General features: G+C 35.7%; 5 protein-coding genes across 6 annotated transcripts; 3 read left to right on the top strand and 2 right to left on the bottom strand.

Annotated features, from left to right (window-relative positions):
- Positions 1–33,464: 33,464 nt before the first annotated feature.
- Positions 33,465–42,680, bottom strand: CSNK1A1_1 (Casein kinase I isoform alpha). 2 transcript variants are annotated; one of them, XM_012937026.3, is made up of 5 exons: positions 42,534–42,680; positions 42,307–42,413; positions 41,980–42,276; positions 41,799–41,946; positions 33,465–39,513 (listed from the first exon to the last, which is right to left on the bottom strand). In XM_012937026.3, exons 1-5 carry the CDS (start codon positions 42,657–42,659, stop codon positions 39,109–39,111), a joined length of 1,083 nt encoding a protein of 360 aa, XP_012792480.3. In that variant the 5' UTR covers positions 42,660–42,680; the 3' UTR covers positions 33,465–39,108. The 2 variants fall into 2 exon arrangements, with proteins under 2 accessions (XP_012792480.3, XP_051066896.1); XM_051216317.1 differs by having other exon boundaries at positions 40,296–41,946; positions 41,980–42,413.
- A 20,078-nt stretch (positions 42,681–62,758) lies between these two features.
- On the top strand, positions 62,759–68,202 carry MS3_00007980 (uncharacterized protein). Its single transcript, XM_051216316.1, has one exon. It carries the CDS (start codon positions 63,368–63,370, stop codon positions 66,230–66,232), a length of 2,865 nt encoding a protein of 954 aa, XP_051066895.1. The 5' UTR covers positions 62,759–63,367; the 3' UTR covers positions 66,233–68,202.
- A 9,290-nt stretch (positions 68,203–77,492) lies between these two features.
- On the top strand, positions 77,493–104,376 carry MS3_00010961 (uncharacterized protein). The gene is made up of 12 exons (XM_051219375.1): positions 77,493–77,535; positions 78,136–78,377; positions 79,992–80,234; positions 81,248–81,397; positions 84,677–84,844; positions 85,605–85,957; positions 87,441–87,852; positions 88,001–88,120; positions 90,475–90,624; positions 96,456–96,770; positions 98,191–98,223; positions 102,980–104,376. Exons 1-12 carry the CDS (start codon positions 77,517–77,519, stop codon positions 102,995–102,997), a joined length of 2,223 nt encoding a protein of 740 aa, XP_051066894.1. The 5' UTR covers positions 77,493–77,516; the 3' UTR covers positions 102,998–104,376.
- Positions 104,377–104,531: 155 nt separating this feature from the next.
- On the top strand, positions 104,532–110,778 carry MS3_00010962 (uncharacterized protein; the record flags this gene model as incomplete). The annotated part of the gene is made up of 5 exons (XM_051219376.1): positions 104,532–104,549; positions 105,576–105,780; positions 107,163–107,470; positions 109,408–109,764; positions 110,411–110,778. The coding sequence occupies 5 exons, from the start codon at positions 104,532–104,534 to the stop codon at positions 110,612–110,614; spliced, it is 1,092 nt and encodes a 363-aa protein (XP_051066893.1). The 3' UTR covers positions 110,615–110,778.
- Positions 110,779–124,703: 13,925 nt separating this feature from the next.
- MS3_00010960 (uncharacterized protein) lies at positions 124,704–142,029 on the bottom strand (the record flags this gene model as incomplete). Its single annotated transcript, XM_051219374.1, has 3 exons — positions 124,704–134,463; positions 141,685–141,901; positions 141,938–142,029. 3 exons carry the CDS (start codon positions 142,027–142,029, stop codon positions 125,218–125,220), a joined length of 9,555 nt encoding a protein of 3,184 aa, XP_051066892.1. The 3' UTR covers positions 124,704–125,217.
- Between the last annotated feature and the right edge of the window lie 2,150 nt (positions 142,030–144,179).

The raw sequence follows: 144,179 nt of genomic DNA, 5'->3' as shown, positions 1-144,179 counted from the left end.
CCATAAATTAGAGTCTTGCCGATCCTACTTCTGGACACTATTCAACTTTAGTTAATAATTCCGTCATATTTTATAACTGTATAATACTTATCAGAGACTAGCATGATGCAATGAAAATGGAGTTATTCAATTTGTTCTATCCATTTCTTAAATTCTTCAATCATTCATATAATCAGTCTCGACATGTTGGAGAGTTACTGTTGTTGTTGTTGTTGTTGTGGTTATTATTCCAATATGATTTCTCCAAAATCTTCCCTAACTTGGTCAATTTTTCCTAAAAATTGAGGAGTTAGGGGTATTATTCTGCAATTATTTAAAATCATGAAAGATTATTTGCTTAGTTTAGGCACGTTCTTGTTAATGATAAACCGTTTATTTAATTACATAGATTTTCTATTGAATAATGACAAGCATGTGATGACTACCACATGATAGTTGTAATATGTGCTACATGAAAATTCGAATTCTGTCCAAAGTTAAAATAATTATTGATAGGTGAACATGTTCAACCTTTTAACCATAATAATTTGTTTATATACTGCAACCTATTACTAGTGTCATACAATATATTATGTGCAGATACATTCAGTTAATTTTGATACATATGACGTTACTATATGAACAGGAAACAAGTATCTTCGCATCAATTATTATGATAATTTAATTATGATAACATTTTATCAGTAATCTTCATAATAAATAATTTATTTTCTAAATCAGTGTACAAAAATTTATCATTTTACGAAGACAGGAATTTTGTGAAGATTGTAGAATTTTCCCAGCCTTAATCACGAGCTGATCTTTGCAAGACCACCATTAAAAACGAGGAGGCATGAGACAGTTTTTTCGTTCTTGTTCGGGACTCTACATCAGTGAGCATCCATTACCCCACCATGGAAACAGAACATAGGAAAATCGCTTACCACATATTTCCTATGACAATAATAAATATGTGATCTCTAGTGACTAACTTCAAGATGAAATCTCTGAAGTTCTAATGAGTAGTGACCAGTGGAGTTCAATCATGATGAATGTAAGACGGTCATCCATCACAAATATTATATCTGCCTATCTTCTCGAGGAATCTAAAATGAAATCAAGTCAACAGTAATCAGCTCTATCAAACTGGAAGCATGAATGATGAACCTAACAGATAACCCATTGAGACCAGTCACACATAGCTTTCATACTAGTAGTTCTTGACGAAATAATTTCGTACTTTCATGGCTTTATCACCACCGTTGGTAAGCATTCCTTGAATTGAGGTCATGTATGATATTTTTGATACGACTCTTACTAATTCATTTGTTCATTTGTGGGGAGAATTGCTGCAGACATTGGTTGTTTGAGGGAAACGACTTACATGCGTCACATCTGTTCACAACCGATAGAACGACTTCACCTTCGTACTCTGAGTTTGGTGCTTTCGATCTAACTGTTGTCCATCCGACTTGTCTGGGATGGTAGTATCTCGAGGAGCAAGTGTCTCAGCCAAGGTTGCTCGAGTGGATAATCATATCCACCACATTAAGTTGGCATCTGTGGTTTAATTTGTAGGTGATATCCACCCCAAAATGACACGAGGTTGAGGTGCCACTGGAATACAAAAAGCATTAGAAAACTAATTAATCTGAAAGTCTCAAGAGCATCAAGTTTAACAAAGTACGGATTGAGAAATATACGGGATAACATTTATTACTGTCTTGGTAGATATCTTTAAATAATGTATACTCTTATGTATCCATTTCATCATCCATGCAAATATCAAGGAATGATTATTTAATTACTAGACGATTTGAAATAGACGTAGTTATCAAATTAGCTTTTATATGACTGAAGGTGAACAAAGATCTGATTCATAATTTAGTTCAAACCAAACACCAGTAAACCTGAAATGTAAGGTTGAACTTGACCGACTCTTAAAATGACCCTGGAAAGTTCATGACTTCTTTTAATCAATCAGAAAAAAAGCAAATATGAATGAATGATTTATGATCCCAGAAGCAGAATTAAGACCTTAGAATTAAGATGTAGTGTTTAGAATTAACAGTTTATGGCTGGGATTATGTTTAAAGGTCGTCTTATTTTGTATCGCAATCCAACTTTAACCCAAATCCTATATCCGAACGATTAATCAATAAAGTACACCTTAACAGAATTGTATAGATTTGTTTATCTGGTACACAGAAACTCGAAAATAACAAATTTCATTTTCAGGATTTATTAGCTAGTAGATAGATATTAGAGAGTGTGAAGAAAAAGAGGGGATTATCATACGACATATTTCTTACGAATATTTTAAGCAGATGACAAGAATTGTCACCTTTATCTATAACACAGCGGTTAATATTATCTTATAAAGTAAAAACAGCAAACATTGTGAAGATTTGGATAGTGGCTAGTAGTGAAATCCATATCGGGTTTTTCGCCTTGTTTAGAACTCATCATCCAGTTTTTTATTCAGTCTACTTTAAATCTTTTATAAAATGAGTACAGTACAGGAGAGTTGACAAAGTCGTTCGAAGTGAAGACCGGTGTTAGGCAAGGTTGCTTACTCTCACCCTTTCTCTTTCTCCTGGTGATCGACTGGATCATGAAGACGTCAACATCTGAAGGGAAGCACGGGATACAATGGACATCTAAGATGCAGTTGAACGATCTAGACTTCGCAGGTGATCTGGCCCTTCTATCCCAAACGCAACAACAAATGCAGGAGAAGACTACCAATGTGGCAGCAGCCTCAGCAGCAGTACGTCTCAATATACACGAAGGGCAAAGCAAGATTCTCCGATACAACACAGCATGCACCAATCCAATCACAATTGACGGAGAAGATTTGGAAGATGTAAAATCCTTTACATATTTAGGCAGCATCATTGATGAACAGGGTGGATCTGATGCAGATTTGAAGGCGCGGATCGGCAAAACAAGAGCAGCATATTTACAACTGAGGAACATCTGAAACTCAAAGCAACTGTCAACCAAAACCAAGGTCAGGATTTTCAATACAAATGTCAAGAAAGTTCTACTGTATGGGGCAGAAACCTGGAGAACTACGAAAGCCATCATCCAGAAAATACAGGTGTTTATTAATAATTGTCTACGTAAAATACTTCGGATCCATTGGCCGGATACTATTAGCAACAACGTACTGTGGGAGAGAACAAACCAGATCCCAGCGGAGGAAGGAATCAGGAAGAAGCGCTGGAAGTGGATAGGACACACATTGAGGAAAGCACCGAACTGCGTCACAAGACAAGCCCTCACATGGAATCCTCAAGGCGAAAGGAAAAGAGGAAGACCAAAGAACACATTACGCCGAGAAATGGAAATAGACATGAGAAAAATGAACAAGAATTGGATGGAACTAGAAGGGAAAGCTTAGGACAGAGTGGGTTGGAGAACGCTGGTCGGCGGCCTATGCTCCATTGGGAGAAATAGGCGTAAGTAAGTAAGTAAGTAAGTAAGTAAGTAAGTAAGTAAGTAAGTAAGTAAGTAAGTAAGTAAGTAAGTAAGTAAGTAAGTAAGTAAGTAAGTAAGTAAGTAAGTAAGTAACTAAATCTATCACTAGAAATCAATGTTAGAAATGTAATTTTGTGAGAAAAATACATACAATAATTCACTTTACTAGTTAGTATAACTAACCACACTTTCCATAACTATGCAAGTTTAGCTTATATAAGAACAGAATATACAAGACATTATATGACGTCAACAATCATAAGAGAAATGTGTATGCAAATTACTATTTGTAGAGTGATAGATGAATTGGTTAAAATAAATAGTGTTTATAAAATAAATCATTCAAACGATCACAACTGTTTGGCATTATCATGATAAAGAAGTTTTGTAGATCTAATTTTAACAAACTTTCAGAAAGATTCTTTGAATGACGTCTATCAATCACTGTCATGGCAAGGCTTTTAATTACAGTAGGGTAATAAATGAAAATGAGAGCAAGTACTGCAATTAAAATGGAAAACGAACTATATATAGACGTCAAGTTACCCAAGTAAACATCATTCATGACTTCCAGCTATTATGACGAGACGTGGACGCTGTAGATTTGAACTTTATTATAACTAGAATGTCCGACCAAATCTAATTATTTACATTCTATAACTAATTGAGTAAATCTTTCAATCTTTACTACCCTTGAATTATTAGTCAATAATCCAGACAGAAAACTATAGTTTCTCATAGTACATTCGGACACTAGGGTCCATTGTAACAGTGAATGTTGACAGATCATTTATAGCTATCCTGTAGTAGAATACCAGAATCAATTTGTTAATTTATACTTTCAAAGAATGTGCAGAAGAGTGAAGTTATTTACACGAATAAAAAAGCTCTAAACAACTGAAGTTTTAAAGTCATACGGATGAATAAATTCACTTGGTATTGTTTATTTGAATCTTTCCATTGATGTTTAGGACTGCAATTGATCAGTCTCTTATTGGCGTATGTGCAAACTGTGAGTATTGCCTCAATATTGATTAAATTGTTTAGAATACGGATGAATAGTTCTGTAATGATTATTTTATTTTTAAGGGGAAATCTACTGGGGAATTTAGACAGATTTATAGACTGCATGAGGTTAATATGTTATTTATTTTACGAGATAAACCTGCATCCATACATATATTCTTATTAGTTATCCAAAGGATTGTCTAAATATTGTGTACTTTAATAGCTCTACCATTCATTATACGATCTCAAACAGTCTATTTACATGTGTGATGTTTTTCATCTTTCACAAAAATATTTTATTTAACTCTTCTTATAAAGGAGAGCTGTCCTTATGATTGACTGATACTTCTACATCATACAACAAATTAAGTGGGTACGTTAATGTAGTCAAGGGAAAGTGTAGTAAATAACTCATCATTCAAGGTCATCTACGAAGGAAGCAAACAGCCAACAAAGGTAATGAACTTCAATCTTCGTTTTGTTGTTGAAGGTTTTAATATACATGTAGAACGACCAGAACTATACGAAGTGGAGAAACGAATTCAACGATTTCTATCACGCTCGCAAAACATTTATGTAAAAAATTTAGTAAATAAAAAACTAATATTCAAATGAAAAATGAACAGATTTGTTTGAACGATTCTTTTTATTCTAAAAACTCAATAAATAGATTCCAAAGTAAGCTCGTCTACAAACAAAAGATAATATTGACTACATACTAATATATTTACTACCGTTATATTACTTAAAACGTGAAACTTATTTATTTGAACACATAAATGTTGGTACCAAAGGGCACAGAATACATATGCGCCACACAAGTCACTTGATTTGTGTGAGGGCCGTGATACTGCTCGGGTGCCCAAACCGAAGCAGGTGGTTTTCTTAGGGGGCCACACCCGGAACCTTCGACCAAAAGGTCTGATTCACAAGGCAGTGGAGCAACGTTAGGAGATGCAGTCCCATGATAGCCGATGACCAATAATCGGTCCATGCACCATTTGTTCCTTCAGGATTCTGAAGCCCTTGTACACCCTTGCTTTAGAATCAGAATTTTCCAACTCCTCTAGGTGGATCCTCTGTGTCCACCGATCTGGCTAAAGCGCTGGACATCCACTTCTCGTCCTCTTAATTTCGTTAACAACACTCTACGCCACGAGAAGGCAGTGAGCAGGACTTCTCTACTAGTCAGTCAGCCAGTTACAACGTAGGACCAGGTATATATGTGTATCAGTCCAATTTACCATACCTCATTAGCACAACAAAATTAACACCGAATTCATAAAAGTAGTTAATTCAGTAGTGGTAATATATAAAAGGAAAATTGTGTATGAGGATATAGCATAGAAAGAAAGAATTAGTTCGTAGAAACAATGATATGAAGCGATTTTAATCTCACAGTTTAAGGGAAGATAGAGAGTGTATACACCTATACCATTATGATCGATTCTGAGCTATTTCACCAAAGGTCTCCAACCATTGGTTACGATAGTCACACGGACCCCAGCCAATTAGTCTACATCTACCAACATGGGTCAGACTAGGAGTTAATGACTTCAATCACTGATGTCACGTTTTGGTTTGACCACCCCTAACTTTTTTCCAACCATCCCCAACACTAGTTAGCATTGCGCGTCTCTCTCTGATAGTGGCTGTATACACGTGGCCATGTGAGAGTATTTGATTAGAGAAAGCTGACTCTCTCTTTCTACCCTCGATTGTATCAGGAGGGAAAAACAATCAAATGAAGCCATCAAATAACCTAGATTATAAATGTTGGGCTGTTTTCTATCATTTCAATGTTTTTATCTATCAAATCGATAAACTAATAATAATTTCAAAAATCTATCTGATCTCTATACCAACAAACATTAAAAATAATGACATACCTATTTAACCAATCAGAAATTTGATTAGATATTTCTTCTGAAAATTTATCGATCCTACAGTGTATATCCATGGCTTAGTTACTTATTATCGAGTTTGTTTGTTTTTTTTGCTGAATAAAATCTAGGATAAAAATCAATAAACATTCTGGTTTTTTTGGTTGGTTGGTTTGTTTTTTATCGAATTTATCTCTCTCTCTCTCTCTACATGATTAAGTTAAATAATTAAATATTTGTCTTAAGAGTTTAACTATGAATGTATCATGATATGCTAAATACATATGGCATGACAACAACTGATGTAATATATGTGCCAGATTTTATATTGTGTATGCTTGTTTGACTGACATACTGTAACTATTCAACTATGAAGAAGTAATCAGAAAACACTATACATAGTTACTGTATTTTATAATTTTCTCATATAAATTTTTTTTCATTACTTATTATATTTTCTTTTTGATAAAGTATTCAACGATAAGATTTAGACTATCTAGAAAATCTTCATCCAATTGAACATAGTTGTGCAATGTCACGGATTGACTGAATTCAAAACTGTAAATCATTGAATGCTAATTCAATGAAGGTCATGAGTTCAATACTCAATGAGGATGTAAATGTTCATTGCTTAATAGTGTCAAACTGAAGTAAAAGAACTATTCAATCTTTCTTAGTTTTCAATGGTTTTCTAAAATGATTTCGCAATGTCAACTATGAAATTGAACAAAATAATCCAATCTGTTAAAAAAAACTGTTAGATATTCGACTGGATGCCCTGAACCTATGTTTCGTACTAGTAGGCACTGTAGATCACCAACGTAGATGATCTATGTCGAAATGATTGGAGGCCTACTCGAGTTAGACGTGAATAGTGTGACGAACCAACTAACGTCGAAGTCACACCTCGTGGTCAGCACCTTACGTGGACTACCCCCATTGACGTAACAAGGTACTATAGATGCTTTGAAGACTGTACAACACAAAGGACGTTATTACAGAAATATATTAGTTAAAGTAGATACAAGCGAAAGTAAGACCACTGCCGCATGGGCCAGTCCATGGCATACCATTAACTAATGCGTGTTTGTTGTACATGACCTTGGCAGGGAGCGACGATCTGTTCGACATTCAGTGATCCAACTGCCGGATGATTTGGCTAGGGCTCAGTGACATTTCACTGGCCCTACAGCACTTATCTCAAAGGTTATAATAGCAATCTTAGGCGAACTGACACTCATGACACACTTTTAACCCTCGTTGCTCAGACATTACTGTTGTGCTATTCGGGCCACAATTGACCTGTAGGACTGTGATGTTTGTAACTGATTGATCACTGAGTAGTGATCAATGTTTGTGCTATAATGCTAATTGAAAACCAACATAATCATTAATCTGTGACATGACAACTTTTACACTATCTTAGGCTGTTAAAGGCAATGCGCAAACACGTTACAATTTATTCTATAAACGATCATTAACATAACGTTGAATGTGAAAAGCTATTCAATATACGATATTGTTCAAGTTTGAGTTGCTTGTAGCTTAGACACTTAAAAACAATCAATTCTTGTCTTACTATAAAGATATTATCACTGAAAACTGCTTTTCAAATCCTTTTGCCTTGCAATTTGTTATTTGAAACAAATTATGAAATGCAAATTACTTCATTGGATGCTAACTCAATGATCTGAAGATTAAGTGCTTGGTACGTGGCTTAAAGAACCTGGCTTCGATCTTTCGTGGAGTTATGGATACGGACTGCTGGGGATGAAACAACTGACCAGTCCTTCCTGGTTTCCAATTACTGTATGATCAAAGTCAGGCTATAAGGTGAGGTTTAAAATTCAACATTCTGCACGAAATCCTGTAAAAACAATAACAGAAATTCCTAGAGAGATAAGAGTTCTACTTATGTAGAACTATTTTCACTTACAAGTAATGTTTTGATGGTGACTAGCAGTGGAATCCAAAACGCAAGTTCCATCCTATTTCGAACCCGTCATTTGGGTGTACCTTCATCACAGTGTTGACGTTCAAACTGAGACTTAAACCCAATGCCTTTCATTCCGAACGCCCTATGTGTTATCCACTTAACTACCGAAGTTAGATAGCCACTGGGTTTTGCAACTCTTGCAGATAAAATTATATCGTCACTTTTGCTTTGATTATTGGTGTACTAATGTCAACGGTGGCTAAAATTAGGATGCTTCAGTTAGGTGGTTCAGCCTAGTTTTACTAGTTACAAAAAGTGATTTCATTTGGTAGACTTAAGCCACATATGGAAATTATCTTTACTTAATAAGCGAAATTGATTTAACACTCTCCAAATTATCGTTTTATTGCTTCATTTTTCCATTTTATGAAGTGTATTGGTTATAAACTATTAAATCACATGTGGTAGCATGTTCAGTACCTTGTTAATAAGAGTATACCAGGATTTTTTTTAAAAAGACAAGAGGACTAAATACTGAATAAAAGAAAACACGTTGACATCGATTGATTTTGTGGTAGTGACCAACACCATGCTTGTCTAGTGCTTTTGTTTCTGATCGAATTCTATTAACCAATTTGAAGTGTGGATAATAGTTTAATTGACTTGATATCACATGGATTAACGTTGAGATGTTAGGTGGTTGGAAGTAGTTGGCAGAAAACCCTGGATCTTACGTCTTCCATGAAATTTGTATTTATGCAGACGGGATCGATTTTCTTTTCTTTAGTGTAGTCCATTGAATTTCATGTGGTTCTCTTTCTGTATTTGCGGGAAGAAGTACTGTCACCTATAACCATGTTTCTGAAAGCACATATATTCGTTAGTTATTCACCACTGTCTCTCATTTCTTCCAGTTCATATCGCATTCATACTCGGTTTTCTTCATCCCTACTCTGGTGTTTGGGTACCCATCAGAATGGTTAGGTTTTTTCTGGACATTTCTTTATGATGAACTGCAGGCTCTCGTCAAACTGAAGTTTTCTGCCGTCAACAGTGAGTGAGTAGCACTGGATGAGATGCGCTACAATCTCTTTCTTTTTAATCTTAAATGATACATTATAATCCTGGACCCATAGGTTTCCTGTCGCGTTAGTCCTAATCGTGGTTTTTGTACAGGATCAATGCGAACCCTTGTGTTTGTGGGGTATTTTATCATTCGTGACTAAAATACAGCAGAACTTCTTGCATAACTATTCCTTTTTCTTCCAGCATGTATCAAATAGGTTTCACTTATTCCAAGCAGAGTAACACTGCATCTTCTCCTTATTGTGGCTATCTAAAGGACTCTGCTGGTCTCACATATTGTTCAGACACTCCACATTCCTATGTTCATTGTCTCCTTGCTTGTCGGTCTTATGGGTCCAGAAGTATCTCGGCTTTTGCTATAAGGCATCATGACTCTTCATCAACCCTTCAACTTTCACATCATAGTTTAATTTATTTTCTCTGGTTGGCGTTTTCACATAGATTCTCTTTTACAAGGTTTAGCTGATAACCGTATCCCCAAGCCTACTCTTTTTCTCAGGGCTTTAGACCAGCAGTAACTCCAGAGAGGCTCCAGACGGAATCGGAATAGGGCTTTAATGAATTATAACTAGTCTTTTTCTATTCTCATTATATGATTACTAATTAAACTACTATAATAAATCAGATCTAAAAAAGAACTAATCACATAACTAAAATAAACTTATATTAGTTATATTAATTAAAATTTAAGCTCCATCATTATACTGTCATCCATAGATTCAGCATAGTATGAGTTTATTCACTAATTATAAGCATGAAATCCGTGCATGAATTATAAAATGTGACTATTATTGCATTTGTGACCTCTACAAATTAAATCATTATAATAACAAAGCTAGTAAGAATATCATTTGAATTAAAAACATTGAATAAATAATTTATAGAGATTATTATATGTAGGCATTTCATTCTGTTTAAGATGAGCTTAGTATAACTGACAGACGATAAACACAAGGTTTTAGAACATTTATAGGTTTGTAAGTTGTATTCATCAAGGGTTAGTCTTAGTTGAGGTATCATCCAAAACATAGAAGCACACGACCGTTATTTCATCCTAGTATGGGACCCTTAGTAGCGCGCACTCAAGGATCGAATCCAAATCTTACGGTGAGTAGCTGAGGATTAGAACCATTGGATCAGGGTCTAGCAATAAAATTCCAACTTTAATCAATTTACGAAACAGAACTACGTTCATCCGATGCCACCAGTGACAGCTGTGAGCATTAATGAGGTGTCTCATATTAGGACAAAACAACTATCTAGTGGTTCTTGGTTTTCATTGATACTTCAAATGGGATCAGTGTGTAACGAATAAAATCTACAAACCAAACTAGTCTCCACAAGACCGCTTTGAATAAAATATGTAGGAGCCACCAACTTATTCGTCAAACTTAAGATCATATTTTTGGTCCTAAGACATGATCAAGACAATTACTCTACATTCATAAGCAAAGTTCTAATTTCAGAGGGTATCGATTACTAATTGCTAATCTGTGCACAGAAACCGAAAAATGTTCATACATAAAATATATAACCAATCAGATAATGCTCATATATTACAGTTACTTCAAAGGTACACTGCCTCATTTTGAATTGGTTAGCAGTGTATCCAATAATTCTTGCCAATAAAGATCTCAGATGAGTATGAGTTAAATGAACAAATGGTGCGCAGAGAAGTTTGATTCACATTTGTACTATTGGATATTTTACCAATCAGTTCGCAAAAACCATTTTATCACAGTCTCAATAATCACAACTCTCGATTATATCAAAACCAAATAGAAAGAGAATTAATATTTAAGCATTTGGTAACATAATATTTGAGCAACTAGGTGTTTACTATTTTCCACCGATGAGAAAAGACTCGTTGGAGAGCGAGAACTTTATAAAGTATCGACTATGCTGATCAAGATTTAGAGGAATTTTAGAATGTATTTACCTTCAAACCCGTATCTACAAATGCAATGCGTCCATTCTTAAGGTCTTAAAGTAAAAGAATTATTCGATGTGACCATATATCTGAAACTAAATCAATACATATTGTTTTCGAGATGTTTCCCGTTTGAAAAAATTAGGTATTACTTGAGGTTAGACATTAACACGGTTGATGCCAACTCAGTGGTCTAAAGGTTAAGCGTTCGCGCGCGAGACTGAAGGCCTTGGGTTCGAATCTCGTGAGCGGGATCGTAAATGCACACTGCTGAGGAGTCCCACAATAGGATGAGACGACCGTCCAGTGCTTCCAGGTTTTCAATGGTGGTCTAACACCAATCAGTTTATGATCTCAATCAAAAACTTAATAATTTCCACGACTTTATACTTAGCTGTCAAGATTAAATTAAATTCATAAAAGGAACCAATTGCATGAAGATTAAATTAGTTGAGTTTACTATAACATTGAACCCCTCGAAGAATAATTTTAAGTTTGTAATGATATAATGATATTAAAAGACTATAGTACCACAACCTAATCTAATCGTCTTATAAACAATGAGATGATAACTTAACTAACTGAAATTCTAAATACAATAAGTTTGAATCTATGAGATTTAATAATATTCAATTAGATTAGAAAATAAACTTCTTCATGACAGTTAATTCATTAAACATAATATAAAGCTCTGAAATCCCTTGGTTTGTTTTGTTTTGTTACTTACAAACAAACCATAACAGAAAATTGAGTTCAACAAAACTATAAGACTTTGTATTTTCTTCTAACTAATTTAGAAAACAAAAATCTTGAATGAATCAATGTAAACAAAAATGATTTGACTGATGTAATAATACACATACCAATGGATGCATTCTTTTAATGAAAAACATATATATGTGAATTTCTTTTTTATTTTATTTTATTTTTAATTTTTAGATAGTAACTAACACACAGAACACGACTATATGGCGTGATTACATTATTAGATACCTTTAGTTTCTTCTTCTATAATCTGATAATAACTATCGGACTAGTTAACAAAACACAAAGTTTTAAACTGAAAAATTACGTAAAATTTTTTTCTTCATTGTACATCAAAATGAATCACCTCATTTTAATGAGACCTCAAAAAAGAAACTAATGTATTTATTAATGTTAACTATAAATGGGTAGTACGACACGTATACAATCAGTATAGCAATTGCTTGATATCATATATAGATTATTTATTTACTTGAACACATGGATATTGGTACAAGGGGGCACCAAATATATATGCGCCACACAAACCTCATTTGATTTGTGTGAGGGCTGTGATACTGCTCAGACTGAAGCAGGTGGTTTTCTTAGGAGGGCACACCCGGAGCCTTCGATCTAAAGGTCTGATCCACAAGGCAATGAAGCAACATTAGGAGATGCAGTCTTATGGTAGCCGGTGACCAACGATTGGTTCATACGCCATTTGTCCCCTCATGATACTGGAGCCCATGCGCACCATTGGTTTGGAATCAGGGTTTTCCAACTCCCCTATGTGGACTCACCGTGTCCACCAACCCGGGTTAAGAGCCGGATATCCACTTTTCGTCCTCTCAATTTCGTAAACAATACCCCCGCCACAAGAAGGCAGTGAGTACGACTTCCCTAGCAGAGGCTATATACGCGTGACCACGTGAGAGCATTTCGAGATGGAGTGTTGAATCTCTCCACTCTCGACAGTACCAGGGCATTTAGGGGCCATGTATAGATACACAGATAGATATTTCAATATTTACTTTTTCAAATCAATAAGATTTTATCATATACGGGGAAAAATTTTCTCAAAATCTAAAAAGGAATAAAGAAGTTTTAAGGGGGAGTGTATATGAAAAACATAAATTAATTATGTGAGAAAATACAGATAAAACGATTTCTAAAAGTAGGCAAACATTCTATGATAAAATAAATATGAATATTTCAGGAGATATGAAACTTATTGGATGTGACTAATTAATTTATATTAAGTGATAAAATCGACAGTTTTATATTCTATGAGGTTAAGTATAAGATCATTCAAAAGTGATTAATACGACGCGCAATGCTGACTAGTGTTGAGGATGGTTGAAAGAAAGTTAGGGATGGTCAAACCAAAACGTGACATCAGTGATTGAAGTCATTAACTCCTAGTCTGACCCATGTTGGTAGATGTAGACTAATTGGCTGGGGTCCGTGTGACTATCGTAACCAATGGTTGGAGACCTTTGGTGAAATAGCTCAGAATCGATCATAATGGTATAGGTGTATACACTCTCTATCTTCCCTTAAACTGTGAGATTAAAATCGCTTCATATCATTGTTTCTACGAACTAATTCTTTCTTTCTATGCTATATCCTCATACACAATTTTCCTTTTATATATTACCACTACTGAATTAACTACTTTTATGAATTCGGTGTTAAATTTGTTGTGCTAATGAGGTATGGTAAATTGGACTGATACACATATGTGCGTAGTCCTACGTTGTACCTGGTTGACTGATTATTGCTAAGAATTAATTGCTTTGCTAATTATACAAAAGTGGGAGAAAGATATAAGTAATATCGGTTATCCGGAGTACCATCGAAGGTTTATAGGCGATTATTACTTCATAGCTATCCACATTGTGAAGGGACACTTCTTCTTGAGGTACCTAAAACGAAATCAAGTCGACAGTAAGCAGCTCTATCAAACTGGAAGCATGAATGATGAACCTAACAGATAACCCATTGAGACCGGTCACACATAGCTTTCATACTAGTAGTTCTTGACGAAATAATTTCGTACTTTCATGACTTTATCACCACCGTTGGTAAGCATTCCTTGAATTGAGGTCATGTATGATATTTTTGATACGACTCTTACTAATTCATTTGTTCATTTGTGGGGGGAATTGCTGCAGACACTGGTTGTTTGAGGGAAACGACTTACATGCGTCACATCTGTTCACAACTGATACAACGACTTCACCTTCGTACCCTGAGTTTGGTGCTTTCGATCTAACTGTTTCCTGTCCTGCTTGTCTGGGATGGGAGCAAGTGTTTCAGACAATGTGGGTCGACCGAGCTATCACGATAGGTCTCCTCAACCACGACCTAATGTAGGTCGGGACTCAAACAATGGTGTTACATGCATACTTAATTTAAAGTACAGTTTTACCAAGAAGAGACATGGTGTGAAGAAATCATTAAAAAAACTAAGACAGTAGGAAATATGAGTGATCAAAACGCCTAGCACATACAAAATGGCGCTCCTTTCCGTAGACGTGAAGAAATATAACTATTTAACATATCAAGCTCGTCCGGTTAAAAAAAAAGTTTTTTAATGATGGAATCTGAAGTATATTAAGGTGTGTATACGAACTGATTTAGTTTACCATACAATTCGATTGGAGACAAAATTGTAAATAGTGGTTTTTGGATACTGTTTAGCAACACTAAAGTTAGTGAGATAAATTTTGTTTAACAGTTCTGATTTCTCATTTCTCTTGAAATCCGCGTTTTTAGATGGAAAGGTAGATTTTGAAAATTAGCTAGTCCTACACGATGTTAATAGTTAAATGAAGACAAGTGACCAAAAAATAGACAGACTTACTGAAAATGAAAACAACAAACCATACACAATATCACCTATGTGAAAAACAGGAGGGGATGTTAATCACTAAAATACCTTCAAACTATCTGAGTTCAGCTCATTAGCCAATAATTTTCTCACAAATGCCTATCTCTTATTATCACATTCCCTGTAGCTTCGCATTTAACTTAAACGTAGACTGATAAGAAGTTCACGCAATAATCCTGGGACATAAAGGCTATGTGTGACAAGCTTCAATCGGTTATTTCTTAGGTTCCACAGGCACGCCAAAACCACTGCCAACCCGGTTTCCTTCTCATGCACCTCAAGAAGTATCCATTTGCAGTGTGAACAACCAAGAAGTGTCAGCCAACCAGAAACTTTGGATCCCAATTTAATTTTAAGATATGAAAAAGGTACTTGTAGTACGTATAACAAGACAGTTGTTCAGGATTGTCATAGAGATATGAGCTGGAAAGCCAATGATTTATGAAATAATAGAAGAAAAGGAATAAAACAGTAATCCACTCTAAGGACAGGAAATTAATATCATAATCATACATCCTACATCTATGAAATTCTGAACACTGAATAACTTCATATTATTCAAGTCTCATTATCATTTGGTATTATCATTATAAATAATTCACCTCTCGTCTTGTTCAATCCTTCTTACGGAGCCGATGAGAAGTGAAGTACATTTAACCTATAAATATCCATTCTAGATATTACATCATTGTGTTCAAATACATCAGTGGAAACTTTTCTGATTGACACGATTAGCTTCCGTAAGGATGAGCATCTGTCTTGATGGAAAGCTTTGCCCTGCATGAAGCATAGGTTTGAACCTTCCGACTATCTGGACAAGTGTCCGAACACAATTCGGTTGAGGTGCATTCTAAGGACTGGAAAATACCAGGATATACTACGGTGTGTTTGAATTCTGTGCCCACATAAACTTGAAGCGAATAAAACTTTGGCTAGCGTAAGATTCCCGTCAATATAGCAAATTGTTGATGGATATGGTTCCTCATCTCTTGATAAACGGGAATTCAATCCGAAAAGCCCTGAGCATGCTGACGAGAGGTTTCTTACGTATCAATTAATAGGATTAATGTAATTATCGTGACTCATTATAAACAGGTATATTAAGAGAAACATTGAAGTCATCGTTGATGTATACATTAACCTAAACTCACTAAATGGACAGGACGTATTAAAAAGTCAATTTATGCTTCCTGTTATCAGATTACTTCACCCGATTAGGCTTAATCAGGTAAAACATCCGGTAATAACAAACCCGAACTTTAAAAAAACATCACAACTAATACGAGTTAAAGTTCTTAATATTTCAAAACACAACTGTCAGATGCCTGGTTTGTACTAGAAAATAGAAACATCTGAGGGAATCTGTACGGTTTTGGGTTTTGTGGCCAGGGTCTACGCTAGGATAGGTTGAAACAGAAAGCCACGTTACCTGAAGACTACATTCGACTCACTTGGACAAGGTCTTGTACTGTAGTCTTTCATTTATTTTTAAATTACAAGATGATTACACTTTATTGCACATATAACGTGAAGTGCAGAATATCAGTAACTTGAGGGATACTGAATTAAATGACTTAATTTCTCCGTTAATGTCTAGAGAATTTAAACTATTGTACACGCTAATTAACATACTGTGGAGGAATAATTATGATAATCCGAAAGTTTACGAAATACAGGGAGTTTGGGAAATCTAACTTGTCTCATCAGAGCTAACAGAAAAAATTATTGATAAGACCTATGGACTCGAAACTTGGCACGAAATACAAAATACCTGATGGACTATGTAGAAGACAATGAGATTTCAACTTAAGCACCATTTATATCAGTCTGGATTGTTTGTCGTGTTATAATGTTTTCAGGCGCTGACATCTTATGCGGTCAAAGATCATTTAAGGGTGATAAGATCCTAAAGTAACGTATCCAGCATAATCGATCAGAAGCATGTAATAGCTAGTTCTGATATTACGTCTTCCAGGTAATAATAAAAGCTGATACATTCTAAACAAATAATTTAATCCACGCTAGCACCGGATGGTACACACGAATATAGTATTGCGACTGAATGAACATTTAACAGTCTAGATATGCTATCCTACCAGGAACGAATATGTGAGCACTAAAATCAGCTGTAATCCGATGTATTCAGCATCGGTAAAAATACTGTTTCACTACAGACAATGATGGCTATTAGTCAAGAGGACGAAAAATAAAGCCATGAAGGAGCAACACAACTGCGATTCATGACGTAGCTAAGACTGTTCTCGTTGTAACTAAGTTCACATTCAGACATAGTGGGATATGTGAACAACTTAGAACAGAGGTCGGGGCAGGCGCCAACTTATGGCTACATAGCAGCTGATTTAATCAGAAGTACTAACACGGAAACAACTTCATTCCTGAACTAATCACATGATTCGACCGACAAGTAACTATAACGGGAGATATCCAGACCACACACGACCAGATGGCTGTAGTGTTATTAAACACATGGTAACGCTGGAGGACGCACAATTCGAGGCTGACCGACAACTATAGCTCACTAGTATTGTATCCCACTCGCGCAAAAAAACAAAACACCAAGTCATATTAACAAAGAGGGTCAAGAACTTCACAAAAATACGTCTAAGTAAAAGCGTATGACTGATTGCAGTGTGGATCAAAAATACTTAGCTATTCTTAATAATATTTATTTTTTAAGATGAAATTAAAGTTACATTAAAAGAAAGGGGAATGCAAAGTTAATTAACATTCAGCTTAATCATGCAAGTCTGTGAATAGCAAGCGGTAGTCCGATGACAGGCTAACTAGTTCGGGAGGTAACTCCGCCAGAATCTCGAAACCAATAAACATAAGTGTTTTCAAAAGCGGAGTGACTACCTTTGGCTCACCAGACTGCGGCTTGGAAACAGCAACATACGCTTTGTTCACTCCGCACTGTTCAAGTTCTTCGAGACAGGAAACAAGTGCATTTTTTTGAAGAACCACAGGGGGCTTTGAAGCCACAGACAAAAATATTACTGCTGTCTTTGAATCACCAATACGTGCAACAAGCAGACTTGTAGGTGGTAAGGACGATCGTGCAGCTTTCAAAAAACTGACTGTCTCAGGAGACAGATCTGGCACGTTGATCACCGAGGTGTGGGTGCTTCTGTCGCTTTCTCTTCGTATTCGCAAACCTATGCGCTGATGCTGACAGATCTCCGGATCGCTTGTAGATAGTGAGTCAAGGGACTGTGAACTCGATGTGTGTTGAGAATCATTCGTATGCCACTGAATTCGCCCATTGTCCGGAACACTCTTAGAGTGTTGGGATAGTCTCTTTGCATCCCCCGTAGGAACATCAAATATAAGGCCGAGGCCATATGCCGAGACTCGTACGGAAATTAACGATATTTTGGATCTCAACAGTCGACATTACTTTGTACACCAGAAAGTAACGATATGTAACTACGGCTAACACTTCTGGTTTTATATTTTAGCCTTAACAATCCACCGAACTATATCAACCAATGGTAATATCAATTAGTTCTATTTCATTATTATTGGTTGAATTATGATGTCTAGCCATTTGAATTAACGAATCATGAAGTTGTTTATCTATTTATTGATTTGTATAATTTTAAAGGATATACTGACACATCAATCTCTACAACCATGACTTAACACAAAGTTGGGTCACAATTCAACTAATTCAGATTTTTCAGTTGTAAATGTTGCCATATATTCGTTTGACCTTCTTTGTCTTGTTGTTGTTGTTGTTTTTTTTTTTTTTTAACAACACAATGGAGAAATAGTTTGAGTTCCCATTTAAAAACTCACTAATTTAAGTATTTTGTTTAGCCTAAATGGTACTGTTCGATGACAGACGATGAGAACTAAATTAAAATCTAAACTACTGTTCTAACAAATCACTGAACTAAAAGCAAAACCTTATTAGTACATAAGACATAAGGCATTCAGACAGATTTTTGTAAAGGTTTCTGTAAATTATAGCTGGATATATTATCGAACAACCGGGAATAACTTGAGTGGATCAAAGAGTCGAATCAAGTAATTCATGGCCCTCCATTTACTTCATCCTTTGGCAGTATCCATTTTTTTGTTCGATAATATTTGCTTCTATGATTTCCTTCATCCACAACTATGTAGATAGAAAGTGTATGCGAAAAACTGACTTTATTGTACAAAGTGTCCTCAGGTCGAGGAAATGACTGTAATGAAAGAACGTTGACCATTAGCTTCTGTGCCAATCATTGATGTTCGAGTAACCCAAAAGTCGGATTAGGTTTTCTTCTGCCTACTTTCCTTTAGTTCTCTTTTGTAGTTGAGCTTGGTAAATAACTTTTACTACGTAATTCTCGCTGTATGGGACATCAAATTATAATCGTCATATGCTCACTAGTGACGGTCTCCAAGAGGTATTTCCTGGAGTTCTAGCGAGAATCTGTGACCGGTGGAGTTCAACCGGGTTTGCTGTGGGATAGTAACTCATTGATGAAAATGGTGGACGGTGGCGTAACTCCTTGGATTGGTTGAAGTTAGACATTAACACTGTTGGATGCCGGCTAGTGGTTAAGTACTCACGCATGAGAATAACAGATCCTGGATTCGAGTCTCGCGATGCGGGAGGAGTCCCATACTAGAACGAAGCGGCTGTCCAATGCTTTCAGGTTTTCCATGTTGGTCTAGCTTCAATTGACTCATGAATTTAACTATTAGAAATTATTTCCCTGAATAGTTCATTTTTTACTCATAAATATACTCCCTTTGCAAGCAAAGCAATCAAGCTGAAACCTACATTTTATCTTTGTTTGATTACCAATATATAAAAACTGATTAAAATGTTGATCAAGACCACATTTGTTCACATTTGATTTCATAAAATTGAATATCAACCACAGTAAATAAATCTTAGTAAAAGGTGGTTTACATATTATAGTGTGGAAATACTTGTCATTCTTCCTTTAAGATAATTAATTCTGATAGCCGTTAAATGAACTTTTTAAAATGATACTAGAAACTGGTTGGTCCTAAATCTGTACACTTTCCTGATTTATGGCATTATATTAATCCACATATATTTTTCGGATGTACAATACTTGTTATACATTGTGGCCTTGTGTAACCTAATGGTACTGCCAATTAGAGAACAGTGACTTGTCGACCATACCATTGACTCATAAAGCTGTGCGAGTAGCCTAGAATCCTTGTTGATCCTTTTCCTGCCTAGCCCTGCCTTTTGAGTCTAGAACACAAATGTTAGCCTCTGTCATATAGATTATATATTTCAAACATACTGGGTTTATATACAGACAAAATCAGACCACGTCACACCATAAAATAGAAAATTACATTTGTACAAGATCAATTCAAGAGTGGCTTTGATTGTGAGAAATTGAGATTAACAGGTTGAGAATAACTTGAAATTAGTAAATCATATAACAGTAAATAATAGGTCAAATAAAAGCTTATAATGTAAGGAATATGAATATTATTATCAGATGGGTTTTGTGGAGATTGTAGTAATTTCAATGGTTAAGATCATGAGTCAGTTGAAGCTAGACCACCATGGAAAACCTGAAAGCACTGGACGGCCGTCCAGTTACTTAATAGTCATACAATAAGAATATATGTATAAAATTAGTCCATAAATAATTACTAGCGCTACCATTCATTTATTGTCGTCCGGATATAACAATACTGTAATCCATTTTTAGAAGTTATTTAACGATACTATATATAAATATATTTAATTGCCTTGGTCCCTTTAAAATGAATATATGTTATTTTAAATTACTGAATTTATCAGGTATGTTCAGCTTATACTAAAAGAGTTTTAGATACCCCTTTCTTGTCTTTGTGTAAGAAAACTAATGACTAATTGGGTTCCTTTAAAAAATAATAATAAGCTGAATGCATAAAGGAGCATAGAGATAACCTTTATGAATAATTTAAGCTACACTAATGATATTCTTCAGTTAATTAGTCATTTAATCAATAATCAGTATAAAGCCTGTCACTTATGTGCATTGCTCGAAGTCTGTGTACAATATGTTAATATGACGAGAATAAAAATAACAAAATGAATTACAAAGGAATGTAAATAGTGTAGCAGCAATGATTAGTCAGAAAAACGAACTTCTAACTAAGATAGATTTTTTTTAATGGAATTTTGTCGTGGAGCTTCCATCGTTATTCTAAACAACATCATCAGCACAAACTTCAGGTAGAAGTACATTTCAATAAAGAGATTATTATCATCTTCAGTAATAATTACCAATTCATTAATAATAATGATATCCACTTATTATTTGATAGCAAACATTTTTGATAGATTGATAGACTGTTGAAGGAAGTTTGAGTATAAGATGGTGGTTGGAGGTAGTCAACAGGAAACCCTAGACCCGAGCATCGTGATAATTGGCACTCGTCGGCGAATTGTACCCGTAACCATGAGGAAACTGGAGCTCCTTGACGGATTAGATCCTGTGTTACCCAGCTTTCCAGTCAGAGTAGCATGAAACCCGGGTCCAGGATTTTCTGTTGACTACCACCAACCACTATCTTATCTCAACATGGTGCACGCAATGTCGAGTCACCTAGACTAGTGGCCACATTGCAACTTGGTCGATAGCATTCAATCTGCACTAAGAAGGACTTGACACACATGAAGTAGATCACCATCCAGTGATCAATCAACTGTGAAGTTTGAGTATATTCTATCATTAAAAAATTAACTGTATTCTTATTATCAGAAGAGAGTTTTGTGGAGATTTTTGGTAATTTAATAGTTGAGTTCATGAGTCAGTTAAAGCCAGACCACCATGGGAAACCTGGAAAGCACTAATGGCCATCTCGTCCTAGTATGGGACTTCTATACTGTGCACAATCACGATCCCACAGGGGGATTCGAATCCATGAATTTCGGTCTGGTGCGAGAATGCCTAATCTCTAGACCACTGAACTGGTATCCGATGGTGGTAATGTCTAACTTGTTAATATTGGTTTTCCTGTCAATGAGAACCGATATTGAACAAGATGAAATTGCTTTATGAAGATCATTTATGTTAAGCTAACTAAGCAAATGGAAATTGAATATTGTACTTTTGAAGCGATTGAAAATCTTTAAAGAGTAACTCATTATACAGGTAAATTTATCGCTATTATAATTGGGACACATCTGTGTCAACATATAATTTTAGAAAAGAATGTTTAAACACCTTACGGAATAGTTTTGAGAACATGGTTGAAAATAAAAAACTGATTAATACAGTATGCTGACAACTGACGATAGAAATGAGTCAAATGATCAATCATAAAACACTTTCCATTTCTTGTCGTAGAAATTGAGAATCTCAGTTCTTTTTTAAGGTCAAAACCATTTAGTTCTTACCCTCGGTCTGCTTTGGTAATTTTCATTTTACAGTTTAAAACACGAACTGATTTTAGTTGGGTATAACCAGTCCGTAATGTGAACTATGAAATTTAGCGACCTGAATAATCCACAACCTTTGCTAACAGTCTTCATCTGATTTTTAGCCTACAAATTACGTCATAATCTGTTTTTCGTCCTATTTTCTCTTACATTTACTTTAGTCACGATTTTCTTGGTTGACCTTATTGTGTTGGGTCAGACAATACATTGCTAAGCCACCCAAATGACGAAATTATGAACAGGAAATAATCTAAGAATACTAGAGAGTTTCTAGAAGCACGATATTCAGAACAACTAGCGATCAATGTATTCCCAATCTATGAGCCCGATGCGTAAGAGGTCAGTCATACTCACAAGGCTAAATATCAGCCAATAATGACAGTCAACATAGATCCCAGAACTACTGGATAAAAAATCTGCGAAAAAAGTCAATCATAAACAAGGGTTTCAGGTTTAACTGATATAAAACTTACGGAATAACTAGAAGCTCACTTTTACGTAAAGTTAGCACTGAAGATATTCTCATGAATAACTACAAATCCTCAGCAGTTAAACAATCTGGCTAAGAGAACATAACTACCGAAACCTATCCAAGCTCATCAAGATGTGAGAGTCCCCTGGGTTAAGTTAATTCTCTTAATATTATTTCAAGAATTTGAAACCATGTAGGATATCGAAAACCAATCACATCCCTATATTTTTGTAATCTTTTTAATATAGATTTTGTAACACTCAAGTGTACGACTTCACATTTCAAAATGTATTCGGCCAAAGTATCGCAATTTTTAGATAAACTTCTTTTTATAGTGAGTATATTACTTAAATATTTCTAAGGGTAAACAAAGAAAATGGGTTTCACACTGAAATCTTGAACTGAACTAAGTTAAAACACCATTGAAAACTTGGAAGCACTGGACGGGTTTCGTCCTAGTATGGGACTGCTCAGTATAGCTCATCCAAAAGCCTGAGCGTAGGAACCGAACCCAGGACATACGGTTTCGGATACAAATGCCTCTGGAAAACTGAGCTTGTATCCAAGGCATGTGAGATTGAAAGTTCTGGGTTTGATTCCAGCGACCGGGGTTTTGGATGTGAACTGCCGAGCAGTCCCTTACTAGGAAAAGACGGTCGTACAGTGCTTCCGAGATTTCAATGTTGGTCTAACTTTGATGGGCTCATGATTTAAACAAAGCCTAACAATCTCCACAACTCTTTACTGATGATATTTTTGTCAGTTAACACTCTTAAATCCAATGTCCTCTGGTAATTCATTATCTTTCAAACCATGGTATTCAAGTATGTAAAAAACTATATATTGAGCAAAGAACAAGATAGTCGGCGTTAATTATGTTATATCCCGAATGTCTCATAGTTCACTATAGGAAAATAGTTAATCAAGTCAACAGGTTGCTAACTGAAACATGATGCAGTTTTGAACACAGAAGTGGATGTATGTCTTGAAAGTGTGTCACAGGCTTAAGGAAGTTTCACCAACAGAATATCGGACAACTATTGGCCTATCCATTGAAGAATGCTATCGACAACGATCACAATTAAATTAACTTCAACCATATGAATACTCAAAGTTACAAATTGGTTTAATAAATACCAAAATCGTTTTATTATGAATCTTTCACAACAGTTCTGCATACTATATATATTTAGTAAGTCGCATTATAACCCAACTTAAATCGTCAAGAAAATCCTCCAGGTCAAGAGAAACGTGTTCTTGCATACTGTTTTCCTACTTGAAATTTAGACTGTAAGATTCATTACAGGAGGCACTGGACGACCGTTTCATCCTAGTGTGGGACTCCTCAACCGTGCATATCCACGATCCCGTGTGCGGGATTCGAACCCAGAACCTTCAGTCTCTCACGCGAAAGCTTAAACTCTAGGTCACTGAGCTGGTATCCAATGGTTGCGCAACCATTCATCCATTATTTGAAGCAGATACCTGTTTCTACCTGATACGGATTGGACTGCATTGGTCACGGCTTCTCACTAGAACTTCAAGAAGTCATCTTGAAGCCAGTCACTGGTGAGTACATGAATTCAATTATTAAAATTACTATAATCTCCATAAACTCCATTTTGATCATGTCATAATCACATGCAAATATTTGACGAAAATCGTATATCATTAACAGTCTATTAATTAAACATAATACATGTTACAATCTTTTATTGACCTCTTAATTTTAAAGTTCACTTTCTTGTTCAGTATGTATTTTCTTCAATATGACTATCAAGTGACTGGTGAAAATTCATGTGATGTATAAATCAACTTAATTGAACACTTCTGAGATGAGTTGTAATGCAGATGTTAATAATATTGCTACTTCATTATGTGTTCATACTTTGATTTCACATTTTCTTGTAATAAGCAAATATTTTTGCCTTTATTTCCTATTACGGTTTCTTTATTAAAAAACTCCAAGGACTGTAGATGTTTTCCCATCTCCTTGTTCTTAGTATTAATTTGAAGGAAATTATGTAGCACTGTGAAGATTGTTGTCTGTATTTTAGTAAAGTTGGATAGTGGCTACTAGAAGAATCCAAGGATCATGTTTCATCTTAATATTGTTGTTTATACCGAGTCTCAGACCCAGTACTATTTTTTCCAAACATCCAAAGCCTTATCCACTGAGTTGCTGAATTCAGACAGCAGATAGCTTGTTCAACTGGTATGAATTTCATGCGTAAATATTTGTATTTTTCCCGACGTTTCTTTTAGGAACTGCGACTGATCAGTATTTGGTAGGATGTGTGACCATGTAAACTCAACACCTCAGTGATTGAAGCGTCATCTTCTTAATCCAAATATGCTGGGTTCAAGCTTCAATATGAGGATCAACATTAGGATGCAGATACATCTATCCAACAAGTCCTAAATAGGACGAAACAAACATCCTGAACTCCATAGTTAGACACTAACTGTATTAAAAACTAGTGTCTAATAAGCAAAACCAAAGCAGTCAATACAGAGTGCATATACAGTAAAAGAGACTGATAGATTGAAGTCTTCAATATCAACAACAAGAAAATACAAACCCTTAGAATTACTTTTATCGAGTATTTAAAATTTCCTGTTTTCAGATTGACGTTTTGGAAGATTATTCAATTTGAAGACAGTTACATTGGCAATGAAAATCAGAGAGTATTGAATAACTGTTTCATTTCTCAACCAGATGCACTCATCAGGAAATGAATCCAATGCTTTCAAACCAATAAATTGGTAATATATTTAGCTTTGCTATGAATTACATAGTTAATATTCTGGTATAAGATGATAAAGAACATTTTGTATGTGACTTATTGATGTCTTTTTCACGATTACATATAGATTATTTGATTATGTGCTTTTTTAGTGTGATCATTTCTATCATCACTTTAGGATATTCATTTATTCTACTGTAAATTGTTACGATAAAAAGCTAATAATTATCTATTTTCATTACTTCATTTAGTATGTAGCGTGGCGTTGAGTTGAGATTAACTATGAACACCGTTAACAAGAAACACGTGCCAAATAAATCAGAAGGCGAAGATCGAACGTAACCAGATTTATTTCGTTGGTGATCTCGTGGTATTGAACGAATACCGAGATCGTGCCAAGGAATGGTACAAGTGGAAGCAGAAGACAGGAGTACGTGCGAACAGTACCAAAAACCGCGGAACAATGATGGAAGGTAATGGAAGCACAAAGTGGCTATAATTAGCACAGTTAAACAAAAGCACAATAAAATAAACACTGGTACAGTTGGTTATAATAATAATTGTTTTTATTAAACCAGTCGTGTTCTCGTGATAAACGTGAGTCACTACATGTAACATAATGTCTATCACAAATGTTCCTCTTAACAATTTGTACAGTATCCATTAGTTTGGAACATGAACACAAGTTTTGTTTTATGTAAGAGTTAATTCAGGATACAACTGTGAATTCAGGGTATTTATATAGTGACCTGGTAAAAATGAATAACTTTTATATGCCTTGAAATTATCCGACCATATGTTTGCTACCGCTTTCAAATAGCTGTTTTAATAAATAGTTACACCTTCCCAGTTTGAACATTTGGTACTTCTTATTTAACACTGTCTGACAAAAAATAATTTGATTCTTCAGAGTTGAAGTAACTTAAGAAGTGTGAAGATATCATGTGGTTTATCTTGTGAATAGTTAGAACATTTGTTGTTTTAATGTAAAAACAATGTAAATAACTTTATTATAAGTACATTCATATGTTTCTCGTGAGTCTGTATTTTAATGTGAACAATCGAATTGTTAGCACTATAGTTCATTAATTTACACACCCTTCATGTATGAACGATTAGAAGTATTTATGAATGTCCAATTAACTGTTTATGAATTAAATGATGAGAGAAAATCAATTAGTTGCAAAAGCTTAAATTCTTTGTTGAAACAGCTGTACTACTGAAAACTAGTTGAGTAGGTACTCACAGTTGAATGATTAACTATAAAACAAATAGTCCATTTGATAAATTTCAATGATGTAATAAGAAGACGAAGATTATCACAACTATGTGATATGCTAGCACAATAAATTTCGAACAATCTGATCACACATATACTTGTTAAGAACGTTTATATATAAAAGAATAAAAGGTAACCTGGCCTAGAAACGGAAGGTAAGAGGAGACAAGGATAATCATAAGAGTAATAATAATAATGTGAACACAATTTGAAACTTAATCACTCTAGTTAATAAGCCAATATTATCAGGGTAGGTTTAAGGTGAGAACAAACTGTTTTTGAACATAAAAAGGGGGTTTGAATTTCCGTATGACTAAGGCTTCAGTACGCCCTTTTACACTTTTATACAACACCACAAAAGCCGAGTTAAGATCAATCTTATGGCCTGTTTCGATTATATGTTTAGCGAAAGAGGATGATGGATGTTTATCCTCTACTCTTATTAGGTCACTCGATTCTATTTGTTTCTGCAACCATTTTGGTACTTGTTCACACATCCTAATTTTGAGATCACGATGCTCCTCACTATGTATATGTGACCACACACATTTAAATCGGTAAACACAATGGGATGTGACACAATCTTTTTCATGTTTCTTTGGTTTTAGATGAAGCATGCACCTACTATATCACATAGTTCTGACAATCTTTGTCTTCTTATCTTCTTATCGAGATTAACTATAAGTTAATTCGATATGTATGCAACTGTATAATTGATAGAAAATAATATTGGAAATCTAAGTATCATTTGAGAAATAGCCTTTTTAATTCCCCAATCTTTCATTATCTGTTCAACACTAATCTATTTTTCTTTGTATGTGTTCTATTTTTTTGTGGTTTAGATTACCTCATTGTTGATATATTGACTGAAATTCGATCAGTATTAGTTGGCATGTGTACATACTGAACTAATTGCCTTCATATGACACAAGTTTATGCAGAAAAGATGATTAGCCTCATAATACAGGATGCATCCAACTGACGGGTCATAAATACGATGAAACGCCCATCTTGAATTTCACTATTTGCCACATTCTATCTATTAGATATAAACATGGACATGTTTTTTTGAAGTATTTTTGCATTACTTAATAGACTGTGATGATTAGAAGTATTCGAATTATTATGTGAACTAGAAATCCCCGAAATAATGCAATTTAACTCAGGCAGAACTGGGTGAGCACATACGAAGGTAATATATTTGGAATTTAAAATCGGGCACATACCAAGTATAAAAGAATCATTAATTCATACAAATACCACATAGACCAGTACACCCACGAATAACTTTTCAGTTTTAAACAAGGAGCACAAGACTATGAAGCAGAAAATTCTACCTGACAATGTAAACTAAAAACTGAAGCCCAAAGTAAACGAAGAGTTAGATATTTGTGAGATGTATGCAAGGAACACTTTTTTACGGGGTAACCATTTAAAATAGTTAAATTCTAATTAGTTAAAATTTATTCTATGAATAATGTCTGATTAAAGCTGACAGACTAGTCCAATGGTATTTATATAATTGTCTTCATAAGATTGGTTGGTGGGAATCTAATTATCAGCAATCCAAACCTCTCATTAAATTTATTCAGCACTAATTCTATTCGAAAACTATTAAAATATCAATCTTAATAATAAGATCAATAGCATTCTGAAGTTACCTCCAGATGTATTTCACGAATCTACAATTACTTTTGGATGTGAGTACATAGGAAAGAATGAAAGAATAGCACATCTCTAAGGTTTCTGCATATATTTCTCGAAAGTTGAGTTTAAAAGTAAAGTATTCACAAGTGCAATTCCTAGATATTTAGTGGATAGAGAAAACCATTTGGTTAACACAAAGATGTTTAAAATAATTACCAATAAGAGAACACCATTTTAAGTCCACTTTGCGAAGATCATCGTTATCAAGCGCTTCCTACCTGACTTTTATATACAGAAAGAAAGTGTGGTAAACTTGTCGTTGCTATGGTAAGATGGGTATATAATTTTCAAGTTGGTAAATTACATTATTGTTTTATTATATTCTTTAACTTAGAACAAGGAGACTCATACTGATATATGATGATTAGGAGTATTTGAATTATAGTATGAACTAAGAATCTCAGAAATAACGTAATCGCATCAAGAAGTACTAGATAAGCACAAACGAATGTACTGTATTTAGAATTCGAAATCAAGCATTCAACGAGTACAAAGGAATCATTAGTTCATTCAGACACCATATCCGCCACAGCTTAAATTAGAGTCTAAGTATCTGTAATCGATTGTACGTCTTCTTCTCAAGTTCATCCTTCAGATTTATTAAGAATGTCATTGCAGAGTAAAGGATCATTAGAAAAATCAGCATCTATCAAAAATACATCAGGTTATCGATCATGATTAGGTTCATTCAACATATTTTCCTTAGATTTGCAAGGAATTTTGTCAGAAATAAGTGAATTATTAGGAAAAACCACATCTGGTACAATAACATGAGAAATCTGATAAGTCGATTGATTAGAAACTGTTGTCTTGCAAGAATTCTGAGTTTCATTTAACTCTGAACTTCTATATGACTCTACACTGTCTTTTGGAATCGTTGATAAAGATAAATGATCATTAGAAACACTGGATTTAATAGAATCAGAATTACAAGACTTAATATTAGTTGCAGCAAAATGAACAGCAGTATTACAAACTGACTAAATTTGTCCAATATCACCACATTTAAAGCACTTAGAATTACGAAATTTACATGAATTAAAAGAGTGGAACTTGCCACAGGACAAACACTGACCAAACTTGTGCCCAGCTTCGTGAACTGCATCGCAACTTCTCAATGTACTTCCTTGAGTATGCACTGGGTTGGGATGACGTAATGCAGTGGAATTTTGTATATCCTCATGAATCATTTTACGAAATCTTCCTCCTTTACCACATTCGAAATTTGTATAATTAACATAGTCTAGCAGTAGATCCTTGAGAGTTGTATAAGGAAGCGAAATGGGCTTTTGCGGTAAAGCCAGAGTCTTTAATAAGCTATATGCTTCTTTTCCGATGAATGTGAGGAAATGTGCTACAACATTAACATCCTCATCACCTTCCTTGGTCATGGCCCAAATTTCGAACCTTTCAAAATAATCCTCAAAGGCATCAAAGTCTGAATGTATATCCAACCGTTCCATCACAAGTTCCTGCTCGCGACGCCAATTTGATGTTTTGAATTATAGTATGAACTAAGAATCCCAGAAATGACGTAATAGGATCAAGAAGTACTAGATGAGCACAAACGAATGTATTGTATTTAGAATTCGAAATCAAGCATTCAACAAGTACAAAGGAATCATTAGTAAATTCAAACACCACAACCGTCTCCAAAAAATCTTACGGAATTACGTTCACTAGTGGGTGCTTTTCAATATTATTGCCGTTTTATTCCTAATGTTTCTTGTCGTGCAAATTGTTTATTTAATATTTTGACATTCAATTCATTCAAATGGAGTAAGGAACAAGAGTCATGTTTACGAAGTCTACTAAAATTTCTTCAAAGTGATGATGTTCTGCATGATATTCACTTACAACATTCATTTTATGTGAACTATGTAACTTGATTATTATTTATTTGTTAAAACAAATTGTTTTTATTCACCATCTCTTTATTATCATTTATAACTTCACCGCATTCTTTTCATACTTTCGCCTTGAACATACAAATACAAATTGATCTTAACTATTATATTGAATATCTTGTTTCCTCATCTTAATTCTTATGTCGTTTTAAGCTAAACTTCATAGATTATGGTATGTGTTTAAAGATGATGAGAAGCCTTGAAATACAAATCAGTTCATGTTACTCTGTTAATTTTGTTCTCATTTTATGTAGATTGGGTAATAGTTAATAATGATTTCAGCAGAGAAAATCAACATGTTAGATCAAGTTGTCTTTTTAGCCTAATTTCATATATTTTGCATAAATGTGGCTTGATTTTTAAAAAATATAAATTTCCTATCTGTTAGTCGAATTATTATTAACTTTCTACATGCTTTGAGTTTAATTCTGTTCTGTGGTTTTTGGTTTTGTTCACCAATTTCTTTAATGATGCAAATTATATTATATTATGAATCTACGGGATCGCCTCCAGGTTTAAAACTGTCTGACTAACAGTGGTATTTGAGTCATTAAACAGTGAAAAATAATTTGGAGGTGGTAATTTTTAGTTACAATAGGTTTGTCGATTTTCTGATGTACTTTAATTGGGATATGCGTCGATATGTATCTACGATGTTGTATAATAGTTCTACCAATCAGTACTTAAACAGTAGCATAATGGTTACCAAATCTGCCTATTCATTGTTTGTTCATGTTAGATGTTAAAATTAAGCGCAAAAAATACTAGACAAAAACTCATTTTATTTTAAGGATATCAATATAAGATTGCTCAAACCTATAATAATGATGTTTAGCTACAAAGAAATAATCTTATTCGAAATCAGTATTATTTTGTAATTTACACCACAGACTGTCTTTATTTGGTTAACCATTTAACAACAAGTACTGAGCAACGTATTCACTAAAGTAAGAAACTCGTCAGGAGTGCGCGTTCACTACTCCACCGAAGACTGAACCTAAGACCTTCAAGTCTAGCACTGCTAAGGAGTCCCATACTTAGAGGGAATAGCTGCTACATATTGGCTTTTTGTTTTCAATAGTCTTCTAGCTAAGATTGGTCAGTGACGTAGACAAAAGAAGTTAAAAATCTCCACGAATCTACAACAAAAATTAGTAATCCATTGTGTTGTATGCTACTTGTGTTGACGGACGTAAGTAGTATGTAACACCAATCAGAAATGGAATACCTGGTAGCAGAAGGTTTAAAAGATTGGAGTGAAGAAAACAGAAAAGGAAACATAAAGGAATTGAAACGTGGAAGAATCATGAAGGATGTATAGGACAATTGGTGTATGATTTTGCACTGAATAAAAAATCGATTATTCGCATCAAGTCTTCGTTCATTACACTGTGTTTGATCATTCAGTGATTGAAAGTAAGCTTTTGGCATTTATGTTATTTCATCTTTAGAAGTCTTTATTATTGATTTTATCACTTTTCCTGACACGTTGAACTCATAATACTTGTAATAAATAATTCAATTAACTAACCAGGACTCTATGTGTTTACTTTCAGATAGCATAAGTGCAACATTAATGAATTGCAGATACATTTATTCACGATTTTATAAAGTAGTAATAATTTCGAATTTTCTACGAATCCATCTTCAGTAATTAAATTTCCCTAATGAGAGATTGAGAATGTTATTTGAATGAAGAAATATTTTTCCCCGTAGTTCTTTATGTTGCGACTTTAACTCCGGCTAGTTATCATGTGATTTTTTCGCCAATCGAAATACGAATTATTCAATCTTAGTACTGTGCTAAGCCAATGATGTATTAACCAATATGAGCAGCCTAGTGTTCTTGTTGATCCTTTTTCCTCCTAGCTTTGCCAGTTGAGTTCAGAACACTAATACCAGCTTCCACTATACGAACCATCTCAAACATACTTGGTTTATATACCAGCCAAACAGATTGTATCACACCATAAAATAGGAAATAACATAATAACAAGATCTAGCCTAAAAGTGACTGTGAATATGGGAGACTGTAATCAATAAACTGAACATAACTTAAGAACAGTAAATCGTGTAATAATAATTTACAGGTCGAAATGAAGTTTATAATAAGGGGAATAGAGATATACATAATCTAATTACTGAATAGTAATACCATAAGAATATATAGATAATATTAGTCCATTAATAATTCTCAGAAGTTACCTGTAATTTAATCTTCACTAGGATATAACACTTTAGTCATAGATTAACAAAATGAATACAATAATATTACATTTCAACATAACAACCAATATCAATCAAATGATCATTTGTAAATTAACTTTCCGTTTGGCATAAGTTAGAACAATCTGTCTATTTACCAATCCATTATATGCTAGAATAAAACATTTTAGAAATAGCGGGAATACATCTATGTTTAAATGATGCTAGATGATAGAAATATTTAGAATAAATCAATTCAACAACTACAGATGTTTTAATGTTATACCAGTTATATGATTTATGGAGAGACTGGACTACACACTCAATAAGATATCTTCAATAACCACGACAAGTAGTCGTTTTATAGGCGAGGGTGTGTATGCATTACGTTGGAATGTATACAATGTTACAATACACATAATTATCATTGACATCAGAAAATATTTCAACATAAATATCAAAGAAAAATGTGTTTATTTAGTACCAATACTACTGAAGTATGCAATTGCAATAACAACAGGAAAAAATAAAGAATGACGAAATATGTAACTGACATCTTAAAGAAGATATGCAAATGATATATCTAATGTATGATTTTTATACTTTAAAAAGCGACTGGGCGAGACTATAATTTATGGACGAGCCAATCAGATTTACGAGAACAGGTCTTAGATTTTGGCACGAAATCGATTCATTCACCCATTTGGCTAAATAGTCTTGGCATTATAGCTGATATCAGTTCATGATGAAAATACTAAATCTAATTCTTAACCCTAACCATCAACTGTAAATCATGATCCTTATTCTTCAAACTGCTTCATAACCCTCATTTAGCCCTACTAAGTAGGTAGACACTTTCAGGGTCATTTTAGCGTCGCTCAAAGGTCGTCCATAAATTATACTCTCACCAGTGACTGACTTTCTACACAACTATGAATTACTTTTCACCAACAAGTTTTCGTTCAATACAACTAATCAAACTGTTGTTATTATTATTAATACATGAAAAGAATATTTCATTCGTTTATAAAGAGTGTACTTATTAGCTATTACGAATTTTTAATAAAAGGTTTTGACCAATAAAAATTTCGTCCGACTAGGTTAATTATAACAATCAATCGGATGATTTCATTTACCAAAATACATTGTTTTGTGAAAGAAATATGAATGATAAATATCTGTCATAGATTTAATACTGCTTTTATGAAAACACTACTTAGAAACATCCAGTCAAAGTGAGATACAGCTACTAATACATTGAAAATTCATCTGAATAGATCAATCAAGGGGAAATTTTACACAGCAAGTTTTCGTATAATCTACTATAGTCACTCTCTTACATTCCCCAGTGTAAAGCATATCATGACTGATCAATTTACTGTGCCTATATTAGTTTATTAGCTCATGTATAGCCACGTACATAAGTCATTTATCAAGGCCACTTCTACGTATTCGACAGCAGACCCCCAGAATATTTTACCAAGGCACAAATCAGATTAACTGCGTCATTTAATCTGCAGTGTTTTATAGAATTAAATTCAAATTGATGAGTTTGAAGTTGATCCTATGAGATTAAAATTGCTTTATATCTTTCTGTCTACGAACTAATTCTTTCTTCCCGTACTATATCCTTATATGCAATCTTTCTTTTATATATTACCACCATTTAATTAACTACTTCTATGAATTCGGTGTTCATTTTGTTGTGCTAATGAGGTATGGCAACTTGAACCGATGTATATATATGTACCTAGTTCTACGTTGTAACTGACTGACTGATTCATACTCATCATTAACATAATTCACTCAATTATCTCGAGTTACATACATCTAAATGTAATTTATTTTATAGAAGCCTTAGCAATCCACACTTTAAAATTTAGGTTGCATAAAAAACAGTATGTTAAATTCTACTCTTTACATTGGGTTTCAATCTAATTCTTCATATTTCACTCTTATGTCTATAAAAATATTTCTATGTATTACTATGGTTGTAAAAGGTTGTTTTTGCACAGAATTATTGATTATTAGTCACTACTTCATGTCAACTTAATGACGCTCTGTTTACATTAATAATTGATTAACAAATTTCTCACGTTTCACTAATTCACTCTATCAATAGCTATTTGTTTGTTTAAAATTATTTAGTCAAAATTGACAAACGCACAATTGATCATTATTTTTATGGAGTTCTACATCACGAGATGATCTTAGTAAGAAAAAGCCCATTGAGAAGCAGAAAGCACTGAACAGATTTTATATCCTAGTATTGAACTTCTTAGCTATTCACATTTACTTCATCAATCGGTATCGAACTCAAATAGTTTCTAAACACATTCCGATTATTACAAGTTATATTCCTATTACTGATCGTTTAATTGTTTAGAAAATGTCTTAATAAAGTTTATCAGATCTACAAATAGTTCTCTTTATTTGGTCATTGAATGTTGTAAAAATCTGCGATCGATTAACCGGATAATTCCATGTTAATATGTTCTATCCCTTACTAGTGACTAGAATAAATTGGATATCAACAACTTGTTTTTGGAGCTAAGGGCTCTGCAATAGCATTAACCCCGAAAGATAAGTCCCTATAATAAGGTTATTGTGGCTTAAAAAAACTGGCTATTAGGGGCTGTTGATTGAAATATGAATTTCAGCATACTAATTGATGTATCACGTCAAAAAATAAAATCACAGTACTTTTAATTGGAATATATACTTCCAAACTAATGAACAACTTAGTAATTCCTGAAAAATCAATTTCACAAAAAGATCCAGAAAAATAATTTCACTACGTTCAAAAAGTTATACACACTAACGAATTAAAATGATCAGAAGATTGAAGTTTATAATTAAGCTACAAACTCACACCAAGTAGCGCGATTTTGAAAGCCAACCGTAAATTTAATTTGATTAATATAACCTGTTTTAGTGAGTGGACTTAGTCGATGAAGTACGGTTTCTAGGATATAAAATCCGTATGTGAAACCTATGGAGATACGTAATTTGAGGTTCATGAAAAAACTCAAGTAATTTACTAGGTCACTTCATATAGACGAACCATTCAGGCCATAACATTGTGTTTATTTGGCAATAGCTCTAGCTTTTATAGTAGAATAACAAACGAAATACTTGTCAAGTAGCAGCAGCAAACTTGAAAAATTATCCCTGATTTATAGCGAAAAATCATCTGGATATGAGGTTTCTCAATATTAAACCAGTGTCGTAGCAGTTCACAATGTGCAGAAAAAGCTCTGGTCCTCCACATATAACTCGAAACTGACACCGGACGCTTACAGAGTACTTGATTATCCACAAATTGATGGGATCTTATTTTTGGAAACAGTAGTATACATCTGTGCTGAACACACTAATACGGTTAATCTCTCGAGACCTATATTTGAATGATTTCATCAAGCCTACTGTTTCTGTTACAAGTATTACCAGGCATATGAGCCAATGGAAATATTCCACACCAAAGGTTTTAAAAATGCATAAGCGTACTCTAGTAACTGTTGAAAGTATCAAATCCTCCATCTACTAGTTGCAAGATTGGACTGGAGACCCCACAAACGTAACTACACTTACAGGGTGATACTGTTCTTTAAAAGGATGTACTACGTATGTTCTTCGAGTGGCAGTTTACAAGGTATCGAATGACTGTCTGGTAAATGACCCACTTCAATACTATTCTTAGGAAACTTATCGTCGCTGATGCTATTAGGTTGCTTGATGACTGTTAAACGGACACCCGGAACACTATAGATCAGGATATTTTCAACCGACTTCACACGTTTGGCTTGGATTTCGTGAATCTTTATAATCAAACTAACCTCTTTAGAGACCTGCATTACTTAAAAATTTAGTACCTCGTCTGATCAAATCAGATCTTAATAATATCACATCCATGTTGCTCGACAGCAGTTCTCTAAAACGTTACGGACATTCACGTTAACAGCTTAACAATTTCACAGTCCTGCTGTACATGCTATGAGGAAGTTAGTCCCACTCTGCCATAGTCTAACTGAAAAAAACAATACTATTATTTGAAAAAAGTCCATTTTCAAACTCATGTTTTGCAGTAAGTTGATAACTAATGGTTTCTGACCGAATTCCAAGCTCCAAAAACTACATCTCTAAAACTTTTCATTAGGTGATTTTTCAGTACCTTCCCTGTTTTAAACCAAAATCTTCATAACATGCAAGCTCTTTCCGGAATTCAACCAACATACATAAACTAGACATAATCACTAATTATTATTACTATACCAAAAAGTCTTACAATGCTACTCTAAAGAAGTTGAATGGTTTTACCAGTTTACATGCTGAAAAATATGGGTTAACATGCGTATACACAAATTTTGGTTAAAACAAAAGGGCTACCCTGATCCAAACAAATTGTTCAGCATAGCACAAAGTAATTTATAAATCGATGAACATAAGCAACTATATTCAGGCTATCAAATACCTAAAATGGCGCCATCCAAGAAATGGAGGTTGGTGTTAAAAATTAATATATGGAGAGAAACTTGTTTGTCCATACTATAAATTTAGTAATAATGTCCCTATTATATACAACTCATCCTACAACTAAGTACTTGGTTTCGAGACAGGCTTTCTGAGACCGTGATGCTAACGAATACCCGGAACCAAAGCAAGTGAGATGGAATGCGAATCAGTAACCTACGCCAGCATTCCACACGTTATTAATGACTACATAAAGCGACGTCACGAAGATAACATTAATCATCGGGTTCCAAAATAGTCAGCAGACTACAGCCCGACGAGATACCGGAAATTGCACATCAATAAACAGAGCTCTATAAAGAAGTTACCTTTCAAAATATAAGTAACACTAGTCAATTTAGTTCAGTGAAAACCTGTCTTTGATATCTAATCAAAAGTTGATGGAAGCGTCAGAACGTAAGTTTTAGAGCATTAATACCATTGTACCATGTCCAGGGACATACTCAGGGACATTACACTAGTTAGATCTGAAGATAAAAAGAAAAGTGGGAAGTAAATCTGGTCTAGTCGGATTTCTATAAGAATATCTGTCTCACGACCACAAGATTTTATCAACTTTGTCCAAAATGGATATCACTGTACTCGATGAATCGTTACCAACGCTGTTTTGATTCCACTATCAAGTACAAGTCACACATGTGCGTTATCAATTAACTAACAGCTAGAAATCATAGAGTTTAACCCATACTAATGACAAATAGAATCTTGGTAGTGTTATTAAATAATTAAGATGTATTGTTCAACAGGGTAAAGGTGTCGGAAATTATCCAGACTTCTTCGAAGTAACCAACGCAAAATGTTAAAATGAAGCACGTAAACTGGGTAGTTAGTTTCGTAGTTATTTGAAGTATTTCAGTAAGTGATCAGGTCAAAGACATCATGTACAAACGAGGAGAATGTGCTAGTGTCATGTAGTTCTAAAAGACAATCCGTTTTATGGAGCGTAGAACCTGACGCATGTACATTAGTTCAAGTTGCCGCATAACATTAGGATAAAAAAAATTAGGTACTGAAGATACGAATTGGGTGAATATGGATTAATGAGACAGAATAACCTAATAATTGAATAACCAATTAGTACTTAAAATGCTTTCAATGAATACAAAATCTCGCCTTCATAGTCATGCATCGCAGTTCACTGCAACTAATTTCTGGGCATAATCAAAGATCTTTAACATTAATCGTTTTTTCTTTTAAAACACAAAATAAAGATTAGTAAAAACTGAAAGTTTATATTTTACAAATATTGTAGGTGTTACAGACGGCAAAGATTGGAGAAGCCATCAAATGTGTGTAATGATCTGCACGAAGTCCACAAATAGCATACAGCCGATAACAAATTAACATATGCTGAAACGTTGGTAGCAATAATCAATAAAAACACCTACTTTGTTGCATTGACAACTCTAATGAGCCCTGATTTTAAAATGACCAAAAATGATTGTCGAAAAAAGTATGCAATCAGATACCCCACTTACAACCAGACAACATGTATCTCTTAAATCCTTGCAGAAAGTATAAAACTATATATACGTGAACAATAAAGCAATTAATTAAAGACATGTCTTGTATGTACAGTGCTACAATAAAACCTAAAATTTAATACAGAGACATTTGTTTCGCATTATCGAGCACATAACAAACATAACCACAAGAAATTCAAAGTTATCTCAACAATCACTGTGAGCATAAATGTTTGATACATTGTTTTCAGAATTAAGTAAATAAGTAGAAAGACATGAACGGTTAGAAAGAATTAATGTCCAAACACCCTAAAATGTTAGGTTTGTGTCAAAGATTAAAATTGGCCGCTCAACATTAGTAAAGGTTGATGTATATAAGAAGTGTTCGACTTAACTAAAGCAAGAGTAATAACGCTGAAATCTATCCTGTTCTGCCAAAAGGAACCTGAGTGCTTCCAGCTGTGGCGTTGCCAGAGTGTTCTACATTAGCTTCACCTTCGGGGGCAGCACTTGTACCAGGAGAATTTGGAAGAGCTTGTAAACGGTTACTAGTGTCCTCATTAAGTGTAGATGAAGTACCAGCAGGACCTCTTTGTTTAAGTATGGTCCAATCGAAAACGTAATCGAACTGATGGCTCATTGTTCTAAATAAAATACGGAATAACTGGCGAAGATACATATAATCAGGTGTTTCATCGAATCGCAACCCTCTACAGTAATTCAGATACATCTGAAATTCGGCAGGATAACCTTTGCACAACACTTCAACAGGTGTTGACATCTTTTTCTCGCTAATTCTCTCGTATTTTTGACGTTTCGTGGTCGCCTGAAAGTAAAAAGTTTATAGGTTATCATAAAAAACTACATTCAGTGAATGCATCGAATTTACACCGAAATTAATCATTTTTATGACAGGATTCTTTAGAATCTTATAAATGAGAAATGTAAAAGACTGGCAGTTTAGTTTCTCTCCTGTGTTATCTACGTAAGCTTAGCAGTAGGAAACCAATAGCTGAATTTATTTTCAAGAGCATATTTTCAGGATTTCGCATCACGAATAGCCCATTTTTCCGGCTGTGATCGCAGGACGACTGGTTATAGAAGTGTAAACTTGAAGGTCATTTTGGGTGATAAGACCGGAAATTTGACCGTTATTTACACTTAATTGAAAGGTTGGTTATGAAAAACTTATGTTCAGATTAAGACAACGGCAATTACGGTTTTATCACTATACATAAAATTAAAAACTAATAAACTTAAGGGCAAGATGCACATCCCCACTTATTCGGCAACCAACTGCAAGTTATGTGAATTCTAAAAACACTGCCGATGAATGAAGACATCACTTGTTTATAATAAAACACGCTTGATGCATTTCAAGATTACAAATTAAAAAGTTGTATTTCTAACTGACTTTTGGATTTCTAGAGGTCCTATTTATGTAGATAAATTTCATATGAAGTGGCAATCAAGTGTAATATATTACAAGTATCCTGGAAATAGTGTTGGAGTGGATTATCTTTAGGTGACTTACGTAGTTTTTGACATATGCAAGTTACTTTACAGAAAACCGAGATACCCTGTTCGGCTGACCCTGAATGAACTTACAGAAGATAATGACATCTATCCAGTCTCCTCTGAGCAATTCACGTAGTACCACTGCCGAGTCAGTCATACACAACGTAGAAACCGGGACGAACGCACACCAGTTCAAGCTGCTACACCAGGTCAAATGAAACTATGAAGATGAAAGCTAAAGTTGCAGTATCACCGATAGTAAGAAAGATTAGGCATATTGATTACAATACAAGACGTAACAATATTCAAGAATAATGGAATTCTCGGTTAGTTTCTAAATATAAATACGTAATGTTAAGACTGGAAAATTCCGTGACTTATATTTTTATGACGTCGTTTCTAGTACATCACTTGGAAACACTTATCGATCCCCTCAGATTAGTTAGTAAAACTGTTATTCGGCATAGTGATGTTATTTCCACCATTAAAATTCCAGAGCTCACACTCCAACTTAATAGGCAACTGTATTCAGGATTTATGACGACAGGTGTAAATTGCATGTCCGATTTTTGAAGTACATACTTCAACTCATGAATTTTTTAGATTTACATGAACATAAACATAGGCACAGATGAGAACTAAGGTATATATATATATATATATGCCACATAAATCGCTAGGTTTATGTGTTAACTGGGTTACTGAGTATGCCCAAGCTAAAGCAGGTGATCCTCTTGTTGGAGTGCTCACCGAGCGTTTTATCTAGAGGTCTGGTTTATATGGTAGTCGGGAAGCGTTAGGAGATGCGGTTTTCTGGTTTATACGTCATTTGTTCGCCCAAGATCCTGGACCTTATGTGCTCCATTGGTTTGGAGTTAGTTTTCAAACTCTACAACTAGGCGGACTCTTCTTACACACAAACCTGATTTGAGCACTGAACATTCGCTTTTCGTCCTCTTAACTTCGCAGACAATACCCACAGGCAAGGAGGCAGTGAAAAGAACTTCCAGTTAGTGGCTACGTGAGCACAGTGATATGTGAGCCGGCCGACCCCACCCTCAACCAATTAGGGGGCTGTCTGATCCCTTGAACCATCCGTCAGACCATACATGATGTATCTCAATTTTTGATGATTTTACCAAAGGCTGCATATACACTAGTGTGGAGACGAAATGACACCCACCGCCAGACCGCAGGGGAATTTATAGGCACTGTCCTGATTATAATCATAATTTGTTACACATACTACGCTCATACCGATATTTTGGGACCGAACGATATGATAGGGCCTGACAGAACAAGTGTTGGCTACTATAATTCAACCGTATTAAAACATAGCGACTAGTGTCGATACGGCAGAACGAGTCCAAATCAGGTTCACAATACTATAGGAGCTTTTAGGACTAATCAGACAGACAAGGTGATGTGTAAAGCTGTGCCCCTAAGATTGACTAGCTGTAAAAATATTTACACGAGGTATATAAGTTAGCTCAGATGTACAATGCGAGGAAAACTGACAATATTGTTACTCCTATTAAGCAACAGGATAATTTAAATACGTGTTACATAGGTGACTGAATGTGAAATACCTACCCGTAAACCTTGCCAAGGCAAAGATCCACGATTAAAATACATCAAAACGTAGCCTAGAGACTCCAGATCATCTCTACGAGATTGTTCTATGCCCAGATGTGCATTAATACTGGCATATCTTGCTGTTCCGGTAAGGTTTTTGTCTTCTCTGTGCGAAGTAAGAGAAATAAATCCCAATTACCTATAACTGATGTGTCGTCCTGTACGCACATCTCTGTAGCGTTTAGCTAGGCCAAAATCAATCATATAGACCTTGTTGCAATGACGTCCGATTCCCATGAGGAAGTTGTCAGGTTTAATATCTCGATGAATTAAACTTTTATTATGAACATTTTCAATCCGAGCAAGCATCTGGTCAGCAAGCATTAATACAGTTTTCAGTGTGAACCGCCGGCAACAAAAGGTGAATAAGTCTTCTAAACTCGGACCTAGAAGGTCCATCACCAGGACCCAGTATGTTCGGCAAGTGCCGTACCATCTTAACAATTACATTAACTTAATAACTCACCTCGCCTGAGGTATACCAATTGCACCTGCAAGGAGTCGATAAACCTTGTGTTCGAACTGAAGTTGTGGATGTTTAGCATATATATTTTCCATCTTGACTGCAACTTCCTGAGAGGAAAAGAGAAAACATTCATACCATTACCAAGAACCCTATATACCAATTAACCCAACATTGAGACGCAAGATGACACCAAATACAGAAACCACTTGCAGAAAATGCTAACTTACCTCACCCGTCAGTTGATTGACCCCCAGGTATATATCTCCGAATGACCCCGAACCAATTTTCCGCATAAGTCTGTACTTATCATTGACTAAGATATCAGTTCTCTGTCTGTTAACAAGGTCCGCCATATTTACTGACTGTTTTCCCGGCCAAGTAGTTCTCAATCTATTCAAACACTACAAGCAATTCTCTCTCTTTATCAGACAGAAATAGCTGACAGGACGCCTGAAAAACCTCGTATTCGGTGAGTACCAGTAAACAAATCCCCAAAATGAATAGTTCTGTAAGTCTCCGACATTTGATGCCGACCTCATTAAACCTACTGGACAAACCTAGCTGAAGGCGCTTGGTCTCGTATTCAAACCAGATCATGAGTGGGCAGGCTGTGCTATGCATCTCCTACGGGCGTTAGTCAGCTTAGATCAAACGCTTTCCGAGATACCTTTCAAATATAACTACAAACTTCCGACTTGACTGGGTTAGCATACATCAATTATAAATGTGTTACTAGTGAAGGCGTTGTAAACTCCGAATACACGTGACCTCTTCAGTAGTGAGACCGACTTGAGCTGGCACACCAGTTCACAAACTGTAGATCTGTTCCTCTCTGAAACATTATCTTCTATTTTTAAATTTTTATTTTCATATACTGTATCCATGTTTTCGGATATTTTTTCGTTAGTGTACTTTATATATATCATGTTGGAACGAACTCCTAAATAAGTCAAGATTAGAACCCTTTTGCCTCTCTCATTCCAGTTAATGCCATTTGGGCCCGATAATATCGAGGCTTGGATCTGCTACACAGTAGCTGACTTCCACGAGCATGGCGTGACAGACCCGCGTGCACAATTCCTCTCACAATTTCATTAGTTACGCCACACTTTTTATATCCACTAGTTATGTATCTGAACCTTAAGAAACTTTTAAAAAAGCTATCCTTGAACGTGGAGCCCTAACTGACTGACAAAAGTTGGACCAGCTCTTCTGCGGCTCAGCAACAGAATTGTTTTTACGTGAGCGAGAGGTCACTTGTCAACGGACCTTTGATGAGAGGCCTTTTAGATATCTATTCTTGTCTGAGCTTCCCCGATAAGTGAAGATAATGCTTCGAAACAACTGTATGAACGAACTGGCTGCATCTGTCGACCGGATTTTTGAGACTACACAACTCTAAACACCGAGGTCTATTCAGTCAAACAGAAGCCTCAAACGTCACGAAATGACGTCACAGAACTCTGAGGTACTCTGAAACGCCAGCTTATTATTCATCGTTGCCGTAGACGCCTCCAAATTCCTCGAAGCATTTCTTCACGAAAACTAGATCTTGAGGTAAATAAGCCTGATTGGTGCTGGTACGATTATAACTGCATTTCTACGTGTTCCAAACCAACTGACACGAAAATTCTTTCATAAAACTTCCTAGTTGGTACGCGTCAACGACGATCGTAGCCTGAGAAAATATCCATCTGTTATACATCACTGACGTGATGATGAAAGTTCGCTACCTGGTCGACACTGGCGCAGAGATTAGCGTCCTTCCTGAAATTTCAAAAGGCCGACTGTACAAATCAGTTTTCAACTTACAGGCAGAAAATGGGAAACCAATTGCAATATATGGTAAGAACTATGTTTATTTTAACGTGGGTTTACGTAAATCCATTCGTTGTATTTTGGTTGCTGCAGATGTTTCTATGTCAGCCATGGGTATGGAGCTGCTACAACGCCATATGTTGCTTATTGATACGCGCAAATGGAGCTTAGTAAACGGAAATACTTATTCATCTGTTTGTGAATCTTCCTCATCTGGTTACTCTAGAAGTCAGATAGGACATCGGCCTTACAACCTCCGAAGATTCTCGAGGCTCACCTTACGCCTTTTACCCCCAATTGAGCATAGGCCGCCAACTAGCATTCTCCCTTCCACCCTGTCATGAGCCTTCCCTGCTAGTTCTATCCAATTGTTGCTCATTCTTCTCATGTCTGTCTCCATTTCTCGGCATATTGTGTTCTTTGTTCTTCCTCGTCACCCTTGACCTTGAGGATTGCAAGTGAGTGCTTGCCTTGTGCAGTAGTTGGGTCCTATCCACTTCCAGAGCTTCTTTCTGATTTCTTCCTCCGCTTGAATCTGTTTTGTTCTCTCCTACAGTAGGCTATTACTGATAGTGTCTGGACAACGGATCCGAAGTGTTTTTCGTAGACAACTGCTAATAAACACTTGTATCTTCTGAAGGTTGGCTTTCATAATTTTCCAGGTTTCCGCCCCATTACATTAAAACTGTCTAGACATTTGTATTGAAAATTCTGAATTTGGTGTTGATCGACAGTTGTTTGGAGTTCCAGATGTTCTTCAGTTGTAAATATGCTGGTCTTGCTTTGCCAATCCTCGCCCTCACATCTGCATCAGACCCACAGGGTTCATCAATGGTGCTGCCCAGATATATAAAGGTTTTTACATCTTCCAACTTTTCTCCGTCAAGTGTTATCCGATTGGTGCAAGCTGTATCGTTTCGGAGAATCTTGCTTTTCCTTTTGTGTATGTTGAGACCTACTGATGCTGATGCTGTTTCCACACTGGTCGTCTTCTCCGGTATTTGTTGTTGCATGTGCGATAAAAGAGTCAGATCGTCTGCGAGGTCTAGGTCGTCCAGCTGCATCCTAGCTGTCCACTGTACCTTATGCTTCCCCTCAGATATTGACGTCTCTATGATCCAGTCGATCACCAGGAGAAAGAGGAAAGGTGAGTGTAAGTAACCTTGCCCGACTCCGGTCGTTACTTCGAACGAATCTGTCAGCTGTCCTCCATACACGATTTCGCAGTTTAATCCATCATAGGAATTCCGTATAGTACTGACTATCTTCTCAGGCACGCAGTAGTGTCGAAGAAGTTTCCATAGTGTTGTCTTGTCCGCAATATCGAGTGCTTTCTCGTAGTCAATGAAGTTGATGTAGAGTGATGAATACCATTCAATTGATTATTCCACAATGATCCGTAGTGTTGCGATTCGGTCTGTATTCTCCAACATTGATGCCGACTTCATTATTTTTACAGCACACACCTTAGCTGATGGTGCTCGGTGAAGTGTGCCCACCAGATCACGTTCGGGTACGGTGTGGTGCACATCTTCCAAAATATCTTGGATTCAATATTCTCGACAAACCGATCATTCTTGAATCACTTATTTCCTAAATTCTGGTTTAACTTGGGTTCTCGTCAAGGTGTTTAACGGGCGGTAGAGTTATAAAGTTATGAATATCCATGACATCCTAATTTCTTTTTACAGTGTAAGTACGTCAAGTTAAATACAACAGTTTGTACAGCGTGCAAAGCTATTATACAAATGACTAGAAACGAACTCAATTTACGTCAAAGTAAGACATTGCGTCACTGGATAAAAATTAAGCGGATTCAACGAGGAAAATTTAATTTTCGTTAGAGCCATTTGTTTGAGCTTAAGCAAGTGTATAGACGTCCGTTGGTAATTCCAAAACAGTCAAGCAGCCAATCACGATGACATAGGGATTACCATTTTCGCCACTTTCGTAAACACAGTAAATGTTATGTAACATCCCGTGTATCTCTGGATTTTCTATCGCATAAGTTGGGAGTTTAAAAATCCCAAGGGCTAGTTAGGGTGCAGCTTGTTTGGTTTTTACCTCGCCGGTTTAAGCAAACAACAACCAGAGGAACGTCAAACGGCTCACTCTACTGAAATCATATGCATCATGGCCTTCATCAAACACCAATATCATAGTGGACCAATTTAGCCACACAAAAGCCACATATACTATCGGCAGATATTTAACTTCAAGGAGCTAATTCTATATAACAAAGCCTATCGACTATTTAAATTATAGGTTATTAAGACTTATCTGTGAGCGAAGAATGATTAACTCAATCACTAATGGATAAATACACGAATCAAAGCCAAATCAGTAAAACTAAACATAGTTTCGAATATTTTTCCAATAAGACTTCCACTAAAGGTTTACTGAGCAGTAATCATTGTCAACCTAGGGATTCAAGTAAGTGAAACATCACTTATCACTTTAGGGTTGTGCAGAATATTAAGTTATTGATTGAGATCTTGAACCGATTGATTTTAGACCACCATCGGAAGCCTGGAAACACTGGACGGCCGTTTCGTCCTACTGTGGAACTCCTCAGTAGTGCGCATTCGGGATCTCGCTCGTGATATTTGAACCCAGGTCCTTCAGTCTCGCGCGCTAACGCCTATCCTCTAGACCACTGAGTCGGCATTCAACGGTGTTAATGTCTAACCTCGACCGATCGGCGAAATCTTGCAACTGGATGCGCACTGCTGAGGAGTTCCACAATAGGACGAAACGACCGTCCAGTGATTTCATGTTTCCAATGGTGGTCTAACATCAGTCGGCTCGTGATGTCAATCAAAAGTATCATTTAAGCCTCGTGTGAATGTGTCCTGATTAGAGAAGCCGGACATTGATTACAAAAGTATAAATATAGCAAGATTCGGAACTCTAATAATTTTTAAATAGAAATTATGCTGTTATATGTAAAACCCATCAACCAAGTAAACAGAGAAATGATCATATTTTCTGGAGGTGATATACATGGCTGGCGCGGTAACGAGTATATTGATAATCTACACTGACTCACGGCAGGCTGTCTGTCAGTTTGTAGCGTTTCTGCCTCTCATTATTATATATGTGTGCAATATCTACCGTCTTTCTGTTCATTTCAAGGGTGAGTGCTGCATATCAGAGCACAATTTTATTCAACAGTTCCGGACGCTCTTCGATAGTATGTTCACAGAAGACATACATTGATGCATTTACGTGATTAAAATGAATTTCATAAGGAAAATTAAACTTACATATGATGTCAGGGGACAAAAGGTGGATGACAAGATGGTCAGATATGCTAGCTACTGAACCCTCATTGAACATAGATGAATGGCTATACCTACACTTTAGAAATCCTCCCTTTAAAAAATACTTGTCATTACCGGAAGAATGCCTTATTCATGCGAGACTCGTAAGTTTTAAAGACAAATTATGTATTCCCAAAGTCTGCTTACTCTCTGGCAAAAACTTGACACTGAAAGTTTTAGGTCATATTCTACAGGTCACCTTTTAAGTGGATTTATCGGCTACGGATTGGCGATTTAAAGTTGGAGGGTTTGTCGCGCTTTTTCAAATTGGTAAGATGAGTCGGAATATATATTACTCCGAAAAATACTACGATGACATCTATGAATACAGGTAAGCCTAAAATGAACAAACAAATGCCTATTTAAAATTATAGACACGTCCACCTACCGAAAGATTTGGCGAAACAGGTACCTAAAAATCACCTTATGTCCGAAATGGAGTGGCGAAAGTTGGGAATTCAACAGTCAGCTGGTTGGGTGCATTATATGATCCATGAACCAGAACCACATATCATTCTGTTCCGACGTTCACGCACTGATATACAACAACCAACATCATCTGCTGCTAATAAGACAGAATCTGGTCAAGTCCCTATGCATGCATAACTGTTAACTTTAGCAAACAAACTGCGTATTAAGTTCTTCTTTGTTGGAAATCGTTAAATAATATGTCACTGAATCACTGCTGCGAAATGCTTATGTATATACACTACTTTCTATAGATGTTTATATTACTAGGTACGTATGTACCTATATTCACTTTGACGCATGAGTGACTTTGTTTTCAATTGTCATGTGGTGATTATAGGTCTAACGGTTGTTAAGCTACTTGCGAACTGAGCATGACGTCATAAGGTACTATGGTGTGACTCTGGTAGTCCATTCACTTTCATCTTAATCTTTTTGCAAATGTTTCTTTGTGCAACTAGTCGTGTAGCTTCATTCTTTCGTTATCGTCTCTAACATTGTACTGAGTAAGCTAATGCACGATACTTTCTTACTGTTTACAACAGTGGACCTTAAGGAACTTACACAGCCACATCAATGAACAGGATCCTTCGATTCTAAGTAGTACAACGTCGTTATAAATGTATTATTAGTATGTAGTACTCTATGCTTATAAAACCCACACAAAGAAACCACGTGTCTTAAACCAGAATAATTTTGTAGATGCTCGAAAAACACTGGGATATACACAAATTAACCTGAATTAGTTCGTGTGTTATGAAAATTTACCTCCTACACTTAGGATAGCTTTCAGTAAATAAGTTACTATGATCCGATTCCCACGTCAAATTATGGAATCCGGAGTAACCTTCTTTGTACATGATCGCTGTTACGGAAGGCTTATAATTTCTGTGCAGGTTTTCGTTTGATCATACCTCAATCAAGTATTTGTAGTAGATTCAAATGACTTCGGGTCAAATACACTCCTAACCTGATTAAAATCTAAGGTGGACGTAATCCACTGTAGTGACCCGGGCAACGGCTCACTGTAGATGTGCACAATCTTAGCGCTTTATCTATACATAGATCAGAGCTTCTAAAGAATTTCATAGCTTCAAAAAATGTTAGAGATATGTTAACAGGTTCCCTATCTATCGATGAAGCTGAATAATATCCATTACTGTAGTTTACAGGTAGGTTTGTTTTGTAGTCGTCATATTTAGTTCAACAGGTGAAATTAAACGTAAGAAATTGACGGAATTAAGTAGGTCCTGACAGCTATCAAAATTGCTCTGGTAACTCAAGGAAATTAGCACATTAATAGCATTAGACGTTTCTCGGATGTGATCTAATGTTTCTGAGAGTATGCCTAGTTTAGAGATGTATATAGTTAAATAACTGAAAACTATGGGATGCTAGAGATATTTCATTCTTAAATATGATTTTCTCACTAGAGCAAATGAGTATTCACTTACATTAAATGGGGTTCGTATTGTGTTTAGTTAGATGCAGCTCAGAATTCTTGACGATTTACTCCAGCTCGGTGATTCCACAGTAATTTCTCTAATATGGTCGTTTTAAGGATCGAGACATCTATTCAAAGCGTAGTGATGCTATCAAACTATTAAAACCTAAGCGCTTAGTAAGTGGATCTAAGAAGACTTACTTCAGACCAGTGGATAGAGAAATCAGAGGGAAAACCGATAGCTCCTAAATGAGACTTTACTCTCTGGTTTTATGGAGTTTTAGTTAGTTTTCCTCATCCAGAATGTTACATTTGATCTGTGTGTAGCTGTACTTCGCTCTTGAGGTAATCAGTTTTTCCCGGTTGAGGACCTAGAATTTTAGAACACAAATAATATTTGATGGCCTGCACCATGAGTACCACCTAATATGAACTGAAAAAAAATTTAAGAAAGTAATCTAATTTCAACAACGTCCTTGGTTCTCTTCGTGTTTTAGAGATAGCCACGAAAAAGAAATAGTGAAGAACGTCTGAGCGCATGCAAATTTGTGTTGGTTTAAGCCACCATCCTTCACATTCGAAAAGGAATCAACATAATCAATGTTTCCTTACTTAGAAAGGACATAAGTTTGTAGGAGATGGTTATGTAAAAAATGATATTTCTCAAAATTAAAACGAATTTGGTTCGTATCACATAAGGTTTCCAGTCATAAATTACCAATACTTTGAACTTTATTCACGGGAACTACCTACCCGAAATCAGGTTATCTGTTGGTAAACTAGTGTTACTAGTTAATATTACTTGCATCTAACAGTCCAAAACTTCGCAAGAAGTATACATGTGCATTTTCCTAGTTAGTATACCAGTAACTATTCCCGGTTCTTGTTGTCTATCCCACTGAACAGGACTTCCGCACGTCATGCTGTGAAAGTTGGATCTAGCAGCACTTTGGAGCATATGCACTTTAAACAAGCTACCCCGAAACCAGCCGATAATCTGTTCCCTCTGGTAAGGCAAAAAGCAAATAGAGTCATCCTAAATCCATTGCAAAACCTGGATATTTTCCAGTTGTATTTATGAGTAAAAACATACTCTTAATTTTAAAGTATCACAGAAATTTAGAAAATATGTAGTCATTCATGGCATTGTAGTTTTCTGTGAAGTGTCCGTTCCAATCCATGTTTCCTGAGTCGAGTTTTATGTGTACAAAAGGATTCCAAACATTAATACATTGATCGGTCATGGAGCAGTAACCAGTGTTATTTGTTTTCAGTGTTCGTGAAGTTCTCTTGATGACTTTGCAGCTTGGTAGGTAAACAATATTAATATTACCCAGCGGTCAGTCATCGTATATATCCTAATCTTACGTGAGGTCAGTCACAACCCAAATAGCTTAATGGTTATATCTTCGTAGCAATTGTTTCCCTGGAAATATAGATACGGTGTGTCGGTTAGTTTCTACAACTACTAAAACCTAGTTCTCAGGTTTCCTGCTAATAGCCTACGACTGCCTGATGTCTTTGAAATACGTTGGCTTCGCAGGATTGATTATGCGGAAGCTTAGATTGCAGTCTTTATGGTAGATTTTGCTGTACATAATCCGGTAAACCCTTTTTCCAACTAAAATCATGAAGGCCCTGCACGCGGAAGTTGTTGATTAAGACTATATTTTGGAAATACATGAGTGCTACGGATGCTCGTACAAAGTAACTTTGTAATAGACAGGCAAGAAAAGTAGACCCATGTTTCTATAAACTCAATGTCGGCATTGTATCTAGGTGTTAAAAAGTGGCAAATTTAGATTTGTCGGTTGCAGTAGTTTAGTCTTACGATGTTGTACATCATGTTTATACTCTAAGATGTTGATATACCAAATGTCGGGTGCTGATCTGTTCAACGTAATAAAATTCGACTATTGATCAGTGTAAATAAAATGCATGAAATCCAATTCATTCGGATGTAATGTCTGATTTATTTTTGGTGCATGATATTTATTTTTCGTCTCTGTCTTCTCATTTGCAATGAGTCATACAAACCATTGTTTAATTACAACAAGTTCTAATATGTTTTGCTCAGTCTGCTTATAATTTAACAGGGATACCTTCCGATAACAACTCAGGGTTTCTTTAGGAGTAGATAAGTTTGTAGATATTTTTTTCACGGGCTGATATCGAAATGTTAGAAGTAATGGGGAGTTTTTTCGCAGTAACGTCGAGATTTTCAGCACTGTGCACCGATTACCCCACATAGGAACGGAACTCTAACGTCTTCTGATCTTTCAGGGAAGAATTTAATCTCAGTACACTGAGTTTTGGTCCAGTGGTTCACATCTTCAGCTTCAAGCGTTTCATTAGGTACTCTACTCATAGCGTGGTTGAAATTGATATTTCATAACTCCGCACTAACTATTTTCTCTTTAACTTCAGCACGCTATTTCTAGATATATCAGGTCATAATGACACGACCTAAATGGTTTGTTATGGTAGACCAATAAGCCCAGTCGCGTTTCAGTTTGATTTAGCGGATTTTACTGGATTTATATTTATATGAATCGGCTTCGTATAAATCCACTGGTTTGTTGGTGTAAAGTAGTTAATTGTTGTAAGTAATATGAAAAGTAGAGGTCTAAACCAAGTTGATGAGGAATTCATTTCTTTGCATACCAAACTGGTAACTGTAGCTAGTTATTCCAGACATGCTGTTGTATATCTTGTGTAATTTCTTTTGGTCCACAGCATGTAGCTGATATCACTTTTGCCAAAAAATGATCTGCTGTATATGAATTACCTTTCTAGCGTGATGTAACAGGCTTTTTTTTTTACATAAAAATCACTTTGCGTGTTAAAATTTATAAGAGAAATCTGTGTTGTAGGTTATGAATTGACGAGATATTACTGGCTATCTTAACTGTCAGTGTGTATAAGATTAGTGTTGAGTTATTCATCATTGCAATCAGTATTGATAGTTTCTGTTTGTAGGTCGTTAGCTCTAAAGAAAGTTAGTTTCATCATTTACATTTGCTCTTCATAAATTCTAGCTTCACTACATTAAATTTAGTTCGCTATACATAGTCCATACTTTTTAAAAATTCAAGATCCAGTAAAACCTAACACTAATAATAATCTGTAGATCGCAATGTCTATTTTCCAACTCGTTTAAATGTTAGACCGAATACCTGTCGTTATGGCTTTAAAAAGTGTTGAACATAAACATGGTAACATAAGATACGTGGTGAGCAATTACTTAATCAATTCGGATCTGAATGTCATATGAAACTGACTTTTCTACCAGTCATTTGTGACATGTGGTCACGTTTTGAAGAGTAATCACAACTTACTAAATTAGTTATATATGTTAGTTATTAATACTTAATTGTATGACATTATAAACATGTATTCACACGGTAAGTTATTGATAAATGTGTGTTAAATACTATGTAATGTCAGTCCACATGTTAAGCCCATATGCCTTATTCTAGATTCTGGACAAGCCAATCTATCCATTCTTTTTGAGTCGCGTTTTCAGCTTGTTAATTATTCACTTATCAATCTTGACTGTTTTTATATGAGCGTATGTGCGTACACTTCTTATCCTATTGATCACATATCTGTAGCTTATTTTTGTGTGACTATAAGTATTGATTAACGTTTGATTAAATGGAGTTAACTCACACGCCTTCTCCACCGCGCGTCGTTTTGTTTCGCTCACTTCTCTTTGTCCATCTGATTGCCAGTCCAGATCAGTGAGTGTGCAAAATATATGTATTCGAAACCCTTTAGTGGCCTTAGATCTGACTCCATTTAGATTGTAAGAATGATTGTTATCGCCTATCCTCGTATATAACAATCGACTTAAATCGCGTTAGTCAATAACGGAATTAAATAAGTCGAATAACGAGAATTGACTTGTGAATACATATATTTTGTATATAAAGCGAATGGAATAGAGAGAAGAGAAAGGACGCAGAATGGAGATGGCTGGTAAGCCAACTCCCATTTAACCCAGCGTTAATCAATATTTATAGTTACACAAAAGTAAGTTACAGACGAAATATGATGAGTAATGGGATAAGAATTGTACACACACCTACGCCCTCATATAAAAACAGTCAAGATTGATAAGCGAATAAATAACAAGGTCAGAATGTGACTCAAGTAGGATGAATAGAATGGACTACCCGAAAGCTAGAATAAGGTATATGGGCTTAACATAATAACCGACACTACAAGTTAAATCCTTAGGCATCGTCTTCGAGCTCTTACTCCACTCCAAAACAGTTGAGGATCTTATGAGCATAGAAGTCAAATTTATTTGAAATGGATCTCTACTGTTCTTTCATTTCTTTTTTATTAGAAGACAAAGCTTTAAATTTATAAAAATTTTTGTTAGTCTTTCGTGGCCCTATATCTGACTGCAATTGAATAGCATGGATATTATTGAAATATATACATCGTTAATCCTCGTATATAATAATTGACCTAATCCGCGTTAGTGAATAACGGAATTAAATAAGTCAAATACAAGAATGGGTTTCAAATACATATATTCTGCACACTCACTGATCTGGACTGGCAATCAGATGGACAAAGAGAAGTGAGCGAAACAAAACGACGCGCGGTGGAGAAGGCGTGTGAGTTAACTCCATTTAATCAAACGTTAATCAATACTTATAGTCACACAAAAATAAGCTACAGATATGTGATCAATAGGATAAGAAGTGTACGCACATACGCTCATATAAAAACAGTCAAGATTGATAAGTGAATAATTAACAAGCTGAAAACGCGACTCAAAAAGAATGGATAGATTGGCTTGTCCAGAATCTAGAATAAGGCATACGGGCTTAACATAGTAACCGACACTACAAGTCCTACTGAAATTTCTTTTTCACACATCATTTTGCATATATGAGTATCACTACATGATCAGTTAACCAACTCTATAAATAATGGAATAATTTCTTGGGATATTTGTTTCCTTTTTTTTCCAATAATTTATTTGCCTCTAAAACTATCAAAGCACACTGTTTCATAAGTTATGTAACTGATTTCTTCAAAATGTGGGTGATTGCCATATTTTTGTGATTGACTTCTGGAGTTCTTTGTTATTGATCTAAAAATTACACTAAAATCTGAATAAGAACTAGGCTTATTTCTCTCTTTTTATTTATTATTTCACTTTTTGCTAACACTTGTAGATTTGAGAAATATTTATTTCCCATTCCCCAGTCTAAATATTCTATCAGTACACCTCATCTATTGAGTTCACAGCAAACAATTATTATTGAAGAAATAAGAGAATTTCCAGTTTGCCAGTTTAGAGACGTGAAAATTAAGGCTTAATGGCTACTACTAGGTGTATCTCGAGGTATTATTCAACTTTGACTTCTTGAGTATCACATATTTCTTACTATGTACTTATTCACCAGTGTTTTTGAAGCATGTAGTTGGCAAAGTGTATCAGTATTTAGAATGAGCTTTAACATATTGTAACAAAATCCAATGTACAAGCAGCATTATGTACTGCAAGTGTGAATTGTCCGCATTCATTGCACCTATAAATCAAAGTAATTCAGATTGCGCATTTAAAATGTATTTATCGCACTCAAATGTTCGTCTAGTTTGAATAGTCTTTTAAAAGATATGGGATTAATAAAAATAATCATTAACTTGTAGTGTGGCGTCGAGTCGCGTTTGACTATGACCACCGCTACAAGAATATTGCGTACTAGAACAATCTAAACCTTCGAGTAAACTAGAAATCAGAAGGCGATTGAAGGTTGTAGCGGGATATATTTGTTGGCGATCTCGTGGTATCGAAATAATACCGAGATCGTGCCAAAGGAGTACAAGCGGAACTACTGAGCAAACGTAAGTTCGTGCAAGGTCACAATCAACGGAAGGAAGAATGTTTTTAGTACAGTCAAACAAACAAGTACAGTAAAACAATCCCTGGTACAACTGGTTATAATAATAATTGTTTCCATTAAACCAGTCGCGTTCTCTTGATAAAAGTAGGTCACTGTAAACTCTACTACTTATAATTTATATTTCTGGTTGGCGTTTTTTAACGAGTTAGTTTTCTACGGGATGGGGTCGCTAACCTCATCTCCAACCCTCCTTCTTTGTCCGAGCTTGGGACGGGCAGTAGCCCTAGATGGGCTCCAGACAGAGTTATGATTTATATTAGTATTACTTAAATAGCAATCTATTGTCTGAGTTGTTTTGGGTCTTAATGAATAAGATATTTAACCTTTTAAAATAATATATAATCATTCTCATAGCCATTTGCACGGCTGATAATTCTTAGAATAGATGGTTATTGATAGTAGGAAATTAAAACTTATGATTAATGTTTCTGTATCCATTTTTGTTGGATAAAGCTATAAAATATACGTAAAAAGAATAGTGGCGTTTCAAAGAAATGACAATTATTTTTCTTTAACATACATAACCTCACAATTCTAATCTAAATAAAATACACCCGAGTAACTTCGTTGTATTTCTTGTCTTTGGTTCTCATCCACTTGTAATTGAAAGAGTACGTACTGATTAGCTTTGAGAATGATTAGTTTGCATATTACATTCCATAATGCTATCAATTCGAAACATTTTAATGATTCTAATACATTAACTGCAGTCAATAATGTGAAGAATATAGGAGCTCGATTTGTCAAGGATAAATTTTTGGATTATGGAATACGGTTCAAGGTCTACCGTTTCGTAAAGATAATTGCATAAATTTTTTTTCAGGAGTAGGAATTCTAACAAGGGTATCTTTCACCAATTATTAACACATCGAATTATATCGACAATATCCAAATAAATTTGGCATAGATTCCATTTATAAAACAAATAAATAGAGTCGAGAATGTAATTTGATAAGTATCATTTCAGGTACTCATTGTTTCGAATAGTTTTAGTTGATACTCTTAAGGGCATCCAGTCATATTTGTATGAATGCAAGAAAAAGAGACACATGTGAGTTAGTTATCGATGTTGTCAGTGATTTTATGCGATAATTAGAAGTAATCAAATTGATTTGCTAAGTAGGAATTCTGTAAACTGTTCAATTCATGTCAGATAAAACTCTATGAGCACAAATGAACATACTGTTTTTGGAATTAAAATTACACATGGGATCAAGTACAAAGGAATTACTAATTAGCACGAACACTAAAGTTCATCAGCTAGTAGTAAAAATAAACAAGACCGTAACACAGTTCGACATTGAGATGGAGGACATTTGTAGCTGAGGTGGATAGTTTTGGTGTGGTTTCATTCTCTGATCTGAGTGGCTTGGTTGTAGAGCTTTCATGATTATTCTGAACAACGTTATCAGCACAAACTCCAAATAGAATTATTCACATTCCCCCACTTATGACTTTCAGCTCGTTCTGTCGACTTCAGTCATGACTCGTTATTGTTGACCTTTGCTAATAATTGATAAAATCCACAAGCAACACAGAAAGCAAGCATAGATAGAAGTGAGTGGTAGAAAGCAGAGCAACACAAACCGGAGAAAGTATGTGAGCCTACTCACTGTAATGAAGCGTTACTCAATAGTCAGAAAAAAAGCTACAGAAATGTGATGATTAAGATAAGCAATATACACACATACACTCACATAAAAAAAAGACAAGGTTGACAAGTGAATAGTTAACAAGGTCAAAATGTGACTCAAGAAGATCGAATAAATTGGCCTTTGAGGAAGCTAAAATAAGCTATGTGGGTTTGCCATAGAACCCGACACTACAATAGATTGGATCGATTTCGATGTTTTTTGGTTACTGATTAACTTGACTGCCAAGCTTATAAAAATCCTCTAGTGCTCTTAGTATTCAATTTATCCAGGATTTCAACATTATTTTTAGTCGAACGTGTGTCCATAATTGTCCACACACATTAACATAATCGAAGATATGGTGTTTCACTGCTAATTTCTGTTCATGCAGGCGAAGGTGCAAGGGTTATCCCCTTTGTCCGATATGGTATTTTTCGCAAGTGTAGAAGTTTGTTTTGTAGATGACTTTTGGATTTTCTCTTGTCAGTTCGTTCTTTGGTTAGCATAAGATTGATTGAAGTGAATTGGATTTTATGCTACACCGTTTCCAAACGGCTTCAGTAAAGTCTTCATTTTTGTTATGTCTTTAGTACATGGTAGGATGATCAATTTACTGGTTTGTATACTTGGTTGGGCAGCTGTTTTTTGCAAGGACAGTCATTACATATTTTTCTTGATTTTTGCCCTCTGAAAGGGTGCTGAAGTGTGTTCTCGCCCTCTTGAATAAAGTTTGTACTCAGCTGATTTTGTGAGTTCTTGGGTTATTGTTGCCATAGTCGAAAAATTGATCTGTGTGGGTTGGCATCTCATAAACCTTAGTCTCCAGTTTTCCCCTGTCAGAGACGGGACTAATATCAAAGAAGCTGTAACTTGTGGGACTATTATGTGGAGAATTATCGTATATATATATATATATATATATATACTCTAGTTGTCAAACACACTTATTCTTATATTCTCTTAGTTGTTCAGCTTATAAATTATTATTGTATGCTTTACCTATCACGAGTTATTGCAAATTAATGACGGAAAATAAGACATCGGTCCTGCAAACGTTGAACGAACTAATGCGTAATCAAGCTAGGCATTACTGCTGGCCTCAAAATTACGACGCACGTGGGCTTCAATACAAAAAAGAACCTGTTCTATTTGAAGACATGTATTGCATAATGCTTTCTAAATAAACATACTTTTATGATAGCGTTGGTGGAACTTAAAAGTTACAGCTTCTATATACAGTCTGTTGATGGACGAGGTATTATTCACGAACATATGTTGCGAATAATAATTCATCTCCGTCATTGTTAAAAGATTGCAGTAAAGTTGTATTTCACAAAGACATGTTTTGCATAACAGTTTAATCAGTATTTAAACTTCTATGAATAATAATCTGCTTTGATTTGTGTGTGTTTGGTGAACCACCGTCTCTTACCAACTGAGAAGATAAAAGCGAGGAATGAGTAATTTTGTTTATCTATGTAGACAGTTATATTGAGCTCATGGTAAATCAATAAACACACAAATTACAGGTCGTTAAAACAGTTTAATATATGGTACCAACTTTATGAAGCAAATGTATTATAAATAACAATTAGTCAAATGACAAATAAGTGGCCGGTAACTGAAAAATTACTACAAACCCAAAATTACAAGGGAAAAAATTGGTAAATTAGAATCGATTATTTTTTCTATAAAATAGCGGAACTTGAATTCTAAGAAATGATAAATTTCTAAGTGACGATTCACTATAAGATTAAAACTATTGTGGAAGTCATGATGAAAATAAGCATTAGCGATTTCATGCAGGGAAATGTGGTTCAGTATGCAGCAAAACATTTTAGTGGCCTACTTTTATCAAGAGAACGCGATTGGTGTAATGGAAACAATTATTATTATAACCAATTGTACCAGTGATTGTTTTACTGTACTTGTTTGTTTAACTATACCAAGAATATACATTCTTTCGTCGATTGTGCCTTAGTACGAATTCGGTTATGCTCAGTAACTACACTTGTAGCCTGGCACGATCTCGGTATTCTTTCGATACCACGAGATCGCCAACAAATACATCTCGACTACAACCATCAACTGCCTTCTGATATTTGGCCTACGGGGGATCTTATTGGTTAACTGGCACGTAGTTTTCCTGTAGTGGTGATCATAATCAACTACGACTCGACGCCACACTACAACATCATGATAAATTTTAGCGAATGATCGTTTCCATTACTGTACGCTTCAAAGACTTTATTATTATACTTTCAGAATTATCCTTCGCATACAACGGAAACTGTAGGCATACAGAGAAGTTAGCCAGATCTTCGTGTACAGAAACGTTTCTGCAGTCTCTTACTTCACTCTGGCCGTATACATAATCACGCTTGCGATTTACAAAACTTTTTAAGCTTATAAATTGATTTTTAAGTAATTTGTTTACGTAATCAAATTATCTCTTCTTTTCATTTTTAGTCACAGATCATTATTTTTCTCCACAAATAACACTGATTACTTGTATCTAGTGTCTTAATTACAAGCTTACATAATTCCTATTCTCACTATTACGTAACAGATTGAACCAATTAATCGATTATGCAATCTTGCTTTGGTTTTAAGTTTGCATTCAAATGGTTATTATCTTTCGGGAAAATATTAGGAAACGTTGTTACATTGATCCACTATCATTTATTTGGTAATGATTTTAACTTTTTAACTCCGCCTGGAGCCCCACTGAGGTTACTTCCAGTTCTAAGCTTGGATAAAGAAGGAGATTTATTAGTAAAGAGCCATGAAAATAACTGAAAAGAAATATATTTTTGTTCAACTTATGTCTTTAATGCCATTACTATTTGTTACGATTTGTGATAATACATGCATGTCTGCAACTCCGATGATTTCGATTCTGAACTTCGTCACTTTTTATTGTTGTGTAGCTAGATCACTATGAAAGACCTGGAAACACTGGGCAATTGTTTCGTCGTATTGTGGGACTCCTCAGCAGTGCGCATCCATGATCCCGCCTCAAGAGATTCGAACCCATGACCTATCATCGTTGAATGCCGACTCAGTGGTCTAGTGGTTAAGCACTCGCGTGCGAGACCAATAGGTCGTGGGTTCTAATCTCGTGAGGCGGGATCATGGATACGCACTGCTGAGGAGTCCCACAATAGGAAGAAACGGCTTTCCAGTGCTTCCAGATTTTTTATGGTGATCTAGCTTCGACTGACTCATGATCTCAACCATTGATATTACAAATCGAATTAAGTACTTTATAACTATACTATCTTGGTTGATTATTTTGCATACCATGAAATCCACAAGCTTATTCAATGAGTATTATATTCATCACTATTTTAAGGGTTTTGTATTTTCTTATTGGTTGTTTACTATCAACATACAGGCTTATTAAGCAAATGCCTTGATACTGTTTTTAGCCATTGGTTGATCAATTTTCGAATAGTCGCAAGTAATGAAACCGTCTAGATGCAGAATTTTGTGGTGATTAACGTCGGGTTCGAATTCCAACGTGAATATTAACATCACATTGTATATTCATACAACAGGGCAAAATATTTGTCAGGAATTTCACTATAAGTCGCTATTAATAATTTGATAACTTATTATAAATCAATTTAATCAATAAATGCGTTCTCTTTTTAAACAGTTTACGTTCATTCATTTTAACCCAAAGTAAGAAATACCATAAATGTCTTATTCATAAATAATCATCAAAACACTCAATATTTGTTAGGTTCGTTAGGCTTGAATGCTACTACTGATTCGGCTTATTCGGAACGGAACGAACGATCAGGATTCAGACACTCGTTAGGCTATTCTGGTCCGTTGTCCCCGACTCAGCTAACTCGATCAAGAAGTCTTGATAAGACGTAGAAGTGTATTCTACAGGCAATCAGCGGATACCAGGTCAGGTCAGGTCAAGTCAATCAGGCACACAAATCAAGCGTATTTATACAAATATTTATAATCGATATTGTCATGAAAAATTTTTAAACATTAATCAATAAGTTCATCATTTGGCTGCTATTTAAACATTTAATCGATAAGTTCATTAATTGACAAAATATGAGTTTTGGGGATCTATCGTCCCCAACAATATTGATTTTTTATCTTAGAAAATTATTATTGTATGTACATTGAATTTGTTTCAGCACAGCTAAATGGCCGACCTTACCAGTTCAAAGTCAGTAAACGAATATGGTTTTATCAAAATCTCAGATAAACTTCATCAGTATATGTGCGACCACTCACTACACTGAAGCACAAAAACGGTTATTACAGGTAACCATGTAGTGAATAGAACACGGGTGGGGACAATCAAACGTGTCCAACACACAATTACAGGACTTGTTAATAAAATCTAACAATCATAAAGTAAATGCTTAACTTGCAAAATATCCATGAATTGTCTCAAAATGACTCAGACTTCATTGTTCTTGCATTTTCATGCAAATTGCATTCTGTTTCCATTCTTTACTGTTCGATCCTCTTGTCTCTCTGCTGCCAGACCTTCTGTTCACTACTAACATCATATACTACTCATGTCAATATAAGTAGCACACACCACAATCATCGTTTTCCAAAAATATATTGTAGGAAACTAGTAAACATCCAGCATAGAAATGCAACTTTGATCAAATTTGTGTTATGGGATAAATGCCAGAAAGACACTTGATGTTGGTAATTACGAGGTATATGTGGATTTGTTTACAAGCATATATATCCATCTTATGCACCTCAATGCTTCTCGAACAAGTTCTCAGCCTCTATGAAATAAGTAAAATGCACAAGTATTACTAGATCGTCTTTAATTAATCATTTAAATTAATCGTGTAGGTAGGTATAAGTAGCAATAGAATAAACAGAATATGGATGTTATGCCTGACTTTGTTTCATGGTTTATAGCAGCTTGGAATTAGTCAGTGTTAAATAAATCCATCTGCTACTTGGAGAAAATCGCTCCTTTTCTCTACTGTTTGAAGATGATTAGGGAGGTTGGATGTTCCATTCCGTCATTCGTCTTACTCTTACATATCAGAATGGTTGTAGTGTTTGTGTACGCACGAATCATGTATGGAATGGCAGATATAGAAAAAAAGAGTTTGAAAAGTAGAAATATACAGTCATCCAGTACTGACTGATTATCAGTGTCTATTCGGATAGAGTCGAATGAATGAGAGAATTACCTTGAAACAACTATGTTGATACCATAGATCAACAATACCTTCGTAGTTAAGTTGCTTATTGGTCTGGAATTGGAAACTGGAATACTTTTCTAATTTTATATGAGATTCATCAGATGGATGCACTTGTATGGTGTTATTGGTATTCTCATAGAAATTTGAAGCCAGTATCTTTCTTTTCAAGCACCTGCAAGTGATCAACTGATGTACTGAGTCCAAATAGTCCGTAGCTTGTTCAACGGTTGTGAATTTCATTTGTATTATTTTGCATCTGCCGATTGTTTATTTTAAGGGTTGTAATTGATCAGTCTAGTTTTAACATACTCTGAACAGATTATATCGATATTGTCATTTAATCACCTGTTTTAAGTAGAGTTGGATGATGACTGGTAGTGGAATCCGAGATGTGTGCATCGTCATACACAAGTGTAATTAATTACTGGAGAAATGATTGTTTACGTCAAAGTGTGGGAAACCGGACACTATTATGGTGACATATATTCAGTGATTTTTGTAACAACAAAAATAGAAACCACATTTTTTCTCTAATTTGTCACACTTTATTTGTAACCACATTTTTATCCAATATCTGTTGTTTTGCTGTATCACTTGTTAAAAAGACGATAATAATTGTTTCGATGAATGATATACACTACTACTACCGGGTTGTTTAAAATATAGAACAATACCTACGCCGTTTGTTCTTCTGTTTTATTGGCCACCGTTTTGATTGAAGACTATAATAGTATTATAACATCATTATAGGCCTTTCCACTCAACGTTGGACTTTTGTGCACGGATTACTATTGTATAATACTATTGGACTCAGTCTTCCTCATTATGTCTTTGGTGCAGTCACTTGCAGAGGAACACCTGTCAACCAAGTGAACTCAGTTTGTGGTCGTTGTCCTCACGAGGCAGTTAACAAGTAACATTCATTCTATAGTAACTGTTAGCGTCTGTTTTGTTTAATATACCTTTTGTATTGCTAACGGTATTTCATTACCTTTGTTTTTACTAACGGACAGACCTCTAGGTTTCTTAATCCATAATCCGTTTTGGTATATCAGTGTTAACCTAGTGTATCAATATATTTTGTGTAAGCTCCTTTTGTTTGGGGACCACCACAAATTTGGTGAGCCCGACGTGATTTTTTTTTTCTCTCTCTCAACTACTTTTGAGTTCACTTACAGATATTACGGCGTTATTTTACCCTTGGTAGTATTTAAATTTTCTTATATTCGTAATGTACTCATCCGAAACTGAAGGCATCAGCCAGGATAACATTTCAGCAGAGCTACATGCTCTAAATTTGATAAATGTGCCCCCATTCAGCCGATTAAATCCTCGCATTTGGTTTGCGCAAGTAGAAGTACAATTTCAGCGTCGCAACATACGCTCACAGGCATCTAAATACTCTTTTGTGCTTGGATTACTACCCACTGAAGTTGCATCTGAGGTGTCAGATTTGATAGATAATATTCCTGCACCGAATCCATATGATCAATTGAAGCAGGCAATTATTCAACGTACCTCATTATCTGATGAAAAGAGATTACAGCAATTACTGCACCATTGTGAGCTAGGCGACAAATCACCGTCTCAATTATTACGACACATGAGACAATTAGCTGGCCCATATAAATTTGATGACGCCTTCCTCAAGGAGATTTGGCTACAACGTTTGCCAACAGTAGTTAGGCAAATTCTTTGTGCCTCTAGCCAAGCATCAGATTTAGAGAGTCTTGCTAACATGGCCGATAAAATTTTAGAAGTTACACCCGGTACAACACCTTACGTACAGGCAATATTAGAAACTTCGAACGATAAGCAAACTCCCACCATAGCATCGTTAACTGCTGAACTAGGCGAACTACGAGCACAACATGAACGAACTGTCGCTAGTCTTGAAAATAAACTGGATGCACTACAATTATTAATCTCCAGTTTCACATCTACAAGACCTCGTTCTTGTTCTCGAGGGAGTAAGAATCGAAATAACTCAAAAGGAAACAAAAACGACGACAACATATGTTGGTACCATAAAAAATATGGTGACAAAGCTAGGAAATGTGTTACGTCTTGTAAATTTTTCAAGTCATTTTCCTCACCAAAACGTGTCAACCAAACCATGGTAGCGACAAATGTTTCTGGTCGTGCGCCTACTCGTCTTTTCCACGTTCTTGATAAAACTTCAGGGTACAAATTCTTAGTAGATACTGGAGCTGAAGTTAGTGTCATCCCAGTTACCTTAGCCAATAAACCTATTGCTAAGAGTGGAAAATATACCCTAAGGGCAGCTAATAAAACCGAAATAAAGACATTTGGCGAACAATTTCTAACATTAGACTTGGGAATTAGACGTAATTTAACCTGGGTGTTTATTATTGCGGATGTCCGTCACCCTATACTAGGTGCAGATTTTCTAAGTTTCTACAACCTACTAGTTGACGTTAAGAGAAGAAAACTTATTGATTCCTACACGAACCTTCAAATTCAGGGAATTCAGTCGGACTACCACATACATAGTATTAAAATTGACACCCCAGGGAACGACATATTCGCCACCATTCTATCTAAATTTCCCAAAATAACGAAACCAGACTACAGTGAAAACACTGTCCAACATTCTGTAGTACACTGGATCATCACAAAAGGTCAACCAACTTCGGCACGTCCACGACGATTACCACCAGACAAACTGAATGTTGCAAAAGCTGAGTTTGATCATATGATGCAGCTAGGTATAATACGTCCGTCAAGTAGCCCCTGGGCATCCCCACTCCACATGGTGCCCAAGCGAGACCAAGATTGGCGACCCTGTGGTGATTATAGATCATTGAACAACCTGACATTACCGGATCGCTACCCAATCCCTCATTTACATGATTTTTCTCTCACTTTGCATGGCAAGCAAATTTTTTCTAAAATTGATCTTGTGCGAGCGTACCACCAGATTCCAGTAGCATCCGAGGACATAGCAAAAACAGCCATCATTACTCCATTTGGTTTGTTTGAATTCCTAAGAATGCCTTTTGGATTAAAGAACGCCGCACAAACATTTCAACGATTTATGGATGAGGTCACTAAAGGACTAGATTTTGTTTTCGTGTATATTGATGATGTCTTAATAGCTAGCAGTTCGATTCATGAACACGCTGATCACCTACATCAATTATTCGAAAGATTTCAGAAATATGGCATAGTGATTAACCCATCCAAATGTATTTTCGGAGTTGAGAGTTTAGAGTTTTTAGGTCACTTGATCGACAAACGTGGAATTAAACCTTTGGATACAAAAATAGAAGCCATCAAGAATTTTCCAGAACCAGACTCATGGAATAAACTTCGACGTTTCTTAGGGATGATAAATTTTTATCGTCGCTTTATTCCACATTGCTCAGCCATCCTACAACCTTTGACGGAGGTGTTAAAAGGTAAAGTCAAAAAGTTCACATTACCCTCCCAAGCGAAAGATGCCTTTTCTGCAGCTAAAACAGCAATCGCTTCTACTACCATGCTGACCTACTTAAGCCCTGATCCGGAAGCAACACTAATTCTGTGTACAGATGCATCACAGGCAGCAGTAGGTGCAGTACTACAACAGCGAGTTAATAATGAGGTCAAACCACTTGCCTTCTTTTCAAAGAAGCTAGAACCAACCCAAACTCGATATAGCACTTTCGGTAGAGAACTATTGGCTATTTATCTAGCTGTTAAACATTTTAACCATTTACTGCAAGGCAGAGACTTTGTGATACTCACTGATCACAAACCTTTAACCTATGCCTTTAACGCGAAAAGTGACCGTTATTCCCCTAGAGAAATGCGACAATTGGATTATATTTCCCAATTTTCGACCAACATACAGTTTATAAAAGGCGAGTCAAATGTTGTTGCGGATACTTTGTCACGTTTCAACGTCGATGCAATTTCCTTCACCAAAGGAATCGATTTATTAGACATGGCACGTTTGCAGACAGATGATCCAGACCTTGATGCTTGTAAACAAAGTTCGAGCTTGTCCTTAAAAGTGTTCCTATACCGCATTCTGACTCTACTATCATTTGTGATACTTCTACTGGAACGCACAGACCTTTTGTGCCAATAGTGTACAGAAAAAGAGTTTTTGATTGTCTTCACTCACTATCCCATCCAGGGATTCGTGCTACTGTAAAACTGATTGCCGAAAGATTTGTCTGGCCAAAGATGAATGCAAATATAAAACAATGGACCAGGACTTGTGTACAATGTCAACGCAGTAAAATACATAGGCATACGATTACAACACCGTCAGCATTTAGTCTACCCGACCATCTTTTTCAACATGTTCATGTTGATTTAGTTGGTCCTCTGCCTCCATCTAATGGATTCACTTACATTTTTACTGCAGTGGACCGTTTCACTAGATGGCCAATTGCATGCCCAATAAAAGATATCTCCGCGGAAAATGTTGCTGCTGTATTCCTCGACAGATGGATCGCTAATTTTGGTGTACCTTCTACAGTTACTTCTGACAGAGGTTCACAGTTCCAATCTCACCTCTTCAATGAATTCACCCGCATTTTAGGAATCCATCACATCACTACAACAGCATACCATCCAGCAGCGAATGGACTAGTGGAACGATTCCACAGACAACTAAAAAGCTCATTGATGGTACAACCTGATGTTTCTAGATGGAGTGAATCTCTACCTCTTATTTTACTAAGCATACGTTCCACAATTAAAGAAGACCTACAATGTACTCCGGCACAGCTCGTCTATGGAGCTAATTTAACCTTACCGGGGCAGCTAGTGACGCATAATGGCAAACCCGTATGTACGGATCCCACTTCTTTTGCGAAAGACTAATGAGCCATATGAATAACATTAAGCCTGTTGCACCTCGGCCAGTTGTCTTAAAAGAGCAAGTTAGCAAACATCTAAATACGTGTAAATTTGTATTTGTTCGTGTTGACTCCGTAAGACGCCCTCTACAACATCCTTATGAAGGACCATTTGAAGTAGTTGAGAGGCAAACAAAATATTTCACAATCAATAAGAACGGAAAAAAGAAACAGTTTCAATCGACCGGATAAAACCTGCTTTTATAGAATCTGAAACACATGACAACCGAAAGCCGTCTAAAGACAGCAGAGATCACACAACGCAGCTCCCAGTGTTTCCAAATAATTCTTCACCAACTCCGACGAAATCAATATTTCGTAAAACAGATGGTTCTAAGGTTACAGTTCCCACAAACTTAAATCCTAGTTCCGACACTTTACCTTCTACGAAAACAACTCGTTCAGGAAGACATGTACATTTTCCTAAACGTTATGTTGAATTAATTACTTAATCTTTATTCTGTAATTACCTGTAATGTGATTAAATATCTATATTAGCAGAGTTATTAATAACATTTTTTTTGCAAGCATTTTTTTCTAAAAAAATTCTTGTGTACTACTAATATTGATAAATTCATTGTGTTTCTCTCTACATGTGTATGCGTTTTATATGATGTTTATTATTAATTGTGCAAATATATACAATTTCGTTGGACTCGTTCAGTTTAACACTAATTGTTTACACAATTTATACATTTATTTGCACTTCGGTGAACTCTCAATTTAATTACTGTTATTACTAATGATATTATTATTATTATTATTATTATACACTTCGTTATTCTTGTTAAACTTTTTATATACATTAAAGTCTCTTTACTACAAGAGAAACATTTTGTTCTTGAATATATATACACGCATGATTTTTTTTAAAAAAAATAATATGTGTTCACCCTTTTCGTTGTGTAATTTTCTCCTACCTTCAAAGCATTTAAAGTTTTACGTCGGGCATACTTCCACCGACGCATGCCCTAGGGGGGGAGTTATATGGTGACATATATTCAGTGATTTTTGTAACAACAAAAATAGAAACCACATTTTTTCTCTAATTTGTCACACTTTATTTGTAACCACATTTTTATCCAATATCTGTTGTTTTGCTGTATCACTTGTTAAAAAGACGATAATAATTGTTTCGATGAATGATATACACTACTACTACCGGGTTGTTTAAAATATAGAACAATACCTACGCCGTTTGTTCTTCTGTTTTATTGGCCACCGTTTTGATTGAAGACTATAATAGTATTATAACATCATTATAGGCCTTTCCACTCAACGTTGGACTTTTGTGCACGGATTACTATTGTATAATACTATTGGACTCAGTCTTCCTCATTATGTCTTTGGTGCAGTCACTTGCAGAGGAACACCTGTCAACCAAGTGAACTCAGTTTGTGGTCGTTGTCCTCACGAGGCAGTTAACAAGTAACATTCATTCTATAGTAACTGTTAGCGTCTGTTTTGTTTAATATACCTTTTGTATTGCTAACGGTATTTCATTACCTTTGTTTTTACTAACGGACAGACCTCTAGGTTTCTTAATCCATAATCCGTTTTGGTATATCAGTGTTAACCTAGTGTATCAATATATTTTGTGTAAGCTCCTTTTGTTTGGGGACCACCACACTATCATTTACAGAAATAAATAATGAGTATTCTCAAAGGTGTAACCAAGTGCTGAGTAGTGCATTAATCTGTCTCTACATAAATACATACTATTGTGTACTGAAGGCGAATATAGAAGTATTTAAACAGATTGAATGTACAAACAACTACTCTATGTCCATTCGAATACCAAATTATTATTCTGATCCTGAAACTGTGGATTTTCCTTCCAAATCACAGCTCTGTTGACTATGAATATCATTGATGAAGGGAATACGAATCCTACTGATGATAGTTAATTGTGTCTGGGATTTATGACGTTCACAAACGTTTAAGTTGTTTGGTTCAGTAATAATTGGTTTCACATTTACTTGTAAAGCTATTGACTGTTTGGTGAACGACTGTGAGTTCTAAAAAAGGTTTGGAAGATGTTACTGTGGCAATTTTACTGTTTTGTGATTGATCGGTGGATGTTAGTTAAACGACTAGTCATTATCATCGGATATGTTTCTATTTATTTTAAAATGAATGTAGGCGTTTACACTGGATGTAGTGCATTGTCTATCGCGGAAGTATTGCCATCAGATGGACGTGTATTAGGACTATTGTTTGCCAGCATGGAAAAACGCACGTGTGAAATAGAAAATTGACTTCCGACACGGTCCATCTCTTCAAGCACTACGTAAGTCTGACAATATAGTGTCGTGTGTTGTTATCAAGAAAAACAAAACACAGATATAAACTCGATCTTTTAGCATAGAAAATCCATGAAGATGAGCATTTTATCATCAGGTTACTGATGTGTCCTCTTGTGTCAGCAATACAATCTGCTTGACTATGGAGAACGATAATATATAAGGAATTCATGCTACATCCCGAGCTCCCAATTTTGGGGAAGCCGCTATCGTGAACTTTGGGGAAATGACACAAAAACTCCAAAATTCCCCTTTAACATTGGTCAAGGTCATTTGACTTGGGGGATTTCCCCAGAATTCCCCAAATTTCCTCAGAATTCCCCAAAATTTCCCCAAACTTGGGAGCTCGAGATTTTTGTTTAGTGTAGTTGAAAACAGCTAAATGTTGGTTGATGTGGACGGATTCTACAAGTAAGCTTGAGATTAAGTAATAGTGTAGTGATCGAAATCACCCAAATGTCAAAGGACTGAATTTCAAACCACTTTAATTGATATCGGTGTTAATACTCCTTGGTTCAAATATCGTCTGAGTTAGCCAGTTGTACAAACTTCTAACCAATGCTGACCACTTTGTTGAATCTGTATGTCTAGTAGTTATAAGTGCATTATTCCTATGTTTTGATGATGTTCCATTTTATAATTTAGATGATATATGTGAGAAGCTGTTATTTTTGCACTAGACAATATTATCAGGTCTCATTTAGATTGAATTACACTTCCTGAAATCATTTCAAATTATATGACTATTTTCGTCTAAATTTGAACGAATAAATTCACGGTGTTTGTGCGCCGAGTTAATGTAAGGCATTGAAAGGAAGAATATATTTGTAAAATCTCTGTGATCAAATCCAACGCTTCACTTGACAATCTGATTCAAACCTTTCCAAGGATATATAATCAAACATCAAAATTACCGAATATAAATAGGTACACAGTTCTTCGGTTACGTGTATACCAAACGGGTCATCCAATCATGTAAGTATTTGCTGTAGTGTGTATAAGATACGTGTAACATGTGTAACGAAAAGTGTGTTAAGAAAACAAACGATGTATGTTGTGTGTAAGTGGATCAGAGGTGTGAGACGTTTCAGTTTGATTGAGATCATGGATCGATTTATGTTAGACCATCATTGGAAACCTGGAAGCACTGGACAACCGTTTCGCCCTTGTACAGGACTCCTTAGCAGTACGCATCCACGATACAGCTCGCGGGACTCAAAACCAGGACCCTCAGTATCGTGCACGAACGCATAACTTCTAGGCCACGGGGCCGGTATCCACCGGTGTTAATGTCTAGCTTCAAACAACCCGAAAAATTGCGCGACCATCTTCCATTGTACTGAGGTAGATACCTGCCTACCTGAAATGGATTAACTCCACTGGTCACGGTTTCTCACTAGAACTCTGAGAATCCCCTCACGAAGCTAGTCACCAATGAGCACATGGTGATTAACAGTATTAGGATTCCCATACTAGAACGAAACGGCCGTTCAGTGCTCCCGAGTTTTCGATGGTGGGTGGTTTAACATCAATTGATTCATTATCTCAATCAAAAACTTAACAACCTCCACAACCCCATACTGAGAAATGTCACTGATTACCTTGTAGTGTGGCGTTGAGTCGCAGTTGATTATGATCACCACTACAGGAAAACTACGTGCCAGTTAACCAATAAGATCCCCCGTAGGCCAAATATCAGAAGGCAGTTGATGGTTGTAGTCGAGATGTATTTGTTGGCGATCTCGTGGTATCGAAAGAATACCGAGATCGTGCCAGGCTACAAGTGTGGCTACTGAGCATAACCGAATTCGTACTAAGGCACAATCAACGGAAGAATGTATATTCTTGGTATAGTTAAACAAACAAGTACAGTAAAACAATCACTGGTACAATTGGTTATAATAATAATTGTTTCCATTACACCAATCGCGTTCTCTTGATAAAAGTAGGTCACTACAATCTATCGCCTCTGATCGGTTAATTTTTTTGGAGAAAAATATGCAAGTTTTATGTATGATATGAGTCAAATTTGTCAAAGCATGCATAAATTGAAGATAAATATACAGAACTAGAATGAATGGACTAATGTTTGTGTCATTTTGCTGTTTCGTTTGATCGTTGATCATATCCACGTAAGACAAGTGATTAGAACAGTCGAGTTGTTATTCAGATAATCAGTGATATATTAAATGGAATAAGGAGTTCAGATTTACTTATTAATTATTATTTGGCATGAGACAGCTAATTGTAATCTATCTCTCCTATTAATATTATTTGGATTTGTCCATATGTATGGGGATTCGATAGTTAGTCTTTCTTTGTAGGAATCGAAACCTATTTGTAAGATTCTTGTGTCATTGAAATTAGTTGTATGATCCGACTGTATTGAGTGTAATGCTTTCACTGATTTGTTTGTGAGCATTTTTATATGATCATAGGAATTATGAGTGTGCTTTAAGCAAATTTTGTATTCATTCATCCCCACATTCAGTTGTCATGATATTTTACCTGCAATCACTAAATATATATGTATCTTGACAAGTTAGAAGTATGTCCGGAGGTTGGTTTGAATACTACGATTCTGTAAGTAGATGGATGGTACGTCTACATTGTCCGATCTGATTTTTCTTCTAGTCAATGAAAACCGTTTTACTGATGATGTTGAACAAATATATTTATTCAGTTAGTATTCGATAACAGTTGGATGTAAGTACGTTCAGTTTGATGACAGGTTTGTCGTAAACTGTTTATTGATTTCGTAACTGAACTTTTTTATTCTAATTAAACTGTTGTGTCACCAGAGAAGTGGATTGATGATGGAGAGCGTGAAACATTCGACTTTGCTTTAATCGATGCTGATAAACAAAACTACAGTAATTATTACGAACTATGTTTAAAACTAGTCCGTTTTCGTGGAATTATCGCCATTGACAGTGTGAGTTTGTTTATTTACGGGCATGAGTTTTGTGTATCGCAATACATGTGAAGTCAATTTTCATAAATAATTGGAACTTTAATGATTATTAATGAACCTTTTTTCTTGAAAATACCTCGCTCTTAAAAATGCTTCTAGATTTCATAAATTTTTCAGGAAATATTTTACATATTCAACGAAGTGTGAAGTGTTATTACGATAATAAATGGCTGTAGTTGTACACCTTCTGCTGAGTAATATCCCTATATTTCAAACCAAATTGCATAAAACAAGATTATCACATATATGTAGGAATAATTTGTCTTGTGTTCATTAATTGGACGTTATTGACTAGAAGGAATTTTAAGATGTTCTGTTCTAATAGTCTTAACCAAATATTACTGAGTTGTGCTTTCTTGTCGGTTGAATGACCACAGTTTTACTGTTGATAATAATCTGAAGTAGAATACCGATTATATTGTAGATTCTAATCACAGTGTCTACACCATTCTACATGAATTATCAACAACCTACTTCTTAATGAACTAGTGAGTTGTCTTCTTTCGGTTGTTCCTAGATCTCACTCACCCTGATTCACCACTTTTTTCAGTGCCTAGAATTTAAGAAGAGAAAAGAGAGAATTTCGTAGAATTTATCATTCGGACTGCAGTCTGCGGTAGTATACTAAGCGGTGTTTATCAATCTTCTGTTGACTTAAGTGCCATTTAGTCTAAATTCTTATTTAGACAACTGAATTACATAATACAGAAGATCCACAATGCTTATCAAAGATCATTCCAAATCCTTAATTCATAGGTTGGAAATCAGCTTTCTGAGAGTTTTTGACTTCCTGTCGAAAACTCCATACTACAATCAGAACTCTTCAGGGCTTTAGACTTAAATTTCAGATGCTATTTTTCTGGTCGTCGATCCCTAAAACCCATATGTCTGTTCTGAGCTGACTTGGGAGAACAATGGTTATGTAAGTTGGTCCGACCTACTGGATGAACCTAATCACCAAATCAAGGAACCTTTTATGGTCCGGTTAAGGTTATTTGAAGTGTGACAGAAAATAAACTTTTTGGTGTATGAATACAAGCTTACGGTGCCACTAAATCTCACTTAATAATTTTTTCATACCCTTTTGACTACAACTTGTTCTCTAGGTTCTATGGAGTCAGCGTGGGATCGACGCAAATGAAAGCAGTCCTGAAACTGTCGGTATGAGAGAAATGAATGGTTTGATAGCTGATGATAGCTGTGATTGAATTTCTCTTTTAAGAATCGAAGATGGATTCAAAACAATTTGTGAAGAATTGATTCTTGTTATGATTATTTTCAGGAGAGATACATCCATAGAGACGTAAATACATTTGATTGACAAACCAAATGGCGTTGACCGTTATCTCGCATAAATATTTCCCACCATTAAGCTGTCATTTTCAATCATCCTTATATAAGTATGTTGTTGTAATAAAATGTTTCTGTCATGTTTTTCTGTAAATTACATACCTTTTCAATCATTTTGTGTTAGAAACTATACATGTTCAAATCTCCCAAATATGAAGAAATTTGTAGTATTCTAGGTTCCTCTTTATAATGTAGATCACCAACGTAGATGATCTATGTCGAATGATCGGAGGCCTACTCGAATTAGACGGGGGTGATGTGACGACCTAGCTAACGTCGAAGTCACAACTCGTAGTCAGCACCTTACATTTGCTACCCCACTGACGTACCAAGGTACTATAGATGCTTTGAAGACAGTACAACACAGAGGACTTTATTACAGAAATATATTAGTTAAAGTAGATACAAGCGAAAGTAAGACCACCGCCGTATGGGCCAGTCCATGTCATACGATTAACTGATGCACGTCGGTTGTCCTTGACGTCGACGAGGATCGATGATTTGTTTGATATTCAATGACCCAACTGCCGGATTATTTGGCTAGAGCACAGTTGAATTTCACTGACCCTACAGTACTCCACCACCAGATTCAACGGTCTTTTGAATCGGTACCAAACACGTTGGGAGTAGTCGCGCCCTGGAAAGTGCCAAACGAATAATATGAATCCTCTGGGTATTGCCAAGCTGTAAGACAAACGGAAAATAGGTGGCAGAAACTGATCAGGAAAACAACGAGTAATGATATATTAGTAGGACGTTGGTTGAACTTAAAGCGATTAACCATAGAATTAATGAAAACATAACGTCCTATTGTTCTATCAAGTCGCGCTGAAACATATAGCTCTGACAAGTAATTGAGTTCCTCCGATGAGAAACGTTAAGTTTGCCTCAAGGGTAATGATGCTATAGCGACAGTAGGATAAGTGTATTATCAATCGATGCCGATGTCTATACTGCCATTGATTTAAAGTTGAATGTCGGACAGTATCGTTCACAGCTTCTAGTTACATCTATATTTAACGGAGTAACCGTAAGTACAGAAGTATAACCGTGAAGAGTGGTCGTGATTTCGTTGTGCGAAGCTATTAGTCAACTTGTAGTCAGAGTTTGAAGAGTGGATGACTGCTGTTACAGTCAGTAAGGGTCGAAGGCTACAAATTGACAGCAAAGGTGGCATGATGAAGTCTCTAAAAGATGATAAAACGGTGAGTGCTGCTTGTTTGTATGATCAGTGAAAAGAAAAATATTGAAAAGAACATAAAAAGCCAAGAGTGTCAAGAGCATCGTGAACTTAGAAGAAAATTATTCGTAAGTGTAGTTTGAGCACCACTACCACATGGCTCAGTTCATAGCGCGCAATTAGTCAACGCGTTTCGGTTATCCTTAACCTCCATGATACTTGATAAACGGGTCCAACATGACTTTTCGTTTAATGTGGAAACGGTTCAGCCTAATGGATGATTTAGTCAGAGCTTAGCGACGTTTCCGAAGCCCTGTAGGATGCCTTTCATAGGAGTCCTTCGGATATTCTTTTATTTGTTTATCTGTCCATTTACCCGTCAATCAGTCGATCAAACATCCCGTCAATCATTCTATCAATCAACCAACCAATCTATCTATTATTTTATCCTCTTCCGTTACCATATCGATACACAAATATGTGGGAAAAAACCTAGTAACTGTCACAGTGCTGTTTAAATCCGTTTCAATACAGCGAAGTTCCGGATTTACTTCACTACAACGAAATCGCCGGATATTCTATTTTCAGTCTTATTTTATTCCGATACTACCGCTGGTGAATTTTATTGCCAGTGTCAATCTAAATTCGAAAAGGTCTAACTTTGGCGTTGATCCAAGATTAATATCATTTCGGTCCATTCGTGTCCACTTAATCGCATCAAAATTCTGCCAACTATGATAGTCTTTGCTTCACTTGACCCTGAATTTTCTCCGCTGCTAAATTGAGTGACCGATTTCTTGTTTTGTTTGGATAATTTTATGTATCCATGAAGATTGGAAATTTCACTTCCTAGCTTTAGTTATGCTCACTGATATCAGTAAGTGATTTTTCTGTGTTGCTTTGGCACCTATGCAATTATTATTTCGTAATTTTATCGGTAATCTTTTAAGAAACCTGAACAAACTTACCCTCTCTTTTTATGGTAGATAGTTGTTTATGATGGGCAGAAAAGCCTTTTTCTATTGACAAGCAATTATGACGTGGTTTTATAGGGTTTATTTAGTAGTCTGATTTTTTTTTAGTTCTGTAGTATTATTGGTCCCATAGACCTGAAAAAACTATCGAGGAATTGTATTTTCGTACATTTCTCACGTGTCATATCAATGAGTGCTAATTCGCTACCGGCTTATTTATCTTTGATTATCCAGCTTATTAGGTGGATAGCAGTCATAAGGTGTGTCTACAAAAAAGCCTAATTCAGAGTTTCAGGAGTTCATTGAGTCCCCTAGAAAAGTAAACAGTTCTATAGGTAGATTGACATGAGATCAGTGGGTGAAAAAGTGTCTAGCCTTAAATTACGTTAAGTGTTTAAACTAAACTGAGTTGTTCAATTAGTGTTATTAGTAAGGTTGGTAATAAACTAATAGTGAATTCACCGCTGAAACATTAGCCTCCTGCTTTATGTCAGTTAAGATACTGTGGGATTCTGTTTTTGTGGTATACTTCGACCCGTGCTTAGCGTATCTCGACAGAGTTCCGATCTCAGGGGAGTTTGTCTTTTAAAGGACTTGCATGGCATGTAATCTGAAATATACTGGCGACGGTAGCTTGTGAGCCAGTTGAAGTGACAAGCTGCGTAAGAACGAGTGACTCTGAGGATTATAGATCGGTTAATGTCTTCAGTAATAGCGAGCTGACTTCTGCCGTTTTTTTGAGAAGTACTCGAAACGCTAAGTCAGTGTTTTAAAAATGTGTTTCTCTCTCAGGACATCATGATTTACAATTGTTAAATTATCCATATACAAAATGGAAACTTCACGGCACATCGCAAATGCAATGTTCCGAAGTTCACGACCCATTTACAAATACGAGTGGTATGGATAGCAATTCAAAGAAAATAGACGTGGCCGCTATTGTTTTTCTAGGGCTATCCATTATTTATATTGTTGTTTTGGGTGTATGCTTCACTTAATGAGAATTCAGGTGTGTTCGTAATATCACAGATCATTAAAAAATCATTTTGAGGCACCTGTATTTCGAAGTATGGAGATACAGCAATGTAAAATGTTATTGGTAAGGCTCAAAGATGAAGGTTTCAACTGATTTCGTTGTTTGCTTCTAAATAAATTACAGAATATTCTGGTCGACGGAGTGGAAGAAACACTACACTACAAATAATATCTGAAAAATGAATGGAAACCTGTAATATCAAGTTGGCTAGATAAACAATTTCAGGGTACAAGCGTCAGATTTTCTATAGAGACCTTTTCGTCACAATGAGTACGTGACCGTGCGGGAGCGAGAAACACAAATCCTCATTGGACAATGATACCCCTAGAGTGAAATTATTTGTTTCTCATGTCTACTTTACGTGTGATTCACGCTTTGAAGAACGGCAAGTTATTTCACTGTTGTTCGCATACTACGAAGTCGAGTTAAATATCTTGTAAGTGCTGGAAACGGCTTTTTACAGCTCCGAATCATCAGGAAAAACGGTTATCAAGAAATCTTCCTGCCTAGAAAGACCCTGTGAAATCGTCTAACTAAGTGGCAATAACGTTTTGTAGGCGTCTCACACCATCAAAACGCAAACTCGAAATGGCAATTTGTTTGTACTAGCTTGTTAAAAATATATTGAAAGAGATGTGTTTGGCCACAGTTTAAACTCTGCGCCACCAGTCGCTAAAATTGTAGGGAATATGTTGAACACAAGAACTGGTGAGTTTCTTTATCAAGTTGATATTCCTAAGATGATAAGAGGGAGACGTTTAACTTGCGGTTATTTGTAGATTAATTATTTTGTAATGGTTGTGAAAAGATTGGAAGAGACTCAAATCTCCTGCTAGCAAGCTAACTGTTAGGATAAGTTTATTGAGTCCTCAATAAGTTTTAGCCTTGTAAGGTAGTCAGTAGGTCGTACGCCTAAGCGATAAGTATATTAAGATTATTATGCGGTAACAGGCCGTATTTATTCTTTAAACTGAGGGGAAATAGTAGTTACCTGGTCACTATAAAACTGAATTATGACACCCCATATACATTAGTTTGTCTTAGTAAATGTAATTACCCTCGTTGAGCTAAGGTGTTCGGTTGTTTTTTTTTCCAAGGGGTTCATGTATTTAGTAATACGTTATCTAAATCATGTGTTCATGAACACCCTTAAAACCTGCAGGTTTTAAGAATGTCGGTTAAGGTTTTATTTTAATATCCGATATAAGTAAAATATGAAAATCCTTAAGTGCGTACGGATTTGTGTAACTTTTTTCCGTCAAACCTTGAATTGTATTTTAGTGTTGTGTTGTTTTCTCTTGTGAGTAGGTAAAGCACGTAAAGCTCTACCGAAACGCCCAGTACCAGAAGGCGAATCATCAGAGTCAAGTGAAGAAATTAAATCCCCAAGATCTTCATCTTTTGACTCCTTAGTGATCAGTCGACTAGAAGAAAAAGAAGAACTTCAGCATTTAAATGATCGTTTCGCAAATTATATCGAACATCTTCATAAAAACATCTTCAATAAAGAGTTCAGTGGTCATATTGACCTTTTAACGAATTCTTTAAAAGTAAGTCCTGCATATTCAGAAAAATATTAAAAAAGGTGGGAAAGGACATATTTTGTATAGCATCCAATGTTAAATAATGTGAGGACTTATCAACTGTCTTAGTATGTGAACTTAGGATATTCGTTAATATATTTATTTTCTGTTTACTCGGAAACTAGCGGTCTGGTCATATTTACATATCAAAAAGCACCGGTTTTCTTTACTGATCATATACTTCACAATCCACAGTTTGAGCATTTTAAAAAACTAATGTAGTAAGCTTCTTTGGGATGAAATATAACTCCAGTTGTTGAAAATTTTAGTGAGCAAGCGTTTATCCATTTTCTAAAAAATTGATAATTTGTTTTCCACCAACTTCCCTGATTTTCGAGTCACATCAGTCGTTAAATCCCTTGTATAATTTCTGGTAGCTGTAACTTTTATCTAATTCACTTATGATACTTTCTGAGTCACTTTTTCATCGTTACAGTTTTTAAGGCAGTCTATTGGTTTTAGAGAATAAAACGTAAAGCGTAATATGTACACCTTCTTACCAAAACACGTGATTTCATCCCCGAAATTAACATACGAATTTAATTTAAATCTACTCATTCACTAGGTACTTGGATATTGGGGCTAATAATAGTACCCATTCGCCTAATCCTTAGTACTTATATGAGGCATATAATTGCTAATTACTGGTTGGTCAAAGTAATAAACATATTATTTCCGGGTTTTTTTGGATACCATGAACGTTTGGATAATGTGATTATAAATTTTACTGACACAGGATATATCTTTTCCTAAATATTCCCTTTGTTCATATTAGTAGTCAAATAAACATTTCATTAAGATCCAAAAATGAAGTACTACTGAAAGCAGTACCCTGATATATTTTATATCCGTGCATTAAAATGAACTATATATACATATAGTTTGAAAAATCAGGCAATTAGTGAATGTGATTCGATGGATTCTTTTGTGGTCCTCAGCAAACCTAAATTTAGGATCTATTTTTTGTTGATAGATTCTAATAATATAAGATTTAATTCTATTTCGCAGCTATGTATTGAGTCATTATTTGAATGCAATTTTCTGTCCTCAATTATTCTAAATACTTAATAGTTAGCTGCCGGAAAACTGATCGGTTCATGAGCTGTGATATCATTTTATCAACAGTGTAAAGGGAACAGAAGTACGACAAGATAATGTCTCATTTCAGTTTTTACTTTGATCGCGAACGAGATATTACTAAAGATGTAATGTATGTTCACTTCTTAGCGTTGAATGCAGTATTCATGAATTTTTGGTTCATATTGGGGATTCATATATATTATATTGGCGAATTCATGTGAAATTTCACTTAGTATGCTAACTGCATGTGCCCTGCTGAACTTGAACCAATTGTGTTAGTTTTCTTGTGATTTTTTTACATTCCGGTTACAATTGGTCCACAGTAAAAGTTGTTGCTACCGGAAACTAGCTTTCAAATTACTTTACATCCTCTCTTGTCGACAGTCAAACAGCTTTGGTTGGGGATAAATCCTGGTCTTTATTCATAGCTTAATTTATCTTTAAATTAATATGGTACTTATTGCTTTAATTAATCTTCATACTTCACATAATTGTGTACAGAATGAAATGGATGACTATGTAAAAGTTTTTTCAAACGAAGTTGAATTATTGCGCCAAAATTTAAATAAAACTTCACTTGAATTAACTAATGCTAAAATTCAGTTGAAAAAATCCACATCTGATCTAGATGAAACAATTAAACAACTTGAGCGTTCAAAAGCCAATGAGACTGAAATGGGTAATAAAATCGCGTCATTAAATGTTCAACTATCTCAGTTACAAAATCAATTGGACGTATGTAACGTAAGTTAAACGGATGATATATATATACTGACTTTTATATTTTTACACTAATAGCTGTTTTCAAAGTAGATTTAAACTGTAACCTATGTGGGGTACTAAGATTTGAAAGCTTAAAGATTTTTCTACCGAACTAATAAGTTTAATGAACTGTCTAATAACGTGTAGTTCTTGCATGAAACAGTCGTATTCATAAATTAACCGAAAATAATAGACCATTTCACATTTAAAAAACAGATGCCTGATTTGTGGTTTATTCACAATTTGGACTCAATTTAATCCTTGAACGAGGATGCCATAGAGTATAAACGTTATTGAAAAAAAATATACACATTAACTTCCGGCAACTAGAACCATCGATATTTTCAGTTTCATTTAGATATGTGTCCATAGCCAAATAACGTTAAAAGGTTCTCCTACTTCCATAATCCCCGCAACATAAATGTCATTCGAAGTGTGAGTGATCTACACAAATATATAATCTACTTTTACTTCTTACAAAAGTTATGAAATAGCCTTGAGCTTATTTGCGAGAAATAATATATTAATCCCACATTTTGTATCAATCATGGGTTTAAAAAATATCCGTTGCTTATTTTCGGGTTTCTGGAGAATAGACTAACCTCAAAAAACGTTCAGTCACTCTGGTTGTTTTTTTGTATTACTCTTTAGAAATTTCTACTTGCACAATGCGTAAACACTCTCATTTCTCACCTCCGTAATTCGTCTAACGGTAGTTTTAGAGGAAAAATATACTGTATACTTGCAGAATTAAACTGAAGTATGGTTACTAGTTAATTCCTCTTGTTCTGCCGAGTGAAGTAGGTAATACAGAACTTATTTAACTCATCAGCCTTTCGATAAACTGAATACAATTTTATTCATGGAGCTTTCGCCTACTTTAGGAGTTGATTTAGTCCATGGATAGATTGTTTTTCCGAGAAATTTTTTTATTTAAGTCTTTATTATTATTATTATTATTATATCTTCCATTTATGTGCTTTTGTTGACAATAGAATTACAAAACAGATTATGATTCATTGATGGATCAACATAAAATGTTAAAATCTCAGTTGGAAAATGAAACTCTGTTGCATACTGATACCAAAAATAAGCTACTTACAGCTTTAGAACAATTAGAGTTTAAAAATCAGCTATTAGCGAAAGTAAGTTGTTCAGTTTTTTTCATTTATTCAACTTACATTTTCGTATGTTAATGTCGAGTAACAGTGCCATGTACCAACACGAAATAGTCTAAAGAGTCTATTTTACTTTCAACAAAACCAGTTAGCTTATTCATTAATGTCTTTATGATTTCATCTTGTGGACAAACTGATTAGGTAATCAAATTAATCCATTCACCAGGTACTTGGGTATGAGGCACAATGAATGTAAGGGCTATTCACAATAATACTAACGGGTTGCCCAGACTGAAGTAGTCAGAGCGGGGTTTGAACCTGGAATTAGTGACCAGAAGTTAAACTCCCTGAGCACTAAGCCACTGCTCCATTTGCGTGAAAGTGTTCGTGTTATTAGGATTTTTCACAGTTTCACGGAAAGAAATTCGCAATGGCGTGTACAAGTCTCTATGCTATTATGTATATACTTTTGTAAAATCTTGAAATGGTTTATACGTTGATTATTCTTTAGAATCTGATTTCTGATAGGCAAGTGTCTCAAAATCAAACCAAATATCGAGTACTTCTATTTTTAATGGTTGGGTATGAAGAAATCTTGCTAGATTTGGATGGATTTTATAAATAATTTTAAAATCAACATGTGGGTTTGTTGAGTAATCAGAGTCGACTAAATGTTCAAAGATAAAATTCCTAATCTCATTCCTCTCACTCTTGTTGGGCCATGTTGGAATATGTTTTCTGTTATGCCCTAAGCCCATCAAACCACACGTAACTAGGTCACCAATTAGAACACCGACTTATATGACATTGTCCCTGTGCTAAACTAATGGCGCATCAGTCAGCACGAGCAGCCTTGAGTCAATTCTGAGTTCTCATGGGTCCCCTTTATAGTAGTTTCTCGCCTAACCCAACCGGTTCAGTTCAAAATACAAATATCAGCCTCTGAAATATGAATTGTATATTTCAGACATCCTTGGTTTATACACAAGCAGATCAGACCGCATCACACCTTAAAATGAAAAGTAATAATTATACAAGCTCAAGCCAAAAGTGGCTGTGAATGTGGAATACTGTAACTGATAAATTGGGAATAAGTTAAGAATGATAAGTCGTATAACAGTGTCCAATAAGTCAAATGAAAGCTTATAATAAAAGAAAAATAAATATACATATAATCTAGTTATTTAATAGGTATCCAATAGGACTGTATGTAATAATAGTCCATAAATAATTTCTAACAGTTACCATTCATTTAGGATATAACATTTTAATATGTGTTGAAAGCAAGCATTAGCTACGGCCTATTTATTTTGCTCAACAGGAAGAGTACCAAAGAAGTATATCTTGTCAAACCGAATAACTAAACCTGATTATTAATGAGTTTGTAAGCATTACTACGGAGATTTTACTTGATAATTTCAAATAAATGGTGGACTACTAAAAATCCTTAACACAGAGTTAAATTTTCCTGCAAAGTGACTACCATTCATTGGAATACTTCGAATCAAATAAAGAATCCCTTTCACTTCAACACAGAATTGTTTACAGATTAAAATATGTCGCTTGTGATGTTTTCTATTTTTTGGAGTCGTCTCGTGAAAACATGACTTGTCCAAAGTAACATCTAAACTACACAAAATGTTCCCCATATAATCCCATAGAACTGAAAAATCTACAAATCGAATCAGCAGTAGCATGATATACTGTTAATAAGAACATTTAGCACATTTCATTGTTGTGACCACGTTATACTAAGGGGTTGAATATACGAATGTATTTTGTTATCGTCTAAACTTTAGTTTAACACATCTTGGTTCAGAGTTTCTTGTTGACTACCTCCAACCACCACTTTACATCTCAATGCACAAAACGTTTTGCGTAATTTATTCCGTTCTGATACTAAACCATTCTGTCAAAAAATAAAAAATACATCAGCAATACCTCTCCCTTTATATAGTCAAAAGTTTCTCCAGTAACATAATATACAGCGAAAATTGGTTGGTCAAATACAACCGTCGAGTACCTGAGAATCAATAGGAATATTCCCTATCTAATGCAGTCGGATTTCCATGTTCAAGGATTCAATAAAATAATAAACTCAACAGACAGTCAAAGACAAAGACTGCTCATTTAGTCCACAACATAACCATGAATCTAGTAAAACTTTATTGTCGATTGTTCGGTACCATGCAATTAGAAAATTAAACAGTAGAGGCAAATCTTATCCGAAGTTAAATAAAGGTTTTATCAAAGAAGATTGGGAAATACGGAGATATGGTTACACAAGTCCTGGTTAGAATTTAAGGTACAAACCAGGGAAAAAAACAGTACTGTCAAGCAAAATACTTTGGAGGGATTTTCAGACTATCTATTCTGTTACAATAAGTATTTCAACAGCGATCAGATTGACACAGATAAACTAATTGTTTTCTTTTGATTCATAGACATCGTATTCTATTTCAGTTTTCCAGTAGCTTCTTTTTCTCCATTATACCACTGCTGGTGTCACCATATTCTCACCTCTATTCTCATGTTTATTAGTTTCCATTCTATTCGTCCATCAGTAAAGCGTACTGACAGGTCCTGTATGGATGTTCATTATTATAGTATCTTGATTATTCCATGTTTTTTGGATGAGAAAATAACTTAATTATTGGGTTTCCCATACTGAGTAAATTTTATCTGACACCCGGTTCTTTAAAATTTATTACTATCTTGAATATTCAACTATCATTAGGTCAAAATAAAGTTGGTACTTTGCTGGTTAAAGGTTTCAACTTCTAAATATTGAGTTACAGTTTCAACCATCCTCTACTAATTTTAATTCGGACGCCTAGGTAGTATCGCTAGCCCAGAAAATGTGGTTCAAAGTGACATACATTGGAACGTAGTTAGTCGTTGAGTATGGATAAAAGTCACTAAAAAATTAAATTAATAATGAATATTAACATTAACACCGTCGAATGTCGGCTCAGTGGTCTAACTGTTAAGCGTTCGCGCGCGAGACTGATAGGTCCTGTGTTTGAATCTCGTGGGGGGCGGGATCATGAATGCGCACTGCTGAGCAGTCCCATACTAGGATGAAACGGTCTTCCAATGCTTCCAGGTTTTCTATAGTGGTCTAGCTTTAATTGACTCATGAATTCAACTATTAAATTAATGAATATTACTAAAAAAAAACATAGTTACATCAAAACCTGTTTACGTACTATAATCTACTTCACTACATTTACATGCATCTAAGTGATAATTGTGTGACTAATGCTGCATAGTTTGTTCATATAATTATTGTTACCTTATTTTCAGGAACGTAATATATGGAATAGCGAATCAATTCAATCGCATTTAACGTCTATAATCAAAAGTGTCGAAGCAAATTCTCATGATAAACTATGTCATTTATTATCTGAAATACGTTCACAAATGACAATACAATATGATCAAGCAAAAAATAAAATAAAAGAGGGTTTGAAAGTAAGCGGTAATAATCTTTTGATGTTGCTGTTAACTTATCTAAGCTAGATGGTTTGATAATTAAGCTTTCGTTATCGTTTTGAACAAATTCAGTACCCAAAGATTTTCATGAACTAGACTCTGAATATGTTCACAATGACAATAAAAACTTTGCAGTTAGACCATTTAACTCAGAGAACTTAACAACACCACCTAAATCGTCCTACTTGAGCTATAAATATTCTCCATCATATCAATAATATGTTTGAGTAGTTTTGTGCTTATTTCTTTTTCCTGAGCTCTTAGTAGAACACTTTGGCATATTCATTCGTTTGATCCACTTCTGACTATTGTGTGTTATCCATTCGAATCCATTCTGCGTACTTTAATCACGATATTTAAATTCTGTGTAGCTCATATCAAAGTCGAAAAATCTGATCTTGGTTGTTGAATTCTTATTTTCATTGCCAAGTATTCTACTAGCTAATAATTAATATATTTTGCTCTCAGTAAGTACAAGCTGATATATTAATAATGTTACGTAATTATATGGTTCTTAAAAGGGGGAATCTATCTTCTGATACATTAATTATTGGGTCTCTAGGTCATACATGTATAATATTCTAATTTTCATTCTTTGTAAGCAGTTAGTTATTCAAAAGGAGTTAAATCTGGTAAAAACAATTCACTAATTCTAAGCTAAACATTTCTTTTAGACAAAAAAAGTAACCTTTTTTAAATATTCTTTTGATATATCTTTTCTTCATTTGGTTACTATAAGGCAACTTTAGATGCAGAAAAATTACGATCAAATTCACTTGAACAAGATCTTAGAAATAAAATAACTGAATGTCGACGTTTATCTCAGTTAGTATCATCACAGTCAAGTGACTTATATAATTGTCGTCATGATTTAGAAGCTACTCGCAAACAGCTTAAAGATTTTGAACAACAATTAAAATTTAATGAAGATAAATTACATGGAATAATTAGTCAACATCGTTCAGAAGTAGAACGTTTATTAGAACTATTAACGGATAAATCAACTGAATGTACTGAATTAGCTGGAATAAAAATTCAATTAGATGCTGAACTTGCAATGTATAGAAAATTGTTAGAAGGTGAAGAATCTCGGTAAGTTTTGATCTTTTTTTCTTTCTAAAGTTTATTTTAAATAATCTTCATTATATGGTTTTTTAGTTAAAATTATTGACCTAAATCTATTCTTAGTTTAGAGAATATCAATATTGTCTACTGTAGGGTGATCACTAAAGTTGTATTTCAGTACAGGTTAATTCTGTCATATCATTTATGGATTTATTACTGTAATATATCTTGTAGGTAACTTGATTAAAGTAGTGGATTAGTAATTAATACGCTCGACTAGTAAACATTACGTTCCAGACTTGAATCCCACTCCACTCTGATTTGAGGAGCTGAGTAGTAGTGACATTAGCATATATACAATAAGTTTGACTGAAATTTGAGTATCTAAAACGACATACTTGATAAGCAAGTTACATTATCACTATCCAACCTAAATCTTCACTATTTTATGTAATGCCTTTCCTTAATCCATCCTTATGGGTCTAGTTTACAAAATATTCAAAGGAGTAGATCAAAGTCTCGACCTACTTTGAGAGAGAAGAATTTATGAATTAAATGTTCATAAATCTGAGGCATTACTGAATACTCCATTGGTTTCTACCATTCAATACAAGTACCATTCCAAATTATAACATATCTATTTGAAATAATAATTCGTAATCAACTGTGATTTTTGTCTTTTATAGTATTGAAAATAAAAGTAATGAGATCGTTTTAAATATATTTGAAATTAATATATAATCTATCAATTATGAATAAAGTATATCGCTGTTATTCGTATAACAACTTATAGAGATTAACAGTAAACTTAAAATGTGTTTACTTCATCAGTCACACTCATCAACAACTTACAAGCTTATATGAGAGTTGTTTATATCACCTGGTACGGCCGAGAGTAGGGAGAGACAGCTCTCCCTCTCGAAATGCTCTCACATGGCCACGCGTATATAGCCTCTGCCACGGAAGTCCTACTCATTGCCTTCTCGTGGCGGGGGTGTTGTTTACAAAAATGAGAGGACGAAAAGCGAATGTCCGGCGCTTTAACCAGATCCCAAACCAAATCAATGGTGTACATGGGCTCCAGTATCCTGCGGGAACAAATGGCGTATGAACCTGTTGTTGGTCACCGGCTTCCATGGAACTGCATCTCCTCACGATGCTCCACTGCCTTGTGGATCAGACCTTCAGGTCAAAGGCTCGGGGTGTGGCCCCCTAAGAAAACCACCTGCTTCGGTTTGGGCACCCGGGTAGTATCACAACCCACACCCATATCAAGTGACTTGTGTGGCGCATATGTACTCGGCTCCCCTTTGTACCAATATTTATGTGTTCAAATAAATAAATAAGTTGTTGGAAGTCAACAATCTCAAGCTTTTTATTTCAGTTTATAATATCTGTAATGTTGGTAGTGTCAGATACACAAAGATCATCACTACTTCAAATATTTCATGTTTTTAATTTTTAATTTCAGTAAATAAAAATCAAGGTGTAAATTTTTCTATTTTCTTAGCCTTCATCTATCTCCTACAGAAAAGATCCTAAAAGGTAAACCAATTGTTCGAACAAATATAACTCCTACCAAACGTACATATAGTGACATGTATACATCTTCATTAAAATCAAAACAACAATCAACTGGAAGTTGTCTTCATGATGTTGATTTAGATCATACAGATACTAATAATATTGTGCAATCTTATCCTTTGACAACTGAACGTAAAATATCAGAAATTTCAGATTCACACTCAAAAATAACGAATATCGACTTCAATTTACATAGTTCTGGCTTATCTACATTTCCTTCATCATCAAGTTTAATTGGAGATTCTTTGCGTATAACATGTCGTGCTGATGGTCCAATACATTTCTCTAGCGCAGATCCTGGAGAGGGTTTACTACGTATTTACAATGCTAGTGAAGATGTGAGTGTATTTTAATATACAGAAATAGATTCTTATATTCTATATTCAGTCATTTGATGCTGTAATACATTAGAATATAATAATTTTATTATTATTATACTTATATAAATTTGTTGCACTTTTCTCATGCTTGCTTCCAATTTATCAGGCTATTGATTTAAGTAATTGGCATCTGTACGCTGGACCAACTCATGAAGGTTCATCGGATTACATAAAACTGTATACATTTCATAAATCTCAAACGTTGCAACCACACACAGAATTGCAAGTAAGTTAATGTATAATTGCTGTCGGTTGTGTTTTCTCATTGTTACTGGTATTTCAATTATTTCTGAAATTGTTTTGATTAGTTTTTCATCACTTTCCACTTTTTTTGTTTACAGTTGATTATTAGCTAATTATTATCGGAGAAAGGTATTTTCTTAGTTTAATTCACAGATTGATTTTGGCCAGATCATCAGTAGAAATCTAGAAGCACTGGACAACCGTTTCTTCCTAGTATGAGATTCCTCAACAGTGTGTGTCCATTAACTCTTCACTAGGAATCGAACCCAAGAACGTTAGTCCCACGCACGAACGCTTAACCTCCAGACCACTGAGCCTGGACCCAATGATGTATGTGTCTAACTTCAGTCACTCAACCAACTCGATTACTCAACCCTTATCCATTACTTGATATGTATACCACCTGTCTCACACCCGACATAGTCGAACCTCACTAGTCACATCTTCTCACTAGAACTCCAGTAGTTGTATCTTGAAACTAGTCACTAGTGAGCAGATGACCATTGTCGGTATAGGGGATTTGTAGAGATTGTGTAATTAACGTATTTTAAATTAATTTCAGAAAGGTTTCTTTTCAGATATTATAATAATTATAATGATTGGGATCATGAGTCAATTGAAGCTAGACCACCATGGAAAACCTTGAAGCACTGAACGGATTAGTTAAAGTTAGACATTAACACCACTGGATGCCGGCTCAGTGGTCTAGAAGTTAAGCGTTCGCGCACGAGACCAATAGGTCTTGGGTTCGAATCTACGAGGTGGAGTCGTGGGTGATCACTGCTGAGGAGTCTCACAATAGGACAAAACGGCCGTCCAGTGCTTCCAGGGTTTTTATTGTGGTCAAGCTTCAATTGACTCATGATTTCAACTATTGATATTTTAATTTACTAAATAAATTTCATTGGTTTACAGTAATATAACTTCCGATTGCCGCCGGTTACTTATTCCTTAATCGAATGCTTCTTTTGTTATCTGTCCCATAAACACTTCACTGTTTTTCTATGTTCAGTAATATTTTGGCGAGGAGATTTTATGCACTCATCGATAGAGCCATAAGGCACATATTTTTACGTTCCAATTCCAGACTTTACAGCACAAGGTCGAATTCAGTTAAATTCGTTTCGGGGTCAGAGTCGTTTTCTTTCATGAACGTTCACAGTTTACTACTGCTACTACTACTACTACTACTACTACCGAAAGCTGTAAGCAGTCACAAGATTGTAGTAAGTCATACAAGCGAACCAGTTCATTGATTGATCGAGAAAACTCCCAGTCCACATAAATTGATATCTGAAGTTGGGAATCTCCGATGTTTTAGCTTCTTTTTTGTTTGTTTGTTGCCAAAAATTTAGTGGATGTCTAATGTATCATTATGTTTGTCTATGTAAAGTGTCATTCAAAAAGAAGTCTGAACCGTCTTGAAATGCTTATTCTTACTAGTGAATCAAATTAGTCGTTGTTTGACTGTATGATACTAGTGATGGTAGATTGTTGAGTGAGCATATTTATAGTGTTTTGTTTTGGATGAATAATTTAACTAATTGTAGGAGTTCTAACTTTATACTGCATTCACCATACGCCTTTAAATGCCCCGGTATGGCCAGGGGTGGGGAAAGTTGGCTTTCCCTTTCGAAATGCTCTCACATGGTCACCACTGCCAGGGAATTCCTACTCACTGCCTTCTCGTGGCGGGGATATTGTTTACGAAATTGAGAGGAAGAAAAGCGAATATCCGGCGCTTTAACCAGGTTGGTGGGTATGGAGGGTCCACCTAGAGAAGTTGGAAAACCCTGATTCCAAGCCAATGATGCACATGGGCTTCAGTATCCTGAAGGAACAAATGGCGTGTGAATTTATTGTTGGTCACCGACTATCATGGGACTGCTCCGACTTGGGCACCCGGGTAGTATTCCGACCTTCACACAAGTCGAGTCATTTGTGCGGCGCATATATTTGGTACCTCCTTGTACTTAAGTTTGTTTAAATAAATAAACACACTTCACCATACTTGAGTGATATTCTCTTGGAAAATTTGTTGTCTTGTCAATAAAAGTTTGCGGTAATTTCAAGTGTTATCAAGATAAATTGAAAATTAGTTTATAGATGACAATTGTGATTGCTAAGTAATTGCTTACTTTAAGAAATAAACAACATGATAATCACTTACTCTTAAGTATACAAAGATTATAAACGAGTTTTAAACTATAATAAGAATGAACGAAACATTGGATAAATGAATTTTAATCATAAAATTCCGAGTAATACAGTCAGTCATACAAAGTGTACTCTTAATTGATTTGAAATTGCCATCTTTCTTCAAATAATTCATTGTAGGTTTTTCTTTGCTTCGCATCTGAACCTTCACAAGTCTCTTCTGCTAAACGTGTTCGTCCTGATGTCAGTGCAATTTTGCATTTAATCACTCCAGTATCTGTTTGGAATCCTTACAGTAGTTTAATTGCACTTCAAGATTCAACTGGTTCAGTAAGTTTTTGTTAAAAGACTTTATTTATCTTTAACATGAAATAAAATGATTATAGTATAATTATCTGTAAATTGTATCTGTTGTGTGAATTCTTTATTTCGACGTTAATCAGCAACAGATCATATGTGTACATAATACACTAACATGAAGTAATTTTATTTTGTTTGTGGTTAGTCTTCTTTTCTGATTTACTACCTTACTAATATTGTAAATTTACCGTCTGTTTAATTCGTCTTTACTTAATAGAGGAGATTATAATTTATGGAAAACCTTTGAACGGCACTAAAGTGTCATTGTGGAACTTCAACCACGTACTACGGTCTAAATAATTTTGTAAATTAGTATGAAGAATTGAGATTGGAAGTTAGAGTTATGGGTTAAGATTAGGAATTAGGGCAAGGGTTTTCATCACGAACTGACATTTTTTTATAATGCTAAGATGTCTAACCATATGAATGAATGAATTCCGCACGAAAATCAAGGAGTCACAGTCGCTGATGTGAGTAGTTTGTTCATAAATTATTGCCTTGCCATCTACTTAGTGTTTCTAGTATTAAAATAAAAGTAATTCCAATCACTATTGTGACATAGTTTCGCATAAATATTCAGTTTTAATTGGTATAGTGGGGCCGTTAGAAATGGGCAAACGAGGTCACTCGATTACAATCAAAAATGACCTAAATGAAAATGCATATCATTGGCTACAAAAATAGATTGATTCCCTTAGGGGTAGGAATGTATTTATATAAGTGAGCATTTGTGCATATTATTCGGTAGCCCAATAGACTTTCTCCTTCAGTCTTGTGTTCTCATTCAAGTAGTCAGGTTCTCAATAGTTGTCGGTGGCAATCATATTCAGCAATGTCCACGATTTTCATACTGGTATTTTTTCAGAAACTGTATTCTAATTTATATGAACATTTATCCAAATATAAATGAATAATTTAACAGAAATTAAGCACTGGGTATATCAAAAAACACAATACTAATTTATATTTGAAATTATCTCAGGAATTAAGATTTCACTAATTCCAGCGTTTTGTTTACGATCTCTTCAAAATGAAGACGTTCAAAGAATATATAAATTTGAATGACAAATCTGCACCAAACTCTTCTAATCATGTTCAGATGTTGGTTAATTCTTTTTTGCATAGTAGAAAATATGTGTCGTAAGATGTGTAAAATTTTTGTTATGACGGATGGTATCCGCGATCTGATATTAATACACATGGTGCTACTCACTACCCCCCTAACTGACTACTTAAGCACAAACACAAGAGTGGACGAGAAAATATATTGAGCTACTGAATAAAGTACACAAATACTCATTTATATGTATACATCTCTCCATCTCTTAGACAATCATATGTATTTGTTTTTCAGGTTACTTCTGATTGTCTTTGAGTGAACTTGGCTACTTCTTATTAGTTTACCATATCAATGTTCACAAAGTGAAAAGTGCATGAGCATGTGTGTGTGTACGTATATTTGTATACCATTGTTGATTAAGAAATTCAGTGAATAATCGACACCAACATGAACCCAAATATTAATCATTTTTATTTATAATGAATATTAAAGTACATATTAGTAAAATTGTACGAGGTTAACTAATTTTTTTTCAGTGTTCAATAAATATACGATATCTAACATTCTTACCGTCCATTCAGTACTGCATATAGGAGTGCAATTTTCACTAGGGATTTCATTTCAATCACCTGAAGTTGTCTACATGTCTTCTATGAACACTCAACTGTAACGTATCCCAACTTGACAGATGCGTAAAAAAACAAATGAAGTGAAAGTTAGAGCTTCAAAGAAAATCCTCAGTGGAAATTATACTTTAAATGAACGAAAAATGCCCATAAATAAATGCTTGTCACCGTGTATATATTGTACATTGAAAACTGGATGCACTGCAGATTCGTGAAAATTTACACTTAATCAGTGTATATATACTGAATAAAAATACTCATTCAGAATTAATTATGATATTAAACATTAAAATAAATGTTGCAATTCAACTAAAACACTTATAATCCAATTTTTATAAAAACGATTTTCTTTTTAATTGTCGGTTATCTTTCAGGATATAATCTTGATGTTAAGTTTCTATCGATGAATCTAGGTGGATAACCATTTCTAATGAGTATCTGTCTGAGTTGTAGTAGTTCGTCATCTACAATAGTTATAGCTTAAAGCATCTAATTTTTATTACTGATTGACTGAAGTAGAAAATGTATGAATTGTTAAATTCTAAATTCTTACTAGTCTATAAATATCATATGTCATGAGATTTAAATAAGTAATCTGGATATCTAGATTTGTTTCCTTACGCCTGTTACCTCTCTTTGAGGAACATAGGCCGCTCACTAGCATTCTCCATCCAACTCTGTCCTGGGCAAACCTTTCCAGTTGTTATTCGTCCTTTTCATGTCTGCTTCCGATTCCTGACACAATGTGTCCCTCGGTCTTTCAGTTTTTCGTTTCCCTTCAGCATTCCACATTAGCGCTTGCCTTGTGATGCAGCTTGATGATTTCATCAATATGTGTCTTATCCACTTCCAACGTCATTTCCTAATTTCCTCTCTAGAGGGAAGTTGATTTATTCTCTCCCACAGTAGGCTGTTACTGATTGTATACGGTCTTCCCTTAAACCGTGGGATTAAAATTGCTTTATATCTCTCTTTTTACCAACTAATTCTTTCTTCCTGTATTATATCCTGATATGCAATCTTGCTTTTATATATTACCACCATTGAATTAACTACTTCCATGAAGTTGGTGTTCATCTTATTGTGCTAATGAGGTGTGGCAACTTGGACCGATGCATATATGTGCCTGGTCCTACGTTGTCACTGACTGACGGCCAACGGAAATTGAGTATACTATGTAGTCAATTGTTTTTAAATACTTGTACTGTTTTGATGATTCTTGTATTAGTTCTTCAAGTCTCAGCTCCGTACAATAAAACTTACTATCTGAACGTTCATATTAAAGATTCTGATGTTAGTTATGGATATTTAAAGTTTCTACATAATTCCTTAACATATACTCTATCAACACACATTATAGATCTTAATCATCATAGATTATTTGTCAAATAACTGATTTGAATACATTGATCAATGTTGTGTTTGATATTGAAATATATATACTGTTTATTCTCGTGTGTTCAAATGACTTTACTGCTGAGGAGTCCTACGGTAGGACGAAACGGCCGTCCAGTGCTTCCAGGTTTTCCATGGTGATCTAGCTTCAACTGACTCATGATCTTAACCATTGAAATTACTATAATATCCACAAAACCCATCTGAAAATAAGGAGTTTGAAAAAAATCATTTTAATTAAAAAAGTAAATCTAATTTCTTATTATCTTGAATATGAAAACTTTCATAATAATTTTTCAAGCTTTCAAGTTTTTTCAAATTATTTTGAGCCATTAATTCCATAGTTAGATACACATTATTTGTGAATAAACCCATAATGTTTTCAATTACTAGCTAAACAAATTACTTTGCTTTACATTCCTCTTAACGACTCATTTATTTATTTTAACACATAGATATTGGTACAAGGAGGCACCAAATACATATGCGCCACACAAATCTCATTCGATATGTGTGAGGGCTGTGATACTGTCCGGGTGCCCAAATCGAAGCAGGCGGTTTTCTTAGGGGGCCACACCCCAAGCCTTCGACCTGAAGGTCTGATCCACAAGGCAGTGGAGCATCGTGAGGAGATGCAGTTCCATGGAAGCCGGTGACCAACAACAGGTTCATACGCCATTTGTTCCCGCAGGATACTGGAGCCCATGTACACCATTGATTTGGTTTGGGATCTGGTTAAAGCGCCGGACATTCGCTTTTCGTCCTCTCATTTTTGTAAACAACACCCCCGCCACGAGAAGGCAATGAGTAGGACTTCCGTGGCAGAGGCTATATACGCGTGGCCATGTGAGAGCATTTCGAGAGGGAGAGCTGTCTCTCCCTACTCTCGGCCGTACCTGGGCATCTGGGGGCGACCATACCACGTTGAAAGCACCGGTTCTCGTCCTCTTAACGATAGACAAGTCATGTCTTCACTTACTGGAATATATACTTATATGTTAAAACTGTTATGTACAAGGAGTTCTTAACAATAAGTGAAATTTTCAATGATCAAAATTAATGAGTAGAATATCTCTTTTTGTTGATAAACAGAATGATGTAATGGGACAGTATGTGATAGTTCTGTTATATCCGAGCGAAGATTAAATCATGAGTTGCTTCTGAGACATATTAATTGACTAGTATTATCTATACATTCTTATGGTATAACTATTCAATAATTAGATTATGTATATTTATATTCCTCTTATTATAAGCTTTATTTTGACCTATAATTTATTATTGTACGATTTACTGTTCTTAAGCTATGTTCAGTTTATTGACTACTGCCTCCCACGTTCACAGCCACTTTTTGGCTTTATTGTGTACAAATGTTATTTCCTACTTTATGGTGCGTTGCGATCTATTTGATTGATATATAAACCCAGTATGTCTGAAATAAATGATTCGATTCACATAGTGGAAGCTGGTATTCGTGTTCTGGACTCAAGTGGACGGGCTATGCAGACATAGAAACAGTAAGGACGCTAGGCTGCTCATACCGGTTGAACATCATTGGTTTGGCACAGTGCTAAGATTGTATAAGTCGTATTTTGATTGGTGGATAAATCACGTGATAAAAAGACGGATATAAAGTCATAACAAGTTCTATTCATGTGATTTTATAGTTATTAACTTAAACCTCTGAAATTGAAGACAAGACCACTAATAAAAAAAAATATGATTTTTCTAAAATCTTATAAAATGATCTACTTATGTACAAAATCTTAACACAAAACAATATGGTAAAAATGTCATATTAGAGTTTGCAGAATGTTTATTTATCTTCCAATCATTTAAGATTTAATTGTTAGACCTAATCTTTGAATGTCATATCATATCAACAACAACAAAAAACGCATTCGATACTTCAAGTACATTTGTAGGTTTATTTTCTGTTATTATTGTATTCTCACTTCTATCATTCTTTTCCTTCTCATTATTCTAATTTATTCTTCATGGGATTTCTGATTTCTTCCTTTTTAATTACTAATGTACTAAACAAATTTAATAAATCGTTTTTTTTCTAAGTTTTACTGTTACTTACTTGTTTACGCCTGTTACTCCTAATGGAGCATAGGCCGACGACCAGCATTCTCCAACCCACTCTGTCCTGGGCCTTCTTTTCTAGTTCCATCCAATTCTTGTTCATTTTTCTCATGTCTATTTCCATTTCCCGGCGTAATATGTTCTTTGGTCTTCCTCTTTCCCTTTAGCCTTGAGGATTCCTTGTGAGAGCTTGTCTTGTGACGCAGTTGGGTGCTTTCCTCAATGTGTTTTATTGTTACTTATTCATAATTTTACAATTCACAATTGTTATTTGTTTCATGAATTTAACAATATATTGATTTTCAGAAAATTGTTTAAGCTAGCCATCTCATTGTTTTCAAAAACCAATGTACAAACGGTAATTAGGTGTTATATTTGTCAGTATTGGTCGAATTCTATCTGTGTTTGTTTTTCTACATAGTAAGCCTGAAGTATCTTTGACAGCTTACTGTTGTTTTCTGTATTCAATATTCAGATGTCCGAGAGAGAGAGAGGGAGAGAAGTAAATTCGGTAGAAATCGCTTAGACTATGATCTCATGTCCTTTTTGTTGTATATGTGTTTCGCTGTTTATTTGAATTTTATTGTGTAATGCTTATTCTTCCTTTAAATCTTCTTATAACTGTTCAATAGGTTCGCGCCACTTGTGAAATGGAATCATACTCTAGAAAATCTGATAAAATATCAACATCAGATGTTGTTGCCGTTGATGATGAGGAAGACGGTTCAAGTGATAAAGTTTCCTCAGTCTGTTCAGATAATGATTTCACCTCAAACAATGATCCACAACAACAAACTGTTGAAGATAACAATTTAAATAAATCAGTGGTGAAGATAACGCGCTTGTCAGAAGAGACAACTAGAACATTTCAAAGTCATGGTGAATATTTTGATTTACCGAAACATGTTAGTTCGGTACGATTTCGTAGTGATATTTGGCCAAATGAAGTAAGTATTAAACTTTCATATTGGGATAATTTCGTCTTCAAGATTCGTAATACTCATCTCAATGGGGCAGAACAAAACGGATTCAATGAAAACTTTAGTTTAAAAATAGACTTGTAGGTAAAGCACTAGTAAACTAAATCAAATCGTAATTAAAAATGAATAAGAACTGAACCGAATTTGGAAATAGTATTGTAATGAAATAAGATTTAAAGCAATTGGTGATTTTATTGGGATGAAATAACTTGGACCTGTTTTGTACCAGTTTAATCTGTATAGATTTACACTGGTATGAACTGATGTATATCCTGTATTAAAACCATATCTCAAATAATTATACCACAATAAAATAATCCAATGATAGTGATTCTACTAATACAAAGAAATAAATGGATTGTTGCTATGTCGATAACATTGTCAGAAGAAAGGACTTGACAGGGTTTAACCGTTATCAAAATTAATCGTGTTACTACACAAGCACACCCAGCTGACGAGTCTCAAGCAGGACGAAACGCACATCCTGGATTTCATTGCTATCAATCATCCATCTCTGCTTATAATGTTTGTGACTTAAGGCAATATCGAAGCAATCCTCACAGGATGTACATGCGCCAATAAGAGACTAAGCGTCAATGGGAAGATTCAAATAACCAATACAATGATGAATCATCTACAAGAAAACCAATCGAATTGAAATAATAAATAATTAATCTTTATTTGTTTAATAGTCCAAACGAGTGTTTACATTTATGTACGAACTTATTTGTAAAGGAATTTACCATTACACGTTTTTAATGCTTAGAGTTAAACATTTATCTTGAACCATAGTGTATCATTTAACACTGATATTCTTATAACAAGACTAGGAGTATATTCACCTCTATTATTACAAACGATTTGAAGGGATATCATTCTACGTCTCTAACCATTGGTTACGATAATCACAAGAAGTCTAACCAGGTAGTCTGTGCCTATTTATAAGGCTAAGTTTAATTTACAGTGATTTCATGAACTAACACCATGTTTACAAACTCTTTATTTACTGAGATATTGAATCTTTGTGTTCTCTCAAATTCTGTATTCTTTATGTCCCTTTTCTTTTTCTCTTTCCAAATTTATTTCACTGTATTATACTCCTTGGATAACATCTTCAAGCCCTAATCTTTCCGATTACTGCTTATACTTTTATTACCTCTACCACTATGGGATTTGAATCGACAACTGCATCTCTGTGTTAATGTGGTATGGCAACTCTAACTGATGTACGTACGTACGAAGTTCTACGTTGTTACTGACTGACTGACTGAATCACTGAATCCAGACAGTCAGTACATTATACTTTTTTTAAACTTATATTTATCAATTCTACGAATAGACATCATGTGTTTCAATCACCCAATTTTACTTCTGTTTTTTTTTCCAGTCCCATTTATTGAAGGAAGTATCACGTAACTATGTAAGTAATTTGTTTGTTATTTATATCATTATTATTGACGCTATATTATCACATTATTTTGTCATGCATTTCACATAGTAATGTACTAGTGGTATAGATATGTCAGAGAATATTATTAACAAGTGACTCATATTTATTTGTATTTTAATCAATTTGATCTTGTTACAATTTTATTTACTACAAATCTTTGAGATAAAATTTTCAAGTTACCCCCTCCCACCCCCCTAGATGTACTATCGACAAAATATAATTTTCAGTTCAGTCTGTACTTCTATCTGTCTCTTATACATCTTCATTTATTTCATAATGTAGAAATGTTTTGTTTAACTATTGTTGATTGGTTGTTAGTTTCTATACAATAATTAAACAAAATGTTTTATTTGTGTTTTATTTTAAATGATTATCTCTTTTGGTATGGACATGTGTTTTTTGTGTCCTTGGTAATTTCGATTGAATGTTGTGTATTAGTATGATTGTTACTCAGAATTGTTTCATTTTGTCTCATCTTATCTACTGATGTTTAAAACAGATAAAATGATCAATAAACACGTATTTATCTTAACCCTATCTTGATAAATAGTTTACTAGTAGTACAGTGGATGAAAACTCAGGTAGGGGAAAACTAATTTAGGGCTTAATGCCAAATTACACTGTGCCTTCGTAAAATATGGAAATCATACATTAAATACATTATTTGCACATCTTTCTTCAGTCGTCCTTCACATGCTTAATGGTTCTTTTAATTCTGTTGTTATAACAACTGCTCTCTGTTTTCCTTCTTGTTCTTTTCAATTCAATCTTCTACTGGCAGTCATTGCACTTCCGATTGGTGCTATATACTACTTATTCCTATCAGCTTAAGTAGCATATACTACAGTACTGCTTAAATAAAGTATATTCTTAAATAAAATAAAATTACTCATTCTAAGCTTGTCTAAAAATCTATGTATATTGTTAATTATACTTATTCAATTGTATCTACTTTGAAATTTTACGTGGGAATATCATAATTAAATACAAAAGAGCTGCTTTATTTTCAAGGAGTATCATGTTACTTCGTCGACTAATAAATGAAGTTAGAATTTGAACAAGTTTACAATATAATTCCGAAATCACAATTATTTTATTGATTCGTTTTACTTTTGATCAGGTTAAACCCTGATCAAATAAATATCTCTTCTCATATCTATATTCAAATAAACCAAATTTTATTCACCATATGGACAAATAATAATTATCTCTTATCGATTGATTCATCATTCTCAATCAAAGATAATAAACTTTCCACTAATTTCTAGTTATCAAAATGTAGAAGAACAAGTTTCAGTTGTAGATTTCGTCAAAGTTGTTGTGTATGTATTTTTTAAATCTGTGACCTTTAAGGGGAGAACCTGTTTTACATTCAGGGATTCAAATCAGTTTCATATGACTGGTTCCACATAATTGAGTTAATTATCATTTAGGTTGCTTCAGAATACTTATGTAATCCTAAGTTTGGTATACTCTATGTACATTATAAAGTTGATTCATTTAACATGTTTTCATATGATTCATTGACTTTACTGGTTAAGGCGTTCGACTTTTAACTACTGGGTTACATGTTCAAACACTCGCCTCATTTATTTCGGTTTAAGAAAATGAGTAGTATTATTAACTTTCACGCTTGAAGCCGAGTACATAAATCTATATCTAATAAATGAGTCAATAAAAAACCGTTGCAATTAGGTATGATATGTGTTGTCAAAATATCACTACCTGAAGGCCTTGAATGAAAATTAAGAGTAGTCGTTACAGTTTGAAAACTATGTTGAACTCCCAAGTAGATGTCGCTGGAAATTTTGTTTCCAAACATTGTCTTTAAAAGCTTTGTTGAACATGGCAGTATATAACACTGTACTTCATATATTGCATTTAGATAGGTAGCGTAATATATGCTTTTCAAAAGATACTGTAGTGGTCTGTCTAAACAACCATTTACAGCCCTACATACTAAGCCGATTGACAATATCATTTGAATGTTCGGACTGTGATAGGGTTTGAAGGTTTCAAACAACATGATCACTATTTCTCAAACTTAATATATGCCTGCTACCCAAGTACACCAGTCTGTACGTAGTAAGGGAAGTAAATGATCAAAATTCATTTTAAATTTGTTCCAAATCATGGATTTTTAAATTTCTACCGATAATCGGAGTCATTTGAACATTTGATCTTAATAATTACACTATCAAAATTTGATCTTTACTTTTTGAATGACCCTACCGATTAATTAAGTAGGTTATGTTCGTTAATTCATTTTTTGTGACTATTTCAGCAAATGTAAATAAACCATACTGCCACAGAAACCAGATTTAAAATAACAGCTCCTAAATTTTTGCGTCAAGTTCAAAATACTACGGTGGATAGCTGTTATCCTTAACATATGAACTAGGTACAAGGCAGAACCTACCAATATTACTTGATAATCAGGATAGAATTAAAGAAAGCAGTCAACTTTGGGTAATTATGAAATGATAATGAGAAAGCGATCATTTAGTAGCGACCAATGCCATGTATGTCAATTCCTTCTTATAGATGGGCAGTGACTATCTGAATAACTCAGTGGTTACACCTGTAACAGTGAAGTTGGGTGACATGGGATCGGATCAACTAGTGACCAACAGTACCCTCAAGATTACAACTACACTTTTCTAACGAGTGAAAATTAACACAAAACCTGGATCAAGTAGGGTTTCCTGATAACTACCTCCAACCATCAACTTGACATTAAAATATAACATTGAATTTTCCTAGGTCACTTAAAGTTTGGATTTTAATTTAAACTATCTGTCTAATTATTCATTATGGCTACAAAGCATTCTCACATTCACTAACTTCAAATCTAAACCCTATTTGCTAGTCTTATTGTTACTGTCTTTGTTCTTCATATATATGCCTTAATTGAATCGCTGACTGACAAACAATTTAACCTGAGGATCAACCGAGGTAATTCTTAACGCCTATTAGTCTAGGATGAACACTCTCATCTAGTCCAGTAGTCATTCTCAAGTAAGAATAAAAAAGCAGCCAAACCTTGTATTCATATGCTTCAAACACTCATCAATTTATATACATGATTTACTAGACGGATATTTCAGATCATAGGAGGTCACAGTTTATGCGCAACAAACAAAGAATAGAGAATAGTACTATAGGGGAAAAATTAGTTAAGCAATGGTAAAGAAGTTTAACAACAATTAATACCTATCGGAAACTTATAATACAGGAAATCTAAAAAATACAATAATCCAATTAGTAATTTTGTACAGTAGAAAGTTTATCATAACAATTTTATGTGAAAGAATTCTCCCACATTTGTTCTGGTTTAACACTTGTCTTGTTGCCCCCTTAACTTTTTTATTTTCTTAGAATAAATAAATGAATCACTGTAAGAATTTTTAACCATAGTAACGTTATTGCTGAATTGTTTTGCAGCTGTTATTACTGAAAGGTTTTTATTAACTTGGATCGACTGAAAAGTGATTCGTAGTATTATTAATTTTTCTATCATTTAGAAAATAACAAAATAGGGGGGGAGAAATGTTTTTTCGCAATTAATTAATTGATTTTTTCACAATATCTCTACTAATATATACATACTGTCATATGCATCTCGATCAAAATGGCTAGAATTACCATTAGATTAAATCCTTCAATAAGATACAAATATATTGTAGCGGTTCATAGATGGATTGAAGGTATGTTTTGTGCTGTAGGTGAACGTGTGAAGAAATCTGAAATACAAATGATCAAAGGAAAAAGTCAATCAATTATTCAGTAAACATACAGAATAGACTTATATTTTAGCAATAAAACCAATCAAACTTAATTATTAGAAACACAAGAGTAATATCTAGACAATCAAGAAATTGAAACTAGCAGTTGGTAGGATAAGATTTGAATTGGGTTACATGTAATTAAAAAGTTAGAATGGATACCGTTATAAATATTCAAAGATATTAATGAATAAATGAACGAATTGGAATATATATGACAATAGATTGTATCGTATAGTATAAAGCGAACTGTCAACATTTTGATAAGAAGTCGAATAATAATAATAACAATTAAGTAAATGTAAATAATAGAGCATGTTACAACAAAATTTTGAGAAAATAGATTGGATAAAGAGATCATGTAATAAGGTGATTATAACTCAATGAACTTTTGGCTTTTTTTTAAATAGCCAAATTACACATTTCACCTAGAGACAAAGATCCGGTTCTCTGAATTGGATACTGTTGTTTGTAGCTATATTCAAAAGTTTTATAACTAAACTACATGGTATGGTCGATGGAATCTAGTGAATAATTATAAATACATTGTTTACGTTTACTTGATGCTCCGTACCAATTACATGAAACAGTATAAATGTCTTAATCGATTTCAACTATCCCTTACTTAACGAAATGGATTATGATCTTTGAAGAATTCGGTAATTATGTACTTACCTATTTGTCACAGGAGCGATTGAATTGATAAATGTACGTAAACACAGCAAGTTTGTCTTTATTTCCTGTTCTAATGACCGATTATTTGTAGAATATGGCATATTATCTAACTGCATTGGATGATTTTTCTTTTACGGAGCTTTTCTTATCCGCTGTATTATTAACTCACTGACACTATCACTTTATATATATATATATATATATATATATATATATATATATATATATATATATATATATAATGTTTTTTTTAATTTCCTTTACAGACGTGTACATTATTATAATTGATAAGGAATTAATTCATGAAGACCATCGATTATATTTTGTTCAATTACAGAACAGTATTTTTCATCGAAACAACCAACCGAAACACACACACACATCGTGAGACGTATATACATGCTGATCAATATGAATGAAACAAAGTTGTTCTTTTATAAACTGATCTGAATTAAATAACTTTTGTTTTACACATTATATCATATATCATATCAATTATATATTCATATAAGTGTTGATTAATTTATCCCTCCGAAATTAACTTATCTACTATGGATTTTTATTCTTATTTTCATCCATTGATTCATACTTTTATAGTGAATCTCACAATTGGTGGGTTTATTTTTGTCGCTTAAACATTTGACTCTATTTGTGTTAAATGTTTAGTCTTTCTCCAGTAATATAACGCCCTGTGTAACTGGTTAATTGTCTCCAATGTGTTTTTTTTTCATTCAAAAAATTGTTATCACATGGAAAACAGTCTAATAGTTGTTGTGTTATTTTTATTCTCTGCTATGATCGGTGCTCGTCAATTGTCCAATTAAAGAAAAGAAACCCATTGTGATACATTGTCATTATATACCTTTAAATTGTGTATTCATGCTCTGTTTATCTATTATTACGCATATGTTTGTATCCATACTACTAAATTCGTTGACCTAAACATATACACATCGAGACAATATTATTTTGTATCAAGCACTATTATTTCATTTCATTTGCACAATTACTACACTTTATTCTATTTCTATCTCTATCCAACATGTTTTTGTTGGCTATTTTCTTAATTGACGACTTGTTTATGCACGTTTTGACTTTCGCGTATTTTATTTGATATATTATGTTTAAGTCAAGAGAAATTCTGTTGAACAATTACAACAAATAATTTATTTGTTTTTTTCTTTCTTTCTTGCAGTACTTCACATTAAGTACTTTCTTTAGTTATGTGAATAAATGAGACTTTATAAAATAGTTTTTATGGTTACGAATACTGTGAAAACTATGTTCAGCCCAGTAGCAATGAAGTCTGTATACATACATATACACACATTCTTTGTACTGATTTCTCTGTGTAGTTGAATTTATTCTAACTTTATGTGATAGATAATGCTTGATACTGTTCCGTGTTCAAAGTGTTAACGTTGAGATAATCAGTGCTGAACATATGAAACGGTGATTGTTAATGGATAAATCATAAACTTACTCTGAACTGTTTGCATGTTATCACTTATACCATTGTTGTATATGATGATGAATTCATTGAGAACTTGGTTTTATGTTTCGAGCAATTGTACATCTTGATAATTTCTACAGCATGATTGCTTTCTTTTATTTTTGAAAGAAAGTAATACTTATTGTGAAAGAAATATATGCTTTCTGTTTATTCATCGTTTTATATTTTCAATATAGATGGATTTATATGAATGTGTTTGAGTCTCTCTGTGTGTGTGTGCTTATCCAGGGAACCATTGTGGAACCAATAGATTAAGTTACCGTCAACAATCTTTTATACATTACTTGATTAGAATAAGGAAATACATGGCAAATAATATCTACGTATGCTTTGATAGTTTTTAGGCTAGATCCAATAAAATGTGAATTCTGTTGCTAACTGCGTGTCTAGACACTAAAGAAACTCATGACAACGACCAACTTTTTCTAAAGCATTAACAAATATGAATCAGAATAAAAAATCCTTGACAATCATTTCGTTGTTCTGTATCGAATTCTTCAATAAAGATGTACTTCTTAACCAAGCAAAATATATTTTGGTTAATAAGAGATAATAATTCAAATATTAACCTTTGAAATAGGTAATGATGGATTAATATCAATCATTCTTACCTCTTAATCTCTATCTATTTATTCTGTCGTAAAATGTAGTAGAAACAATCAAAAGCTTTTAACTACAAATTATTGATATGCTGATGGATTTCCCTATTCACACTTGTTTGGATGATTTGGTCGGAATATAATTACTAATTGTGCTTCTTAACCTCTAGTATTTGCTTGCTAAGAAAAGGTAAAATTTTCGCTATCACATGATTGTCAGAGTTTATGTAAAACATTATGAAATGCAAAAGATGTTGAGCCTATATTCATGAAAGTCTCCAATGAGAAAAGCAAAACTGTGGTTGATTTCTTTGACAGAATATTTCTAAACTCAATTAAACTAGCATCCGTTTTTCTCTATCCATTCTCAGACAACGACTACTTTAGTCGATTTGTAGAACTAAAATTAGGTAATACATCGAATTTCAAAGGTTTACGTCAGAAATATTGATTGGATTCAGTGATTATTAATTGGTCTGGTTGAGAGGTCATTTTTTTCGTTTGTGATTAATACATGATACACGTTTACTGGTTTTGATTGAAAGTCTTTATGCTTTTTGAAAGTGATTTGATTTTATCTTTGATTATTTCACCATCTTCAAATGTGAAGTTTACATTTCTGATTATTCAGAATTGTATTATCATATCTTTCTAATAGAATTTTTTTTATTGATTTGCAGTTATTTATATTACCGTCTATGTTCCTCTTTTGTGTTAGCGTTTATTTCGATTTTCTTTTGGGAATTTTAGGCATCATCAAGTAAACTCTCTCAATCAAGTCAAAGAACTTTGACTTCATTTTTTTCTCGAACATCTACAACACCAACTCAAGGGGAATTGAAGCGGAAACTTAGTTCGTCAGAATGTGAGGGAGGAGATTCTGATCCACCTTCTAAACTTCTGTTCAGTGATGAAAATAAATCGCCTACTACTGGGACAATATCACCGTCAACTAGTTAGTGATTCAATATTATGCTTATACCGTCTTCACATATTGTTTATTGTCGTAAAAATTTGTGTAGTTGTTATTGCTACTTGTTAAACTGTATCATACCAATTGAAAAATGTATTTTCATTCAAGCTTCTAATGTCACATTCTAATGTGAGCCTACTTACCCAGGTATTGATGAACAAACTATTTAAGATGACAATTATATTTTACTTGATTAGTGTTAACAAAAGTAGAATATACTACTTAAGAATTTTCAATTACCTAACAATTATTCCTTGTCAAATTATTGTCAATTAAATTGAGATCATTTGTACTGTTTGCCGTTCATTTTGGTCAAGTTGAATATTGATTAACTTTGATTCGGTTAGTTGTGTTTAGAAATTAAGGGAAATTAAGAAGTGACTAGCGTTTATCGTTGGTGAACGTTGTTATAAATCATGAATAAGTAATGTACTCTTCAAATCAAAATATGGTATCAGTCCATGAAGTCATTGACTGTTGAACTGTAAATTGTACAGTTGACGTGCTTACAATTATTATACGTAATCAGAGGTTAGAGATCTTATGTAACATGGTCCACAATCGTTTACAATGGTGTAGATCCATTCACAAATTTTCCTTTATTAGATTTTAACTTTTAAATGATCTTATACTGTTTATTCTTTCACAAATCAAATCTTCTATGTCTAATGTTTAATACTACAATCGATACTGTTGCTATTTCTACTACTCTAACGCTTGTCTTGTGCACTTTATTGTTCTGTGTTGATGTAGTGTGACAACATAAACTGATTTACGTATGTGCCAGGTTCTACGTTGATTATAATTGACCGATTCCTTTTATAGCTTCAATAATGCTAAGAATGTCGCCTTTCCCTACACTAATTAAGATACAAACATAATTTTTTGTAGAAATTGTTTTAATATAGAGTTATGAGTATCTTTTATATGAAGAATAAAAAAAAACATTCATCTAGTATGTCGCTATTCATCATCCAACTATTATCAATCTATGATGAAAAACGATTTTAACGTTATTGTGTGATTATTCAGAAAGGATAGAATAAATTTCATTCTTATTTTTGATCAGTTAAACGAACTATCAAGTAAATTCACTTGGTATTGTTTGGCTTGTATCTTCCCATTGAGGTTTAAGACTGCAATTGATCAGTCTGTTATTGGCATATTTGCATACTGTGCGTATGCCTTGATATTACCTTAATTCACAAGCTATTTGTAAGCAATAATTCCACTACTAGCCACTATCCATCATTGCTTACGAACTACTAAGTACTTTCAAACTATTTAATGAATTTTTTATGAAAATGTCTATGTTGACTTTGTACTCTTTTCCTTCATACATCAATGATTCTTTTTCCTTATAGCAAATACACCGAATATGAAACCTTTATCACCAATGAATAATCATTCATTCAGTTTAATTGGCAATACAAAACATTTATTCAAATCTACAGAATTAGATAAATCAGCTGTAAATAAAATGTTAGCTGAATGTCGACGAAGATTAACTAATCGATCCAATAAAAATGTATTAAATTTAATTCAAGGTATATCAAATGAATGGTTTGCTATATTATTGGAACAAATTGAACATGATAAATTTCAACAATTAGCTGATTTTATTGCTAAAGAACAAAATAGTGGAGTAACAATTTATCCACCTATTGAACAAGTATGTTGCGATTGTTTTTTTCCAAAGAATATTGTGCATAAAATTACATTATATCTAAATCTTTGTGTAGATCAACATTTATTTGAACACATAAATACTGATACAAAGGGGCACCGAATAAATATGCACCATACAAGTCACTTGATTTGTGTGTGGGAAATGATACTGCCTGGGTGCTCAAACCGAAGCAGGTGGTTTTCTTAAGAAGCCACGCCCGAAGCCTTCAACCTAAAGGTCTAATCCACAAGGCAGTGAAGCAACATCAGGAGATTCAGTCCCATGGTAGCCGGTGACCAATAGTTGGTTCATACACCATTTGTTCCTTCAGGATACTGGAGTCCATGTGCACCATTGGTTTGGAATCAGGGTTTTCCAACGTCGTTGGGTAGAATCTAAATTTCTGAGTGATTTCTCACCCTGTTTAATGGATGTTATGTACGGAGATTTTACCCTCAATTTCGCTTTGTTTTATAATTTCATTTACGATAAAACATTATAAGCACATATTTTGATAATTTCTTTTATTGATCACCTCCCACTGAACTAAAGTATGATTCATTGGATCACAGTACTCTTGTAGCTTATACCTCTGTTTTTATGATTATAGGAAGAACCTTGTTTAACAAATACGTGACCTTAGGTTATTAAAGTACTCTCAACTTGTAGTCTTACTTTCATTCCATCTCTGTTACTATCGTTCAATACATCCCCAGGATTGTTCAAAGGTCAGAACCTGCAACTATCTTACCGTTTCACTTCTTTGTCAGACCTAGTCGGTTTTTTCTAGAACCTTGAGCACAGAGGACTTTCCACAGTTATGTTTATCAGCATTCATCCGGACAAGGAATCGAAAGTTGGAAAACACTAGACCTCATTTGTTCGTTATCTTCATCAATAAGGGAAAGTTAAGGTTTTTTTGGTGTCCAATTTACTAGAATAACGCACCTGATTTCGGTTTAGTCCAAAATACTGTCTTGGCTTCTCACAAATATTTATATGTGAAAAGATGTAAAATAATAGATAATATTATAATCAATGATGATTAACTTAATTCACTTTCAAGGCGATAAACGCAACAACAACAACAACAGTCCATTCTCAACTTTACATTCAAAATAAGGTATCCAAACAAAATATGCAATAACCAATAAGAGAACAGTTAGTCTGTCAAGAGTTAATATAATTAACAAATTACAAGATAATAGAATCAATACGAATTACTTGTAAGTAATATAGTTGCAATACAATAAATTCACACTTGCCGCATATTCTTAACAGTACTGTCTAAAACAATTAAGCCTTTCAAAAAGAGCTACTTTATTTACTATGCCTTCTTAAAAGTTCACAATTATCATGAGAGATTTAAAAAAGTTTCATGATAGTCCTTAATAGCTCAAGTTATGTATATATTTGACACACCATTTATACCGAAGGAATGTATGCAACGTATGTTCAATGTTCCAGGATTTTCAGTGATGATCTAAATTAAATCGGTTCATAATTTCAATGATTTTCATTTCTTTAATTTTTGCATTTAACTATATGATATACAGACTAATCAATTCTTGGAAAAATCAATTTATTTTGAATACACCATTTTTGTTTTCATCTGAGTTACATTTTTTTTATTAGAACTCTGTGCGACAATTATGAACAATAATTCTTCTTTCACTAAATCACTATTGAATATGAATTGTAGTCTACACCTATTAAAATGGTACAGTTTGGTAGTCAATGGTATCATGAACACATGGTATGTGTCATAGTTTGTCCGCCCCTAGGTTTCTTTCAACTTACTCTTACACCAATTATTAAACTATGTACTAAGCTGGAACATATTCTTACATGGATTACTTACAAGTGTGTTCATTAAAATTGCCGTTTGTATTTTTTTAAGATACACTAACCAATTAAATTATTGATTTGATCCTGTTCAGATTTTCACATGGACTAAATTATGCTTACCAACAGATATACATGTTGTAATCTTAGGACAAGATCCATATCATGGACCAAGACAAGCACATGGTTTAGCATTTTCTGTATGTCGACCAGTACCAGCACCGCCAAGTCTTATCAACATGTACAAAGAAATTAGTTCAAGTATGAATTTGGCAAATTCTAATGATAATTGGCCACCAAAACATGGTGATTTAACTGGATGGGCTAAACAAGGTGTATTACTGTTGAATGCTGTACTGACTGTTCGCTCTTCAACACCTAATTCGCACAAAGATAAAGGATGGGAATTTCTAACAGATGCTGCTATTCGTTATTTAAATAAAAATCGAAATGTAAGATCATGTATATTAACTACTTTTTTAAAGTATTTGTACACTGTAGGATTGAATCATTGCCCAAGAGTAAACAACTGTTCACTACTCGTTGATTTTCTACTACTGATGTCTACAGATATAAGTAGTATGTATCATTAAACGAAAGTGAAACGCCTGGTGGCAAAATGTTAAGAAGATCGAAGGAAAGAGAACGTGAGCAGAGAATGACTGGTGTGAGAATGAACGAACAATCAAATCTGAGACAATTGTTTGACATTTTGCAACTGATTCTCAGATTTTGCTAAGATATTCTGTAATTTTGTGTTCAAATACATTTGGTGTCACTGCCAGGACATTCTACTCGACGTCACTTTCCCGCAACAGACTGCCCCAAATAGCACCTCATCTCTAGGCCCTGCAACGGCGTCCGCAGAACAACACCCTTTCCGCCTCCTGGTTGGCAGCGACACTAAATGTAGTGAACGAGAACACAAACGGGGACAACCGCCCCATTGTACCAGTAAGAAGAGGCAATATTCATCAAATTAAAATGATCTATTCATATACCTCCCAATGTTTTATTTCTATACCTATTTCCATACTATTTTGAACAAAATGATAATTTGTTTTTAATTTTTTATTCTTTTCATAATATTATTTATAGAATTTAGTTTTTATGCTTTGGGGTGCAAGTGCTCAAAAACAAGGCCAATCAGTTGATCGTAAACGTCATTTAGTACTTAATGCACCGCATCCATCACCTTTATCAGCTAGTCGTGGATTTTTTGGTTGTGGACACTTTGAAAAAGCAAATGAATACTTAAAACAACATGGCATTAAACCAATTGATTGGACTAAATTAGATTAATTTTCTTTTTCCTTTCTAGAGCTATTTTTTTTCTAATCCCCTCTTTTATCACTTTTTAACATAATTCATCCATTGATTCATTGCATTTTATTATTACTGAAAGATTTTTATATTGTCGCATTTAAAGTTTCTAGGTATCTCATAAATAAATTATTTCTTTTCAATTGTTTCTGGTGATCACATCAATATTTGTGTAAAGCTACTGGTCATTTTTATGGTGTTAGTTTGGGCGGGGGGTGTAAATACTGTTGAATTTTTATAGTTTATACTATGGATTATTTAGAAAACCATTAAATGTCAGAAAACAAAGGACAGTTGTTTCATCCTAGTATAGGGCTCTGTAGAAGTACACACCTATGACCTAGCTACCGGAAATCGAACCTAGGTCCTTTAAATTTGAAGGCAGGTAATTAACTTGATATATGTACTCTAACTCTTAGTAAGGTTCAAAAAGCTATAAGAAATGCAAAACGATGGAGGACATCAGGACTTGATAGACTAGTCCCTGAGATTTTTAAGGATGGTGGGCCAGCTTCAGCAGTTAGATTTACTGAAATCTTGGCTAAAATCTGGGATTTGGACATAATCCCATCTGACTGGTCTCGATCGCTGATCGTTTCAGATTATGAGGAAGGACAAAAATCATCCAGTGAGAGTTACAGAGGAATCAGTTTAACTGATATAGTGTCTAAAACATCGACCTCAATAATACTTCGACATCCAGCTAGAGCTCGTGAAGAGCAAACTCTACAAAACCAGGATAGTTTTTTTTTTTTACCTAGACGTGTATGTATAGACCAAACATTCACGCTTCGGCAGATTCTGAAGCTTATGCATACATATAAACATATTTTCTGACGTCCGACTATAGTTTACATTAAGGCGGCATTCAATTCTGTTGATCGTGAGGTTCTGTGTTAGTGTCTGTCACTGGAAGACGTACCGAATAAGAATATCAATTTTGTGCAGGCTCTTTACTTTAACACTACTTTGCGAGTCCGAGCTTGTGGGGAAGTCACTAGGATTGGTAGCTTGGATCGGTCTTCACATCAGTGTCATCCGCTTTCCTCATAGACATCCTTTCAGCGACAACGCTCTCATTGTCGCATTTTCCGGGAATCGATCTAACAAGATATTAGCTTGTAAACTTATAATACCCTAATGCTTAAGAACTGGGACACGTTAGGGACTGAGATAATGATAAGGACTGGAGTAGTTAGGCGTATCGACTACTTCACTTACCTTGAGAATCTCACCAGCCTGAATGGCCTGGTATTTGAAGTAATATCGGCATGGATTTAGAATGCTCGGCTAGCCTTGTGGTATAGCCGCAATATCCGTCCGCCAACCAAAGGACGAGTTTTATGCTCGGTGGCGCGCTGTTTTAATTTATGGGTATGGGACACAGTTACGAGGATTGGGTGATAATCGTAGGCTACTGGGATTCGATCATAGGTGTCACTGACACCCTAGGTAGGGGTCGAGTTTTAGGTGAAAACAGCAAATCGACTGGTGATGAAGTAAATTAACTGAGGTGGTTGGGACATGTGTTACGTATGACTAACCACCACTTAACTCGATGGACAATGAAAGAAAGCAAGGGGTGTTCAAACCAGGACATAGCACCAGTCTCTGAATTCACTGACAGTTGGACTGAGCCGTGTTAAGGGGTGCAGACTATCTTGTTAGGATCCTTGGGATTATCGTAACCAATCGTTAGACACCTAGAATGGTATCCCTCCAAATCGTTTATAATAATGGAGGTGAATATACTCATTATCTTCTCTTGGAATCTAAGTTTCTAAAACCGTCATACTTTTTTTGTTTTAATAATCTATATTTTCTCCTCGAACAGTATCTTCGATGCCAAATCTTTTCTATTACCACTAATACTGTTACTACTTCTACTACTCAGAAATTTGACCTGACAATCTCATTTCGCTGTGGTAATGGGATATGTCAACTTCAACTGATGTATACATGTGCCAGGCTCTATGTTACATATGAATGACTAACTAACAAAACCTTTAGACCATTAAGTCTACATCCAACGGTTTAGATTTCTAGCTCTAATCAATGTCAAGAAATGCTATGAATTGATGAGTTACTGAGTAAACAGTTTATTTACTGTAGTTTTCAGATTTTCTGCCGTTAAATTATAAGCACTTAGTTATAAATACCATATTTAGGGAATTTGGGCAACTGATCATTTAACTGAATTTTTCCAAATGATAGTTGGACTAAAGCTTTTTATGTACAATCATAATATGAAATTCTGTGCTCAGGAAAAACTATGTACTTTGTTTTTTAAGCAAGTGGAAGTCATCCTATTTAGGTCTTTAATGACCATTAGACATATTTAGTCAACCGTCTCCAAAAACAAATAATAGGTTCACAACTTGCTGTAGACCTATATGTAACTGGGATAAACTTATCGGCCAGAAAAGGTTCGGTAAGTCTTCAATACCAAGTCATTACTTGAAATGTCTTCATGACGTTCAAAGGTGTGAAATCCCCACTACTGGAAGAGGCGAATAATTGATTTACCTGACTGGAGATAGATTTCACTGAGAAGTTTATACGATCATGTGAAGTCATAATTGAAAGAGTATAAACTCTAAGAAATGAGTAGATATCTGTTCAGTATGTTACTTCACGTAGATGTTGTGCACGACTATTTAAAACTACATATTACTGAAAATAGGTGTGTAATGTTTCATAAACCACTGTTCATTAGAACACAAAAAGTATGCATAAATTATCCCGATTCAATCAAACCTATTACCGAATTGTACAGTGAATGGTTATTCTCAAATATTCTAGTATTTATTGTTAATCATAAAATTGAGAAGCTGGAAGTGGATAGGACACACATTGAAGAAAGCGCCCAACTGCGTCACAAGACAAGCTCTCACATGCAATCCTCAACGCCAAAGGAAAAGAGGAAGACCAAAGAACATATAACGCCGGGAAATGGAAATAGACATGAGGAAAATGGACAAGAATTGGATGGAACTAGAAAAGAAGGCCCAGGACAGAGTGGATTGGAGAATGCTGGTCGGCGGCCTATGCTCTATCAGGAGTAACAGGCGTAAGTAAGTATGAAAGTGAGAAATCGTCGGATAGAAAATATTAAAAGGAGATCATTTGTAATAATTTTGAGTGCAATACTACTTGCAATATTTAAAGTTTGTTAATATAATATAACAATTTCTTACCATTTATCATAGCTAAAACTTTGAAAAGAATTCATAAAATCTGCTAAAAATCGTGGATGTGCACTGCTAAGGAGTCCCATACTAAGACGAAACGATCGTCTAGTGCTTCCAAGTTTTTCCAAGATGGTCTAGCTTCAATTAACTCATAAAGTCAGTTATTAAATTACTATTACATTTCATATTATTAAGTAAAACTTTTATCCACTTTTCGATGTAAACTCAATATGTAAATAGAATCATAATCACTGTTTTTAATGCACTGTAGACAGTAACTACTGACGTACACATATAACGTGATATTGACTAATCACACTTTCTAAAATGAAAGAATTTTTTATATTATTTTATTAAACAAATTTAATAATATGATCAGTATAGAGTTGTGGAAATTGCTAAATTTTTGATTGAAATCATGTATCGAATAATATTAGATCACCATTGAAAACCTAGAAACACTGAATGGCTGTTTCATCTTATTATGCAACTCCTCAGCAGTACACATCTATGATTACACTCGCGGGATTCGAACTCAAGACCTTCGATTAATCGGTTCACAATTTCAATGAAATTCAACAATCTTCAATAAGCCCAAATTAGTCATGGATGCGCACTGCTGAGGAGTCCCACAATAAGACGAAGCGGCTATCCAGTTCTTCCAGGTTTTCCATGGTGGTCTAGCTTCAACTAATTCATGATCTCAACCACTGAAATTTTGTTTAATTTAACAAGTATTTACTATTATTGTTTACATATCATCTATAAATATGGTTTGTTTCAAAAGGTATTGGTTCAATATTGATTAATTAACAATAGCCATTGTTTGTTTTTTTAAAACACAGATTTATACCTCGAAAAGAAAAGAAGAAATAAGACAGTTCGCTAAACGAGAAAATCATTGTATTTTAAGAAAAAAAGACAGCCCCATATCATCACATATCTGTCCTAACGACATGAATTGTTACTATGTAGATTATTAAGTTGATTATGCCACTCAAAAAAACAACCTGATATGAATTCTGTAATTATTATTATTAGAAATATAATATAATTATTATATTATTGTACCTAATTCAATGATGTACAATACAAGTTCACAAACGCATTATCTCTATCTCTATTTATGTCTCTGTCTCTCTCTCTCTCTCTCTCTCTGTCTATCTCTCTTTGTTTCCATTATATGAGTGCACAAATAAATAAATAAATATTTCACTGGTTGAAATCATGAGTCAATTGAAGCTAGACCACCATGAAAAACCTGGGAGAACTGGACGACCGTTTCGTCCTAGTATGAGACTCCTCACCAGTGCGCATCCACGATCCCGCCCCTGCAAGATTCGAACCCAGGACCTATCAGTCTCGCGCCAAGCGCTTTACCAACCAGTTCACTGAGATGGCCGGCATCCAACGGTGTTAATGTCTAACTTCAACCAATCCACGAAGTTGCGACACCGTACACCATTGTCTTCAGTGATATGAATTCTGTAATTATTATTTTTAGAAATATAATATAATTATTACATTATTGTATCTGATTTCATGATGTACAATACAAGTTTACAAACACATTATCTCTATCTATGTCTCTGTCTCTCTCTCTCTCTCTCTCTCTCTCTCTCTCTGTTTCTCTTTGTTTCTATCATATGAGCGCATAAATAAATAAATATTAAAAAAAGAAATTATAAATGGATGAATGAATGAACATGAAACTACTTGGCGGAAAGAGAGAGAGAGAGAGAAATAATGATCAATGTTATTAAGTTCAATAATGAATTATTGATTGATTAATAATAAAACTGTTCAATGTTTTACAAATTAAAAATATGAAAATTTTATTGATTATTCTCAATAAATTAACACAATCATGATATTACTTAAATAGTAATATAGTTAAACAACGAGAAAAAACAAAACAATCATTTATATATCTGGTAAGTTGAGATGATGATGGCTAGCAATGAAATCCAGGACGTGTGTTTCGTCCTACTTGAGACTCGTCAGCTGGTGTTCACTCTGAGATTCAAACTCTATAACATTCGTATCAAATGTTATCGTGTTATCCACTTAGCTATTGAGTTCAAATAGACACTAGTTTATGAAATGGAGTGAAGTTTTAATTGATTTTTGTTAATTGGTTACTTGAATTTTCACATTGATGTTTAAGACTGCAATTGCTCAATCTTTTATTAGCATATATTAATCAATCTAAATTAATTAGTGAAAACGACTTATATTTAAATATTTTAATTAGACTGATCCAACAATTCAACTATTCAATAATAATCATGAAAGATATATGCATGGACAACTAATCAATTGATGATTATCTACTAAGAAACAAATCTTGTTATCAAATTTTCCTAGAGATTTACTATAGAACAATTTTTTCGTTCATATCAGAAGGGTTTTGTGGATATTATAGAGTTCCACAATAGAACGAAACGGCAATCTAGTGCTTCCAGATTTTTCATGGTGGTCTAGCTTCAATCGACTCATGATCTCAACCATTGAAATGTTTTTTTGTTTATTAATGAAAATCAACTATAAACTAATGAAACCTTAATTAAGTGTCAGTTTATAGAACATCAAATTGATGTTATCTATAGTTTGAAGATTTTAATTTAATATTCATAAATCATAATGTTAAGGTGACTGAGTTATACGATTGTTTGATATAGTTCACAGAATAATTATTATTTATTAAAACTAATAGATATTACTAATCATTAAAGATCATCGTATTGAAATTGTATACTTCGAGCTGGATGATTTAGTCGTAAAGCCCTCAAATGTCCTGGTATTGCCGAGAGTGTGGAGAGTCGGCTCTCCAACTCAAAATGCTCTCACATAGCCATGCGTATACAGCCACTGCCAGGGAAGTCCTACTCACTGCCTTTTCGTGACGGGGGTGTTGTTTACGAAAATGAGAGGACGAAAAGCGAATGTCCGATGCTTTAACCGGATTCCAAATCAATGGTGCACATGGGCTCCAGTATCCTGAGGGAACAAATGGCGTATGAACCAATCGTTGGCCATCGGCTGCCATGGGACCGCATCTCCTCACGTTGCTCCACTGCCTTGTGGGTTAGACCTTTAGGTCAAAGGCTCGGGGTGTGGCCCCCTAAGATAACCACCTGCTTCGGTCTGGGCACCCGGGCAGTATCACAGCCCTCACACAAATCGAAAGATTTATGTGGCGCATATGTATTTGGTGCCTCCTTGTACCAATGTTTATGTGTTTAAATAATAATAATAATAATAATAATAATAATAATAATAATAATAATAATAATAAATAATCCCTCCTGTCTATCTTGGATGTAATCGACTATTGTTGAAAAAATAATCATCTTCCTGAAATAAAAAATAATTTTCATTAGCTTAATGCCTTGTTAAGTAGCAATCTGAGTATATGAATATCACTTACAATAGGTAAAATAAAACATTTAAGACAACAACAACAACAAAAAACATACTATCAAAATCTGTTCAGCATAAATATAATAATAATCATTCAATTCACTTAACCATGCTGCTATGGCTGTTCCAATTGTGCCATATTTATGCCTATATTGTAATTTCTTAATTATATTGACGTATCGTCAAGCTTTCATCATTTACTATATAAGCTGAGTCATAAAATTAAGCTGTATATCTGGGAATGATCTGTTTACTGTCCTGGTTATCTGGAGAGTGGGCTAGCAATCGCGGGAAAACTGCATTCTAGACCAATAGTTGTCAAGTATTGTTCTCGGCTGTTAGCTTGCGATCATTATGTACTTTGATAATAGATCATTGGTACCATATAAACAAACTAAGCGAAACACTCGATACTCATATTGCTCACCTGTAATTACGACTCTATTATACGGGCACCAATATGATGGAGATATCTGTTTTTATTTTTGTCAGAAGTTTACTTGAAATTCTATTGCACGTTTTTTACAGACAGTTGCACTTAGTAGCAAAATAACAGTAATTATTTAAATCTTACGAGTTTAACCAGGAGCCAGCCAAAGGACTTACTCGACTACGTATTGAAAAGAACCATAGTTTAACAAAAGCGCACATTTGATAACTTTACTCATATGACTGAGTTGATATTATCACGATAATCAGAACGGATTCACAATGATAATGCACAAATCCACAATGTTTGACGATTGCTACACCTGATGTGATTGATCCATGAAGAAATTAGATAATGTTGGACTTGTAAGTAGGAAAACGTTAGAACAATATTTCTCTCGATTTTCAAATTCAGTTTAATTATTCATTGACAACCATTTTAACATTAAAACAAACATCTGAATAGTGTTACATCCCAACAAAAGAGATAAATAAAATAAAGAACAGTCAATCAGGTTTAGTTGGGAGAAATAAATTGTAGAACTTTATTTTTATTCTGTTCTGCAGAGGTCATTGTAATCAATCATTTCTGACATGAGCTACGTAAATATCGAAAATCGTGGTTGAACTTGTTAGTGTTATTGAGACAACCCCGACTAACTATCTCTATGGTCTTTTTCTCTTTTTTTTAATTATCTATCATAAAGGTACATTATTTATTTATCTGAATTACAGTTATTACGTAGTTATGTAATTTTTTTAGGTTTATCAATCATTAGGACCTTTTCTCCTCTACTTTTAATGACTAAATTTATAGTATATAAACAAATATCAGTCTTAACCAATAATTTTAATACCATTTTTTATGTTAAATTTTGAACCAAACTAGGTTAGACCACCATTGAAAACGTAGAAGCACTGGGTAGACGTTAATTCCTTGTACGAGATTCTTCAACAATGAGAATTTACGACCTACCTCGATAGCGACCTTCGATCTCGAGCAAAGAGGCTTAAACGTTAGATCACTTAATCACCATCTAACGGAATTGATGTTTAACTTTAATCAATCTAGAGGTCAAGCATCCGAACGCGTGGCCCTGTCGAGGAAGGTCATGAATGATAAATGTTGAAGAATCTTATACTAGGAAGAAACTGTTGTCTAGTGCTTCCAGGTTTTCACTGATACACCAACTTAGGTCAGTTCATGATTTCAGTAAAATTCAACAATCTCCACAATCATTTGCTTAGCATATTTTCAATTTTGTACCTCTTATTATGATTTTCAACTCTATTTCAAACATACAACTTACCTTTAAATTATTTGGAATTAATTTGGGAAGCCTTGAAACCAAATGAATTCGTCAGAAGGGGTTTTGTGGATATTATAGTAATATCAATAGTTGAGATCATGAGTCAATTGAATCTAGACCACCATGGAAAATCTGGAAGTACTAACTGGCCGTTTCGTCTCATTACGGGACTCCTCAGCAGTGCGAATCCACGATCCCGCCTCGCGAGATTCGAACCCAGGACCTATCAGTTGCGCGCGTGAGCGCTTAACCACTAGACCACTGAGCTGTCATGCAACAGTGTTAATGTCTAACTTACTAAAATCTCCACAAAACCCTTCTGATAATGATCATCTGTTCACTAGTGATTGACTTCAAGAGGCGTTTCCTGGAGTTCTATTGGGAAGCCGTGACCAGTGGAGTTCAACCAGGTCTGTTGTAAGATATCAGCTCACTGAAGACAATGGTGTACGGTGGCGCGATTTCGAAGTTAGACATTATCACCGTTGGATACATGACGGCTCGCGCGCGAGACAGATAGGTCCTGGGTTTGAATCTCGCAGGGGCCGGATCGTGGATTCGCACTGCTGAGGAGTTCCATAATGGGACGAAATGGCCATCCAGCGCTTCTATGTTTTCTATGGCGGTCTAGCTTCGATTGACTCATGATTTCAACTATTCAAATGAATTTATTTCATGCTATAAATCTTATTCAAAAGCAAACTACAATCAATATAATTCTAGAATAAAATTCCATGAAATAATTCATTCTTATGATTGTCAATAGTATAAGTACCTTGTTATAATAATAAATAAACATTGGTATCAATAAGTACCTGTCAATGTATTTCTTTCTTCTATTTAACCGCAAATAATAAAAATAAATAATCTTTTTGTAAAGATGGTGAAACAGTCATCTTAGAACGATTACTTGTAGATATTCTGCTTAACTAACTTACAGTGTATTATTTATTTATTTAAAAAAACCAACGGGATTCACTATTTCGGCAATGTAGTTCAAGGTCTAGGTAAAATATACTACAAAACTGAAAGATTTTCAAATTCATTTCACAAACTTCTCATATACCATACACTAATCCATCTTTTCATCCATAGATGATGCTATTTCTATAGACGAAACAATCAATTAAAACTTGATAACCAATACCTGCTTCGGTTTAAGCACCCGGGCAGTATCACAGCCCTCACGCATATCACATGATATTTATGTGGCGCATATGTATTTAGTGCCTCCTTGTACCAATATCTATGTGTTAAAATAAATAAATAAATAAATGATATAACCAATCGACATTGTAGAAAAAATGGTGTCAAATATAACTTTCTATGTGATTGACAGGTAGTTGTTAAACACTTAAATCAATCAAATAAGATGTTATTAGACAAAAGGTTATCAATTTGATACAATTCTGCACTACATATTATTGGTTGACCAATCCTAAAGAGAGGGAGAGAGACAGTAATTACGAAAAGCGTACAAGCATGTACTAGTTCAAGCCGAGCCACTATTTAAAATGATAAAGCACAAACATAAATTAAAATGAAGAAAATAAACACGTTCAGACATAAAAGAAAAGGATATTGAGATTTTAGGAGAGTACAAAAGATAAACAATATCTGATACATAGAAGACTTCAAATAATAGCCAAAACAAGTGGCTTTACGGACTGATAACACATGGCAGTCAATTCAATCCTAGCCGCTCTATGACTTCTAAATTCATCAGAATAGTAGGAATAATCATAAGGGGGGACTCATCGTATGTTAAAAGAATACTACCAAGTTACCTTAGTCGATTTATTATCATTAGGAAATCCAGGAACAAATAGTTTCTGACCATTATGGAAGGCAACAGGCGCAAAAAAGAAATGACGAATATCATTGGAACCATGAACTGATCAATGAGAGACCAATATAGGAAACCTGGAAGTACTAAACGGCAGTTTCGTTCTAGAACGAGACTCTTCAACATTGCACATCCACGATCACGCAGGCGGGACTCAAACGCAGGGTCTTCGGTTCCGCTCAAGCACTTAACCCCTAAACCATTGAGCTAACATCCAATAGTGTTAATGTCTAATCTCAACCAATCCACGATATTGCGCAGTCATCTCCCATTGTCTTCGGTGGGTAAATGCCTCACACACGACAGTTTAGCTCCATTGGTCACGCTTCTCACTAGAACTCCGAAAATTCCCTCTTGAAGATACTCACTGGTGAGGGCATGATAATTTTTCGTATGACGTTTTGAAGATTGTTGAATTTCATTGAGATCATGAACCCGTCAACCATCTACACGATTCAGTCCAACTGTCGAAGCCTTCGTGGATTGATGGCACGAGCTTTCTTCCAACCTGCTTCTACAGAAGATCGCTTATCGTGGTAAGTGATGACCAAGTATACACATTTCCCAATCACCTCAGTTGAGGATTCACTGCCTTACCGATCGATTTTCCATATTTACATCGTACTTTAAGCCTGACCTTGACATTACTCACTCGGTGATCCGAAAATACACAGGCTATGCTCCAAAGACATATATGATCGAAAACAAGTATCTACAAATATTCTCTATTTTTAATAACCATGTTTCACATCCATAATATAGAACAAAGAGAATTGATGAACAGTAAACTCATCTTGTTGTTGGTAGATAGGTATCTAACCTAAGTGACAAGTGATGCAAGTTGGCGAAGGCTAGTCAAGCCCTCCGAATCCAAGCTGTGACAACACTTGTGTCGTCTACAAATACATTTGACATATCACTTCCATATTGCATAGTTTGATTCCTTCATCAGGCAACACGTCTTCGAGAAATAAGTGAATTTAACAGCTACATGAAGCACTCAAAATACAAATCGAATTCGAGTGAAATTGAGACATCGCCTACGTACTGGAGCGAATAAGACTTCTGAGTCACAAAAATTTAAACGACCAGTTCCAAATAAAACCCACTAAATATATTTCTCACTTGTCTACTTTACTCGACGAACAATATATCTTACAAGTGAAAAAGAGGCTTTGAATTATAATTTCGCATACGCTCTTTTCCCTAACTTTGTGATGCTTAATCCTGGTATGATACTGCCTGATAGAATATGAAATTCTAGCAATAATTCATATTCTTCGAAACATTTTAAGAGCTATGTCATCATCACTCTCCATAATACATTCAGAAGATTAGCAACTTACAAGTACTTTTTAGCTTAAGGGCGGTTTGAAATATCTAGACTTATTATCGAATAAGTTGAAAAGGATTCGCATACCTATTTAAGACCTTAATTTCATATAAGAGCGTCATGTTATCTATAAAAGAAACAGAATGTCTCTCATCTTTATAATCATCAATCACATCGTGATTGTATAGTCAATACTAACAAATGTCCAGCAAATTCATGAAATAAAATGTAGAATATGTAGGAAGTAAAGTCTAAGAGTTTCATTGGGCGGTATGAATTTGAGGTATGCATTGTAAACATATTAACGATGCGATGTTACTCAGTCGAATATAGCGGAGCCTGGCACATGTGTTTCAGCATAAGTTGTCACCCTAAATCAGTAAAGAGGGATGACATTATCAAGGCATTCCATGGTAATAATAGTATCAGTGGAAGTGGGGAACACTAAATATAGGCGATGCGAGAATAAATTCATGGGAATAAAACGTATATGATTTCAAAACTCAGGATTTAAGAGAACACAAGGAGTGAATGTATCTATGACATTGCGGCCTATTCTGACCAATATCACTGTCCCCAACTGCTGGCTACGATAATTGCGATGTCATAAAATTTTGTCGTTAGATGGTTTGGACACTTATTATACATCGACTTAAATGCATAATGATGAATGGTCTATACCAGATGGAAGCCAGAGACAGTCAAACAGAAAACTGGACTGAGTCGTGTCGATATGTGCAGTTTGACTAGTTGGAATTTGCAGGATCGACATGATTTTAAATCATAGATTACCTGGGATGGAACAAAACTCATTACAGTAAACCAGTTTCATTTATGTTGTATCTACCTGCAAATCTTATTTTTAAAATCACGGGATTTTTCAATCTTATTTGTTTTCTAATGCATGATAAATGATCATATTAGAAATAAAACTCAACGTAATTATGCAACTGTGCGCTAATGTATACATTAAGTCATCTTCAACATTTCGCCATGATCGGTAAAACTAACCAGATACACTTGAAATACCTTTCTAGAAGAATAGTACCCATACTTAAGTCGCTAAGTTGTTGCAAACCTTAAGACGCATAGTTATCTCAACTAAAGTTTACTGATATTGAACATTGCATATCTGAAAATGTCCTAAACAGAGAATTAAATCTTCATTTACACAACTCTTAGCCTAATATTATAAAAAAACAAATACAGCTATTGTATTTCACCATCAATGACTTCTATGTTACAAATTATAGGAAACTGGCTTATAGTATATGACAGTATAATTTCTAGTCTAATAATCTATTCTATTTAGTACACAACTAAAATCCTAGATTTCTTTTTTTTAAAATACCTGACAAATCGTTCAATAAACACTTCAAAAGTATGATTTACATTTTAGGTCAATTAGAACCCAGTGCATAAAGGTAAATTATCAATAGTGATTTCTTGCTCAAACTGTATAAACAGAACAATTACTAGGTAATAAAAACTTATGTCAGAAAAGGATTTTTGTGGATATTATAGTAATTTCAATAGTTGAGATCATGAGTCAATTGAATCTAGATCACTATGGAAAATCTAGAAGCACTAAATAGCCGTTTCGTCCTATTATGGGACTCCTCAGTAGTGCACATCCACGATCCCACCCTGTGAGATTCGAGCCCAGGACCTATCGGTCTTGTGTGCGAACGCTTAACCTCTAGACCACTACTGAGCCGGTATCCAACGGTGTTAATATCATGGTTTTAAAGATGAATTAACTGAAGTACTTTACACAATACTTGATTGAACATTTTCCCTGTAAATGAAATTCACTTAGACCTTATAATGAACAATATACAACAGATACCGACCGTAGCTGCTACCTTGATGCGGTGGTCGGGCTTGTCTATCGTGATGACCCAACCGAGTTATGTTGGCTGGAACATATGTTCCTGTAGGTTCTACCATGCCACGCAAGTCGATTGGAGAACGGTAAGACTAAAAGCAGCAACTCAAGGTCTGAGGGCGAAGTCATACTGCTGACTGTAGAGGGGTGTGACATCAGTAAGGTGTTTCCCTCGGACAACCAACATCTGCAGCGATGCTGCCTTCTCACAAGGAAGGAAGGGGTTAGAAAAGGTCGACCCTAAAAATGTTACACCTCACGCATTTCCGTCTCCGGCGGTAGGGCTCTTTGAAGAACGGAGCTAACATGTTAAAAACCTCCCACAAAAAAGGCCGTGCGCGACCGGCCCCTAGCAGTTGTCCCTTGGGCTCTGAGGTCACGCTCCCAGGTCGTTAAGGCCAACATTAATCCAAGTTCCTTTTCAGGTTCCTCAAGAAATACCCGTCCACGGTGTGGGCAGCCGGGAAGTGACACCAGCCCTCATACTCGTAACAGCACACTGACTGAATATACAACAGATACATATACATATATATATATTGCTTGACGATTAGCATTTTTGAAGAAAACAAAAGTGAATGCAACAATAAAATATAAACGTAGAAATGATTAGAAATAAAAGTTGACATTAATCATAATAATAATGACAATGTATGATATATTGTATTAACAATAACAAAACAAATATACACTTAAACTATTATATATAATAAATACAAACATGTATAGATTATATACAACATCAATTTTAACAGCATAACATAAGTGGACAGTAAATATAGATAGATAGATAGATATTTAATTTTAAAAAAATAATAAAAACGAAATAAATTACAGTAATATTGTAATAAGAATTAACATAAAACCATGAATGCATAAGTTAACTAACTAATAAACATTAGTATTTAATCCTATTGGTAAATGTTGTTACTCTAGAGAGTCTATTAATATTACTACTACTACTACTAATAGTAATAATAATAGTAACTATGGTAACAACAAGTGGAATATATATATATGGTACTCTTTGAATGGAATAAGGATAATAGATTGTTCCTGTGAATAAATAATACACTAAACATAAATACGTGAAGGTGTTAAAAATAGGTAAACTTTTTTTGTTGGTTATTTACGAATGAATGAATACAAGCATTATTTATTGTTATAGATTGTTTGTTGCTGTCTGTTTTTTTCTTGAACGAGTTTGACGAATTGAAACTGGTGATTGTTTAGCTTGAGATGATTTCGATACTACTGATCTATTATTATTATTATTATTATTAGTAGTAGTAGTAGTAGTGGTCTTTAATTTCGACTTATTAGTGATTTTAGAAGTTGATATTTTTTCTTCAATTGGTTGACTTATTTCTGAAGAAGTAGTTATTAACTTACGAGAACGAAGAACACGTCTTTTTGGTGAAACATTAGCTATATTATCAACAGGCGTAACAGAAATTCGTTTAATATGTCGTGAATTTGTTTTAACCTTCAATGTTGTAATATTTTTAGATTCATTAGTTGAAGCAGATTTTGAAGATGAAGTAGTTGGAAGTAGTTTTGATTTTGAAGTGATTAGCTGTTTACGGTTTCGCGGATTATTTGTCATGGTACCATTTTTCTTTTTTTCCTCACCAGATTGGTTTTTCACGGGTAAAGATCTTTCTTCATTTTGTGTGTGTTCAGATGTTATACATTTAATATCCAACTGATCAATTCTACTCCGTAGACGTTTGGCCAATGGAATACTAGAAGAGACTCTACGCACTTCAGCTAGTCTCTTTATAGATCTTTTTGAGGTGTTGTTTGCAGACTTCGTTGCATTGACCGAATGATTGAGCAGAGGATCAGGAAACTGCGAATCCTTGGTGAAAACGCGCTTCTTGGTTTTTGACCTAGTTTTCGACGGTTGTATGGCAACCTCATTATTCGATTGAGATACAACTTTTCTAGAGGATGTTTTCATCACGGAACTCTTACCGGAACTGCCTTTAGTGGCAGATTCATTGATCAAAGGGTCCGGTGCTTTAACTGCACGTCGAGTACGACTAGATGACAAGCATTCGATACTTGACGGGATCCTTCTATTACGGAGACGGCTTGCGACAGGAACAACAGAATCAGACTCACGATCCTTAGACGTGTTCGAGCTAAAGGATACCGTAGGATGTGAGTTCTCAATAAAACCCATTTTCAAAAGTGCAGATTGATCACATGAATTTGACGTATCATTAGGAGTCAACCGAGATGTAAATGTGAGAGTCTTACCTTTCCGAGAATGATTTTCCATCACATTATGCGGGAACGGAACAACCACTTCAGTGAGTTCTTTCAACATCCGTTTATCCAGAGACTTTCCTACACTCATTGAACGATCTGAAAGAGAATCACGATACTGTGAATCCATGGTGGAAACGTTCCTCTTGGTTTTTGACCTAGTTTTCGACGGCTGTACGGTGACTTCATTAGTCGATTGAGATGAAAATTTTCCAGGTAATTTTTTCAAAATGGAACAATCAGAGTTAGCAGATTTATCGACTGAAGACTTCGCTATTTTAACAACACGACGCGTACGAATGGATGAAAGAGACTCAACGACAACGTCAGAACATTTTCTCATAGAACACTTGTTAACCACGCAATTATAATCAAAACCACATTGACATGCAGAGAGCAAACAACGACACGATTTACAATGCCTACGAGACAATGACGTAACACCAGAAAGTTTCCGTGAACAACAATGCACTTTAACACTAGGTTCCTCAATAAACAGTTTACTAACACCAGATATACGAGGTGTTTGCACAGGCTTCGGAGTTCTCATCAACTTCCTAACACCAGTCAAACCAGATTCCTTTCGTGGAGACAACAAACTCTTCTCAGGTGTAACTGATTCCTCCTCTGTCAAGTTGGTCGGTGGCACTGATGAGGGTCGACTACGACGTCTCTTCACACTAGGTTCATCGACAAACAGTTCACTAACACCAGATATACGAGGTGTTTGCACAGGCTTCGGAGTTCTCATCAACTTCCTAACACCAGTCAAACCAGATTCCTTTCGTGGAGACAACAAACTCTTCTCAGGTGTAACTGATTCCTCCTCTGTCAAGTTGGTCGGTGGCACTGATGAGGGTCGACCACGACGTCTCTTCACACTAGGTTCATCGACAAACAGTTCACTAACACCAGATATACGAGGTGTTTGCACAGGCTTCGGAGTTCTCATCAACTTCCTAACACCAGTCAAACCAGATTCCTTTCGTGGAGACAACAAACTCTTCTCAGGTGTAACTGATTCCTCCTCTGTCAAGTTGGTCGGTGGCACTGATGAGGGTCGACCACGACGTCTCTTCACACTAGGTTCATCGACAAACAGTTCACTAACACCAGATATACGAGGTGTTTGCACAGGCTTCGGAGTTCTCATCAACTTCCTAACACCAGTCAAACCAGATTCCTTTCGTGGAGACAACAAACTCTTCTCAGGTGTAACTGATTCCTCCTCTGTCAAGTTGGTCAGTGGCACTGATGAGGGTCGACTACGACGTCTCTTCACACTAGGTTCATCGACAAACAGTTCACTAACACCAGATATACGAGGTGTTTGCACAGGCTTCGGAGTTCTCATCAACTTCCTAACACCAGTCAAACCAGATTCCTTTCGTGGAGACAACAAACTCTTCTCAGGTGTAACTGATTCCTCCTCTGTCAAGTTGGTCGGTGGCACTGATGAGGGTCGACCACGACGTCTCTTCACACTAGGTTCATCGACAAACAGTTCACTAACACCAGATATACGAGGTGTTTGCACAGGCTTCGGAGTTCTCATCAACTTCCTAACACCAGTCAAACCAGATTCCTTTCGTGGAGACAACAAACTCTTCTCAGGTGTAACTGATTCCTCCTCTGTCAAGTTGGTCGGTGGCACTGATGAGGGTCGACTACGACGTCTCTTCACACTAGGTTCATCGACAAACAGTTCACTAACACCAGATATACGAGGTGTTTGCACAGGCTTCGGAGTTCTCATCAACTTCCTAACACCAGTCAAACCAGATTCCTTTCGTGGAGACAACAAACTCTTCTCAGGTGTAACTGACTCCTCCTCTGTCAAGTTGGTCGGTGGCACTGATGAGGGTCGACCACGACGTCTCTTCACACTAGGTTCATCGACAAACAGTTCACTAACACCAGATATACGAGGTGTTTGCACAGGCTTCGGAGTTCTCATCAACTTCCTAACACCAGTCAAACCAGATTCCTTTCGTGGAGACAACAAACTCTTCTCAGGTGTAACTGATTCCTCCTCTGTCAAGTTGGTCGGTGGCACTGATGAGGGTCGACTACGACGTCTCTTCACACTAGGTTCATCGACAAACAGTTCACTAACACCAGATATACGAGGTGTTTGCACAGGCTTCGGAGTTCTCATCAACTTCCTAACACCAGTCAAACCAGATTCCTTTCGTGGAGACAACAAACTCTTCTCAGGTGTAACTGATTCCTCCTCTGTCAAGTTGGTCAGTGGCACTGATGAGGGTCGACTACGACGTCTCTTCACACTAGGTTCATCGACAAACAGTTCACTAACACCAGATATACGAGGTGTTTGCACAGGCTTCGGAGTTCTCATCAACTTCCTAACACCAGTCAAACCAGATTCCTTTCGTGGAGACAACAAACTCTTCTCAGGTGTAACTGATTCCTCCTCTGTCAAGTTGGTCGGTGGCACTGATGAGGGTCGACTACGACGTCTCTTCACACTAGGTTCATCGACAAACAGTTCACTAACACCAGATATACGAGGTGTTTGCACAGGCTTCGGAGTTCTCATCAACTTCCTAACACCAGTCAAACCAGATTCCTTTCGTGGAGACAACAAACTCTTCTCAGGTGTAACTGATTCCTCCTCTGTCAAGTTGGTCGGTGGCACTGATGAGGGTCGACCACGACGTCTCTTCACACTAGGTTCATCGACAAACAGTTCACTAACACCAGATATACGAGGTGTTTGCACAGGCTTCGGAGTTCTCATCAACTTCCTAACACCAGTCAAACCAGATTCCTTTCGTGGAGACAACAAACTCTTCTCAGGTGTAACTGATTCCTCCTCTGTCAAGTTGGTCGGTGGCACTGATGAGGGTCGACTACGACGTCTCTTCACACTAGGTTCATCGACAAACAGTTCACTAACACCAGATATACGAGGTGTTTGCACAGGCTTCGGAGTTCTCATCAACTTCCTAACACCAGTCAAACCAGATTCCTTTCGTGGAGACAACAAACTCTTCTCAGGTGTAACTGACTCCTCCTCTGTCAAGTTGGTCGGTGGCACTGATGAGGGTCGACCACGACGTCTCTTCACACTAGGTTCATCGACAAACAGTTCACTAACACCAGATATACGAGGTGTTTGCACAGGCTTCGGAGTTCTCATCAACTTCCTAACACCAGTCAAACCAGATTCCTTTCGTGGAGACAACAAACTCTTCTCAGGTGTAACTGATTCCTCCTCTGTCAAGTTGGTCGGTGGCACTGATGAGGGTCGACTACGACGTCTCTTCACACTAGGTTCATCGACAAACAGTTCACTAACACCAGATATACGAGGTGTTTGCACAGGCTTCGGAGTTCTCATCAACTTCCTAACACCAGTCAAACCAGATTCCTTTCGTGGAGACAACAAACTCTTCTCAGGTGTAACTGATTCCTCCTCTGTCAAGTTGGTCAGTGGCACTGATGAGGGTCGACTACGACGTCTCTTCACACTAGGTTCATCGACAAACAGTTCACTAACACCAGATATACGAGGTGTTTGCACAGGCTTCGGAGTTCTCATCAACTTCCTAACACCAGTCAAACCAGATTCCTTTCGTGGAGACAACAAACTCTTCTCAGGTGTAACTGATTCCTCCTCTGTCAAGTTGGTCAGTGGCACTGATGAGGGTCGACTACGACGTCTCTTCACACTAGGTTCATCGACAAACAGTTCACTAACACCAGATATACGAGGTGTTTGCACAGGCTTCGGAGTTCTCATCAACTTCCTAACACCAGTCAAACCAGATTCCTTTCGTGGAGACAACAAACTCTTCTCAGGTGTAACTGATTCCTCCTCTGTCAAGTTGGTCGGTGGCACTGATGAGGGTCGACTACGACGTCTCTTCACACTAGGTTCATCGACAAACAGTTCACTAACACCAGATATACGAGGTGTTTGCACAGGCTTCGGAGTTCTCATCAACTTCCTAACACCAGTCAAACCAGATTCCTTTCGTGGAGACAACAAACTCTTCTCAGGTGTAACTGATTCCTCCTCTGTCAAGTTGGTCGGTGGCACTGATGAGGGTCGACCACGACGTCTCTTCACACTAGGTTCATCGACAAACAGTTCACTAACACCAGATATACGAGGTGTTTGCACAGGCTTCGGAGTTCTCATCAACTTCCTAACACCAGTCAAACCAGATTCCTTTCGTGGAGACAACAAACTCTTCTCAGGTGTAACTGATTCCTCCTCTGTCAAGTTGGTCGGTGGCACTGATGAGGGTCGACTACGACGTCTCTTCACACTAGGTTCATCGACAAACAGTTCACTAACACCAGATATACGAGGTGTTTGCACAGGCTTCGGAGTTCTCATCAACTTCCTAACACCAGTCAAACCAGATTCCTTTCGTGGAGACAACAAACTCTTCTCAGGTGTAACTGACTCCTCCTCTGTCAAGTTGGTCGGTGGCACTGATGAGGGTCGACCACGACGTCTCTTCACACTAGGTTCATCGACAAACAGTTCACTAACACCAGATATACGAGGTGTTTGCACAGGCTTCGGAGTTCTCATCAACTTCCTAACACCAGTCAAACCAGATTCCTTTCGTGGAGACAACAAACTCTTCTCAGGTGTAACTGATTCCTCCTCTGTCAAGTTGGTCGGTGGCACTGATGAGGGTCGACTACGACGTCTCTTCACACTAGGTTCATCGACAAACAGTTCACTAACACCAGATATACGAGGTGTTTGCACAGGCTTCGGAGTTCTCATCAACTTCCTAACACCAGTCAAACCAGATTCCTTTCGTGGAGACAACAAACTCTTCTCAGGTGTAACTGATTCCTCCTCTGTCAAGTTGGTCAGTGGCACTGATGAGGGTCGACTACGACGTCTCTTCACACTAGGTTCATCGACAAACAGTTCACTAACACCAGATATACGAGGTGTTTGCACAGGCTTCGGAGTTCTCATCAACTTCCTAACACCAGTCAAACCAGATTCCTTTCGTGGAGACAACAAACTCTTCTCAGGTGTAACTGATTCCTCCTCTGTCAAGTTGGTCGGTGGCACTGATGAGGGTCGACCACGACGTCTCTTCACACTAGGTTCATCGACAAACAGTTCACTAACACCAGATATACGAGGTGTTTGCACAGGCTTCGGAGTTCTCATCAACTTCCTAACACCAGTCAAACCAGATTCCTTTCGTGGAGACAACAAACTCTTCTCAGGTGTAACTGATTCCTCCTCTGTCAAGTTGGTCGGTGGCACTGATGAGGGTCGACTACGACGTCTCTTCACACTAGGTTCATCGACAAACAGTTCACTAACACCAGATATACGAGGTGTTTGCACAGGCTTCGGAGTTCTCATCAACTTCCTAACACCAGTCAAACCAGATTCCTTTCGTGGAGACAACAAACTCTTCTCAGGTGTAACTGATTCCTCCTCTGTCAAGTTGGTCGGTGGCACTGATGAGGGTCGACCACGACGTCTCTTCACACTAGGTTCATCGACAAACAGTTCACTAACACCAGATATACGAGGTGTTTGCACAGGCTTCGGAGTTCTCATCAACTTCCTAACACCAGTCAAACCAGATTCCTTTCGTGGAGACAACAAACTCTTCTCAGGTGTAACTGATTCCTCCTCTGTCAAGTTGGTCGGTGGCACTGATGAGGGTCGACTACGACGTCTCTTCACACTAGGTTCATCAACAAACAGTTCACTAACACCAGATATACGAGGTGTTTGCACAGGCTTCGGAGTTCTCATCAACTTCCTAACACCAGTCAAACCAGATTCCTTTCGTGGAGACAACAAACTCTTCTCAGGTGTAACTGATTCCTCCTCTGTCAAGTTGGTCGGTGGCACTGATGAGGGTCGACTACGACGTCTCTTCACACTAGGTTCATCGACAAACAGTTCACTAACACCAGATATACGAGGTGTTTGCACAGGCTTCGGAGTTCTCATCAACTTCCTAACACCAGTCAAACCAGATTCCTTTCGTGGAGACAACAAACTCTTCTCAGGTGTAACTGATTCCTCCTCTGTCAAGTTGGTCGGTGGCACTGATGAGGGTCGACCACGACGTCTCTTCACACTAGGTTCATCGACAAACAGTTCACTAACACCAGATATACGAGGTGTTTGCACAGGCTTCGGAGTTCTCATCAACTTCCTAACACCAGTCAAACCAGATTCCTTTCGTGGAGACAACAAACTCTTCTCAGGTGTAACTGATTCCTCCTCTGTCAAGTTGGTCGGTGGCACTGATGAGGGTCGACCACGACGTCTCTTCACACTAGGTTCATCGACAAACAGTTCACTAACACCAGATATACGAGGTGTTTGCACAGGCTTCGGAGTTCTCATCAACTTCCTAACACCAGTCAAACCAGATTCCTTTCGTGGAGACAACAAACTCTTCTCAGGTGTAACTGATTCCTCCTCTGTCAAGTTGGTCGATGGCACTGGAGATGTTCCTTTATTTTGTTTGTCTTCCTGTATAATATTTAGCAAGCTATGAGGAACACTCGAGTATAGTTTGTTGTAGTTGTTATTATTATAAGTTTTTGCACCGTAGGTATGGAAGCTTTTCGACTTTTTTTCCTGAATTTTAGGATTATGTTCGTTTGTTGATTTGTTTTTTCTATTTTGTTTGGTTGATACAGGACTAGTTGGTGGGACCCTCGGTGACGGTGTTTTACTTGTTTTCTCTAGGAACCCAAGTGAATGTCTTTTGAAATTTTTTCGGCTGACTGAGGATTTTTTTATTGGAGCAGAGTAAGCTGCGGAAGTCACTGGGAAATTAGCGAAACTTTCATGAGCACAACTAATATCAGTACTCAAGGAATTTAGAAGATTAGTGTCTGGTGTTGGAGGGAGAGAGATGACTGCAGAAACTCGATTATGTGTTACACTGTAATTTGGAGATTCACATGTTTTTGAGAAATCTGATAAATGCGATACTTCTGACAATTTGGAATCAAATGGTGTAGCTGAGTGCCCAACAACTGAAGTGACTTGTAAACTATGGTTTGCTGGGGTACTGTGACTTATTTTGACTAGTGGAGTTTCACCTCGCTTAACCGGAGTAGACGGGGGAAGAGATTTATCAAATCGTTCAGGGCTTAAGGGTGGGCCGAATGAAACCCCCCTCCGACGTTTAGGAGCAAGCATGTCCTCTGCAACTGGATAAGTTTTACCGGATATGGTACGTTTCCTATTACGGCTAATCAATTCTTGTTCTGTTTCTGGTGAATATGCTATGCTAATTTTCTGCGATGACTTTGCAGACAATTTCCTCGCAATCCTCAGGGAATTCGGTGATGTGGGCAACTCTGGAATATATTCACGGGAACCTTCTGTGGGATGATCAAGGCATTTATCGTAACAAGATTGGTTTTCTTGTTCATTAGATGGTGATCTCTTGCTTTCAATCACCTGCTGCTTTACATAACTTAATTCATCATAAAACTGATTAATTTTGCAAAGGTTGGATTGGTTAGATGATTCATTTAAGATGAGAAGCTTATGGAAACTCTTTCTAAAACCGGGTGAACGTTTATTTTCGTTTGGTGTGAAGTTGAAGTGATCATTAGATAAAGTAGATGTAATAATCGGAGTGTGAATACGGTTTTGTGACCTCACTTTGATAGATGACAAAACACTGCTCGAGGGATGGAATGTTGTATCTGGCAAGTCAGGAACGACAGACGACTTTGTTTGATTTGATTTAGAAACACTCACATCCGTACAGCTATAACCCTTACCATCACCTACACTTTTTTTATTAAACTCGACATTTTCTGCTTGCAATACAGGTAGCTGCTTTGACTGTGATGAATTCGGTTCGTGTCGGAGTACTTGGATTATTGGTGGGGTAGCTGGTTGACGAGGAGGAACTGGACCATAACGTTCGTTGGTCCCTAGGGTTCTTTTCGGAGTCACAGACCTCTGTCGAGGGGAGCGAGTTTTAGGATTAACTAATATTTTTCTAGGAGTGGTACGTTTGGATGGATGAACAACAGGTAGAGAAGTTGGAGTTATAACCTCTTCTTTGTTATAGTGTTTTGGTGTTTTACTGGACGTTTCGTATAAATAATTATCTGTTGTTGTCTTTCGACTCTGAAATTAGGGTAAACAAATTGCAACGCACATATTATATTATTATATTAGCAAGAATATTTTTGTTATTATTACTTCCCGAATGAGAGGAAACTTCCATAAAAACATGTTAACTAGGTGAAAGTTTGTTACTCATGCGCATAAACTAAATTTGCTTATTTCACAAGGTTGAAAGAGTAACACAAACTTGCTACCAATTAGACTGCTGTATTTAACAGTTATTTCCACAAGTCATAATGACAGTTAATCAAATTGTCAACTTGTCTGAACCCTGTATCGCAGGGTAGGATTCAGATAAATGATGTGATTGAAAACCACAACTTCCGTAACTAGAAATGTGCCGTTAAGTTTTATTTAAACGTTTTAAGAATCAACTCTTCAAAATAAGTTTACGTATTTTGATGTGCTCATCTGAAAGGTCACTATACTACACTGAAGAGAAACTAATGTGTTTAATCAAAATTATAAACACGTCAGCAAATGAGTGAAGTATTAAACCAGGTGTATAACTTAGAAAATTGGAATTATTTGTGCAACTGTGACATGTTTTTTAATGTCACGGAGATTCGCTATTTCGAGAAAACTACTCGGGGATATTACACCATTTTAAGTCTTAAACAGTTTGTGAGTCTACAAGCTATATATTACATTATAGTCTATTTAGCCTTTGCTATTTAGAACCAAGTCGTGCCTTTTGAAACTGAGAACACTCAACACTCCATAAAGTATTGCCTGTATTTTTCCAATAAGTATCATGAAATGTTACTATCCACATAGAACTAGACTAAACAATTACATCATTCAGGAATTATATTTCAGCATAAGCGAATTACTTCCGAATTCGTTAAGCATAAGTGCATTCGCCAAACTCCACTGTGAATCATAAACACATGGTAAGACCAGAGTAAAAGAATTATACATATATATCACAGATTGAAATCATGAGTCAATTGAAGCTAGAACATCATGGAAAACCTGGAAGCACTGGACGGCCGTTTCGTCCTAGTGTGGGGCTCCTCAGAAGTGCGCGTCCACGATCCTGCACCTCGCGAGACTCGAACCCAGGCCCTATCAGTCTTGCGCCAGGCGCTTAACCAACTAGACCACTGAGCCGGCATCCAACGGTGTTAATGTCTAACTTCAATCTGTGAAATTTCTAAAATCTCCACAAAACCCATTCTGATAATAAATATCTGCTCATTAGTGACTGACTTCAAGAAATACTCCTGGAGTTCTAGTGAGAAGTCGTTACCAGTGGAGTTCAACCAGGTCTGTTGTGAGATAGGAACTCACTAAAAACAATGGTGTACGGTGGCGCAACTTCGTGGATTGGTTGAATTTAGACATTAACACCGTTGGATGCCGGCTCAGTGGTCTAGTTGGTTAAGCGCCTGGCGCGAGACTGATAGGACCTGGGTTCGAATCTCGCGGGGTGCTGGACCGTAGATGCGCATTGCCGAGGAGTCTCATATACATATATCAATTTACTTTATTTATTTAAACGTAAATATTGGTACAAAGGGACACAATACTTTACATGCGCCAAACAGTAAAGAAACAAATTTGTGAAGAGATAGAGAAAAAAGAGTGAGCATAATGGAAAAATAAATAGGAATCAGTGTGAGAGAAAAAAATGATGGGAGCAATTCAGTTACGAAAAATGAAACCAGAAAGAATTCTCTCAATTCAATTTCGTCTCAAATACAGCGAAAGAAAATTACAACAGGATCGCCACCGGCTTCTGTTCTGAGTCATGTCTGAAGCCCCAACCAGGGAATCGTGAAGGACCAACAGAGGCCAGCCCTACACAGATTTCTTTCATACCACGACACCATGTCGTACATCGACCACCTTTTTTTACAACTAGTCTCAGCCTCTGGAAAAAAAAATGCGCGATATGGAATTCTCTGAGACGACATTAGTACTATATGCCCAAGTCGCCGAAGTTGGTGCCCCAAGATGGTGACACTAATTGAATTATCGTCGTTGTGCCCAAACACATGCGTTTATCCAGGAGCCCTATGGTTTGGCTTTGCTGGCGTTGGTATCGCATTAAGCGCTGAAGCCGATGCATTGCCAGTTGATTGGGTCCCCATTAACAGTCGGTTTTGTGCTGTTAGATTAAGAATTTCCATCAAAGTGAGATATTGGTGTGAGAAACCATGCTTTTCCATCATTTCCGCCTACTCTCCGACAGATTTCAGCTCAGATGCGATCAAGAATGAATTTTATTATCAGTTAAATGTGTTTCTACATAAAACGCGTTCGACAGGTATTGTAGTACTAGCCAGAGACCTGAATGCACAGATTAGGCGTCTAGACATAGAGGAGGAACGTTCGGGTGGCAGGTCGGGGGGCTTGCAGGTCTCAGGTCAGATAATGGTACCGTCTACTGCAAATCTTTTCAGACTACAACCTGTTTCTGTCTAGCACCAACTATCGGCACAGTCATCCTTGATGTGAAAACTAGCGTCATCCATCTACATCTCAAGCCTGGACTCGAAGCACAGATTGCCTACAAATGCCCTGATATGGCCGAGAGTGGGGAGAGTCCGCTCTCCCTCTCGAAATGCTCTCACATGGCCATGCGTATATAGTCTCTGCCACGGAAGTCCTACTCACTGCCTTCTCGTGGCGGGGGTGTTGTTTACGGAAATGTGAGGACGAAAAGCGAATGTCCGGTGCCTTAACCAGATTCCTAACCAATGGTGCACATGGGCTCCAGTATCCTGCGGGAACAAATGGCGTATGAACCAATTGTTGGTCACCAGCTGCCATGGGGCTGCATCTCCTTATGTTGCTCCACTCCCTTGTGGATCAGACCTTCAGGTCGAAGTAAACCACCTGCTTCGGTCTGGGCACCCGGGCAGTATCACAGCCCTCACACAAATCGAATGATTTATGTGGTGCATATGTATTTGGTGCCTCCTTGTACCAATATCTATGTGTTAAAATAAACAATAAAATAAACAGATTGATCACATCGCTATCAGTTACCGCTGGCGTGGTTATGTAATAGACTGCCGCTCCTTTTGGATTACTTATCCAGACTCCGACGATGTCCTGGTCTGTGCTTATCTTACGTTTCCGTGATCAACAAATTCATCACCCTGTACGGATTGATGTAAGCAAATTGATTGCAGCTTCTGTTGTAACTAAATATCAAACGGAGCCAGGTTTAAGGTTAGCTGTCAATTCACCGAGAAGTATAGATGAGCATTTGTCGCATTTACATCACGCCGTGAAAATGGCGAGTAAAGTTGCTTGCCGTTTCGACAAACGTCCCGCTTGTAAGCACTGAGATTTTACAGACTCCTTACAAATCGTTAAAACACGTTATTCTACTACGTCCACAGCGAGTTTGAACATAAACGAAGATAGTTACGCAACGAAATTGTGCAAAGTTTGTGTATTGACCGAGAAGCTTGGTGGTCGGAGTGTGCTAACGAGTTAAAAGCAGCAGCTACATCTGGTAACTACCGGAAGATCTTTCAACTTATCCGAGTTAATGGCAGCAAGAAGTTTGGTGTGAGTGAAATAATCTGTGAAGGTAAAAGGATACCAATTAATAACATCTACCGACGCCTTGGAAAACGGGCAGAGTTTCCCGAGGGATAGTTCTATCGGTAAGTTGCCCCAGGGACATTGATCAGATTATCCTGTCCTCCATGGTCGGTGACGACTGACCCGCCTAACGAGGCAAAAGTCCGCAAGGAAATCCAACTTTTGAATCTTTTGGTTTGCATAGGATTGATTGTAGTGATTTTGTTGGTTTGTGTGCCACACCTATCCCGAAGGTTTTCAGCAGTCTCATGGTTTCTGATATTCCTTGTGTGTACGGTAGGGTGATCCTTTTGTTGATGAAGTTGATCAAAAAGCACCAACGGCACACAGCATCAGAACCCAAGTCAAGCACAAAAATCAACAAAAGGATCACCCTACCGTACACACAAGGAATATCAGAAACCATGAGACTGCTGAAAACCTTCGGGATAGGTGTGGCACACAAACCAACAAAATCACTACAATCAATCCTATGCAAACCAAAAGATGAAATAACAAGGGAAAACAAATCAAACATCATCTACAAAATAAATTGTACCAACTGCGACAAACACTACATCGGACAAAGCGGACGCCCCCTCCACCTACGCCTACATGAACATCAATTAGCAGTCAAACGCCATGATATCTCTTCACTTATATCAATACATGTGGATAATTACGGACACTCATTCGATTGGGAAAATGTAGAAATCTTAGACAGAGGAAACTCCAAAAACACCAGAGAATTTTTAGAAGCCTGGCACTCAGGTCAATCAACAAACATATTGAAATCAATCCAATTTATCAACCAATCAGAAAAATCATGCATAAATATGGGAACAAAAATCAAACCAATGGGAGACACAACCAAAACAACGAAGTAAACAATGATAAATGTAAGGTCAACAAGAGCCAATCAACATCGAGGTGCACAGAACAAGCTGTGAAACACATATGGAGAAATTTGAACACTTCACTTCTATCTGAAGCTTGTGCTGATGATGTCGTTCAGAAGAACGATGAAAGCTCCACGACCAAACTATCCAGCTCAGAGAACAAAACTCCACCAAAATCATCCACCTGAGCTACAAATCTTCTCCACCATCTCAACGATCGTAATGTTCCTTGATATTAGGGCTGCCTTCGATTCGTTGGATAGGACTTTTTTTTGGGATTGTCTATTGAAGCGTGTCTGAAAAATTTATGAACATCATGAAAGCCCTATATACAAACATCTCAGGCAGAGTGAGGGCATACAACCACCTCTCTCCATTGTTACATTCAAGCAGTGGGGTTAGGCAAGGTTGCCCAACCTCACCATTCCTCTCCAATTTTGCTATCGATAGCGTTCTAGAAACAGCTCTGATGGATGTAGGTAATGGTGGTGTGGATCTGCTACCTGGAGAAAGACTTGTAGATCTTGAGTATGTGGATGATATTGTCTTACTGTGTGATGATACCCAAACCATACAGTCCGCACTTAATCAGTTGACAATTAGTGTCCGTAGGTATGGTCTGTGTTTCGCACCTTCGAAGTGCAAAGTACTTTTACAAGACTATCAGGACCCTGAATCTGCACTCATCTTGGATCGTTAGCAGACAGAAGTAGTCGGGAAGTTCGTGTATCTGGGTAACTGAGTAAATGCTGGTGATAGCTTGAGTGATGAGAATAATTCACGTATAGTGAAAGCCAGAGTGGCTAATGCCAATCTGGGCTATCGTTGACTCCGTCATTAGTCTGGCTTTAAAATGTCGGATCTACAATGCGTTGGTGAGTGCAGTTTTGCCGTATGCTTGTGAAACCTGGCCTCTCCGAGTCGATGATGGTAGACAACTCTGTGATCATCGTTGTCTGCAAAGGGTTGCTGACATCCAGTAGCGAAATCATGTTAGTAATGCAGAAGTTCGGCGTTTTGTATCCAAGTACACCATCTTGGAACATCGACTTCTGTGGCTTGGACACGTTTTATGAATATTGTCCCAGCGATTTCCACGCCGTGGAGTATTTGGCCACACTGAGACTGCTTGGAAAAAGTGGGTGGTCGTTGTATGAAAGAAAGCTGAATAGAACTGGCCTCTGTTGGCCATTCACGATTCCCTGGTTGGGGTCCTAAATATGATGCAGCCCTGTGGCTAGAGACGTTATCAAGCATGACTCAGAATCGAAGTCAGAAGAGATCCTGCTGTATCGTTCTTCATAAAAGTGAATGTACCTTCTTTAACTTAAATTCTTTCTGGTTCTGTTTTTGCTATTACTATTATTTCACGTCCGCACACTCATTTCTGTTCGTTGTTGTTATTATTATACGCAGTTACACTATCTCTTTACAAACTTATTGTTATTGTGTGGCGCAAATGCATTTGGCGCCCCGTTGTACTAATGTTTGTGTTCAAATAAATAAGTCTTTTATCTACTCACCGCCAAGAATGAGTGCAGATCCAGCGTCATGTGAGTCTTGGAAAAGTACTTTGCATTTAGAATGTGCAAAGCTCATGCTATACCTATGAACATTGTTTGTCAACTGGTTAAGTGAAGTTTTACCACGAATGTAGTTAAGTCTTCTTAATTCCTATACTTCATCTTTGAATTTTTCCCTTATTAGGTTAAATTATCTTTACCGTTTGTTAATAAAATAGATATGTTTTGACAAGTTTGTTTTATTTCAAATTGTATTTACATGAAACAGTACAGTACTTCTGTAAACAACTGCCGTGGACAAAACAAGATCAAGGCACCTAACCGACAAAACTCATAACTATTACATAGATGAAACTACACTTATTTAGCTAAGACGTTATGTCGCACACACCTATTTGTTAATGGCTAGCACACGACTAAGTTGGACGAAGATGGAAGGACTGTGGGTTAGCGGTGTCGGTAAGTGTGGAGTTAGAGGCTGATGTGTGCGATAAACCTGACTCATACTGGCTCTTGATAACAACTTGGAATCTACCAAGGCTGAGTAGATATATCGTTTTCGGCTACCCTTACTCTTAATTTAGAGGCGTTTTCTTACTTTCATCCTTTAAATTTACAAGTTTATTTCGAAGAAGACTTTAGTTTTCGCCACTTACTGTTACCGCTTTGTTCCCGATGTTCACTATTTCCTGTGTTGTTATGAGATATAGTAATGGATTGATACGCTGATGCTAGGCCTTATACTAACAGAATATTTAAACTGAAATTCCAACTGTACAGTTGGTTTTACCGCTAAATTCAACGGGATTAGTAGCCGAGTTTATTGGACTTATCGGAAATTAGTCAGACTGAAACACTTAGGTATGATACAAAACGCATTAAATAATGCCAATGAACGCATGTATAGTAGGACTAATGTCTAAAACAGAATGTACATGCACGAGGTTTCTCAATAATCTAGGGATTTTAAGACCATTTTAGGTAGTCAAAAACCTCAGATAAGTTCTTCAAATAACTAAATATGCACCATTTATGAAAGAGAAGATAAATGAGCCAAACCAGAATCAATATCAAACACTTATGAAGACGGTTTGTCCATAAAACTGCTGCACCAGATGAGTTACTAGTGTACAACAAATGGCCAGGAAATAAATGGATGGGAATCATCCTATTATCTACGGTAGTAGAAAGGGCATATGATGCTAAAACTACTACGAACATATTAATTTAATTCATTTTTAACCAAACAGACTCACTGATGGATAGAAAAAGCGAAACTGACGATCCCCAACAGTTAGTATGCAATTATCAGTCAAAACGCAAGCATCGTTCAACGGGAAATTATTAACTAACATTTTGTATCGTCCATCTACTCTGCTGACGGCTTGAACTAATCCATCTTTCAGTAGTTGCAGGGTACAATGAAATGGAGCGACTGTTGAGTGTTGCACACGAATGTCACAAGACTGGTTACTGCGAAAAGAGGTTGCAAGTGAATATATTATTTACCTCCCAATATCACACAAGGGCGAACACCAATCGCAAGTTAAACCATCAGTACCATCCCTACGGATGACAACTATATGTCCACTAGGATTCATACGTTTTACACGATCTTCAAATACTCTGATGGATGCAATTGAACTACTACGAATCCGCGACAGAGTCGAATTCAAATTCAGAAGCACGGTACTCGACGGCCTTCACCAAATATTATTTTAAGATAACAAAACACTCAATGGAAAAAGGGCACCAAAGCATACTTGATATATAACTGAAAGAAGTTGGGTTTAAGTTATAAATATTTACATGCCTAAATCAACACATTATCGTCTGGTGAGGACTGTATATCAATTCAATAATCCGAGCTGCTTCAATTGCCAATATCTTTCGATTGAGCTAATGTGTGCTATTTATTCGTCTTTCTGAGTGGAACAACATGTTGTGCCATCCTTCTCTGCTCTGTGCATAAGTCACATCCCATGTATTTCTAGGACGTGTCGATGATTAATTTCAAGATAATAAGGGTACAGAATCGAATACGGTCATGTCACTAAACAGCTATTACACTAATCAAACGCAGTCAAGATATATGAAGAAGTAAACGCAAAATTTACACGTGTAGTGGAGAAATAACGTCAATTGAAGCAATGAGATGGTATTTCATATGTACTTTACTACCCGGTGTTTTAACACAAATAGCCGCCCTAATGGGTTCTTTCAAGTTTAATGATTGTTCCCTGATAGTCTTTGAAACGAACCAAAAGTTTTCAAGTCTGAATGTGACTTCACAAGATATTTGATATCACTAAACCTGTAGAACCTAGGTCTAGAATGGCTAGTAGTGCACTTAACTATCGCAATAGGGTATAGATCTAGTTTAGCGTGACGTGCCTGCATAGTCAACAACATCGTACGTAGAAGTCACATAGTTGTCTGTACTGACGTGTCTCGTCGAGAAAGTCAACAACATTTGAAGAAAACCTTTGGGTTGGAAATAGAATAATACACTTGACACAATGACCTTGACGTTACACAGAGTGACTGAGCCTGCATAGCCAAGCCATGCTTTCACGATTAAATGCTCCTGCGTTCACCTTCTCCGACCTTCTATAAGTGTTCATGGACTATTATAGATCCTCTAAGTCACTGAATGTTCAGCTTCAAGGATCGTGTGGTTAGGGAGTAATATCAATACTGACATTCCTGAAACTATCATTAACATCCACTTTCTGTAGCGGCGAACGTGTTAGTAACTGTAGACCTATGGTCCACTATGATGTTAGCACTGCTCTAATAATAGACCTAATCCTAAAACTGTGGGTGATAGAGAATTTTGGTAGGTTTGGCATCTGAATCAATCGGCAAATGATTATGTTTCAAATTGATTAGCCTTTAAAAATGGTGAACGAGCCATATTGTTAGAGTTTGACCAAAATAGTAAATCAATAAGGATGGGGGGGGCAAAGAATGGTAATAAAACCTGAGAAGACAGACAGTCGCAAACAATGGAGTCAACAAAAATGACCCGCCGCTTGTGGATCAAGCAAAAGCCTACTCAAATATGATGCATGGCCCGATTCTTGCGTTGAGAACAGAAATGGGGACTCCGGACTTAGACCGTTTAGTTCCAACAAAACTAAGACCACTGAAAGGATGCTTTTGTGTTGTAGATTTTCCATATCATCTCAAAACGGTTCACACTTCTTTTAATGGGCGTAAAAATGCCCTTATTTTAGGAACCTCAACCTTCACAATCTCTCTTCTTCCAAGCATGTGGGACGTTTTGGCCACAACATTTGTGGTGAGTGATGAGTACACTTACCATGTAGTCAAATATTTTATTCTGTGTTTTAATCTGTTTTAACGACATATTGCAATTTCACACTGTGTACTCCTATTACCGGTTGTTGCTTGTGTCTCATCAAATTTCTGTACATATTGGGATTAGGAGTACTTTGTTGATAAATTTCACACTCATATCTAGCGTCGCGACACTAATGGACCCAAAAAACTTGAGAAAATCGCCGATCATCGCTGAAAATGAGAATTTTTTCAGAATATCTTGTCACCTAGTGTCAGCCATATGACTTCAGGGAAGACAGAATTTCAGTTCATTTTAATGACTTTAATTGTTAGAGAAACCTGTAGCTTGTCAAAAGATTATACATTTCCTGATAATCCGATTCTACTTTCCTCAGCAAACTAAAGAGATTGCTAAGCGATCGTTCTGAAAGTCTTGAAAGAGCAC

Source organism: Schistosoma haematobium, chromosome 4 (genome assembly GCF_000699445.3).
Source record: "Schistosoma haematobium chromosome 4, whole genome shotgun sequence".
NCBI classification, from domain to species: Eukaryota; Metazoa; Platyhelminthes; class Trematoda; order Strigeidida; family Schistosomatidae; genus Schistosoma; species Schistosoma haematobium.
Note: the sequence above shows the minus strand (reverse complement) of the source record. Positions and strands in the feature narration are given on the sequence as shown.

What these genes read in the sequence shown, in the direction of transcription:
- MS3_00007980 (XM_051216316.1), top strand. Translation starts at nt 63,368, where the DNA reads ATGTACTCATCCGAAACTGAAGGCATCAGCCAGGATAACATTTCAGCA.
- MS3_00010961 (XM_051219375.1), top strand. An exon ending in TTCAAGATTCAACTGGTTCA is followed by an intron (nt 90,625 to 96,455) that starts GTAAGTTTTTGT and finishes ACTGTTCAATAG; the next exon opens with GTTCGCGCCACTTGTGAAAT. An exon ending in GTGATATTTGGCCAAATGAA is followed by an intron (nt 96,771 to 98,190) that starts GTAAGTATTAAA and finishes TTTTTTTTCCAG; the next exon opens with TCCCATTTATTGAAGGAAGT.
- CSNK1A1_1 (XM_012937026.3), bottom strand. Translation starts at nt 42,659, where the DNA reads ATGGCGGACCTTGTTAACAGACAGAGAACTGATATCTTAGTCAATGAT. An exon ending in ATTGGTATACCTCAGGCGAG is followed by an intron (nt 42,277 to 42,306) that starts GTGAGTTATTAA and finishes GTAATTGTTAAG; the next exon opens with ATGGTACGGCACTTGCCGAA. An exon ending in GGACGACACATCAGTTATAG is followed by an intron (nt 41,947 to 41,979) that starts GTAATTGGGATT and finishes TACTTCGCACAG; the next exon opens with AGAAGACAAAAACCTTACCG.